The sequence below is a fragment of the Prinia subflava genome, chromosome 10 (assembly GCF_021018805.1).
Source record: "Prinia subflava isolate CZ2003 ecotype Zambia chromosome 10, Cam_Psub_1.2, whole genome shotgun sequence".
Taxonomy (NCBI): domain Eukaryota; kingdom Metazoa; phylum Chordata; class Aves; order Passeriformes; family Cisticolidae; genus Prinia; species Prinia subflava.
In genome coordinates, this window is record NC_086256.1 from 26,970,116 (window position 1) to 27,111,741 (window position 141,626).

Here is a 141,626-nt window from a genome sequence, read left to right on the forward strand (position 1 = left end):
TGTGAGGGAGTGACTCGCTTCCGCAGCCTCAGACAAGTTATCTGTGCACTCACAACAAGTTATGCTTCCTCAGTCCAGCAGCCAGCACTGCCAAGAAGGGAGCTGAGTGTAGCACAAATGAGCAGGGTAGGAGGTGCCCTGGACTCGTGGAGGAGGAGGGACATGGTAGAGTCAGTCGCGTGGGTCCACATCCACAACTTCAAAGGAGCATCAGCAACAGTCAAACAAACACTGTCTGCTGGCTAAATAATGTCATCTGCAAGTGATTTTCCCTGTCACCACCAGTCTGGGTGCTTCGCCCTTGCAGACGATCAAACAGGAGGTCTGCTTTCCAAGATTTGTCATCACCAGGGCCCGCTGCAGCTGCTGAATGCCTCTTTCCAAGGAGTGCGAGCTGCAAACACTTCATCAGCAACTTGCGTCATCCTACCCTAAGCGCTCCAGCATTTCCAGAGGGTGCAGTTAACCCTCTGCCTCGTAGATTCACACTGAAAGTGGCATCATTTGGGTAATTCAGTGGTGTTTCTGGCTGCTCCATGGCAGTGCACCTCTGCCTGGCGGGGCTCGAGGAGGCAGCTTCCACCCCATGCCCTGGCTGGTCCTGGGTCTCCTCGCTGGGGCAGGGAGCAGCAGTGGCAACGCTCAGCCTCAGGGATGGCAGCGGCTCTGTGACGACTCCAGACTGTCACGCAAGGAATTTTATGTGCTCCTCATGCAAATCACCACAACAGATGTCAGATGGCCTGTGCAAAGCAGGGCTGGATTTCACGTCTGGAAACGGAGACAGAGCGGCATCGCCACAGCTGGGATCGAGACAAAGGTGAGACTGGAGTCCAAGCCCGCTGATCCCACCCGGTGTCGGGGGAATGAGGCAGCCCTGGGCAGAGGAGCTGCTGGCAGCCTCTGCCCTGAAAAGGCTCCATGTGCTGCAATGCTGCTACTGAGCTTTGAGGTTGTGCTTCAAAGAGCTCACATTCCTTAGGACATAAATGGGAAAAGGGGAAGGAGAAGAGACCCTACCTCCACTCCAGGGCATGGAGAGCTCCTCAGGGTTTCCCACCAAAGCTGTACCAGGAGACAAGCCCAAGGCACTAAGGGCAAGATAGGCACAAGCTATTTGCTGAGTCTCTCTGACTCTGGAGGACAGAGAAGGTACACAGAGAATGTCCTATCCTCTGCTAGAAGTACACAAGTGATCACCTGGAGAAGCAGGGCTGGACAGACAGTGGTGAGACCAGCAGGAGGAGGTGTGGGGCACGGTGTAAGGTGGAGGCCATGGATTTCATACATAGGAGCTCTTGTTGACGTACATTTGAAAGCAACCCTGATTTCCAGATGAGGTCACAGCTCTGGTTCTTTGGAGCCCAGATGCTATGAAACACCACTGCAGCCCACGCAATCCCTCAGCCCAGCTTGCTAAACTGACTGGAAACATCTGTGTTACTGGGAAACCACGCAGACTAAAGCAGATGTTGAAGGACATGGGGAGAAGGGAACATCTGGCTATCTCCACAAGCCTGGGACATTCTCAGGCAGCTGGAGGGGGCTTCAGTGACCTGGAGAAGCCAGAAGAGAAGACATGGTGCTTACTCAGGCACACAAAGAGACTGTTTTAGACAGAAGGAGCTCAGGACAACCTCCTCCAAAACCTGCTGTGGCAGCTCAGCACTGCCTGGGCACCAAAAACACTTGTGTCACACAACCACAGATGTGGATCAAAACTGAGGAAATGCACAATTCAGACCTAAAGTCAGTCCTCTGCCTGCTGGGAACCATAAGCTGACAGAATTCAGCACACAGAGGTGCATTCAGCTCAAGCCAAAGCCCAGGAAAAGGCAGAAAGCAGAATCTGATCTCCATCCCTCAAAGGTGTGTTATTTTTCTTGCCTTTTTGCCTGTGGCATCAGCCACGAAGGAAGAAAGAGAATCCCATCCCTTTGCCACTCTGCACAGCATAAACATGTCAGGCCAGTCTCTAGAGATAGTACAGGGCTGATGGGATGGACAACAACATTGGGATGACAATGATCAACCACTTTCCACCTTGTCCTATGTTAATGGTCCTTGCACATGCACAGCATCTAGCAAAACAGAAACACCACTGTGACACTCTGAGCTCTACCACCCATCATCATATCATGAAATTTGCTGAAGTGATGCCTTCCTGGTGACCACTGTCCATGAGGGACAAGCCTGCTGGTGGGCAGGCCTGCCTGCTGAGCCAACTCAGCTCCCGAGCCTACCTGGGCCCCAGCTCATCTTCACAGCGCCAGGTGAACTCCCCAAAGCTCTCGTAGTGCTGGTTGTAGTGGTAAAGGACTCGGTGGAGGCTGGGGGAGCCCAGGTCCAGCAGAGTGTTGTAGGCTGTCTGCTGCTCCTTGCCGCTCGTGTAGCCGTTGAAGAGGTTGTAGATCTTGTCTGCTATTTCTGGGCAGAAGGACAGGGGGTGTTCAGTGGGGTGCAAGGAAAGGCATAGGGAATAAAGCCCACCAGGGCTAAAGCTCAGTTCTAGGGAAACCAGGACCAGAACCAAGATGTGTCCACTGAGTTATGATTTACATCGTGTCAGGGCAAGGTACCAATAGAGGAGCAAAAGACTAGGTGGTATTCCCTGGACTCAGTCCAGGTTAGCTTCCCACAGTTTGGTCTAATTAAGAAATGGGTGACGCCATCAGGTAGCGTTAGTGAAACATCATTTATGCCCTTTTATTTTCAGAGAGGACGTGTGCCTCCTGCAGCCCCCCATCCCAGCCCTCCACACCATGTGGCAGCTCCTGGGCCACTGTGGGTGAAGGAGGTGTTGCAGCCAGGACACAGGACATGCACAGGAACATGCTGGAAGGGGAACTCCCTCTTGTCCCAAGCATCACAGTCCAGCAGCTCCCTGCATCTCACCTTGAGCTTTCACATCATCTACCACAGGGCAGGGCGTCTTGACCGTCACATCACTTGACCTGGAACGTCTCCCTGTGTTGTCGACTCCCCAGAGCGTGAACCTGGATGGGAAGGGGAAAAAAAACCAAGCTCTGGGCTCCCGAGACCACCTGGAAATACAGCAGCATCAAACAGGGTGACCACAGCCAGGATGCCAGCACTGCCACAGGCAGGGCACAGGGCACTCACATGTAGGTGGTGTCGGGCTCCAAGCAGCGGATGATGAGGGAGATGGTGGAGGAGAGTCTGTCAGGCACTTGGGCTGGCATGGCACAGGGGGACTTGGCACCAGAGATGATGTCATCCACGAAGCTCAGCACCGTCTCTAGGGACAGAGGGGAGGACGTGCCACTGGTGATGTCACAGGTGGCATCTCCCTTGGGGCTGGGGAGAGCCTGTGCTTGCTGCCACACTGCCTGGTGCAAAGGGGGACCAAGGCTAACGCATGGTGTTGGTGGAAAGTTGGACCCATTGCTCTCCCAGAAAAGCTCATCCCTATGGTATGGAGCTGCCCCTTTCTGCAGCGTGGTGGGCAGGAGAAGGGCTGCTCTCTTCCACAGGATATTTGATTTGTTGCAGCATCCCCTTGCAAAGACAAAGAAGAGGCTCTCTTCTAACATCTCCATCCCACTGTCCCCAGAGAAGCAGTGGAGCCCCCACTCACCTGTCTCCACCTTGGAGTGGTCCATTCTGTCGGTGACCTTCTCCTGACGCAGGAGGTAGTCCACGATCTGCACCCCAATGGGGGGCTCCGAGTGGTCCCACTCCAGCACCACCAGTGTGCTGCTGGGCTCATGGACAGTGGAGAGACGCAGGCTGGGGGACAATTTTTGCATTACTCTCACAACAAAAGGGATTCAAAGCCATTAACTCACAGGAGACAGCAACCTCAAGAGAGAAATTTCTCCCCCTCCCTTTCCCCTCCTGGCTCTGGGCATGTTGGTCCAAAGGACTCCTTCCCTAGGGTTGCTTTACCAAGGTGGATCCACAACCAGCTCTGCAGTCCTCAGCTGACCTTAGAAAAGACACTGCAACTCTGTACTCTCCGCCCAATTTCCAGGTCACCCATCAGCTTGCAAACCTGTCCCATAAAGGCACTCAGCCCCACCACCTCCTGCCACCACACTGTTGGCCATCACCACCTCTCCACAGACCCATCACACCAAAAAGCCAGGCTGGGCACCTACACGGGGTGTGGGAGAGGCGCACAGGTGGGCAGCCCGTCAGCCCCGAAGGCACTCGAGTCACAGCGGCACCAGTCCTCGATGACATCCCCACTGCCCGAGCACCACAGCAAGCTCATGGTGGCCTCCTGCAGGAGCTGGGAGACAGGAGAAGAGCTTGAGCACCAGGCAGGTGAGCTCCCATCCCACCACCATTTGTGCCAGTGTTCATCCACCCCCTGGCGGGTTCAGCACAGTCCCAGAGCAGGGCTGGACACGATGCTATCAGGGCAAGCTGCCTCCAGAGACAGCCACAACGCCGTCCTGCCACCCCTCCTGCCCGCTCCGTCACCCCCAGCCCGCGGCCGCTCACCCGCTGGGTCTGGTTGTTGGTGACCAGCTCGTAGAGGGGCGCTGCCTTGGTGACCTCCAGCAGGACGGGCTCTGCGGGCAGGTCGGGGCCGGCGGCGGCGTGGCAGAGCGGGCAGGACGAGGGGCAGCGCCCGCGGCTCTGGCACTCCATCCGCACGCCCGCGGCCACGCGCCGGCTGCCAGACTCGGACAGGCTGGCGATGTACTCGGGGAACGTCAGCACCTTCGGGTCCCGCTCCCGCTCCTCTGACTCGTCCGAGGGGGAGTTGCCTGGACAAGGGGGGAAAAAAGTGACACCAGGGTGGGTGGCAAGCCATTGGTAATGGAATGGAGGGGCGTAGAGCTCTGCCTTCCGCCCAGGAGAGAGGCACTGCTTCCAAAAAACTCCTTGTATCCTTCAGAGCTGTTTGCTTTGTAAGGATGAAATATTGGTCTTCAGAGGAGGAATCAGGACTGGCAAGCCCACCTCTGTGGTTGCAGGTCCTCCGGTCTCCCAGTGCCTCAGTTTCCCCAGCCCCATCCCTACACCTGGAGCGGGACAGATCACCCTTACAGCAGGTCCCCACGAGAGGGAGCCTCCTTCATGCGGCTGGAGACTCCTGCAGGACCTGCCTGGGCACCTTCACCTCACACCGACTCCCCACCAAAGACACCTGCCAAACCACCCTCCTGCAAAAGCCCTGCTGGCCCTACACAGCAGGAAACACTTCAGCACAAGAGGAGCAGTCCCTGCACAGAAGTCAAAAAGGTAAAATCTGCCCATCACTGCCGTGCCCTGGGTAGCATCACCCTGCCATGGCAAGCCTTGCCATGAAGGGAAACTGCTTTTCACACAGAATCCCTGCCAAAGGATGTCCCTGGATTTATACAGAAGAAAGAGACACCTAGAGAGGGACCACTGAAGATGGTTGGTGGGGTTGGAGGAAGCTGAAGGATGACTGGGCAAAGCCTCACCCCCAGGGCAGGCTCAGGCCATCATCAGTGGTGACTTGGTACAGGCTTGCTGCTGTGGGGAGCCACCATGGGCCACATCCATGAATCAGTAGGAAAATCTCCATATAGGATTTGTGAAGAAATGGGCCAGCACTAGCCCATCCTTGAGACTCCTGCAAAGAAAACAGGGCTGTTAAAACAAAACCTGGGATACAAAAGTGTTGCTCTGCTCCCCCAGGAAGCTGGAGATGGATCACTTTAGGCTGCCTGTGAATTGCAGCTTAGCAGGCACTGAGGAAAAGCAGAGGAGCCAGGGAATGATTTGTCTCTTGCAATTTCTCAATCGATATCCAGCCCCTGACGTTTGCAAACAAAAAGCAAAGGAAGGAAAGTGGCAGGTGCCAGAGTGAAACCTAAATGTGATACTGTGGGTGGAAAAAGGCTGCCAGACCTGAAAAGCCTCCAAGCACAAAAATCAAAGAGGAGGAAATTGCAGCAGAAAAAAAGAAGTACTTGCAATCAAGAGGTGCTACATCTGGAGACAGCCTACAGCCAAACAGCACCGGTGCTGTACTTTTCCAGGTGGGATTGTGAAGAAGTCCAGGCTCCAGGAGACCTGAGCCCACAGGATGCAGACTCAGGCTTTGAAAGAAGCCCTTCCCACACATGAGCCTTGGGGAGATAATAAATGTCTGTGGCTGGGACATAGCAAGAGCAGGACCACAGGCTGGTGCCAATACTGAGAATTATGAAGCTTCAAGATGGAAATGATGTATCCATTGTGGTGCCTGTGAGCTCCAAGCTCACACTGCGTGCACCTGGGAATTCCTGGGCAGGAACAGCAAACCAAGGTCATCTATAAAGCAGCAGCTCTGCTCAGCATTCCCCATGTCCAGTCTGGGGACCTGGCTCTTGTGTGCTGCCCAACCCTGGATGCCGCAACCCACCATCCCCAGCATAGGCAGGAAAACACCTGCAGGCAGCTTTGCTGAGGCCAGCGCAGGAGAGTGTGGAATCACAGAATCTGAGAACAGTTTGGAAGGGGAGGGACAATGAAGACCACCTCGTTCCAGTCTCCTCCCGTGGGCAGGGACACCTTCCACTAGACCAAGTTGCCACAGTCCTGAGAACAGATGGCAGCAGGCAGGAGTTTGGCTGCCTCAGCTCTTGAAAAGCTGGCATTCAGAGCAGGCACCACCTCTTCCCCTGGGGATCCACCACAGCTCACTGCAGCCAGGGCACTGCAGGGGATGCAGCAGTGCCAGATACCCCTGCACCATGATGAACCCCCCAGTTCCTAAGTCGTTCCCAGGCATTAAAAGCACAGTGCTGACAGTCTGGGAGAAGGAAACACATTGGAGGGAGAGAAGTCTGACTGCAGGATGCAAGTGGAAGAGGATAGATATGGCAGAGACAAAAGGAAGGAAAGAATAAGACTAGAGACAACAAGTCCAGAATGAGGCAGGATGGCTTGGTGGGATTGGTGCATTGTCTTTCATCTCCCTGGGGCTGGGGTATTGATCTTCCTTTTTGGCCTGGAGAATCCTCTGGCTGGCTTCAAGGGGTGCAAGAGCAGGGTGTGAGATGATGACGTGGTACACAGCGCTGACACAGGCTGGGTACCCTCCTTGCTATGCCAAAAGCAAACCCTGCTGCCCACTCCCATGGCGTGGCCACGAGTACCCTTACCAAGGACAAGCTCCTACCTTTGCTGATGTCCTCATACTCCAGCCAGAGCTGCCTCTGGACCTGCCTGTTGGGATACCAGATGGAGCAGGACTCCTCAAAGCCGTACACTGCCTCTTGGATGTAGTGGTTGCCAAACTGGTCCAGCAGCGCCACAAAATCTCCACGGGAGGTGGCTCCGTCCAGAGAGTGGAGTGCATTGCTGAAGGCTGGGAAGGAGATGGAGGAAATGCTCAGTTCCCAGAGCCCACCAAGCCCTTGGCACCTCTCTATGCACTTGCAATGGACAACCAGCCTTTGAGCCCATCACCTGCCAGCAGAAGGCTGTCACCTCTTGCCATCTTTTCCCCCCTTATTCCCCCTGTCCCTGCACACTTACACTGGGAGATGGTCATCTGGTTGAGCCGGACATGGTACATGACAGATTGCACCTTCCAGTGCTGCAGGAGGGGGTACCCAGACACCTCGCTGAAGTTCACCATCCCTGCCAGAGAAAGGACACAGGGACTCAGTGCCCCTGCTGAGCAATACCTCACCATGGGAACGGCTGCAGCCCTTCCTGCCTTGGGCAACACAGCCAGCAAGGTGGGAAAAAGCCAGGGAAAAGGGTTCTGTACACACCGCATGCCCCCAGGGAGGCATTCAGAGCTGAGGGTCAGGTGGTGCCCAGCAATTAAAATGATGGCTTTGATGGAAAACACATAGGCTTGTTTCATCCTGCCATCCGGGGCTGGAAGATAATGAGCCTCCTCCTGCAGCCCCTCCTGCTTCCTTCCCAGTGCCCACTCCCAAGGCATGCCCAGGTGTGCTAATTATGTCACTAATGAGAGCAGGGCTTTTTAACGAGCTGTTTGCAGGCCTGGGGACGGTCACCGTCACGCCACGCGTGCCCAAGTGCGACCGGCCAAGGGGCCCTGGGTCCCCTTCGGCCAGGACTGAGCTGAGTGGGCAGCAGATGGACGGAGAAATCGCTGGCCTGTCGGTGCTAATGCTCCCTCAGGACATCATGGCAATGCCGGGGCTGAACAGGACCCAGGGTTTGTCCTTCTCCTTCAAAGACATCCCGTTCTTCAGCCGTTCAGCTGTGAGTTACAGAAGCCAGGAATTCACGGAGACCTGGGCTGGGCACCCAAGGCACACAGCAGTGCAGCTGCCATGAGCAGAGGGACAGAGAGGCCACTGAGCCACAGACAGAGGAACTGAAGGATGGTCATGGCTCTGAATTTGGTGGCCAGAGCATCCCTAGGGTGCCACAACAGGATGCTGGGACAGGCCACCTCCTCCCTGGCAGCTCCAGTGGCACACAGCCAGCACGTCTCGCCTCCGCTCGGCAGCGCAGCGGCAAACTCTGCTGCTACAGGCACCCAGCAGGAGTTCAGGAGGATAACAGTGGGCATCCCCCCCTCTGTAACAAGTCCTGAAGGCAGAGTATAAGCAGGATAAGATCCTTTGCCTTCCAGCGCCTCTCTCCTCAGTGCTGGCTGCTGCCGACAGCTTCAAAGCCTTGCTCTTCCCTGCAAAGTGTTTATGCAAAAACAGCCCTTCCTTACTCAGCAGCTCTGCCTCTCATGTATTCACAGCGATAGCCAAGCTTCTGACAAGCAGAGAATATTTTACTTCTTTTCCTTTTTTTCCCCCTTTTTTTTTTTGCTTCCCTTAATCAGCCACAAAGCCAGCAGAGCAGTGGGAAATGAATAGGATAATTTACTGGCTTTTACCTCCCCAGCATTAATTGCCAGTGAAGTCCCAGTCCCACCGACACTGCTGTGATGCTGGGGCTGTGGTGGCAGTGCCTTCCTTACATCCGTGTAACCATGTCACAGGCAGGAGAGCCCCACTGGGAGGCAGGTGTCCTCCAGCACCTCCAGGCAGGGTTGAGCATCCCCAGGGAAGCAGGAGTGACCCACCCATCCAGCTCCCTTGGGGAAGCTCAGCCCCCCAAGACCCACCAGCACCCTCCTCCCTGCTGAATCTGCCTGCACACACACCTTCATTGCCATGCACCCTGTCAGGGCAAACAGCATCCACCAGACCCTGGATACGGTCCATGGCTGTTTCCCAAAATCCTCCTGAAAGCTCTGCCACACAAAGGGAAGGCACAAGGTCTCCTATGAGATCAAAACACCTTACTAGCCACATCCTGTGCTCAGTAGCTCCTCAATGTCTGGGCCATTTCAGCCAACAGCAACAAACAGCAAGGAAACGGAGGCTATTTATGAGTACTGGCAACTTGGAAAAAAGGCAAATCCTTGAAGGCTGTCTAGGAACCCATGAAAACCTGTCACTCATGGTCCATGATGCTCTGGCACGGCAAACCAAAAAATTTTGGTTTGGTGGCACTGGGTTTTGAATGCTATCAGCAAAGAAATCAAAGGGAGCTGGAAAATCTTTTCTGTCTTAAAAAAACCCCAAAAAAAACCCAAACAAACAAACAAAAAAAACCCCCTTTGCAAATGCCCCAAATATTTGATGGGTAAAAGCTTGAGCTTTTACACTCCAGTTAATCTCCTCACTGGGAGAGACATGGATCCTTCTGCACTCACTCACCAGTGAGGAACTCAGGGTCGGGCGTGGGGTCAGAGAGCTCCTCTTGGCACTGGTTCTCCAAGGGCACTGTGGCCACCACCAGCCCATCCGGCAGCTGCTGCTCCAGGCCCCGGGCAAAGTTGTTCTGCCTGGAAGTTAATTGCAGAGAGAAGAGCAAGGTTGGAGGGAACAGCAAACAACTGGGATCATCCCCACCAAAAAGTGACTCATCCCCACAGAACACCTGGCACTTCTCCTTTCCTTCAGGCACAGATAAAAAGATGTGTGGTCTTGGTGGAAAGTGACAGATGCACCCTCCCTGCCAGTCCCTCCATCTTCTGCACATCAAAGCCAGACATGAATGGACCAGGCAGTCTGCTAGGGTCCAGCCCCAGGCTCCTTCCCATGCCTTCTTCCTGGAGAGGACGGTGAGGCCTGACCCTGCTGGGGTCCCCTCCCCTGTCTGCAGCTCACCTGAAGGTCCCCTTGAGCACCTGCCCGGGTGCCACCTCCTTGGAGTGGTTGTTGTAGCCGTAGAAGATCTCCCCGAAGAGCGTCTGGTTCATGGGCAGCTCGCGGGGCTCGCCGCAGTCCCCCGCCTCGGGGCACGACTCCGAGATCAGCTGGCACGAGCGCCCATCCGCGCCCAGCTTGTAGTCCTCGATGCACCTGGGGAGCCAGCAGGGGTCAGCTGCAGCCCCTCAGCGCCGGGGACAGCCACCAGAACAGAGGAGACCCCCTCCACCCCAGGGACAGCCACCAGAACAGAGGAGACCCCCTCCACCCCGGGGACAGCCACCAGAACAGAGGAGACCCCCTCCACCCCGGGGACAGCCACCAGAACAGAGGAGACCCCCTCCACCCCGGGGACAGCCACCAGAACAGAGGAGACCCCCTCCACCCCAGGGACAGCCACCAGAACAGGGGAGACCCCCTCCACCCCGGGGACAGCCACCAGAACAGAGGAGACCCCCTCCACCCCGGGGACAGCCACCAGAACAGAGGAGACCCCCTCCACCCCGGGGACAGCCACCAGAACAGAGGAGACCCCCTCCACCCTGGGGACAGCCACCAGAACAGGGGAGACCCCCTCCACCCCGGGGACAGCCACCAGAACAGAGGAGACCCCCTCCACCCCGGGGACAGCCACCAGAACAGAGGAGACCCCCTCCACCCCGGGGACAGCCACCAGAACAGGGGAGACCCCCTCCACCCCAGCGCTGCCAGCTCAGGGCGGCAGCAGCAATGGACAGCGGCACTCCGGGGGTGCCCAGGGAGGTCACTCACCCACAGAACATGAGGATGTTGTAGAGCAGGGGGTCCTCGGGCAGGGGCACCATCTGCTGCAGGCACAGCTGCTCGCAGCCCCCGTTGAAGCCGTCGGAGCAGTCCACGCCGACGTGGCGGTCATAGCAGCCCGTGCCGTCCTTCATGGGGCTCAGGCCCGCCGGGCACTGGGGGGGAAGTGAGAGCTGAAAACCCCCGGGAAGAAATCTGTCTCTGGGGCTGAGGTGGAGGGCAGGGCTCCAGCATTGCTGTCCGCTGCAAATTTCAGCCTGAGCAGTGCTGCAGGAAGGGCAGCAGCAGCACCATCCACAGCTGCAGATGCTCCTCCTGCACCAAAGCCTCTTTGCAGCCCTCAGGAGTGTATCCCCTGAGGTGGGAGCCCTCCAAGCCATCCCCCACCAAGGCAATGTGCTGGTATCAACCCCACTCTCCAGCATGCCAGCTCCAGTGACTGACAAAGCAGTGCTGCCCTTTCTGCCCCACACTCACAGCCTCTTCACCCCGATGCCCAGCTCTGGTGACACTGCACCCAGCCCCACAGACCCCCCAATCTGAGGCAGAGCAGCTGTGGTGGTGACAGGGCACACACATGAGTGACATGGAGCCTCCACACCGCCACCAAACAGATGGACTCTTACTGCCTGGTGTGTGTGTGTGTGCAGCAACAGAGGAGATGCCAGCCCAAAAACATCTTCCTGCCACAAAATCAACCTCAAAATATCCACCCCGAAGCGACAGTGAGGGAGGAGGGACTCCCTGTGTGGCCTCCCCTTCCCTGCTCCCACCGAGGGAGGCCGGCAGCTCCCCGGGGCCACGCACCACGCAGCCCGTGGAGTCCAGCTTGCGGTCCGAGATGCAGCGGAAGTTCTTGCTGCAGCCCCCGTTGTCCCGGGAGCAGTCACGAACGGGGCCGAAGGAGTCCAGGAGGACCTCCAGGCTGTCGAAGGAGGAGGAGGTCATCAGCTCTTCCCTGTGAGGAGGGGGAAGAGGAGACGTGTCACTGCCTCAATGAGACGCTGTGGACGTGTGCACAACCGTGGCTGCTGCACGGGCTTTTCCAGAGCTCAGGCTTTCCTCCGCCTGACAGTGAACTGGATGGCAGCCAAGCTTTTAGAAGGGTGCAGGAGCAACTCAGATGAGGAGGAACATTGCCAAAGGCTCAGCTTTGCAGGACTAAAGAGGGGCAGGTTAACAGCTGCACTAATCTCCACCAGCAACACGAGGGATGGGGATCCCAGCTCTGTTTGCTGAAGCCCCTCCTGAACTCCCTCACCCTGCTGTCACACCTACCTGACCTCCACTGCATCCTCCATCACCGTCATGTCAGTCTTGCACTTGGCTGAGGGGTTGATGGCCAGCTCGGCCGGTGGGATGACGAAGCTCTTGCTCAGGGGCAGCCACATGCCCTCCCCCAAGGTGTAGGTGAACCTGCCAGGGAGAGCAGCAAAGGCTGGCACAGAGGGAAACGCTGAGCCTGGAAGCTTATCTCTGCCCAAATCCAAGCCCTTGAACCTCCCTGCTCATCTGCAGGGATGCCAGCCCCCAAATGAAGGTGTGCGGGCAGTGTAAACTGGGGTGGCTCCTCCAAATATGCCCAATGATTCCCCAAATTGCATGTAACTTAAGTAACTTTCCAAAGAAACCCTCCTTCGGAGCCTAAAACTCCCTCTCCCCACGGACAGAGAGGAGGAACTGACTGCTGGGTATGCAGCACCCACATGTCAGCTGCAGGGGGATCCTCCCAGCCATGCTCTCAAGTCCCCAGGAGGTGGCACAGCACAGCTGTGCTCAGCCCTGCCAGCCGGGCTACCTGCATGCCTGTATGCCCTGGGTCGTATTAAAGCCCCAAAATGTGCTGAGCAGGTTTCCTTCAGCACTTACCGAAAAATCTTGTCAGAGGGCTGCTCGCCCAGCACCAAGTCAAAGCCACGCTGGAAGATGGTGTATGGCCAAGGCCTGGAAAGGAAACCATCACCAGCATCACACCAGCACCGTGTCCCCACTGCTGCTCACAGCCCAAAATGCTGCCCCTGCTCACCCCACAACCCACAGGCAGAAGGATCCTAGGGCAGGATGATTCCTAGGGTGGCCAGGACAACAAGATAAAATAGCCTCAGATCCAAGATCTTAATTTTGGGGTCCCTACAACATCAGATTCTCATCCCAGCCCCAACCTGCCTATAGGCCAGTGGTGTGTTGCATGTGTTATTCTGGGGTTCAGTGCACTCCAGCCATCCCTTCATGCTCAGTACCACCTGCCTGGTCCTGTTTTAGGGATTTGCATCACAGCTATTGAATTGCAAAAAGGAAACCAAACCGCAGCTGAACCCTTTCTCTGTGAGGCTTTTGCCAGGGAGCACATCAAGTCTGGGACCCCACTTTCACCACCTTATTAACCACCTTATTACCCTCGTGTTTCACTGTTCCAGGAGGGGGAGCTTTGCAAAGTGGGCTGGAAGACAAGGTAGAAGCTTGGAGCCAAGCAAGCCAAGCTGGAGAGCTGGTGGCCCCAGCCCCTCCACCCCTGCTGTCATAGATAGCACAGGGTGATGATGAGTGATGAGCCACTGAGATTTGGAGGCTGGTGCCTTCCAGTGGGACACCCATGGCCGTGACACCTCTGGGACATGAGACCCCAGCAGCACAGTCCTGCTGCAGACCATCCCTTGCAGAGTGAGACAAACAAGAGACCCAGCCATGGAGGGCTGTGAATCAGGCAACATGAACCCCACTCCCAAACCCTAAAACTCCAAACCCCCTTTGCAAGAGCTCAGAGCTGGGGAGAGGAGATTTTCCATTCCATCACATCACTGCTGCTAAAATTCAGAGTCAAGAGTGTCAGGTGCCAGTGACAAGCCCAAGGATTTTCTCTCGTGACAATTACAGCTCTCCTGCACAAGCAGTTTAATTCTTAATCTGAAGTTATTTCAGCAAGGACAAAAAAATAATAATACTAAAAAACCCCTGACTGCAGGATTAGAGCACGCGTTCCCGTTCCTTCCTCGGGATACAATGCCGTGTCCTGTCCGGTCAGCTGCGAGCTGGGGATTACATTCAGCCCACAATCAGATTGCTTTGAATGAGGTCAGCTTCATCCAGAAAGAGATGTGCTCCTTGTGTCTCGCCAGCACCTTGAATGCTCCACTCCCCCACCTGCCAGTGCCCCCACAGATGGGTTTTATTCTTGCTTCTGAGGAGCACATCAGGCTGGGAACAAAGGCAGAGGCTGTAGAGAAGCCAGGCATTGTTCCCCATCAGCTCAGGGGGAAAAGTGGCTGTGGAGAGCTGCTCTTGGCTTGCAGCAGAGCTCAGTGCTGGGGCAGGTGCTGTAGAAGCACAGGGACTGCCAGACCTCTGCCTGGTGGCACATCTGTGAGCCCATGGATGTCAACACACCCAGGACACAGAACCAGTGCATTTGGACCCACCTGGGAGACTGGAATCAGCACCCAAGCCATGCTGTGTCCACCCAGGATGCAATTTCCAAATGTGGCTAAAGTTCTTGTAATCACAGAGTCCCAGAATGGCCAGGGTTGAAAGGGACTTTAAAGATCATCTCATTCTACCCCTCTTCCACTAGCCCAGGTTGCTCCAAGCTCCATCTAGCCTGGCCTTGGTCACTTCCAGGGATGGGGCAGCCACAGCTCCTCTGGGCACCCTGTGCCAGGGCCTCCCCACCCTCACAGGGAAGAAATTCATCCTGATATGTAATCAAACCTGCCCTCTGTCAGTTTGGACCCATTACCCCTGGCCTGAATGCTACATGCCCTTGTAAAAAGCAATGATGACTTTGATGCAGGGAAGAGGTTTCCATGCTCCAGGAAGGAAGATGTGTGGCATCTCCCCAGCCTGCCACACTTTCCCCTTACTTGGGGTCAAAAAAAGCCCCTTAAATGCAATGTTCAGCCTTCAGCTACATCCCTACAGGGCAAGGGAGAGTTGGTGTTTCCAGGTACCACTGGGGCTGTGCGGACCTTCTGCAGAAAGGCCCTGAGATGTCCTCCATACAAGAATTCGAGCTCAGCAAGAGATATTTAAGCATCCTCACCTCCAAGGAAGCTCTCCAGAAGCTCAGCACTGGTATTTCCACCCAGGCTGACTTGTGCCTTCTGCTGCAGAGGACAGGGCAGCATCTCCCCCCCAGGCTCACCTTTTGCTGCCTTTTGTCACCATTTCACCTCCTCCTTCCTCTGAGAGTGTCCCCACACTGCTGCCTTCCTCCCCACACTGCTGCCTCCCTCCCCACATGGATGTGTCCCTCCCTGCATGGATGTGTCCCTCCCTGCATGGATGTCTCACTCCCCTCCCTGCTTTCTGCCATCACTGGGGGCACCTCGCTGCTCTGGTTTGGGTTATTCTTGTTGGGCATTTTGGTTGCAGGGCCTTCAGAGCTCACAAAGAAAAGTGGGACTGATCAGCAGCTCTGCAGCTGCTCAGGCTGGATTAAATGGGCCAGAAATGACAGCTCTCAGCTTCTTGCAAGCCTCAGCACTCAGGCAGGCATCTGAAACAACAAAATGGGGGATTACCAGGGCACCTGAGAATGAGAAAACTCCCCACACTCAGCCAGCAAGGCCAAAGTGCTGCCAGTGGATCCCCAGGACAATCTTAACCCTCTTGGCTTTTCTAGATGGACCATTATTATCTGGATTCTTTGCTCCATGTCTGGGCTTAGTGGAAGCTCACAAAACACCTGCTAAGCCCTCCAAACCTGGCACTGGTTTGGTGATGCTTCGAACCAGCTCAACAGGGCCATGCTCAAACTGCAGCCCCCAGGGGATGGGGCCAGGACTGACTTGTGGCATCAGGAACTGAGCTCCAGCTTGTCCCCACTGCCTGCAGAGCTCCTCCAGACAGGAGGGTGGGATGAGGAACGAGCCCAGCGCTGGCAGGATGTGACCACCATGAGCTAGCCTGGGGCAGCTGGTGTGAGGGGAGCTGGCAGGAGGCAGGAGAGGTCTTAGCAGAAGGCACAAGGAGCTGCTGCACGGGAGCGTGACTGAAAAGAGTGACTGGGAGTCACTGCTGCATGGGAGTGTGACTGAAAAGTCACTGGAGGAGAAAGTTGTCACACGCTGGAATGAGTGACCACACCCAGTTCCCTGGCCCTCTGTGCTTTCAGGGTTTCCAACCAGTGCCCAGCACAGGGATGGCCATGCCCAGGGTGAACAGCCCAGAGCACCCCCACAGCCCCTGCTGCACCCCAGGACCCCAAAGTGGGCACCCTGATGGCACAGGGGCATCGAGTGACACCTCCAGTGGGCAGTGCCCACCGCGGCTCCTCCCGGGTTCACTTTTCTCTGCAACAGCTCTGCTCGGGTTCCAGCTGCCGATGCCGCTCCCCTCCCACCCCGCCGGCCCTGGCAAGCAGCTCTTTATTAAAAATGCTAATGCCGGCGCCTTCTCCCGGGGCTGCCCGTAAATCTTCGAGGAGAACGAGGCCGGGGAGGGGGCCGGAGGGTTGGTGAAAGGATCCGAAAGAACGAGGAGCTTTTCATCAGGCTGTCCTGCAGCTCGCAGAGCCCAGGCACACAGCAGGGGATGGAGAGAGGCAAGGGAAAACACAAGGCAGGAAAAGGGGTGTGGGGGAAAAGAGAGAAAAATAAAAACTTTAAGCAGAAAAAGTGCTGTCCTTGTCACTTCAGTGGGATGGGATAAGACGAGCAGGTGCAATGCCAGGACGGGAATATCTGTGTGGGAAAGGGAAAGGGAAAGGGAAAGGGAAAGGGAAAGGGAAAGGGAAAGGGAAAGGGAAAGGGAAAGGGAAAGGGAAAGGGAAAGGGAAAGGGAAAGGGAAAGGGAAAGGGAAAGGGAAAGGGAAAGGGAAAGGGAAAGGGAAAGGGAAAGGAGCTGGGTGAGCAGGGCACTAATTTGGGTCCTGTGCTGGTCTGGAGTGGGACAGTTTCCCAACAGTTACAGCAGGATGAGAGCACCCAGCCTGACACATTCACTGTATCACCTTAAATTGCTTTAAAACCTCCCCAGGCCAGGGTGAAGCACATTACAAGTTGAATGAGCACATTGATAAGGACTCCTTAGGGGGAGGCTGAAAAGTGCAAAGGGAACTGCACATGGGGAGGGGAAAGCCACGTGTGAAATGGATCCAACGGTTGGGATGAACAAATGCAGGCGGGTAACAGTTTATTAATTAAAGACAGAATGCCCTGATTTGATTTTTGGCCAGGTTATACCGCAAAAAGGACCGCAGAAACCTGGTCTGATGAGCAAAGATGAAGCGTGGCTGGTAGGATTGCTAGAAACTGCATCCTCCTCAGGGAGCATTAGAGTAAGAGTCGAAAAGCAGCTAATTAACAATGCAGATCAAAGCATGGAGACAGACTGTGAGCACACAAACAGCACCAGACAGATTTGTTTAGAAATCTGAAGATTTAGGGAAAGAGCAGCACACACACACACTGAAAAACAAAAAAAAAAAAAAAAGAAAAGAAAAGCAGCTGATCAAATGTATCTGCTACCCATGATCAAAAAGATCTGAGGTTTTTTTGAAAAACTGAAGATTTAGGGTCCGGACATGTCGGGTAAAAGATGCAGTGCGGAGGCGTGGATCTCAGCCTGGTACCCAAAATACACACAGCACAAAGAGCTCCTCACTGCCATCACCAATAAAGTACAAAGATGAGCTCGCCTTCATGGGCAAAATTAGATGCTGCTGAGAGAACAGACACCGAGTCAACTTGTCACCACTGTAAATAAAAACAAACCAGCGGCAAAACTATCTAAACCAAAGGGTTGAAATGAGTTTTCAGATAAAAAGGCCACCCGGGGAAAACAGAGGAGGTCATATCCAGAACAAGCCATTGCCAAGGGATTTGGCAAATCCTGCTTTGTTGACCAAGCACCAGTGTGGTTTTTCTGGGGCCTGACCCGTGTCAGCAGCACATCACTCCAATATTGGAGGGTTCAGAGCATATCAGACAATGTCAGGAATGTTTCAGGCACTGCTGATCTCACCTGGGATGTGGGGAGAGAGCAGAAGATTTGCAGACATCTCTTTCAGGCCAGCCTGCAGGCCACCTGGTTGGGCTGGAACTGGGAGTGAGCTGGTGAGCCCAGCAAAAAACAGCGTGGCAGCTCCACCTCTACCCCCAAAAACGTAAATACCAGCTTACAGCTACGAGTTATTGAGTTGAACAGGCTCTGACAAGATGGTTCTCCTAGGCTAAAGAGACTTCATCACAGTCATGATCTTGTGGAAGCCAAAGGTTTGTGCAAAAGGGACCTCCACCATCACCCTTCCAGGCAGAGCTGCACTAAGCAGCACCTGGACATCAGGAACAGATAGCAGAAAAGGAAAAAAAACCTCATTAAACACCAAGCTGCCCTCGGCATCACGATGCTTAGTGTGAAGATGCTTTCAAGAGCCCCTAAAACCCCTGAAAGCTGCAGATAGGGATGGTGAAGTGTGGTTTCAGCTGCTACCATTATTTTATGAAACAAAAATCTGACAAGTTCAATGGAGAAACACAAAATGACCCCAGTTTCAAGAGGCTTGAGAGAGTTTTCTAAGGATGGTGTCACTGCAGCATTGGAGCCTTCTCGAGAGCCCAGAGAAGGGCAGAAGGACTTGGACAGCCCCACCATGGTCAGGGGATGTGTTGCACCTTGGGGGAAAAGAGAACTGCCAGGTTTTTCTGCCCCAAACAGAAAAATATTTTGGAAATGCTACACGTAATTTGTCATAGCCAACTCTGGTATATCAGAAGAAACACAAGACAAGATGTACTCTGGCCAGGTATGAATCCTGATGCAGGAGAAAAGGCAGAGAGAAGGCTCCTGTGGGAGCACCAGGCTGCAGAAAGGTCTAAAAAAGCAGCCCCAAATCCCCCAGAGGAACAGAGGAGGTCCTGAGCACCTTTCAAGTGGGCATTGCTGAAACTAAAGCTGGGTCAGGAGATGCAAACAGGTCCAGGGGGCTTCAGGAAGGTATTGGTCCTTCTTACCCTTGGCTTCTCCCCTGCTTGTTACCATCTATATTTTTCCCAATTTACCTGAAAGCAGCATATTTTTGTCCACTTTCCCCTAAGAAAGTGAAGCAGCTAAATCAGGAAAAAGCTGGAGAAGAGCAGTGTGCATGGAAGAAAAGTGTGAAGCTGCAGACCCACACTCAGGAGCAAAGGAAAAGCAGAGGGTCAGGAAGCAAATGCTTCTCCACAGTGCTTATGCATTTTTATTATAGCCTCGATGGACAAAGTTATTTGCCAATTTGATTTTTGCAAGGTGGTGGGCCCAGCACACTGCTCTGATGGAAGCCGAGGCTGGCACCGAAGCCATATGTGGCTGTGGGCTCTTTCTGTGAGACACTCCTAAACACACCACATCCCAAAAGAGGCAAATCCCTGGCAGGGGAATAACCCCCCACACACCCCAGCCCATGGCCCAGAGTAGCTGGGGACATTCCTGCTGGACAATGGCCCCCGGGGACAAAGGGGACAGGGAGCTGTATTTCTGCCTGTATTTTCCTGCCCCAGCAGTGGTGTCTGCCAGAGGTTTGGGGACCATCACCAACCCCACAGCCCATCCCCACCTGTGCCACCAGCAACTCCCTGGCTCAGGGCACCCAGAGCAAGAGCTGGTCTAACACAGCTGGTGCTCCATGCCAGGTTTAATTGCTAAATTGCCTTTAAAATTATAAAAAAGCAGAGAGGGGGCTGGGGATGGAGCAGCAGTGCTCTCTCCAGGGTCCCGGTTCAAAGGGACACAGCAGGGCTGCACTGACAGCCCCCCACTGCTGGCACCCCCCAGCACAGCAGCACGGCAGGGGAGGCGCCAAGCCCAGCCTTTGATGAATTTTCGCTTCCCACTGTGAAGACTAATAACTTCAGAGAGGGCATCCTGACACGTGCAGGGCCTCCCCCAATCCAGCTGCGGTGTAATGAGATAAGGGGGGGTAAAAAGGGGGTTTGGAGGTGCTGCTGCATGTAGGATGTCTGAGTTTGGGGATGTCTTGGCTGTCTGCACACCACCTCCAGCTATTCCTGGGAAGCCCCAGCTGCACGTCACAAACCCAGGAGTGTTGAGGGACAGATGGAGCACACCCTTGAGGGTCACAGAGAGATGGGAGCTTTTGAAATCCACCACCAAATTGCTGCGGAAACATCAGAAAATTTTCCTTTAGCACCTCCAGATGTGTAAAGCGTGGAGCAGACCGTGACTCCTGTTCCCTCAGCCACAGTATCACAGCATTTCATTTTCCCAGTTTTCAATGGGGACCTCAGCCCTCCTCTGATGCCTCACACACCCAAAACAAAAGCCCCACAACGCACAGGATAGCGCACACAAGGGCAGGAGGAACAACCTCGATCTTCTGCAGGGGGTCTTTACTGTAAAATGTGACAATGGCCTCTTGCACGTCACTCCTGATTATTTCAAAGAGCAGGAATCCTCACCTCCCGCAGACCTGCTGCACACCCAGCCGTGTGCTGACCCCACAGTTCACCCAGGTGCCTCTGACCCTGCCACACAAGAAGCTGGCACAGCTGTGGTAAAGAGCTGTGCAGGCCCAGCAGCCCGTGTGGGGACATACACTGCCCATGTGGGGACACACAGACACACACTGCCCATGTGAGAACACACACTGCCCGTGTGAGGACACACAGACACACACAGCCCGTGTGGGGACACACACTGCCCGTGTGAGGACACACAGACACACACTGCCCGTGTGAGAACACACACTGCCCGTGTGAGGACACACAGACACACACTGCCCGTGTGGGGACACACACAGCCCGTGTGAGGACATACACTGCCCGTGTGAGGACACACACTGCCCGTGTGAGGACACACAGACACACACTGCCCGTGTGAGGACACACAGACACGCACTGCCCGTGTGAGAACACACACTGCCCGTGTGAGGACACACACTCCCTGTGTGGGGACACACACTGCCTGTGTGAGGACACACACTGCCCGTGTGAGGACACACACTCCCTGTGTGGGGACACACAGACACACACTGCCCGTGTGAGGACACACACTGCCCGTGTGGGGACACCCCGTGCCCAGCACTCACCCCTGGTTCGTTCCCCACTCGTTGCGGATGCAGAGGTGCTTGTGCACAGGGTCCTTCATGTAACCTTCATAGCAGAGACATTCCCCTGTGGGGACAGGGACGTGAGGGACATGGGAGAACACACATGGGAAGCTTTCCATGGGCTTCCCTGTCAAGTGCAGGCTGCAGCCACCCCAGGACATCCAGCAGCTCCCTGTTGCACAGTGAAGGTGAGGAAGAACCTTCCCACCACAGCTGGGCTGAGGCCCCAGCCTCAGGAGCACTCACCAGTCTCGGGGTCACACTGGTGCTCACAGGGGTCCAGGAGGCGCCGGGCGCAGAGGTCCAGGGCCCAGGGCCCACTGGAGTTTTGCTGGGAGAAGAGGACGACCTGTGCTGGGTTCAGCCAGTCGCTGGCATCCAGCTGGCTCCCCTCCAGCAGGATGAACCGGCTTCCTGCCACGAGACAGGGGAGTCAGAGCCAGCAACCTCCACCCGCTGTACCCTCCATGCTCCTGCTGTACCCTCCATGCTCCTGCTGTACCCTCCATCCCATGATGGCCCTTGCACACCATCTATTGATACCGTGATGTTTCCCACCATCCTGTGATGGATCCCTCCATCCCAAGCCCATTCACTCCATCACCCTCTGTCCCACAGCAGTCCCCTCTGTCCCACAAGAGGGACATATGGCAGCCCCCTCCATCCCATACCTGACTTCTCTATCCCATGGCAGCTTCCTCCATCCTGTGCCTTTCCCCTCTGTCCCACAGCAGCCGTCTCCATCCCACACCCCTCTCCTTGGTCCCACACTGAGGTCTGGTCCCTCTGTCCCACAATGTCCTTCATCCCATGATGGTCCATTTAATCCCATATCCAACCCACAATAATCTCCTTGGCCCTATGCCCATCCCCTGTCCTGCAGCAAGCCCTGTGTCCCACAACAGCCATCTCCACCCTGTGTCTCTCTCCTCTGTCCTGTGCCTATCCCCTCCACCCTGCACCACCCCATCCCTTGCTCCCAACACAGCACCCTCCATCTCACACCAGTCCCCTCTGTCATGGACCCCTCCATCCCCCTCTCTTCCACCCATACCCTCCATCCCATCCCACTCCCTCTGTCCCACACTGGTGCCCTCCATCCCTGCCTGTCCCCTCTGTCCTGCACCCATCCTGTCCATCCTTCCCTCTGCTCCCCTGGACCTTCCCGTGGGGCAGGAGGGGGTGGCTCAGCCCCTGGGGTGCTCACCGTCAGCAATCAGGTGCTCAGGGACGTGGAGGGTGATCTTGACGACCAGGGGGCAGTTCATGTGGGAAGAGCACACCAGGCTGATGACACAGCTCGTCACACTGATGAGCGTCAGCGTGGTCTTGTTCACAGGGCTGCGGGGAGACCCCACTGCAAAACAGGGGAGTGCAGTCAAACCTGGCACCCGAGGGACCCAGGGAGGCCTTCGGGTGCAGCTCTTCAGGATGCAGAGACCCTGCCCAGCCCCCGGAAATCCAGCATCAGTCAAATCGAATGGAATCGCTTTGGACTTTGAGGAACGTGAAGCAGCCTTTGCCATGGGAGTCTCCATCCCTCTCTCCCGCTGTGACCAAGACCTCCCTGATCCCCCAGAGCCCTGGCTCTCCCACACCCTGCAGTGCAGCATGCTGAGAACTTTGCAGCAGCAGAGCTTTAAAGCAGAGCAGCAATATTAGGAAAAAAAGGTAAATGCAGTATCCTGATTTTCCCCACTCCTTCTTGGCACTTCACTCGGGTTAATTTTGTCTCGACAACAGGATCATTGATGCTCTTGAAAGAGCAATAGAGAGCCCTAACTGCTCAGGGCATGCAGGTCTTTGACTTTTAATCTTTCAGCTGAAGAAGCTGAGTGGAAAACAAACTGGCTGGAGACAAAGCCTGAATCAGCCTTCCAGCATCAGCTGAAGGAGATGGCTCCCAGTCTTGCCACTCCCAGAAAAACAAGGCATCATCCAGCAAACGAGGCTCAGCGAGGAAAACAGACACTAACTTTCCTCTTGGGAAGAGGAAACCTCCCAAAGGGACAGTGCAGGGCAGTGGGGCAGGGCTCCTGCCTGGGGAGCGAGGCTGTTCCCATCTCTGGTGTGTGCACGGTGCTGAGAACGCGCGGGGCAGCCTTTGAAGCGTGTTACTCATTAATACACACCAGTGCCCGGCAGAAGCCTCCAGCACAACATCAGGATGTATTTCATCCTCTGCTGAGAAACTCCACCGGAGAGCAGCAGCAGCCTGCTGCAAAGCAGGGCCGGGTGCCTGGGATTGCCATTGGGTTTCCATCTCTTTTTGCCAATGCAAACTCTCCAAACCCAGAGAAGCAACTGCAATCAGAAGGGTGGTGGCACGTCACCCACCTCGGCTGCGCCTCCGGCTCCGTGAGGGGTCCGTGTAGAAGGTCAGCTGGGGATCGGTGTCTGCCTCCGTCCCTGAGTCCCCCTCGGGGTTGAGGAATGCTGAGCCAGCTGCAGGGGACACTGAGTGTAGTCATGGAGGGGTTGGCACCGTGCCACCCCAAACCTTGGCATCCTACACCACCCTTCAGGGAAAGCCTTGCACTAAAGACCAGAAGCCCTATCTGCCAGGTGCAGCAGGGACAGCATCTCCTCCCCTTCCCACCACACACAGCCAGACCCCCTGCCACGGGTCACCTTGCAGCTTTTCCCCGTGGCTGTGCCAGTATCCTGTAGCATCTACTGGGGCAAACACCATCTGCATCTTCGTACCCAACCAGCCCAACATCATCTGCATCCTTGCAGCCACCCCGTTTTCTGTTTCTCCCCACCCAAACCCTCTTTTCCGTGCTGTCCCCAGCTCTGGTCCTGCTCCTCCATCCCAGGAGAGGGTGGGCTGCTGGAATGTGGGTGGGGGGAGCCCAAGGCGCCCCTCCACGCCCGGGACCGCCCTACCTCGCGCTTTGTTGTTGATGCGCTTGCGCTGGCTGCTGGAGGTGTGGGACAGCAGCGTGGCCTGCTGGTGGTTCGAGTCCACGGGGCTGGTGGCAATGATGTTGTCCTTGTACTTGTTCATCAGGGACAGCTTGGCGTTATCGCTCCCTGCGCAGGGAGAATTGGAGGCAAAATATTTCAGGGATAAAGGTTTTTTTAAAAGGGAGGGAGGTGGGAGAAAAGTTTCCTTGGATCCATCTCCAGATCATCCTGAGGTGATGGAGGTGCTGAAGCCTGCCCCCAGTGCACACCCATGAGCAGCTCAAATCCTGAAGAGGACTGGCACCTCCACCAAACTAGCCAAAAGCTGAGATTTAACACTCAGCCTCTCAGGGCACTTCTTCATATGCAGGAGAGCTTTAGGCACCACACTATGGTCTTCTCAAACTCTGTCTCAGCTGGGAAGGCTCTAGGTTGGATGGTTCAGTTAGTGATATGACCAAAGAACAGGTTTGTTATTAGCCTCAAGGAATCCCTGCTGGTGATCAGAAGGCAGCGTTAACTCTGAACCACACTGATGGCAAGTAAAAATCTGCTACTAAAAACCTCACCTGAAGAAGACACCAGAAACCTGGGGATACAGAAGGGAAGTTTAGGGGTCACGATGGGATAGCATGGGGGGAACCCCATTCTGCTTCTCAACCACAAAGCTGCATTGTCCCACTCAGCAGGGACTGCTCTCAAGTGGCTGCTGCATGGTCTCCCAGCACTGGAAGTGCCTTCAGGGGATGACCAACAAAAACCCAGAGAAACAGGGAAGGTGCTCCAGGGAAAACACATGTATGGAACCATGGAGAGAAGAAAAGTTGGAAAGTGTTGAAACCCTGGAAACTTGGATTTCAAGGTTTTAGTATATAGTAACATACATGGGGCAATATGGAGGATTTAAGGTGTTGCCTAAGTCCTTCTTCTTCGCCCTCTTCTTCTGGATTTAGGGTGGTTTTTTCTAACTGGGTGAAAAAGGTCTGCATTGCAGACCTTGTGTGGTCAGTTATTGGGTTAAAAGTATAAATAATATGGGTGTCATCTCATTATTGGGTGATTAGCACCCTTAAATAACCTTGGAAGGAGTTAGAGGTGCCTCCATTTTTCTAACTTGCTAGTTAGAGCTCACGACTCGTGAGCCTGTGATATAGACAAGGATTAATAAACAGAGTCCGAACAAGAAATTGTGACTCCCGTGTACCAATCCCGGCTCCAACAGGAAGAAAACAAGGAGCCGACAGGAGAGGACCCAGCGCAGCCCACCTGGTGTGAGGTCCATGCTGGCCTTCTCGTTGCAGCCCTGCAGCGAGTCCAGGGTGCGGGTGACCTGGCTGGCGAAGTCCTCGCCGCCGTTCATGCACTCGCGCTGCAGGTGGTGCCGCAGGTCGGTGATGTCGTACTCGTAGCCGTCCAGGATGGGCGTCTCGCGGATGCTGAGCGTGCCGCTGGAGTTGTGGCCCTGCACGCGGGCGTTGCGCAGGCTCTCCCGCCCGTGGCCCCCGATCAGCACCGACGGGATGTAGTGGATCTCGTTGGCAGCCTCGGCGCTGGCGCTCTTCTGGGGCTGCGGCACGCGGCGCCGCTTGCACCAGCGCCGGCGCGTGTAGAGGATCATCACCAGGCACAGGATGGAGAGCAGCAGGGCGATCATCCCTCCCTGCGGGCACAGACGCGAGCGGGGCTCAGCCGGGGGCTGGCATCTGCCACCCCTGGGACACCAACACCCCAGGGATGCTCCGGGGTGGCCTGGAGCTGGAGCAGCAATGGGAGCCTGATCAGGAAGGACCTTGAGATGCTTGAGCATTTCCAGAGGAGGCAACAAGGCTGGTGAGGGGCTTGGAGCCCAAACCCTGTGAGGAACGACTGACTGAGCTGGGAGTGTTTATCCTGGAGAAAAGGAGACCCTTATCACTCTCTACAACCTCCTGAAAGGTGGCTGTGGTCAGGTGGGGTTGGTCTCTTTCTCCAGGCAGCACTGACAGAAGGAGAGGACACAGTCTCCTGCTGCGCCAAGGGAAATACAGGTTGGACATTAAGAAGTTTTTTACAGAAAGAGTGATAAAGTACTGGAATGGCCTGCCCGGGGAGGTGGTGGAGTCACCATCCCTGGATGTGTTTAACAAAAGGCTGGATGTGGCACTGGTGCCATGGTTTAGTTGAGGTTAGGGTTGGGTTGGACTTGATGATCCTGGAGGTCTCTTCCAACCTGGTGATTCTGTGATTCTGTGATCACCAAGACTCTGCTGGCACCAGGAGCACCCAGTGCTGGCCAAGGGCACCCAGCTGGAGCCTGCCTTGGGCTGGACCAGCTTTGAAGTCGCCACCGAGGCATGAAAAAGCAGCATTTAAAGCAAAGCATGCTTTGTTTCACTCTCCTGGCTTTGAAAACAGAGATCAACTTTATTGCAGGCAAGTGCTCCTAGGGGCAACTTTTTCTGACCCATTTCCAACCGGTTGCAGTGCTGTCACTCTCAGTCTGGGGAGATTCTCCCAGGGTATCCAGCAGAAACTGCAGCACAGATTGAAAGAGATCAAGGCTTGAGACAGGACTGAAGTGTTGTTTGGGGAAAGAGGCTGAAAAAGCTCCTGTCCCACAGGGACGGACCCCAAAACTGTACCTGGCCCTGCCATCCTGCCACTGTCCCCAAGATCAGCCTCCTGCATGACATCACTGCACACATATGGAGGGCGGTGAGATGAAAGCCCCAAACTGGCTCTTTATGCACAATCTCCAAGAATAATAACAATAATAACAAGGAAAAGCATGTGGAGACAGCTAAGAGCTCAGAGTCCGTCCACAGCTCCAGTCCCCCTCCTCTTTTCTATGCAATAGGTGATCTTGAGAAAATGAAATAATAGTAATAATCTGCTCCATTAGGATAAAACATTAGGGGAATTATTGAATGAGAAGCAGAAGAGGCAGCTGGAAAAGGAAGTTTAATGGCCATTACAGTTTAACCCACTTTCATTTCCAGGATAATGGAGCTGTGATGCACTCTCCCAGCTTCCTTCCCAACTTTCTTTAAAAACAAAACCAAAAAAAAAAAAAAAAAAAAAAAAAAAAAAAAAAAAAAAGAAAGAGGAAACAAACTCCAGTGATTCAGGAGACCAGAAGTCCTGCAGAAGTTGGAGGACTGGCTGGCATCTTTCTGGCCAGAGAGCCTACAGCCAGGAAGTCAGAAAACCTTGCTGGGGCTGAAAACTGGCCCTGGATCATAGAAATCACAGAATCCTACAATGGTTTTGATTTGTAGGGGCCTTAAAACTCACCTCATTCCAATGGCCTTGCCAAAAAGCAGGGACAAGCCCTGTCCAACCTGGCCTTGAACACTTCCAGGGATGGGGAAGCCACAGCTTCTCTGGGCAACCTGTGCCAGGGCCTCACCACCCTCACAGGGAAGGATTTCTTCCCAATATCTAATCTCTGTGTCAGCCTAATTCCGTCACTACATTTGTATAAAGAGCCTGGCATAGTCATGCAGAATTTTTAGTGGCAAGGTGGGCGCCTAATTCTGTATCATGCTCCAATCCCTATGAGTTCCTGTGATCCATAAACAAGGGGGGATTATCCCCATCCCCACCAGAGATGGCCTCCTCTGTCACAGCTCTCCATCAGCCTGGAGAAAGTCCATCTGCAGATGGCATGACAAGCAGGTAGGAGGAATCCCAGGGCATTCCTGGCTCTGCTTCACCCTCTGTATACACATTAAATCCCCCAAACACCAGCGAGCTCTGCCTGTGCTGCTGAACAGCAGAGTCCAAGCTGGAGCTCGGGTCTGGTGGATGCTCACTCTTTTCAGGCAGTGACTGTGGGTTCACAGAAGAGACTTGTTGTTTCATTGAAACTGAATTTCTTCTGCCCCAATAGTCTGAGAGCTTAAATTATAGAGCTCAAATTATCCCTGAGAAAAGCAGCCTGTGGACTCTTGAGATTTCAAGAGGCTCTGAGAGGAGCAATGCCTGCTAGAGAGGGTGAGACCATCACCTCACAGCCCCGTTTTCCCTCCACAGGAGCACGGAAATCCCATTCTGTCTCACTCCCCCCAGCCCAGCATCCATGTGGTGGCTGTGAGAGGAGCCTGCACTGATGGGTGTGGGAGTGCTCCTCGCCCCGTCCACGAGCAGACCTTGGTCACGATGGATACAATCCCTGGCTCCACTCCTTCCCTTGGCAACCACACAGCAAAGAAGGAAAACCAGCCTTGGAAACTCCACGTGATCCTGACTCCTGGCACAAAAGCCAACCGCTATTTGTCAGGGAGTAAGGATGCTGTCAGAGCAGAGCTGAGAGTGATGGGGAAAAAAGGGCAGAGGAGGATTCAGTCTGCATTTGCACATTTTGGTATGACAGCAATGAGTTGTAGACATCCTTTTCATCAGCTCGGTAACAAGCCTGATCCAGGCACTTCTGCCTTGATCTTGGGACACAGCAGTGCCCAAGAAAATCAAGACCACGGCAGGGCCAGCCTCTCAGAGGTGATGCAGCCTCTTAGGAGCAGCTGTGAATGGACAGTAAAGTAGAGATAATGGTGCAAGATGTTTTTTGGGAGTGGCTTTGCTAGCAATTCTTTTCCCTGAGACTAATCAAGCACAAATGATGGAGGAGAAACCTGGCCTTGGGCTGCAATCTGGAAGAGCAATTGAAGCCCTTATTAGGGCAGACACCACTGAACAGCCTGTTTGCAGCCTTGGCAACACATTCACATTGTCTCTGGCTAATTATCTTCCAGTGGCACAAAAATTGTAGGACTCTTCGAATTTTTTCCAACACAACAAAAAAAAAAAACACCCCCAATCAACACACCACAGACCATCCCCCAACATGCAGATCTCTCCTTTCTTTGCCTTTAAAACCTTGTCTCTGTGCAGCTGGGTGGAGCATTGCTGTGCAACCTCGACACATGAAGCCATGGCCACGGGGCTGCCACGCTGACAGAAGTGGTGGTGGCATTCCCTGGTGGCACTGTGACACAGGCTGTGCATCAGGGCAGAGGGCAGCAGGCAGCACGCACCAGGCAAAGGGCTCCTGACGAGTCAGTGTGAATTAACCCTGGGTTAACGTGGTTGAGACCTTCAAAGCACACAACCCCCCGGGATAAAGGCACCCTGCAAACCTATTTTCAAATTGATGCAAACTAAAGGAGAGGTTTAAAGCAGCACTTAACATTCACCAGGGCATCCTAACCACCTCAAAGGTGGGCACAGTTCCCCACCCTAGGGCAGCTGGAGCCAGATGGGGAAACAACTGGCTTTTCAAAAGCCACTGTATTTTTCACAGGTGTCTGGACAGCTAAAGAGGGGCTGCCTTCCCACCACATACCATGACAGAGATGTGGAGGATCCTCAGCTCCTCCTCTGCCGACTCAGTCTGGGGCTCCTCCGTGGGGTCGAAGCCGGGCAGGTTGGGGGCCCCGTCCTGGTGGTGGATGTGGAAGAGCAGGGTGCCGTTCTCCAGCCACTGCTGCCGCCAGCGCACCAGCGGGATGTCGTCCGTGTTGCCCGAGATCTCTGCAAGAGCAAAGCTGGTCAAGGGGGAAACCTGGAGCAGAGGGCTCGTGCTGGGAGATTGTCTGGGGTTGAAAAATGGAACCAAAAATGTGTATTGTATTTTCATCTGTTAAAACCAGTTGGGAGATATTGTTCTTTATCTCTTGTAACTCTAGGGGGGGAAGAGGGATGCCTTCTGTTCATGGGACACCTGATAACACCAGATAAGGCAGGGCCTCCTTATCTCTTCCTCCACCCATCCTCCTCCCAGGGACATCCCCTGTGAATGGGCCATTGAAGGCCTCTCCCATGACTGATAACATCACCTCATCCCACTGGGAGATGCTCCACCCAGCAGGAGGAGCCAAAGCCTTTCCATGGGATAAAACCTGCAATCCCAAACCCCAAGGGAGCCATTCCCACTGGATTCCCAGAGGATGAGTGGACCCTTTCTTCAGGATCATCTCTACTCCAATGGAGCCACATCTGTCACTCCAGGGGGACTTATCTTGGACTGCTTCCAACACCCTGACCAACAGGGTGTCAGGTTTGCATTCTGACTCTGTCAGTGGTCCTTTGTACTACTGCATTTATTTTAGTTTACTTTTACCTTTTTTGTTGTTGTTTGTTTCATCTCTCTCTATTAAATTGTACTTCTGACTTGGAGTCTCACTGGTTTTGCTTTCAAACCAGTACACAGATGTTCAACTCTTCCCAAAAAAATGGGTGGAGGGACCAAAGGATGCACACCCTCCAGTCCCCTCCTGCCAGCACCATGGCTGCCCCTACATAAAACACAACTTGAAGGGCTAAAGGGGAATAAAACCCATATTTCTGGGTATAATCCAAAGTTGGGCCTCTCCAAAAATCCAGCTGAGGTGCAGGGAGACAGCACTTACTGACAGCAGTAACCCAGCAGTGTCCTTGCAGCTCTAACTTGAACAGGCTTCACCCACAGCTTCAGACACTGGGGACACAGGATACAGGACAACCTCTCAGCAGCGTGATGGGATCACCGGGACCACATCACAAATTATTGTAAACAAAATATTTACCATCCTCTGTGAACAGCAAAATGTGAATGTGGCCACGATTTCAGAGGTTTTCAGTTTTCAACCATTTTTTACAGCTCTCCACCTGGCACTCAGCCCAGAGACCTGCAGAGGTACCTGCAGCTTCTGTCCAGGCAGCCCTGTTTTCCCTAAGCACCTTTAATTCCAGAGTTTGGGGCAGTGAGGCAGATGGACAAAGCTGGGCTCTCATGGCAGTAGAGGACACCCAGGCAGAAGAGCAGCTGAGGACAGGGACACGACACATGCTCCAGGACACCAAATGCCAAATCAAACCGAATTCACCTGGCTGGCTGGCCAAAATTTCAGGGACATCCTACAGGTGGGTCTCAGCCAGAGGCAGGGTAACACCAGTGCCCCTCCCTAGCAGAGATGAGCACTGTTTTAATCACTGTGTCCCCCTCAGACCAGAGCAACTTGATCACCACCTTACACCACCTTGATCTCATCAAGCTCATCAGCTCAAGCCTGCCATTTGCCTGTTAGCTGCTTTTCATGAAAACAGCAGATTTTGTTGGGATAACCAGAAAAAACACAGGTTTCCCACTGAGGCACTGAGCTTTCCCTCCTGTATCTGCCCCATTGATGGCAATGGGAAAGCGCCTGTCTCACTTTGCAAATTATCATCTTTATTTTGCTTGTTTCATGCTGCCTTCAAATGAAAACTGGAATTCAATTACAGTGCTGAAAAACAACATTTTAAATTTGCTGTTAATTAATTTCATTAGGCTGCCTTAAGTGAGCTGGCTGCTAGGGGAGGTGGGGAGGGGGGGTGCAAAATCTGCATGGGGAACCAGGCTCATCCTCCCAAACTGATTTGATTAATCAAAAGGAACATTAGCCACAGCGAGTGCGCTGGCAGATTGTCTGTGCTCAGCACGGGCCGTGTTTCTGGCGGTGATCAGAGCACTCGGAGTGTCCCGAGCACGGGGATGCTGAGCTAAACCGAGAGCTCAGCCACCGGGAGGCCAGCAGCACTTTTGAAATTCCCTCTCACTGCTGAGCTGTGTGTTTAGGGACACGCATCCCCTTTGAAAAGCCGGTCCTGGGAGCCGGGAGGATTGGAAGCAGCAGATCTCCTCCTCTCCCTCACGGTCTTTATTCATGGGCTGAGAGGGGGAAACAAGCTTGCCTGCTTTCCCAGCTCCCCACGGCTTCTCAACTTCGTGTGAACCAGCTGAGATGGAAGAAAACACTCTCCCTGCACCTGCCTGCTAACGTGAAATTAGAAGTAATTAAGGCGAGAGCTTTTATGCACGGCAGGAACTCTACATACTGACATTTGGAAAAAATGTAAATACCAGCATTTGCTCCATTGTAAAGAGTGAAAATAATAGATACTAAGTATGTGACATTGTGACATTTAGAAAGCTAGAGTTAGAGATGTTTTCCCCCTGATCTGACATATCATTGTAAAAGCAGCACCCTCCAGCTCATTAATATTTGAGAAGAAATCCTTGATGGAAGTTATTTAAATGATTAATAGATTATAGTAAATTTAAGCCTTAAAATAGGTTGTCATAATTTCAAATTTATTTAAACAGGCTTATTTTTTAAAAGAAAAATATATTTCAATAAAAAATGGATTTCGTTTTAGAAGAGCACAGTCCAGCCACAGAGCCTGCACCAGACATCACGACGTGACCCTGCAGATGCATTGCACACAGGTCAGAAGTGCAAGGGGCAAAGGGAAAGACCCCAGAGATCAATTGCCATCACCCCAGACTGGCAGGCTGTGAGCCCTCCATCACACTGCAGGACAAGGCTGCTCCACCATCTCTGCTCCTGCCCTGGAGGCAGTGCCTGGATGAGGCAGTTCCAGCCTTGGACCTTCTCCTCCTCTCCTTGAGTGTCTTAGCAACACGTCAGCTGCCTCTACCCTACTCCACTTATGCTTGAAAAATTAACACATATAAATGCTTTTCTGCACCCGTGAAGCTCTCCTGGAGTTTGGTTTAAGCAAGACCAATACAAGACCAAGACCAAGCTTCCTCCTTAACACAGCATCTCTTTACTCCCTCTTCTCCCAGCCCAACAGATTTCACTTTTCCCTTTGTCTTGCCCTCCAAGCAGACATCTCACCACCTTGTGGGGGATGCCACAGTGACAATGTAGAACAACTGGGATGATTTGTCTGGATGTCGGAGGGTGTCAGCTCTGCAAAGGAGCTGGCAGGTGCCAGCCCTGCTGACCAGTTTTACAGTGGGGCCAGGATGTCCCAGAAGGGGCAGAAAAGTGGGCAGAAAGCCAAAAATTTTCTAAAAAAGGTGTAGGGGAGAGGATAATTTCAAGTTCAAAGTTTGAAAGTTATTGATGGAAAGCCTGGTCCCTGCACGGCTTTCATTAAGGCCTTGGCTAGGAAGCCATTAGCAGTAGTATTAACTTCTTGCACCTCTGTTAAAAAATAGCCTGTCTGAGTCAGAGGTTAATAACAGCAGGAGGCCACTAATTAGGCTGTGCCACATTCACCTGGTATCAAAGGTGGCCCAGGTCCTTCATATCTGCAGGAGCAGCAGCCTCCAAAGGCCCTGGCTGATGCTTTCAACACAACGGCGTGGCTGCTCCCCTCCCAGACCATCTGAGCAGGGAAAGAAAGGTTCTGCAGCAGCAATTTGAGGAGAGGAAAAAAACCAGGCTGAAGGTGCTGCAGGTGTGTGGATTTATATCTGCCTCATTCTCAATTATCCCAGACAGCCTCATTTCCCTCAGGACAGCTGTCCCACATGGAGCAAACCCAGCCCTTCTGGACACCTCTGTCACAGCCCAATTCTGCTCCTGAGCTGCTGCAACATCCAGACCCTGGCCCATGAGCCTGGTGCTGTCCTGGACCTATTCCCATGTCCTCATCCCCCCACGGAGACCTGGCTTGGTGGCACACAAGGAGAACAACTATCCTTAAAAACCCACATCAGTGTTTTGAAGAAAAAAACACCCAGCAAAACAATTTTCCTCTCCATTTGGAAGCATTTTGCACTAATAGATGTCTCCAATAAGTCAAATGAACTCTGCCATAATGCTGGTCTCCACAGACTCATTTCATACAGCCCAGCACAGATTTTGACTTGGACTTGTATTTCCTCGTTAACATTTAAACCTGCTTTATTTTCCGTCCGGAACATGGCTGTGTTTTTATTTAAGTTCCCTGTTAGCTAAGGCTTTTGCTCCATGCCTAAACCACACACATCCTTTAAAGGGCTCAGCTAAATCAAGCCTTGCACTCCTCTGAGGGTCTCCAACATCTGAAGTGACTCAGGAGACCTTCCCACCATGAGTCACTCACTCTCTCTGTCAGGACCTCAGGCCTTGATTTCTATCAATTCAGATGTCAAAATGCTTATCTTGATACTTAACTTCTTTATACTGCCAGGGTTTTAGTGACAGATCATTTGTGGGATAATATTCATGTTTTTATGGACCTGCTTAAAAAATTCACATTCATCATTGACTACCCATCTTTCATTTGCATTTTTTCCTGTCTCCAGTCTCAGGTAGGAGAACCAGCTCATCCTGCAGGTCATTCTGCCCTTTCCAGACAATCCAGCATTTCCATACCAGCAAACATAAACCTCACTGCATATATTAGGAACCTGCTTCATGAGAAAGGGCCCCTGGGGGAAAATCTCCAGAAGAGTCACAGATATGGGAGAACACAAAGGTTTGAGGAGAAGGCAGTGATGATCTCCCTGAGCCACTCTCAGGCTAGGTCAGAGCGACTGCCTGTGTGTGAGGCTGGCACACGTGAAGCCACGAGCATGGCTGACAGCTAACCAGCTCTCTCCTTGGAATGCAGGAGAAAGCTTTGCTTTTGGGAAGGTCACCAAGGAGCTGCATTCCAAAGCTGCAGCCTTGAACCAGGATTTTTGTCCCAAACACGGCAGAGCCCTGACCCCTCCCTTTCTTTAAAAACCAGCCCTCCGTCGCTCCGGCAGTGGTGCTGAGCTGCTGTTTTTGGGCAGAGGACACTGATTCACCATTAGTGGGCCTGATCTGACTGGGTTTGCTCTGCAGCTGCTGACTGCATCGTGGCAGCCCCCACTGCCCTGCTCCTCCCCGCAGCCCAAGGACGTGCCCAGCCACAGCCCCTCCGAGGCTGCTTTTCCATCATGTTTATTCAATTCTGACCTAAAGCCAGGGGAAAACAACCAACAGATTGGGACATTCGCTGGTGTTTGATTTTTCACTCCTGTCATGTCACTTTGATCCTGTTTGCCATAACTGTGAGCTACAGAGGAAGTGTGGGAAGAGAGGCAAATCCACCTCCTGGCCCAGCACTCGGGTGACACGGTCACGTTCAGAGGAGCCCAAGTGCCCACCCACGACAGGGAGCTACAGCAGAGTAAAGAGAATGTGTGAATACGCTCCCAAGATGCCATGCTGATATAAAAACCCAGAAAGGAGCACATCCATGGTTGATATCTCACCCTGCAATGCTGTCACGTCACCTCTTCCAGAGGGAAAATCAGGTCTCCGTGGAAAGAGTCCAAATGATGGAGAGGCTCCCAATCAGCCATGGAAAATTACTGCCCTGGCTAAATTGTCTCCCAGCAAATCAGTGAGGAGGAGGGTGCAAACCCCTCAGCTCTGATGGTACTCACCTATGAACTGTAAAACTCCACCAACACAACTACTATTGCTCCAAAAGGGTGAGCAACTCAAGAGGAAAAACCTGCCAGAGGAAACCCCAATTTCTTACAAAAGCTCTTGCGCATCAAGGAAATTAAAGACCAGTAAATTCTGCTTGTGCCCTGGACACTTTGTTAGAGGAACCAGCAGGGGCATCAGTAAATAGGGGTCACCCAACACTGTAAGGCAGTAGATAAGGGTGATCCAGTTTGATAACTTGTTTCAAAGAGTTCCTGTCAAAATGCACCCTCAAAGTTTCCCAGAGAACCAAAGTGGTGATGGGATAAGAAGGAAAGTCGTCTTGAAGCCCACCAGCTGGGGGAGGAGTAGGGGTTTAGTCTTCACGATGAAAGGAGGTTACCAAGAAGCCCCACCGAGGTCTCTGTCAGGACCTTGGCTGCTCAGAAACACTCTGGAAGAGGAGGTGAATGACAAAAGTTGGTCACCAAGGGTAAATTTAGTCTTCTCAAAGCTAAAGCTGAGAAGTGCAGGAGGAAAGCGGGCAAGGAAGTGGGCAGGTGAAACTCAACCTTGGTGAAAGCAGGCTGATCTGGAATCCTGCAAGTGATATTCAGGTCAACCCTCTCCAAACAGGGGAGGCAAAGCTTGGAAGGTTTGGAGGAGGGGTACAAGGAAGAGGAGATGTTGCAAGTGGCTTTGTGAAAAGGAGAAACCAAGTGTGTTAGGACTCCTCAGTAAAGGAACCAGACAACAGAGTGAGGACATGATAAAAGCCTATAAAACCACCAGGCCCCTGGAGCAGTGGGGAAGGCAATGGTTATTCACTATTTCTCACTTAGCAAGGATTTACACATGTGAAAAACAACAAAAGGTTCTTTTTCACCCACCATAAAGTATGAAAGCACTGTGAAAGGTACTGAACTCAGGGAAGACAGAGGCACCAGCAGCCATCGAGCCACAGAGCCCAGAGGCACATCCTGGGTCAAGAAATCCCTGCAGCACAGACCTGGACAACAGGGACAGGACCATATACAGATATCCTGCAGTTTAAACTTTTTATTTTCTCAATTATCAGTGCTGGGTGCAGATGCCAAGGGACAACAACCCCCTACCCCCACAGTGCCCAGGCTCTTGGGGCTCAGGAGTGACTGCAAAGCCAGCTTTGGGAGTGGATGAGACCCTCTGCTCCCCCAGGCACTGGAGGAGGGGGTACCCCAGGGCAGCCCCCTCCTAGTCCCAGAGCCACTTAACACCCAGCCAGAAACTCCCCCTTTGCAAATCCCAGCCCTCTGTGCTGTCAGACCCTACAGACCCAAGACACTTGCCAAGATTCCCTTCAGCTTTACAAGCCAGCCAGCAATTTTCACAGGGAGGCAAAGGGCTATTTATATCCATCAGGGACTGGCAGGGAAGGAAATGGCTGGCCACTCCAGCCCATCTGCCAGGCACTTAGCAAGACATCAGAGCACATGGTGCAGGGGAGGTCAGGCAGGGGTGGTGGGACCAACAGGGGACATGGGGGGATGCTCCACAGTGATGACATGGGCTGCACCCCAAGGGTGAACTGCAGCTCACTCCTACTCACTCATCTGTGTAGGTACTCATTGTGCCAAGGCTCAGAGGTCAGGAAAATTAGATGTTATTTTGGCATTTCTGTGCTCAGCACAGGGAACAAACACAGCTACTTGTTCCTCATCTCCCTTGGGGGGAGAGCCACGACCTGTTGGTTTTCTGAGGCATGGGATGGCCCTCCCAGGGAGTGAAACAGGACCAAAATAACCCTGTCTGCTCTCCTATCCACAGCCAGGCCAAGAGCTTTTCCAAGAGGTGATCCTCCTCTTCCTCCCCCCTGCCCTGGAGAGAGCAGTGCTGGTCTTGGGGAAAGGGATGGAGATGGCAGGCATGGGCTGCTGCCAGCTGCAGCCTAACATCATAAACTCTTTGGTGCTTAGGAGCTTTACATGATTTCAAGCTCCATTTTCAAGTTTGTGGGGAGGCTTAGAAAGATAGAAAAGGCAGAATGAAAAGAAAAAAAAAAGAAGGAAGAAAGATGTGGAAGGGGAAAAAGTTAACCGTGCATCTCAAATTTATCACTCTTGAAAGAAGAGCTTGTCAAGACAGCCAGAGACCAGCCAGTGCACAGTGATCAATGGAAAGACTTTTGGGTCTAGTCAAGCTTCTTTGAGATTTACAGGAACTGAACAGAGGCATAAATCTGTCGCCGCCTGATGAAAATGGAGGTAATTAAATTTGCAGGTGTATATAATTGTCATATTGATGATCTGTATAAATCAGCAGAGCCAGCAGAGGCACAAAGCACACGCTGGGCACTCAGGAGCTGTTTGCTCACCTGCCTGGCCAGGAGACAGGGCTGGTGGGTGCAGACACAGCCCTGGGGCACCCAGCTCACCCACACAGCTCTGCCCATCACTGCACCTCCTCCTCCTCCACAAGAGACTTTCTCCAGCTGCCCCCACAGGCAACACAAGCAGCAGGACCCTCTGCCCTTTGCAGTTACCTGCAGCCTCATCCTGGCTATACAGAATCTCCTGTGACTGCAGGAGGGTGAAGACAGGACCACAAGCATTGAGAAGCCCGACCATGGACATCGTGGGGGGCTCTTGGCAGCCGCTTTGGAGCTCTGAGCCCAGGTGCAAGTGGGGCACTGACTTGATCTTTTAGCAACACTTCTTTTTTTTTTTTTTAATTTATTTTAACCTTTGTTATTTTGGGAACTTTGAAGCCCAAGCTGCTCCGAGGCAGCTGCCTTTGTAGGAAGGACAAAAAGTGCAGAGTGGGGATTTGAAAGAAGGAGAGAAACAGGGATGGAAGAAATGGTGCTTCACAGCAGAGGTCTGCAACAGCTCCTTGGCAGCCTCCCACATCCCAACAAACCCACCCTGAGGGGCTCTGCGGGAGATCTGGATGCAAAATGACCATGGAGCCTCCCACATCTCCAACACTGTGAACCAGAAAAGCCTCAGAGGCCTCCGGAGAGCTGCACACAAACCTTCTCCCCTGTCCCAGTGTCCCAGCGGGACATCCCTGAGTGCCCAGGATGGGTGCAGAGCACCCTCTCCAGCCACCACCGCCCAGCCCAGCTCGGTGCCGTGGGGATTCATCCCTCCCTGCCATGCCACCAGGGACAGGAACACGAGAGAAGGCTTTCCTGCCACCTTCACCAGCCAAGGCCCTTCACACGGGGCCGGCTTCGCCTCCCGAGCTGAGCACCACAGACGCGCGGCAGCTGGATAATTAAAAATTAAGGAAGAGTTTCTGCATTGCAGTCCGAATTATGTAACTGCTCCTGGGCTTCAGCACCCATCAGCTGTAGTGCCCTCACACGGCAGCACAGCCCTGCCTGTGTTTACCTCCTGTCTTTTCAGATGGGGCTCGCATCCTTGGCAGGGAAGTGGGAATCCCAACTCACAGCCACAGGCAGAAAGTTCCCTTGCATTTGCGTGGGAAAGAAAAGGAAGGGACATCTACTTAATCCTCTTGGTCCAGTGTGAAATTGGAGATGGCCAGAAAAAAGGGGAGGGAGTCGGAGTGTTTCAGCCCACCCAAGCACAAAGGAGTTGCCCTAGCCAGGACAGCACCCCCGTGATCATGACCAGGGAGGTTCTAAGAGAGGGGCTGCTGTCATCAGAGAAGCAGGAGCCAATTTTAGCAAACAAGCAGCAAAGAAAATCAAATCAAGGTGAGGAGCCAGCTGCATTTTCAGTATCTCAAGAGCCAAGAGCCCTGCTGGACTCTGAGCACCAGTAAGTGCAAACTCCTGCATTTACAGCCACATCTTTGCCCTAACCCTGCCAGTTCTGGCTGCTGCTGATCCAGGGCTCAAAGGCCAGCCTGCCACTTCCTCCTGCCATTTCCTCCTGGCATCTCCTCCCTTTCTTGGCCAGAAACCCACCGGCTACACAGCCATGTCTCTTGCAGTGCTATTCCCAGGCCCTGGATGCTGCCACCTGGTGTGACCCAGCCATTAATTCCTGCTGTGGCTCACTCCAAAGGTCACCTCACTGGGCTCTGTGTGCAAAGCCTCCAAGAAGCCATCCGAGATTCTGTGGCTCACCCACAGCGAGTGGCTGTGCCATCACTGCTCCTCATGCCCCTTGGCTCCTGGGTGGCTCCTGCAGTTATTTGCTGTCCCCTGGCACTGTGCCTCTCCTCCCTCCTCACAGTCCTTCCTTTCCTGCCCTCCCTCCATTACCCTGGTATTCCCTATTGCTGGCACGGGGGTCTCACATCCACACTGCCTTTCATCCCCAACACATGGAAGCTGGGAAGAGCCAGCCCTGAGCTTTAATTACAAGGAGGTCAGGCCCATCCCAGGCTGCCCGTGCCACCCCCATCCCATGGGGGATGAGCACCACTTCCCAGGAACCTCCACATCCCCCACCCAGCCACCAGCCCCAGTTCTGCAGGACACCCCTTGCTCCCAGTTTGTGCATGAATGGACTGTGGGGGCATGCTGGGGCTGGGGCTGGGTCCTCCAGGGTTAACCAGAGATGTGCCCCACTCTGCAAGCACAAAAAGGCAGAAACATGACAATAAAAGATGTGGAAGCCAGCCCAAGTCCAAGGCTGACTCCCCTCCCACCATCCATGGAGGGGGCTGAGCTATTTCTCCTGCCCACCAAGTCTGAGCACACCACGAGCATGGCACACCCAGAAGAGCGCAGCTCCTGCTGAAAAACTGATAAAATTGGTTTCCTTTTTCCCTGGAAGGATGTTTCAGGCACTGCCTTGCTTGCAGGTGCTTGGACACACTTCTCAGTCACTGAAGCTGCACCTTGGCATGAGCTGGGACGAGATCCTTGCAGCTCCTGGCTCATGGACCAGCAGAGACATTTATAATTCCCCCCAGACTGCCAGGCCACACATGTCATGTCTGCAAAGACAAACTCCTGGCTTTCCCCCTTGGCCAGCAGGAAAGCCAGCAGCTCCACAGCAGCATGACAGCTCTTGAGTCCCCTCGCTGCTCCCATCCAGAACTCTCCCAAAGAGGCAAAAGACAGAGCCCAGCTATTTCTGGCTCAGCAGTTCAGGAAAGGTTGGGAGGTGCAGCACTGGGATGGCAGAACAGCTCTGCACTGGCACAAGCACCACTGGGACAGCAGTGCCCAGAGGGGCTCGGGGCCAGCCCAGGGCGGTGGGAGGCACAGCAGCTTCCCCAGTCCAAACAGGAGATCTCCCAGAGGCTGCAGCCACTGGGGACATCATTAGGGGAGCAAATGGGCCGGGAGCACAGCAGCCATCCACAGACCCTGCGGCTGCTGCTGCGCAGTGCAAGGACATTTGGGAGTGGGATGTTTCCCCTGCCAAGCATCCCCCTTCCCTTCCTCAGCCAGCCAGCTCGCCTGGTGCAGCCTCCCTGCTGCCCTTCTGGCAGGAGAAAGGGCACTGCCTCCTCCTGCCACCCTCAGAAGGACAGGCTGCTCCTGACCCCTGCTGAGCCACCCATCCCCACGCGAATCCTCACCCCTCCTGCAGTGCCCCGACCCCTCCGCTCACCCCATCCCCTCCCAAACACTCCGTGCATGCCTCTAGAAAGGGTCTTTTAATCCTAAAGCCACCTCTTCTGAAAAACTACCCTGCTTCTTCCTCTGGGTTGGAGGAACCCCACTAGAGGAGGGCGTTTGGTGGCTGCAGGGCAGTGGCACTGGGAAATTCCGGGTGCTGCCAGCCCGGGAATCTGGTTCCCAACACTGTACCCTCGCTCTCTCACTCCCCTTGGGATGCCAAATTAATTGCCTTGTCTCCTGGAGCTTTTGCTGGAACAAATAAAAGAAAAAGGGGGGGTTGCCAAAACCCATAATAAGGTCTACAGTTCCTCTGAGCTACAAGGGCTGCTTTAAATTTCGGGGGATTTTTTTCTTTTTTTTTTTCCTTTTTTTTTTTTAATTTGAAGGAGGTTTCCATGGTAACTGTCTCCCATCACACAAGAGCCTGTCCCGGGGATATTTCGGGGTTGCTGATATCTGCCTGCCCAGGCAGCCGCTGTGTTGTGACGGTGACATCGCAGCTGGGTTTTTTGGCAGGGGAGGAGGGCAGGGAGGGAAAGGAGGTGCCGCTCCCAAAAAATAAGGTCAAGATCCTGCCCGTGAACATCAGGCAGGCCTCCATCCCGAAGGGCTCTGGCAAACAGGCTGTGGTTTTCCTTGGACCACTGACCTGATTTGGGAAGCACTCACAGGGCAGTACAGCCGGGCCAAGCAGAAGTGACATGTCCAACTGAGCATTGGCACCTTCTGCCACCTTCTCCTGCCCTTTGTCCAACCCTTAGGGAGAAATCCTTCCTTGTGAGGGTGGGCAGGCCCTGGCACAGGGTGCCCAGAGAAGCTGTGGCTGCCCCTGGATCCCTGGCAGTGCCCAAGGCCAGGCTGGATGGGGCTTGGAGCACCCTGGGACAGTGGAAGGTGTCCCTGACAATGGCAGGGGGTGGCACTGGATGAGCATTAAGGTCCCTTCCAACCCAAACCATTCTACAGTTCTGGGATTCTCCAGTTTCTTTCCTTCACCAGGTTAGTTTTCAGCTGGATCAGCTCCCTGCAGGAGCAAAGCCAGCTCTCTGCATCTCCCAAGCTGCTTGCTCTGCTATGCTCGTTAGTCATCCTAATTACTGAGATGCCTCAGAGCTGGCCAGAAAAGGGGCTGTGTTCCCTCTTGCATCAGGGCTGAAGACTCCAAAGTTCTGTGACCCATGAGCCACCACCAGCTAGAGGATCCCTCCAGGATCCCTCACTTCCTTTTGATTATGAGTGTGTAAAAAAGTCCCTGCCCACTTCCCAGGGGATCTCAGGCTCTGCAGGAACCACAGAGGGAACAGGCTCAGAGCCCTTACCCAGTCCAGCACCAGCAAATGAGACCCCAGAGCAAAGCAAAGGGTGGGGCCAGCTTAACCACAGGCTCCAAGGAGCCCAGCACCAGGTGAGCATCCATCCCAAGGACCCCCTGCTGCAGGGCAGGAAAACAGGGTCAGCAATACCAGCACAGCCCACGGGAGCAGGGCACGCTCTCCTCCGGGTGAGCTCTCAGCAAAAAGCTCTACTGGGACAGGCAGAACCTGGCAATCAAAAATCTTCCCTTACCCAGACAAAATCCCCAGCTGCTGTTTGGGGTGAGCCACCAGCCACAGCTGCAGAGATGCCAGAGCCCAGCAATTTGGAAGTAAAAGCACAACCAGTCTTGAATGACGGAGCTGTCATCATCCAGGCACTGCCTTAATCCCACCAGGCAAAAATGCCTTCATTTGAAGGACTGCTCTGCAGCAGGGCTCCAAGAGAGATGATTTCAGTCTCTGTTTAGCTGGCTGAGAGACCATGAAAAAAATAAAACATAATAGAATATAAAATTAAGCAGAATGAAACAAAATAGAATAGCATAGAAGAGCATAGAAGAGCATAGGATAAAGTAGAATAAAATAAAATAAAGTAGAATACACTAGAATAAAATAAAATAAAATAAAATAAAATAAAATAAAATAAAATAAAATAAAATAAAATAAAATATAAAATAAAATAAAATAAAATAAAATAAAATAAAATAAAATTTAAAAAAATATGGGATGCAGCCCAGGAGCAAAAGCCACTGGCACATGGAGAGGAGGGCAGAGGTGAGACAGTGGCATCAGGGCATCAGTATGGCTGCCCAAGGGTCCCCTCCAGCAGTGGAACCACAGCCAGTTCCAGGGGTGTAAAACCTACCAGAAATCTTCAGGGGTGTTTGAGGAGTGCCCACATGGGCAGCCCAGCCCCCCAAAACTGGGACAGGTCTCAGGCAGGAACAGGACCAAGCCTGAGCATCCCTTTCCTGGTTGAGCCGTTCAGGAAGGGAGACAGAAGAGGGGGCCAGGATCCCTGCAGCCCCCGTGGCTGAGTGCTGGTTCCCTGCCCACCCTGCCAGACCCTGCCAGCCCCCTGGAAAGGCCCAGCAGCCCCACATCCCACTCCCCCCCTGCTTTCTGGGTCAGCCAGATCCCCTCCCAGCCCCGCTGCCGCTGGAGCCAGCTGGATGCACCGTTGCTGTGGCAACGGGTTCCCAGAGACAAAATCCTTATTTCTTACTTTTTTTTTCCCCTTGGTTAAGGAAAAAAAATATACAAGAGGCCCTGTATATCCTTGGTGTCACCAGAACATCCATGCCCAGCAAGAGAGTGGGTCTGCAATGGGCACAGCATGGGGACAAGGTGTCTGTGGGGATGGGGACGTGGACACTGTGCCTCCCTCCTGAGCCCCCACTGCCCCCAGTTTGGCCAAAGGGGACTCCCTGCTGCTCCCTGGGATGCTGTCAGCTTGCCTGCAGCATTTTGCACCCTGCCACCCTGAGGTTTTAAAGCCTGAGGGTGGTGCTGGGCCCCACTGCCTGGAAGAGGGAATGTTACCAGGCATGGGGTGGCCCCAGTGCCTCACCTCACTGCAGGCTCTGGACCCAGCTGGAAAAGGGATGTGGTTAGGCCAAGAGGAGGGGCTGGAATGGGGACCCACCAGCAGTTTCCACCCAATTATTAGATGAGCTATTAGATATTGCTATTAGACGAGCATGTCCTGCCCAACCAGGTGCTCCAGGGCAGGGCCAGGGTAGGATGTGTCCCCTTGATAGATCCCTCTCTGCTTTGCTGGAAACTCTGGAAGCCCCCAAGCCTTGGGGACAAACATCTCACACAGCAGATCAGACACCCAGCAGCACTCTGGGTGCTACAGCACTGTTCCACCACCAGCAGCAACCAGTCCAGGAGGATGCAGCAAGGAACTCTCCCAGATTTTCAGCAGGCGTACACCCCAAGCATCCATCTCAAATTCATGGAAACAGGGCTCAGACCCCAGCCATGTGCTCAGCTGCTGGCAGCAGGAAGGAATTCAGTGAACCTGTGTTGCTAAGGGGCAGAAGGGCAGCTGAGACGGGGTGTTTTGGGTTCCCTTCCCCACCACAGCTCCTGGGACCTCTCCAGGTGAATCCCCAGGGTGCCCTCCAGGCCACCAGCAGGACAATGACAGCAGCTGTCCCCTCGCTGGGTCCCCTCTGCCAGAGCACAGATCACACCAGCAGGTTTCAGCGCATGCAACAGAGTCCAGGATCAAAGCCAAGCTCAATTAATGGCTCACAATCTTATTAGAGAAATTATTTCAGGATCTCGAGTAAAAGTCCGATATATCCACTCCATTCCATTAGTCAGGCTCATTTAGTAATTCAATCAATCTAAGCAAGGCAATTGAGCTCCCCTGGTATAATTTAACTTGGTTATTCTCTAGGTACTTTAGAATTTCTTAATATTTGCTTCATTATTTCACCATTACACCTATTCCCAGGTGCAAGGTTCACGCTGTGGGCCCCACGGTGGAGTCAGCCCTGCTGCAGCCCTGCTCTCATGAGATGGTGACACATGATGGGGAGGGGGCCTCTGCTGGTGATGCCCCTGGGAATTAAGTCAAGCCAAGGAATGGCACCACAGCACCCCAGGAACTGCTTCCCACCACAGAGAGCTGGGACCAAAGAGCTGCCCCGTGTGCCTGCATCCAGATCCAGGCGGGAGGAACAAAGCTCAACAGGATGCTCTTCTCACTTGACACGGAACGGGAAAAAATGTATGGCATAATGCAACCCTGCAGCCCCTTGGCTCCTACTCCCCTCCTCGGGGGCCTTTCAGGAGCTGGGGGTAGAGGACAGAGGGGGGGGACACCATCTCCAGCAGCCCACAGCACAGGGAGATGTGTGGGACGGGGATGAGAGCTGGCGGGTGTCACATCTGGCCACGGCCGGGGCTCCGGTGGCCGTCACCCCGATTAGCAGCAGCCACATCCCGCCCTGATCTGTCTCACATCCCTGCCAACCCCCCCTCTGCTATCCTGTTATTAACCCAGGGAAGCCAGGGCTAGAGCCTCCAGCAGTAGAGCCAAGAGCTTAGCTAGGATTTAGCAAAAAAAAAAAAATTGATTAGATATTTCGGGGAGATATTCAAGAGCAGTTAAATATGCCCAGCTCATCGGTGCCTTTGAAAAATCTCACCCCTCTAAAAAATTAGAATTGATTTTGTATTTAAAAAGGAATCTATTTAATTTAAAAGTAAGATAATTTGAAATCATGACAGCTTGTATTAAGGCTGGAGTTTATGATAATCTATTAAAGTCATTGAAGTTAAGAACCATCTCCCATCCTCTGCTGCTGAGGCTCCCGGGAGGGCAGTGGGGAGTGGGGAGACGAGGGGCTGCACTGCCCTATTTCAGAGCACACCAACTGGGCTGCAAACCTGGAGAGGCTGAAGGAGCTCCTTCAGCTCCTCCGCACTCACAGGGTAAAAAAAAGAACCAGCATGCAAGAAACCACCCAGTATTTCAAGATCTTGAAATATCTGTCACCCAGGAAGCAGGAGTTCAACCCGTCAGCTCTGCTTTCTCATTTCTCAGGTCGATTTCACACTCAGAAAGGTATTTCAAGACTTTACTTTTCGAACATTTATTGCATTACAGAGAAGGCGAAGGAGTCAAAGACACTGTCTTTGGCGCGGTTTTTAATTGCATCACAAATCTCCGTCGAGCCCAAGGGGCTGAGGGAAGCCAGGATGCTCATAAATACCCCTCGTGCTGCTTTATAACCTGCAAAGGATGGGGCCCAAAAAAATTAGCAGCCTGCAGGAGTGTGAATCCAGTTAATGACATATCAAATGTGGCTGGATGCTGCCGAGGCAAGCAGTGAGGGAGAAGGGGGTGTGAAGGCGAGCGGACAGGGAATATTGAGCTGCAAATTAGCATTTCTTAATGGCCACCGACCAGCAAAACGCTTCCTCCCTTCAGCAAAAAACACAACTAACGCAGCAAACACAAAACGAGATGAAAGGAGAGCTTTCCAAACGAAGGTCTGCTGGATTTAAAGCAGGATGGAGGCAGGGTGAAGGCAGGTGATATGAAATGCAGGCAGCCCAGAGCGCGGCAAGCAGCCCCATCCCGGATCCCACACCCTCAGCACTTCCCAAAAATTCAGGAGGTGGGAGAAAACCCCACAGTGAAATGGGGAGATGGTGTTGGAGTCCCTCTGGGAATAAACATATAAACCACTGTGGGGTTTATAGGTGAGAGCCCTGAGGTGCTCCCAAGCAAACGCAGGCAGTGAGGCAGCACGTGTGCAAGAAGGCAGCACAAGTACAAGAAGGTGGCCAACGCAATTAAACTCGCTTCACTCATCAGCAAAAAGAGCTGCAAAGCAGAGGAAGGCCATGTCCAAGCATCTCACCTCCTCCTAGAGCAGAAGTCATAACCCCACAGCCAGCCCATGTGCTTTTGCAGGAATAGGAGCACACACCAGGTCCCCACGTTTGGGAGATCTGAGCACCAGCACACTCAGAGCTGTCCCTGGCACCAGGACGGGCACAGCAGCAAGGGTGAGACCCAGGAAAGGTGCATGGAAAGCAGGCAGGCAGCAAGCACTGCCTCAGCCTCTTGTGTAAAGATAAATATAAAGTTCATCATTAATTTATGTTACTGGAGCTTCCCATCAGGGGTTATCAGGGGTCAGGAGTCACAGCCACTTTTGGCATGCCCACTTCAACATTGCTTCAAATGCCCCCAGCATTTCAGCTTCAACAAGCACCATCCGTGGCTCTCCAAGTCCCCAGCACATCCTTAGTTGGGAGAAAAATCCATGCATCCATCAGTGGGATGCCTGGTTTGGCCACTGTGGCAGGGAGGTGTCACCAAGGCAGGGGAGCCACACATGCCAGGGTCCACGAAAACCAGCCAAGCTCAAAAGCCCCTGAATTATTTGGGGAATTTGAGGGGGACACCAGGATCAGAGGCGGATGATACCTCACCATCCTTGGGCTCCCTGACCCAGACCCTCTCCCAGCTGCTCCCCTCACTCATCCCCCAACTTTAGCCACCTACCTGCAAGCTCACACCCTCTTTGAGGGGAAACTGAGGCATGGAGAGACCCCCCCCTCAAGGGACCTGATCAAGAGCACACATGGCAGAGCCAAGGTGCCACTGCCATGAGCCTCTGTGAAGCACTTCATGGTGCTCCCAGCCCAAATCCAGGCCCTTCTGATGTGGGTCTGGTCCAAGGCTGTCAGCCAGGGTGGTAGCTCACCTTCCTTGGGAACCCCTTCCCTGTGCACAAGCCCTAGATCTGGAAACCACCGGAGCAGAAGAAGCAGCTGCCCAGCTCCCCCTGGTTCAGACACTAAACCACACCAGGCTCAGCAGGTGTGTGGGGATTATCCCCCACTCCAAAATGTTATTTATTATAGATTCAAACTCGGCGAGGTGGGTGCAATTAAGGGGTCTGGAGTTTGCCAGGGATGGGGCAAGCAGCACTGTGTGAAGCCACATTTCTGGAAAGATGCTCAAACACATCCTCCAGATCCTGCACGAGGGCTTGTAAAAACACAAACAGCCACTCATACCAGTCCCAGGCATCAACCTGGCACAGCCATGTCCCCAGCAAGTGTGCAGGGACAGCATGGATGCTCTTGGGTTTTTTTGTCTGGGGAACCTCCAGATCCAGAGGTTGCAGCCTCTGAGTTGCAAAGTCTGGGTGTTGCAAGACTTCTGTGTATTTCAGAGCTTCTGGCATGCAAAAGCAGTGTCCAGGCTTTTCGTGGTGGTAGTAGTAGTAGCAGTAACAATAACAATAAAGATGATAATAATAAAAACAACACCCCCACATGGTAAACAGCACAAAACAGTAACACCCACAGATGGCAAAGTGGCCATGGTAGCTTCAGGGCAAGCCCTTGTCTCACAGGAGAGAGGAAGATGTAACATGGCATTTCCCAGAAGTCACCAAGCCAAACCCATGGCAAACAGGGGGGCCACAAGGTGCCCCCTCTTGCCAGCCCAGCCCCAGCATTCCAGGCAGGAAGACTTGAACTGGGATCCCCTCTGTGTCTCCAGAGCCCAAACCTCTGCGTGCTGGGGGCTGGCCCAGCACCATGCACAGTGATGTTTTTGGGGGATCAATGCCCCTCAGAGCCTGGCCAGCACCAGGACATCAGGGTGCACTGACACAGGGCTTTGTCATCCTCGTATTTGTGTGGCAGCAGAGAGTAGAGGCCAAAGCAAACCCCTGCCAGGCATCATCAGTGCAGCGGGGGCTGCCAGGGCAGGCAGCCTCTTTCCTGCGGTGCCCAGTGTGTGGCACCTCATGGATGTGACAAATCCCTGAGGAAAACCCTGCAGTGTGGGCTGGGGTCATGCCCAGGAACCTCCCCGATCCCCACCCAGGTGCTCCCTGCCGGCAGCACCCGAGGCCCCGGGGCCCGCTGGGGGCTCCGAGGGGCCAGGGGTGACCACTGGGGCGGCCCTCGGGCCATCCAGATGCCCGGGGCCAGCGGCCATGCCCGCGTCCCCTGCATCCGCAGCGCTGCCGCCTTGTTGCCACAGCAACGCTGCCGGCCTCCGCTGCAGCATCCCGCAGCACGGGGCTGGCACCGGGACACACGGGCCACCACAGCCCGCCGCCCTCCCCACACAGCTCCGGGACCCCGCAAAACACCCCGGCGGCCCCACGGCCCCTCCCCACGGCATCAGCAGCCCCACGCCCGTCCCTGCCCCTCTCCCGGGAGAAGGGGGCTGCCCACACAGCAGCCAGTGCTGCCCCGAGCCCACCCAGCAAGCAGAACTGGGGGGTTTCAGCACATGGAGGGGTCCATAGGCCATGGAAGTGATGAACTGCTGGGAGAAAAAAACATTCTGGGGTCACTACTATGCACAAGGGTGGCACAGCGGGGCAATGTCACACCAAGCAACACACCAGTGCCTCATTTTTAGGCCAACATCCAAACAAGGGCGGCATTTTGAAAACTTCATGGGACACCCAAGGTGCAGCCAGAGAAGCAACAGATGGACGAGGCTTGCAGGAGGTGACACAGCTGCTGTGGGGCTGCTGGGAAAGTGATGGTGGCATTTGCCCAGGGCAGGATGTTATGTGTGGGCAAGGAACTGGCGTTCTGCACCAATGTCACCAAAAATGAAACATCTCACTGACTTGTCCCAGGTGGTGAGGAGGGAAAGAGGGTCCCTGCATACAAGAGGTGGAGGCCTTGCTCTGCATGAACAAAGGAGCAAATTTTTGGCTTTTTTTGGTGGAAGAAAACCTAAGAAGCCCGTGAGATAAGGGCAGATAACCCTCACCCAGTGGATGAAGAGCAGGTGGGAACCACCCAGACCGTGTGAATAGGCCAGAGCCTAAAACCTGGGGGCAGAAGCACTGGAGGCGGCACACACGGGCAGTATGGGATATACCGGGCAGCAGAGTATTTTTCCATCAGGCTGCAAGAAAGGTGACTCTGCTCAGGGGCAGACAAAGCAGGAACCCTCACCTCCAGCGGGGCAGGCTGGGAGCAGACAGACTGCGGGCCTCCTGCCAGCACAAGCCGCCGGTGGCCATTGATGGAGCCGGGGACGAGCCCCGCGGGTGACAACCTGGGCACGCACCGAGCACGCCAGGCCTGCGGCATCCCCGGCCGCGGTGCTGCAGCGGGCCGGACCGGCCCCGGGGCCGCGGTGCTGCAGCGGGCCGGACCGGCCCCGGGGCCGAGCCGCCGCAGGGCGCCCGCCCGCCGGTGCGGCAGGGAGGAGCCCCGCCGCCGCCGGGGATGCTCGGGGCCCCGCCGCGCTCCCGCAGGCTCACCCAGCACGAAGTAGGGCAGCTCCGTGTTCTCCAGGTCATCCACCACCACCATCTCGCCGGGGAAATCGTTGCGGACCGAGAAGAGCAGCTTGGGCTCGGCGGCCGAGGGGCCGTGCATGATGCTGAGGTCGTTCTCCCGCAGGAAGGGCAGCGCCGACACCGTGATGCTCTTCAGCTTGCACTCCAGCTCCTTGGCCGCCGCCTCCGCCGCCGCCTCGGCGGGGCCGCTGCCCGCGGCCAGGCAGCAGCCGGCCAGCAGCGAGCACAGCCCGGCCAAAGCCATCTTGGAGCCCCGCGCCCGCTCCCGGCGCCGGGCGGGAGGCGGCGGCGAGGGGCGGGGACCGCGGGCCGGCGCCTCCCCGTGCGGCGCGGCTCGGCACCGCTCCGTGCCCCGGCCCCCGCCTCTCCCTGCTCCGCTTCCCCCGGGTCCCCCCCAGCGCTGGGAGACCGGGAGAGTGCGGAGCGATGCGGTGGCGGGAGGGATGCGGGACTGCCCGGGCTCCCTCTGCGCTGAGAATAGCGCGCAGGTACCACCCCCCTTGCCCAGGATAAATTACAGAACTCCAAAATCCCACATCTCCAAAATCCCACACTTCAAAAACCCCAGGGGAAATCCCAGGCTCCCAAAATCCCACGAGGTGTCATGGAATCCAAAGCCCCAGAAGAAGTCACTGACCTCCAAAATCCCAGAAGTCACAGACCTCTAAAATAAGTCCCAGGAGAAGTCAAGGACCCCAAAGCCCCAGAAGAAGTCACAGACCTCCATATCCCCCAAGCCCATATTAAATATATATCGTTATCTGTACATGTGCATGTGTGTATACATGCACACATAAATATAAATATTTATAAACATATTTATGTGGGTATGTATATGGAGTGTAAGGGCAACCCCAAACCTGCTGGATTCAGATCTTTTTGCTGGATCTGGATGGTTTTTATTTTCGCTCTCTTTAAGTGAGCACAAGGCAGCACTGACAGCTTATCTGACAGCCACATCTTCCTGTGGTCCCCACTGCAACCAAAATCTTCTGACAGAAAATGTTCTCTTCTTCCACTCTGGGGGAAATGCCCAATCCTCATCCCAGCAGGAATACATGGCCATGGTCTGTTGGTGTGGTTTTCCCCCTGGGACTCTCCTGATGGCAGACAGCTCTGGAACAGGGTGTGGAGGCATCGCAGAGCTCCCACAGCACAGCTCCACTCCATCTCCTCATGGGAACACAGCCCCATCCCACATGGCACCCCCAAAGAAAACCACACACAGCAGGTACTTGTGATTTTTCTTTTTTTTTTTTTTTTTTTTTTTTTTTTTTTTTTTTTCTTTTGCAGAGCTCTCCACTTCCCCTTGTGAGGGTTTCCCTAAATTCCTCCTCCCTCATGTGTGCCAGTTATGAACCTTAACATGCCCCAGGGTCAGCATCGAGGGGGGACAGCACCCACACACCCCAAGGAGTGGGTGCTTTTCCCCAGACTGATCTGTATTTTTAACCCCCTGTATTTTTAACTTCCATGACGCCTCAGGCAAGAAGAACTATGCTCATGAGAAATTCCCTATTTTCAACAACCAGAGTGAAGCACTGAACTAAACCAGTGGGATGTACTGGGCTGTGTTTCAGCAGTCTCCCTCCAGCATCAACTGGCTCAGGATTAGGAGAAAACAGGAAAATCAGAGAAAAAAACCAAAAACAAAACCAAAAACACCTGGGGAAAAAAAAAAAAAGGAAAGCTAGGGAAGGAAAATCAGGAAAAAACCAGGAAAAATCAGGAAAAAATCAGGAAAAATGGGCAGCAGTGTTTTGTAGGCTCTCCTTTTATGTTCTTTTTGGGGAGCACAGGGAAATTCCATTGGATGACCTCCAAAAGGCCCTTTCACTGCTCTTCTTTCACCACAAACTCATTAAAAGGAGCTTTTTCATTCTGAAAAAAAATAATAATAAAAAGGTGCAATTGCATTATTTAGAGGGTGTCTCCAGCCAGGTGGTTTCCACCCTCCCCTTTGGAAAGGGGAAGCAGCCCCAGGAGCAGTGCTCCTGGAATGCCGAACGACACGTGAGCAAGGAAGGGCTTTGGTGGGAGGTGTGAAGAACACAGACGGAGAAATGGAACACGTATAAAAAAAATTGGAGAACACTAAATCTGGTGCCACTGACGGCGTCCCCCTGCTGCTCACCGGGAATGACCGGCACTTGAGGTTTCCCAGAGAACCTGGGAATGTGGATCCCAGCATCTGTTCCAGGTTGGTGGGCTTGGAGCAACCTGGGTTAGCAGAAGGTGTCCCTGCCCATGATGGGAACAGGCTGATCTCTAGTGTCCCTCCCAAGCCCCATTCCCGATCCTGGACAACCTGGGATGATCTCTAGTGTCCCTCCCAAGCCCCATTCCCGATCCCGGCCATCCCGGGATGATCTCTCGGCTCCGTTCCAAGCCCCATTCCCGATCCCGGCCATCCCGGGATGATCTCTCGGCTCCGTTCCAAGCCCCATTCCCGATCCCGGCCATCCCGGGATGATCTCTCGGCTCCGTTCCAAGCCCCATTCCCGATCCCGGCCATCCCGGGATGATCTCTCGGCTCCGTTCCAAGCCCCATTCCCGATCCCGGCCATCCCGGGATGATCTCTCGGCTCCGTTCCAAGCCCCATTCCCGATCCCGGCCATCCTGGGATGATCTCTCGGCTCCGTTCCAAGCCCCATTCCCGATCCCGGCCATCCCGGGGCTCGCTAACCCCGGGGCGGGAGGCGGGAACGGGACCCCTGCCCCGCCCCTCCCCGCCCATCCGGCCAATGGGAACGCGCGGAGCTGCCGGCGGAGCCTCTGATTGGCTGCGGCCGCTGCATATATTATGGCGGCGCGGCGGCCCCGCGGAGCGCGGCGGACCCGGCGGCAGCGGCGCGGCCGCTCTGAGGGGAGTGCGGGATGGTGGCGGCGCCGCCGGGGCCCGCCCGCCCGCCCGCACATGGCGCGGCCCGGAGGCGGCGGCGGGGCAGCGCCCGGGGCCGCTGAGCCGGAGCGGATCGGAGCGGGACGCCAAGGAGAAGCGGCCGGTGCCCCGCCGGCGCTGATTTGGAGCCTGGGGTGAGTCTGCGGGGTCGCCGGGAGGAGTTGGGGGACGGGGTTTGAGCCGGCGTCGGGGTCCCGCCGGCGGTGGGGGGAAGGAGTGGTGCGGAGCCAGCGGCGGCCCCGCAGGGGCGGAGATCCCGGGTACCGAGGCCGGCTCGCTCGGTGACCTTGGTCAAGTTGTGTCCCCGCTCCGGGCTCGCTCCGCAGCCTCCCCGGGTGCAGGGGAAGGCACCGAGTCCTTCCCGGGCGGGAGCCAGCCCGGCGCGGGGCCCGACAGGTGAGGGGCGGCTGCGACTGCCCGGTGGGACCGGGTGCCGGCGGCTACCGGGATAAACGGCATGCCCGGGATGCTGGGACCCGCTGCTGTGTGCCGCGGGCGCTGCTCGGTGGGAAATGCCGCTGTGAGACATCCCGCGCCCGCCGGGACCGCGGGAGATGCCCCCGCAAATGTTAAAGCGCACATTTCTCCGATGGGCACCGATCAGTCAATAGCCTGTGCGGGAATCGCCCGTTCCCCGCGCCGCAGGGCCCCGCTCCACCGCCCGGAGCACCGGGTCGAGCCGTGGGTGCGTGACCCGTCGGGAGATGTTTGCTCGCCTCGGGCGCCCACCCGGCACAGCGGCGGCAGCTCCGGGAGCCGGGGGATCCCCGCTGCCGGGCTCCGTTCCCTTCCCTAAACACTCATCTTTCCAGTAAGAAACACAACTCCGTATCTTTAAAGCGCTGGAGAGCCCCAGCTCTCGGCGCAGCGGTGCTCGCCCTGCCCTGTCCCTCCCCAGGGGACCCGCGTGTCGCTGTCCCGGAGCGGCAGTGGCGGTCCCGGAGTGTCCCCGCTGTGGTCCCGGGCCGGGCACTCGGAGCTGGGCGCTGCGGGGCCGGGTGGGACCTGCCGGCAGATGTCAGTGTCCCCTCTCTGTCGGCCGCCAGGAGGGTCCCTGCCAGCCCCGGAGATGTTGCAAGGAGGCCCCTGCACTTTTTCCAAAGCGGAGCTGGTTTTGGTGGCCGCTCAGTGACAGCTTGGAGACCTGGGGAGCAGCAGGGTGCTGGAAAGGGGAGTGGCCACACTCTGACACCCCAGAGGAGGGCTCCCTCTCTCTGCCCAACACCAGCCACCCACCACCTTATTTATCCTGTGCCGCTAACGCTGAGCTACACTTGTGCATCACTGCCCGTCCGTGACACCTGTCACTCGTGTGACGGCAAGGCAGGGAAGGGAAGCAGTATTCCTCACCTTGCACTCCAGCTCCTGTGTGAGGATGGTAGTGGATCTGTTAGGGGGAAGGAGCCATCCTCCCTGGGAGGAGGCTGCGGGGCTGCCCTCTTTCCCTGGCCCCTCGTGTGCAGGGATGCTCTTCCCTGGTCCCAAAGATCCATCTGCAGGGATTCTTTGCTCTGAGAGCTCAGCGCAAGGTGGGGAAGCCGGAGCTGCTGTTGCCGTCACTGTGCTGGGGTGGGGGGGGAACTGTCTTTTGCACATTGCTTTATTTAGGAGGCTTTTTGCCTGTAGGTGTGAAAGTCTCGGGTGTGCAAAGCCAGAGGGCAGAACACATGGCACTGGTGCGACTCGCTGTGCGCAGCTGCCATCTCCCCTGACAGCGGCCCAGGCTTCAACTCATTTGATGTCTTATGCAAATCCTTGGCTCTCTGAGTCCTGGGATTTTCTGCTATTTTCCTTCACTCTCATCTTCAAGTGTCTCACTCTTGAGGATGTGAAGAAAAGCTAATAAAAGGAACCTAAGTCATTGAGTCCTACAGGTTTTCTAGCTGGTCTCATGAGCTGAGAGGAAGGCAGTGACTTAGAGTCCCTCGGCTATGGCGACTGAACGGGCTACAGAGGGTGGCTTGCGGGAGCCCAGTGAGAATCTGCTCCCAGCCACGGCTGTGATCGTTGAGCACCGCGGCTCCGGCAGGACGGGAGGCTCCGAGGTGGCTGTCCCCACGCTCGCCGCCTGGAGCCGTCTCCGAGGCCGGCTGCCAGGTGGCTGCCAGCACCCCGCCGTGCCCGCTTTGCCAGCGATTACCGCGCTGCTGGCGCTCCGGCGGTGCCTGCTTCGCTCTCTTAATTACCCCGGCAGATCAATGAGGCCCCGGCGCTTCCCTGGGAGCGTGCGGATACGAGCCCGGCGATGCAGCTCCCTGCAAGCCGCTATCGAGCCGGGGCAGGGGCAGAGGACACAGCGTAGGCAGGGAGATGCAGGGCTGGCTGCAGGGGAGGTGGGTTCCACGAAGCCCCAGGCGAGACTGGTGGCCCCCGAGCAGTGGGAGCATCCTGCGAAAATTGAGCCTTTGGGATTGACTGTCCCGAGGTGTGCAAGTGGCAGAGCAAGGGGTGGCCTGGGCTCCTGTGTGAATTCATAGATAGACATGGCTCAGCTGAGCCAATCCACTTCAGACGCTAAACTGCACTTAGCCTTTGCCCAGGCTCTTTTAAGTGGCCTTAATTTGATAAAGCTTTTCCATGTTTAATGAGAAGGTGACTCAGTCACTAGGTTTGATGTTCGTTCCCACTGAAAGGCATCCCCAGGAGCCCCAACCCCTCCCCATGGCTCCTGCACAGATGCACCTTTGCTCCCTCTGTGCCCCAGGGACCAGCCCCTGCCAGGGGCACATCCCACAGCTCTGCCACCGACTGCTATCAGGTACCTGCCACAGACAGCGGGTTTGCCTTGGCTCTGGGCTTCAGCTCAGCGTGTACAGAGGTAGTTCCAGAGTCCATCTGGAACCTTCCTGTGCCCCCAACAGCACCTAGCAAAGACCACTGCCCCTCTCCCCAGTGCACGCTTCCCAGTTTCTGTATCTCCAGATCTGCTCCTGCAGCATGAAAGGGCATAAATCAATGTTAATGTCCCTAACAATTAGCTAACATCTTAATTATCGAACTCAGCCTGATTAGTGGTGGAGCGCGTGGCTCTGGAGATGCCGTCGGCATGGAAGCAAGCGGGACCTCGGCATAACTCCGATGTTATGCTGACGTTGCTGCTGTCGCTGTCAGCCCCCAGGGCAGTAGAGGGAGGCTTTTGCAGCTCACCTGAGCACCCCCATCCCCGTCTCCCATCCCTCCTTCAGCCTCTCAAGCCATTTTGGATGAGGACGCCAGCGCAGAAGTGACCCCGCTGCTATCCCCAGGGCAGGGCGTGCCTCTAGAAATTGCCCCAAGCTCTTTTTGAGATGTAGCTCAGGGCAAGTGACAGTGTGGGGCATGCATCAGCCATCACTGGAGGAACACCAGGGTGTTCTCTGCAGGCAATGGGGACACAGTGGGCTGCAAGAAGCTCAGGGGGACTTGGCCCTGAAAGAGGTTGTGGTCCTAGGAAAATTTGCCAGGAATATTTGCTTTGGCACTCTTCTTCCATTGCTTCGGAGTTTTTATAGAAGGGGAAGAGGAGAAAAAAAAATTAACAAGCTGGAAGTTTTCCAGCTTTTGTGAGGCAAAACCCTAAATCAAAAGGAAGGAGAAAAAAAGAGTTGTCAGATGCTTCTCATCAAATCTTCATTTTTTTGGATCAAGGAAAAGTGATTAGAAAGTTATTTTCCAGCTCTAGTAGTAAGGTCAAGGGGCTTACTTGTTTCTAAAGAGCTTTACTCTCCCCACCATCCTAGGAGGATCCCAGTGTGAGCATGTGAGGGTGCATCCCAAAAAGCATTGTCCCAACCCCGTGGAGCAGCAGTGCAGCCCCCCCTTCCCCTCAAATCAGAGTTCCCCCCAGCTGTATGGCGTGAGGACTATGCAGAGCTATGGCAATATCTGCACATATTTATTTCCTATAACTCCTGATCGATAGGAGGAAATAAATTATCCCGGCTGACAGTGGTGCAGGAAAGCTGCTCCGTGGGGGATAAGCTGCTGCATTGCTCAGCACAGCCCCCACACAGACCCTCCTTGCCCGTTCCTGCCTGACTTGGGACTTCCAGTTCCTGTTGGCAAGGGTGCTGGCTTGCGTCAGCACCGTCCCCAGGCAGGATCTCCCTCGGAGGTGCCGGCACACACGGTGTAAATAAGAGGGGCGTGTGAATAAAAGCTCACTCAGCAAGGCTGGAAACTTTGCTTCGTGCCAGGAGGGAATCTTCGCTGGTTTTGCACCAATTTGCCCCAGCCAGGTGCTGGAAATACCAAATCCTATTTTTATTGCGCTGAAGTAAAACATGAAGTAGCCACAGGGAAACATCCCATGCTCAGCCTCGAATCTCAGAACGAGCTCCCCAGGGAAGGCATCAGAGCAGGCTGAAATGGTTTCTAGCTGGTCTAGGGACCACAGCCTAAGGGAAAGAGTGGCCCAAAGTGGGTCTACCCATAGCTGTGGTGGGAGAGGGCATTTGGAGGGGAAGGACAGCATGGGAGCCCCTCTCGGTGAAGGCACATGGAGATGCCCCCCAGCATGGGAATGGCAAGGGGCTGGTTAGTCCTGGTGGGAAGCATTTAATGCCTAGGATGGTTTGATGGAAAAGACGATGTTCTGCCTCATGTGCTCCCCCCTGTGTGCTTTGAATCAAAGGATACTCCCCATATCTTTCTGATTTACACCAGGAAAGCCTCAGGGAGGGTGGTGAAGTGAGTGGTGCAAAACTGTCCCTAGCAGTCTGTGGTGGTGTGAAGTGGTGATGGATGAGGCCAATGTCCCGTGGCACTTGTGGAAAAGCATCTCCATTAACCACTTAAAATCCCCTTTGAAACCCAGGCTGGTACAGACCTGTGTGGAAGGAGGGGGGAGAAGGACATAGCCAGGGAGCAGCCCCACCTCAGCTGAAGGTGGGTCAGGAGCCACCTAAACCCATGGATGGTGACAGGGAATGAGGAGATAAGGTGTGCCAAGCCTGTTTGTGAGGCAACAGGCAGAGTCCCAGTGCACCAGATACTTAAACAAGGTGTTTTGCTGTCACAGCCATATTTAATGCTACAAGCAGCATGTTTCCATGGGCAGGGTTTAGAAAGATGCTGTTCAAGGATGCTTTGCCCTCCCTTGTCTGCTCAGCTGAGATCCAGAGTGCTGCTTTCCTCCTTGCTGTGTGGGAAAGGGATCAAATCACTGAGGATTTAACCTGTGGTCAGTATCTGAACCTTCCATGAGGTTTACTGCCAGACCCTGGCTCCTGCCATTGTCTCCTGGACACGGCAGCTGGTCCTGGGTCAGCACAGCAGCAGAACCCATGGCTGCAGGCAGCATGGACCTGGGGGCGTTTAATCTCAAGCTTTGAGGATCCCTTTGGTCCCCAGGCCACATCAATTTTTAATTGTACCAGCAGATATTCCCGGGGAGGCGAGCAAGGTGCAGGTCTGCTTCAGGCAGACTCTGCATCCCATCTGCCTGCTTCCCCTCGGCCCAGCTTTGGCTGCAGGCAGGGAGGATCAGGGGGCAGCCAAAGTGCCTCGGCTGCTCAGCCAGCACCCGCACGTGGCAGCGGGTGAGCAGCTCTGTGAGCCTCTGGCACCGGGTCCTGCCTTGTTTTGGGGGTGACAGATGCCCCCTCCAACACTTGAGGCACACAGTGAGGGAACCAGCCTGGCACTGCCTGCCCCCCACCCCAGCGTGGGACAGGCTGGGGCCAGGATTTGCTCACATCATGGCCGTGGGGGACTGCACGTGCCAGGAGCAGGAGGCAGTGACTGGGCTGGTATGTGGCTGCCTGCCAGGCTGGGAGAAACCAGGGTGACATGTGAAAAAAGAGTGTGGGGGAACAGAATAAATCCTGCCTGCTGTTCCTGCCCACCCCACTGCCCTGGCACCCCAGCCTGGTGATGCGAAAGTCTCAGCTTTCGTTTCAAATTCACAGGGCCCCAGCCTCGAGGGCTGAGCAAGAAGCTGAGAAAGTGTAATCAAAGGGCACCCTCAAGGGTTTAAAAATAGAAGAGAGGGAGAAAAAAAATTGAAAAAACATATTATTACATGTTAAAGCATGATGATTCATCCAGCAAAGCCCTGTTTGGGAGAACGCAGGGTTGGTGTGCGCTCAGCAGGGATGGGCATTTGGGCTCCAGCCGCCTTCCTGGAATAAAAACCATCTTCCCTGGCAGTACTGCAGCAATGGGGTCCCTGTTTTGAGGCAAACAGCTGTTGCTGCCTCACAGCACATCTGGCCTTGGCCAGACCTTGCAGCTCCCCATCTCCCACTTCCACTGGCAAATTCAGGCTCTGGCCTTGTTGTTGCCGGTGCCAGAAAAGCTCTATCTTTGCTTTGCACTCAAAACACTGCCTCCATCAGCGTAGCCAACCTTGGAGTGAACATCCAGCCAGCCAGCCAGCCACTAACAGGCCACAAAGAAACGTCTAACATCAGACACACACAATCCAGTCCATAGCTGGAGAAGCTCATTTTCGCAGTTCCCCATGATTATTATTTTCACCCCCACCTGAAATGAGTTGCACATGCTCATGTCATGTCCCCACAGTGCAGGGTGCAGAGGCAGCCCAGCATGCCCACCACACAGGGACCCCACAGCAGCAAGCTCGGCTTGACAGGCTGATGTACAGCAGAGAAAAACATAAAGAAAAAGGCAGAAATTCCTCAAACAGCCATCAGCCAGGATTTCATTTCCCTTCAGCAGCACCCAGCATCCCCAACCCCATCAACACTTATTTCCTGTGCCATGCCTGTCCATGCCTGACGTGTGGCTCTCCCTGGAGCACAGCTTTCCCTCTGTCAGCAGCCCAGCAAGCACTCCAAAGCCTGCGTTTATATCCATGGCGCTGTCCTCACGGGCTTCCCCCTCTTGGCCTTGCAGGACGGGGCTGTCCCGGGGGATCTCCGCGGGGTGAGAGAATGAAGAAGCCGGCCGGGCAGCAGCAGGATGGGGCGGCAGGACCTCCCACGCGCTGACGGGCCCCCGCCGATGCTCCCGTGGCCGCTGGCCCTGCTGGCCCTGAGCGCGTGCTGCCGCTGGGGAGTGGCCGGCGGGGCGGGCAGCACCGTGCCCCAGGGCCATGCAGCCCCCGCCACCCCCTCCTCTTCCTCCTCGTCCTCCTCTCCCTCCGTGCGGGCGCCCCTCGACTGGCTCCTCACCGACAGGGGACCCTTCTACCGGGCGCAGGAGTACGTGGACTTCGTGGAGCGCTACCGGCAGGGTTTCACCACCAGGTACAGGATCTACAGGTGAGAGGCTGTGGGCAGCCCGAGAGGGGGCTGTGTGCCGGGGGGCTGTGGGGGCACAGTGGATTCAGACCCTCTCTAATCCCCATGAGCCGACCCCCATGTGTGGGAGGAGGCTGTCCACTGGGACAGACCGGGTGGGTGGATGTGAGATGCTGCTTTTCCAGGGAATGTAATAGCAGCGCCCCCAGGATGCTCATGGTGTGGCCAGCTGGGCTCCAGGCAGGATTTGCCCTAAGTTGGGAGGGATTTGGTGCACAGGTTGGGATGGAATCAGCCCTTTGGCAGAAGGCACAGAGCCCACTGGGCTGGATGGGTCTCATGTGTACTCCAGTTCCTTTGGACATCTTCCACCTACTAATCTCCTGCCCCGAGGTGGAAACCAAAGACAGCAGGAGGGCAATGTGTATGTGGTGTCCACCTTCCAGGCCTTTTGGACAAAGATGCTCTTTTGTCCTTTTTCCATGCACAAAGATGTCTCTATACCAAATTACTGAGCCTGCCTAGACTGGCAGTCCTCTGGGGCTAGGTGCTGCTGGGGCTCAAGAAGAGGCACCCTGACTGACCCCCTGGCAGTCCCCAGTGCCAGCAGCCCGTGGACTGCTGCAGTGGGATGCCATATGCATAGGAACTGAGGGTAGAGGGGGTTTCTTGCCAGCAGAAAAACAGGTTTGGCAGCAGTAGGATCCACTCACCACAGCAAAGGGCCACTCTGTGACAGCCTCTGTGGGAAACCCACTCCATTCCACAGCCTCCTAATTGGGGCTGTCACCTCTGGCTAATGAGCCCTTTTCCTTTCTGCTCTCCACTGGTGCTGAGCCCTGGGGGCTTCCAGCAGCAGAGCAAAGCCTGACCACGGCCTCTCGGGAATGCTGACGTGGGTGCCGGGATTGCAGCCTTGTTATGCAGCCCGGCAGCCCCAGGGAGCTCCTCTCCTCTTTCCTGTGCTGACGCTGCCACGCCGAGGGACCTGCATCCTCCAGGGATGCTGCTGGTGACGGTGGTGGGGCAGCAAGGAGCAGCCAGAGGGACAGCAGCTGGCTCACACCTCCCCGGAGGCAGAGAACTTGGATTCAGCCTTTGGGGCTTGCTTTGCCTCTGGGATGGAAGTGGGGGAAATTGGCACCCAGCCCCGAGGGAGTGTGTGTGCAAGGGGAGAGGCAGCACCCCCCTGCCTCGCCCTCAGCTCTGCTACTGGCCCCTGCATCCCATCTTCTGTGCCCAAAAGTCATGGTGGGAGGCAACCTGTCCTCTGCCAAGCCCAGCAGCTGCTGCTTTGCACTCATCCACCCCTCTCTCCTCCTCCCTCCCCCTTTTTTCCCATCCAGCTCTGGTAAAACTGTCTGAAAGGCACTGCCTGGTTTTAATTAGAGCAAAATGCCAAAGATTAGGCCGGAATTTGCTGCCGGTTGTTTAGGAGGCCATGGGGTTTTGGAGGCAGTGACAGGCTGGTGACAGGCAGTGGCAGCTTCTCCCTAGGGCTGGGCAAGGCCAGGGGGGCACACTCACAGCATCTGGGGCTCTGAGGAGACCCACTGCCAGCCCCACCACATCCCAACACCTCCAGCTTCCCACAAAATGCTGCTGATGTTTAAAACCATGATACACCTCCAGACTGGATTTTCACTTGGATCCACAGGCATAGGGCTGGAGGAGGGATGAGATCCAACCAGCCCAGCGGGCTGGAAAAGGGTCTAGCCCTGCCCTGGGCTGTGATTAATGCCTTCCGGAGGTGCTGGATTAATCAATATCAGGCATGTCCGCTGCTTGTAGCTCTTTATCACCATCAATGGCTTAGGGAGGGAGGGTGCTTTGTCCTGGCTGGATCCATAGCTGGCAAGTGCGTGCAGCAGGTCCTTCACTTCCAGTGGGGAGGCCGGGATGCTTCTAACCAGAGTTTTCCACCTGTCCTGCGCTGGAAACTGGGGACAGAAGGAAGGAGAGCGTGCATGTGCCATGGCCAGACTCACTTCACACCCTCTCCCCACTGCTGCTCTCCTCCCACAGAGAGTTTGCTCGTTGGAAGGTGAACAATTTGGCCTTGGAGAGGAAAGATTTTTTCAGCCTTCCGCTTCCCCTGGCCCCTGAATTCATCCGCAACATCCGACTGCTGGGGCGCCGGCCCAGCCCGCAGCAGATCACCGACAGCCTCATCAAAAAGTATGGGACACACTTCCTGCTGGCTGCCACGCTGGGAGGTGAGTGCTGGGGTGTCAGTCCTGCTCACTCCCCTTGCACAAGGACTGTGCAGAGGAGGGGGAGCGGGAAAAGAAGCACTGCAGGAGAAGTATGGCCAGGGAAGGGAATGGGGGAGCCCAGCAGCCTTCCAAAAGTATTTGCATGTCCCCCCAGGAGAGGAGTCCCTGACCATTTTTGTGGACAAGCGCAAGCTGAGCCGGAGGGCAGAGCCTGCGGGGGGCGCTGGGAACAGCTCGGGGGTCTCGCTGGAGACCCTGCACCAGCTGGCAGCCTCCTACTTCATCGACCGGGAGAGCACCCTGCGCCGGCTGCACCACATCCAGATCGCCACGGCCGCCATCAAGGTAGGCCCGGGCCGAGGGAGGGGCCAGCGCCGCGGGCCACCAGACCTCAAACTGCATCGCCCAGAGTGGAGAGAGCAGGGAAAGTTAACCGTAAAACAGCATCAGCCAGAGAGGAGAGAGGAGAGAGTGGGGAAAGTTAACCCTAAAACTGCATCACCCAGAGAGGAGAGAGCAGGGAAAGTCAACCCTAAAACAGCATCACCCAGAGAGGAGAAAGCGGGGAAAGTTAACTCTAAAACAGCATCACTCAGAGAGGAGAGAGCAGGACCCTAAAACACCATCACCCAGAGAGGAGAGAGCAGGGAAATTCAACCCTAAAACAGCATCAGCCAGAGAGGAGAGAGGAGAGAGTAGGGAAAGTTAACCCTAAAACAGCATCACTCAGAGAGGAGAGAGCAGGGAAAGTTAACCCTAAAACAGCATCACTCAGAGAGGAGAGAGCAGGGAAAGTTAACCCTAAAACAGCGTCACCCAGAGAGGAGAGAGCAGGGAAAGTTAACACGTTCCCATTATTTATGGGAAATTGGGCACGCTAATAAAGAGACATTTTTCAGCGGGCTGCGGGCAGGGCTGCCGCCTGTCAACAAGCTAATTAGCAGATAATTAGTTCTCCTCTCTGAGCCCTGCTATGAGTGGGGCTTGGCCAGCAGGGTCGGGGATTGTCTGCAGCACTCCCAGCAGGGCAGCACACCCTGTGTCCCCTCCTGTATCCCTGACCACCTGCGTGTCCCCACCTTAGGTGACAGAAACACGGACAGGGCCACTTGGCTGCAGCAACTATGACAACCTGGACTCGGTGAGCTCTGTCCTGGTGCAGAGCCCTGAGAACAAAGTGCAGCTCCAAGGTAGGACTGGGCTGGTGGGGATGTGGGGGCGGGCAAGTGCTACCATGGGATGCTTGTGGGTGCACAGAGGGTTGCAGGGGAGGATGCTGGCATCAGATGCTGCTTCTAATTTCAGGGCTGGGGAGGAGAGGGGATGAAAATAATGAAAGCTGGGCAGGATGAGGTTGTTGCTTGTCTGCCAAGAGGAGCCAAGATCGATGCAGAGCCCAGACAAGCGGCTCCACAGCAAATTGATATGATAATCGTGCGAGGGTGGGAGCCCGGGGTGGGGGGAGGCTCGTTCCCTCCTCACCCAGGTGATGTTTGAGGGGCTCTGTTCGTGCCCTGATGCCCTCGGGGCTGCTCCTCTCGCAGGGCTGCAGACGGTGCTCCCCTCCTACCTGCGGGAGAGGTTCGTGGCGGCCGCTCTCAGCTACATTGCCTGCGGCTCTGCCGGGGAGCTGCTGTGCCGCCGGAGCGACTGCCGCTGCCAGTGCCAGCCCGCCTTCCCCCGCTGCAACTGCCCCGAGGCCGACATCCAGGCGCTGGAGAGCAGCCTGGCCCAGCTGGGGAGAGCCTGGGAGAGCCACCACAGCCAGTTCGAGGAGTCAGGTGAGGCTGGGGAGGCCCCGCCAAGCATCTCCTTGCCCTTGCGAGCAGCCCAGGCTGGGTGCTGGGTCTCCAGGGTGGTCTTATCACCATGAAGACTTCAGAGCTTAGGTGGAGGGAAGTTCCTTTCAGCTCCACCACTGGCTCTCAGGGGTCCGCTGACGCCGTCTCCTTCTCCCCACAGAGGAGTTTCAGGCACTGGTGAAAAGACTGCCCACAGACCGTTTCCTGAACAGGACAGCCATCTCCCACTTCTGGACCATGGATCTGGATGTCCAGCATCGCTACCAACAGCTGGGCACCAGCCTGAAGCTGCTCTCCAGGAAAACCTACCGGCTCATCCGGCGGCTCTTCAACCTCAGCAAACGCTGCCACCGCCAACCTCGCTTCAAGCTGCCAAAGGAGAGGTAGGGTGCCGTGGCATCCCTTGCTGGGGACACTGCCCCATGCCCCAAGGGTGGCTCAGAGCCAGGGGCTACCTCCCTGTGGCTGTGAGTGAAGAAGCTCCCACCTAGGAGGGATGTCTGGGGCTGAGCAGGCAGCAGGAGTGGCTGTAACACTGAATGTGGCCCTGAGAGATCAGGTGCAATCCTGAAGGTGAAAAATGGGGCTTGGTTCATGGGGGGCCACCAGCAGAGCAGAAAACAAACACAAGGTGGGCAGCTCTTCCACCCTTAGGGATAGTCAGTCTTATCCCAAGGATGCCTCTCTCAGCCTGTCTTCTGTGTTTCCTGTGCACCAGGTCCCTCCCTTACTGGTGGAGCCGCGCGCAGTCGCTCCTGTACTGCAGCGAGACCACCGTGCCTGGGACGTTCCTGGAAGAAAGCCACAGCTGTACGTGTCCCTCGGAGCAGCCCTCCTGCCAGGGCTCCGTACCGTGTGCCTTGGGCGAGGGGCCAGCCTGTGCCAGCTGCGACCAGGACAACAGCACCCGCTGCGGGGCCTGCAACCACGGCTACGTGCTCACCCAGGGCTTCTGCCGCCCCGAGGTGGCCGACTCGCTGGAGCACTACCTGGGGCTGGAGACCGACCTGCAGGACCTGGAGCTCAAGTACCTGCTGCAGAAGCGGGACAGCCGCATCGAGGTGCACTCCATCTTCATCAGCAACGACCTGCGCCTGGGCAGCTGGTTCGACCCCTCCTGGAGGAAGCGCATGCTCTTGACCCTCAAGAGCAACAAGTACAAGCCCGGGCTGGTTCACGTCATGCTGGCCCTCTCTCTGCAGATCTGCCTCACCAAGAACAGCACCCTGGAGCCCGTCATGGCCATCTATGTCAACCCCTTTGGGGGAAGCCACTCAGAGAGCTGGTTCATGCCTGTCAACGAGGGCAGCTTCCCAGACTGGGAAAGGACTACCGTGGATGCCTCTGCCCAGTGCCAAAACTGGACGATCACCTTGGGCAACAAGCGGAAGACCTTCTTTGAAACGGTCCACGTCTACTTGCGGAGCCGCATCAAGTCTCTGGATGACAGCTCCAATGAGACAATCTACTACGAACCCTTGGAGATGTCAGATCCCTCCAAGAACCTGGGCTACATGAAAATCAACAGCTTGCAAGTCTTTGGCTACAGCCTGCCCTTTGAGCCGGACGCTATCCGTGACCTGATCCTCCAGCTGGACTACCCCTACACCCAGGGCTCCCAGGACTCAGCCATGCTGCAGCTGCTGGAGATCAGGGACAGGGTGAACAGGCTCTCACCCCCCGGCAAAATCCGCCTCGACCTCTTCACTTGCTTGCTCCGGCACCGGCTCAAGCTGGCCAACAACGAGGTGGCGAGGATCCAGTCGTCCCTGAGGGCCTTCAGCGCCAAGCTGCCCAACACGCTGGAGCAGGAGACGGGCAAGCTGTGCAGCTAGCGGCCGGGAGCGTCACACCTCGGCCAGGGGCTGCGAGGAAGGACTCCCTGGGGAGGAGAGAGAAACAACCACCCTAAAAATTTAAATCAAGGCCTTACCTTAGTGCCAACTGCGTGCTTCCATGGGACACCCAGCAACCGGCCAAAGAGACGCAGGGCTCAAGAAGATGGAGGATGCCAGTGGGACTGAGGAGGGATGGCTCATGCAGTGCACACTGGCTCGGGGTGCGGGGACAATGCCGCTCTGGCCACCACGGGGGTGTGCTAATGGCCCAGGGGGGTGTGGCTTGGCCAGAGGCAGCTGCTGGTCCCGCCAGAGCAGGTGCTTAACCCACAGTAAGGATCCCTCAGTGGCAGCCTCCTTGCCACCACAGCTTTTGTAGTCTTTTTAAGAGGTTTCTACTGGCACCTTTGCCTTTGCATCCCCCATGATCCACCCTGCAGCTGTGCCCTTGCACACGGTGCTGGTGGGGGTCCAAGCACAGGGGAGGCCCTGGAGACTTAGCGGGTCTGCCCTGGGGCCTCTCCACGAGCACCTCGTGTCTGCTGCAGTGCTGAGGCACTCTCTCACCCCTTGCCTGGGAAGGACCTGGCACCTGCTCCAGGGATGCTGCCATCACAGACACTGGCAGAGACCTCTGGGCCATGATTCCCTACAAAACAACAACAAAAAAACCCCCACAACAACAACATAAAAAACCTAATGCAAAAGAAAGAAAAGGAAAATGTTTTATTTATGTATTTATTTATTTGGTTTGTTTGGGACAGGTTTTTTTTAAGCCTATTCATTTGGGGAGTGTCATTTCTTGTCAGTGGCTCCAGCCAAGAGACATCTTAGTAAAATGTATCTGTTTAATATATTTTTTAAAAAACGCCTTTTTTGAGCAAAAGAGCAACCAAAACCAACTGAGATTAAAAAAAAAAAAAAAAAAAAAAAAGAACAGAACAGTTCCTGTCATCCCTAGCCCTGGCTTTTCCTGTGCTGTGTGGCTCCCCTCCCTCCCTCCCTTCTTCCCGGCGCTGCTGCCGCTGCTGTGCTCGGTGCCTGAGTGGAATATCAAGCAGCGGAGCTGCCCGGCTGTCAGGTGGGAACGCCGGGTACCCAGACAAGCAGAGCTCACTGCTCCAGGGGCTGCCCTCATTCCGAAGATGAGCCAGGCAGAGGAAGGAGCCGACCCTGCAACCGCAGTGTCCCCAGGGCAGGGCGTGCCGACAGAGGGGCTGGTGCAGGGGAAAGGAGAGGGGTGGGAAAAGTGTGTTCAGTGTGCAGATCTGAGGCTGCTCTCTAATCCTCCACAGCTGGCAAAACTTGTCTGCTTGGATGCTGCAAAGGCTGTGGAAAGCCGAGCTCATCCATCCTGCTCTGTCACCCACCTCTCCTCCATCCTCAGGATGGGCAGATAAAGAGATAAGCAGGAGGAAAATAACACCGGCAGAGATAAAGAGACAGACAAGAGGAAAATAAAACGGGGATAGATAAACTATACTTGCTATTTATATTCCCTGTCTAATCTATCAATCAGGCTGGCTATTGTGGTTATAGCAGCCCTCAATCTGTCACCTAGACTTCTATTTTCCACACATCTGTCTTCCTTTGCCCATCTCTCCTCTCATTCTCCCAGTCCTAAAGGAGAAAAAAAAAATCAGGCAGTTAAACAAACCAGGAGTAAACGAGAAGTCAAAGCCATCCTGTGGGCTCCCCAGGCAAAGCTGGCAGACATCAGCCTGAGGATGGGGAGGGCACAGGCGTGAAGGCCAGCAGTGCTCCTGAGCAGGCAGGGCTGCCGGGAGGATTCCCAGGTAGTGAAGGTATTTTGGCTTCTGCTGTTCATTCCCATCTCATCACTTCTTGGTTGCCCAGAGAAGCTGAGGCTGCCCCATCCCTGGAAGTGTCCGAGGCCAGGGTGGATGAAGCTTGGAGGAATGTGGTCAACGGGAAGGTGGCTCTGCCTGTGGAAGGTTAGAACAAGAGGAGCTTTCAGGTGTCTCCTAACCCAAGCCATGCTAGGGTTCTCCCCATCATCTCGTGGGCCATGTGTCAGGCTAACATTCCTCAACTCCATGCTGCCTCCTCTAGACAGAGCATTTCCTGCCATGTTTTTTTGTGCCCTAGACCAGTCCCGCGTCCTAAACCCACCTGAACACGAACGCAAGAGCTTTGGGGTGACTGGCAGCACCTCAAGGTACCCATCAAGGGATGGACCCCAGACTTCTCTGGCTTTGTGTAGGCTCCAGATGGAGGCTGGGGATGCCCTAACAGTCCCATGTGTGAGGAGAGAGGTGGTTGAAGGCCATTGACTTTTAATTTGATGCAAAAAATAACAAATGGAGAGTAGGGGGAGGCAAGCCAGATGGAAGGGTGAGCCACGAGCTCTTTGCATCCTCAGCAGTTGCCCCTGGGGCTTCACTCTCCTCTCTTCACAGCCTCCAGCAAGATCTATTGCCCAAAAGCACCGAGTTTGGCCCAAATTGCCAATTCCCATTAGGAATGAGGCTCTGCATGGCATTCCAAGGCTGGCAGCTGGCACAGCCCTGTCTCAGGAAAAAGCACCCCATGGGGAAGCACAGGGACAGGCAAACAAGGCCTTGGTCATCCACCCCCAACACCGTGGGGCTGCAGCCCCTCTTCAACTCAGTGACAGAAAAACAGAGTTGCTTCCATGAATTTGCTGTATTTTGGGAGAGAAGCACTCCCACCTTTTCTGGGGATGTGAGTTAAAGGAAGAGCAGCAGCAGCAGCAGCGTGCCCTGGGAGGCACTGCCAGGCTGCGTGGGAATCTCAGGTGGAAGCAGCCAGGTCCTCCCATCCCTGCTCAGCAATTAAGGCGCTCAATGGAGGTGATTAAAAGGACGAGGTTAATAACTGGAGGTCAGCATTTGATTACCTTGCAGTGCTTTCCCCTGCACAGAACAGTGCTGATGGCAGCGGGGCTGGCTGGAGAGATGCTGCTGCACAGCACCAGCAGCATCTGGCCCCAGGATGGAAACAGCCAGCGTGCCACCCTGAACCAGGAGCTCACCATCAAACCCATTAGGTTTTAACAACTGGTGTGTTTGGGGTTGTCCTTTCCTAGGCTCTGTGTTTATATGAGATTCTCTGCAGTATAAAAGCCAGACAGTGGCCTTTAAATAACAAGCTGAGCTCCTCACTCACTTGATTGCAGACACTCTGAGTCCCTCCAGACGTGTTTGTGTAGCAGCTCTGCCAGGGAAAAAAGGAGGCCAGGGAAAGGCCAGGATGTTTCACCCCAGCCCAGGCAGCAGGATGGGGTTATCTGCACAGCTCTCCCAGGCAGAGGGAGCTCATGGCCCCCAGGTTGGGGCTGGTCCTGACTCCATCTCCCCCCTGAGACAGCCAGTGCTGGGCTGCACCTGAGCAAACAGCCCACAGCTCCCCTGTGTACCCTACACCTCCTGTCTTCACCCTTTTTCTGCAGCACTGGCTGAGCCTCCAGCCCTGTGTGCCATGGGGTGGTGCCTTTGGCCTCCTGGCCCAAGGGCATCTCCACATCAGGCTGGGCCCAAACACCAAGGACAGTTTTTCCATGGAGAGAGGCTCAGTCTGCACTCTTGCTCCAGCCTGCCTCAGTTTACCCCTTGTGGCTCCCAGCTAATGCTGTGTCAGCCTGGGAGAAGAACGTGGATGCATAGGAATGAAAACATCCCGGAGGAAGAGAGAGGGCTGGGAGGGTTCCAGGTAACACGCTTCCCTGGCAGGAACTCTTTTGCTTTGCATGCAGACAGCACACTGGTGCAGATGTTGCTTTTAATCCATGCCCGTGGTCTCTGGGTTTGGGCTGCAGGATGGGCACGCAGTGGGAGTCAGACGTTTGGCTCGGCAGGAGGCTTCACGCTGAGCATTTTGCCCAGGGCTCCTCGGGCTCTGTTAGCCACACAGCACCACCAGGCAGCTGCCAGCAGATCTGCTCTGTGTTTGACAGCGTTTCTGGGGGAGGCAGGAGGTGCCAAGCTGCCTGTGGCCCTCTCTGCCCCAGCACGGGGCTGCTCTCGCTCCTTCTTTGTAGCTCAGTTTCACCACGGGTACCAGAGATGCTCCTGGGCTCACATGGGATCACCTCTCACTCTCCCAGCAGATGGAGGGATGTGATCCTTGGATCCTGGCATCCCCAAGCCGGGCAGCACCGTGGCCTAGGGCTGCTGTGCCAACACAAGCCCATGGAAGCTGGTCCTCATTCCCTTCACATGCCAGCCTTGTGGATTGGTGGGGTTTGCCACCAGCTCCCCTTGCCTCTCTGAAGCCCAGCAACATCTGCATAGCCAAGAGGCAACCCAAAGCCTCGCCGCCTCTTTTTTAGCCTCTCATCTTTTTGTTTTTCCTCCCCCTTCTCCTGACAAGCTCAGAAGTGCAGTCAAGGTGGCAAATTAGCACCAGAGCCTCGTTAATTGGCAGGCAGGAGCCTTCTCCTGCTGTTTGGGCTGTCATCAGCTGTTTCAGCATATTTTCAGCTTCTCTCTCTTTCAGTCTAGTTCCCCCCTCACCCATGGTGGGCTGTTTTTCCTCTCTGCCATCTCTTTCAAAGCCATCGAGGGCTCTCATCCCCCCATGCCATGCTCCCTGGTGTTTCCTCTCCAGGGAGGATTTACAGGGCCTGTGGTAAATGGCCACTTCTTAAGGAGAATGAGGGGAAAATTAACAACCTCCTGGAATGGTGGTGACCTCGGCTTCTTCCTCTCTCTTCTTGCTCCTCCATCTCCTCAGCCTCCTGCCACAGTCTCTGAAGGGAGCAGGAGAATCAGCACAGAGCAGGCAAGAGGGAGGTTTCTGCAAGCCCAGGTATGCAGGAGATGCCCCAGCCACCTTCCTGTGTTGGAGCCCTGTGAGAACCTGGAATGACTCAAGCTGGTGGGGACCTCAGGAAGCCCCAGTCCCAGGTCCTCAGCTCCCCTCTTCCCTCCCCACCAACTCCTCCTTAAGCAAAGATCAAAAAGCACAACCTCACCCACCCAACCCCACTGCCTGCACCAGCCCTTGGCCTCCTCGAGTGCCCTCAGCTGCTCCCAGCTCTTAAGGAGAACCTGGAGCCCTCTTTAAAGTCAAATAAAGTGTCTTCACTGCACCCCATTCTGCAAGTGGAAAAATGTGCTGAGGACCAGGGATGACGATGGCAAACTGCTTTCTGCTCCCTGGGCTCAGGGCTGGGAGCTGCTGCTGCCAGCAGCAATATCCCCAGCCATTAAATACGGGTGCCCTGCCCTGGGGTGTCACCACAGCCGGTGTAAATCAGCAGTGCTGGAGCCAGGGACACAGCTGACCCAGGAGCCTGGCGGGAGGATTGACCTCATCCACTGAGCCTGACCCCTGCTGGGACAGAGCTCCCCTGGCACCCTCAGAGCTTCCACATGACCTCTGGGCTCTGCGCCTGGACCAAGGGGTGGGGTGGCCAAATTTTGATGGGACGATGGGATGAAATTTGGAGGGATTTTCCTGTAGGGTGGAATAAAATCCCCAAAACATCTGCAAGACAGACCTTTTGCTCCTACTGCGTATGCCAGAAGTGGAGACTGACTGGATGGAAAGAAAGAAGGAGAAACATCAGCCAAATTATTTTTAAAAGTGCTCTCCCAGCCTACAGGCATCCTCTTCTCTGTACATAAACCCTCCTGGGATACACAAACCCTCCCAGCCCATCTGCCTCAAAAATCAGCAGTGGTTGCTACAGCAGTTACCACCCTCCAGCTTTTCCCTTGAAGTGATTCCCTGCAATGGTTCCTCACCCTTTCCTTGCCCCTGCTGGTATTGATCCACTCAGGAAGATGGGAATTGAAGGAAATAAAGGGTCTCATGGGTCTGTTTCTCCACCTGTAGCTCATTTTATCGCTGGGAGAGCCCATGCCACGAGGATTTATCTCCCACCTTGTTTTCCCAAGCTAGTTTCTATGGTTGTTTCACCAACATAACAGTAAAAAAATCGTGGCACATAAACCACCCCAAATGGTGTCCAGGGATGTGAAATCCTATAAATCCCAGGAGGCTGCTGGGAGAAGAATGTTGTTTGGATTGGGTGTGCTCCATTCAAGTCATCTCCTCATTTGCCATAGATCAGGGGCTCTTCCAAAGCCCACGAAACTCTGCTGAAAAGAGATTCCTTCTCTCCTGAGACTTGGCAGTGGTGTTGGGAGCACTGCTCTCAGAGAGGCTCCTGGGGGAACAGAATCAGTGATTACCCAAATTAGTTTCTAATAGCTTTTATCTCCTAATTTCTACTTTGTCAAGTGCTAAAATCCATTAATAATCAAGAGACCATGTGGAAAAACATTTAACATCCCAGCTGCCAAGAGCTCCCACCCTGTCACACTCCAACACAGTTACAGAAGAGGAGGAAAAAAAAAAAAAGTATTATTTTTTAATCTTAAATCCAACTCTCCAGGTAAACTGTCTCCTGCTTTTGCTGATGAGCAGGATAATGGGGTAAATCTATGCAAGGAGCAGTAGATCCTGCACCTCCCATCTCGCTCCTCTCGTGCCCTTGCTGGACAAAGGTTCCCCACGTGCCTCCTCCCTGTGTTGGTTCCTTGCTAGAGGGACCCAAAGGTTGGTGGCCAAGGTTTGTAACATCCTTGATCCAGCCCCTACCTGGTGCTTCCCATCCAAGTGAAGGCAGGATGCTGCCTTCCATGGGACAGGCATGTCCACACAGCCTCCATGGGCTGAGGCTGGAGTGGGCCATTTCCACTCTCCAATAGCTCTGCCAAAATACTGCAGCCCTTCATTCCACCCCCACCCCCTTCAAGTCTCTCAGCTTTCTCCATTCCTTATCTTGGCCTTGCAGAGCTGACCTCAGCCCTGCAGCCACGGCTCTCCCTGCTCAGGTGGAAACCCACCCCACAGCTCTCCTCGCTCAGGCAGAAGTCCACCCCCTCCTCGTTTCAATGTGCATCATCACCGCTCTCCTAATCACCTGTTTGAACAGTTTAATGGCCTTCTAATAAAATATTGCATTTCCGAAGCTCCCTGTGATGGAATCACTCCCCCTGGCATCCCCAGAGGGACACACACAACTGCTGTGTGTGCATCCCACGGCATCGCCCGTGGCTCTCCCGCTGTCTGGGCTCCTTCCCCAGCAGCAGCCCCCTGGAAGGAGGAGGGAAGCACAGCCCTGCACCCCTGAACCCCGAGGTTGTTGCCTGAGGTGGGCACAGGGGTCCAGGAGGCACAGCCAGAGGAGGGCTTTGGTCATGACTGCCAGAGGATTCCAGGCACCCTGTGGGAAAAAAAAAATGGGAGTGAGGAAGGAATTGGGATGTTGCTGCCTGAAGGGATGGCTGTGGGACCTGCTGGGAGCAGGGAGGGCAGGGGAGGCAGGGGAAGGCTGAGCAGGGGCAGTTCCTGCAGCATCCTGCATCCCAACTGCGTGGCTGGGGGGTGGTGTTGGGGGGCACAATCCCAGTACCAGGGTGGATGTGGGACAGCCTGGTCTACAGAACACTTTTCCAGTGCCCCTGGCCTCACCACATTTCTCCTTCCTCTCTTGGCAAGAGGATGGTGACCTGAAGAAGGAGATTAAGATGCTTTTCTTTGCAGCTGAACCATTGCTCAGAGGCAGAATCAAGCGTGATTGACCCAGTACAGCAAACCCAGCATCCCCACAGAAGCAGTAAATCCTCCTTTCCACCTGACTGGACATCCATCGGCCTGCCCAAGGCCTGATGGCACACACAGACCCTGTCCTGAGCCCGTACACCTCAAACAGCCCAGGCTCAGGTGTTGGCCCCACACAGGTGAGCAGATTGTAGTGGCACCATGACCACCTTGGGGCTGGACCCCTGCCAGCCAGGATCTGGCCTTTGTTAGGACATCAGTCCCTTAGTGACCCTCCTGGAAAGGCTGGGACATCACTACTGTCGCTGTTGGACATGAAATAAAGATGCTTGACTCCAGTTCAGCAGGCAGAAGAAAATTAAAAGGCTTTATTTACAATTCACTCAGCCTTTTTATACTCATGCTGAGCTAAAAAGGCACATAATTGGTCCATAGGATGGACACCTCTCTCCATTGGTTCAGTAACACAAACAACACCTGGGAGAGAGGTTGTTGTGGGAAAGGAATATTGTTTACTTAGAAATGTTATGAGAAGAGCAGTTATTTACACAAAGTTGCTTGAGAAAGGAGAAACTGCTGAGAAGTTTCCCTTGAGAAAGCCAGCAACCCTCAGCTTTTCAGAAACACCACCATCACGGACACTCACCCCCTGCTTCCTCCTCCGGTTCTCAGCAAGGCTCAGCTCTGGTTATGGATTTATTTGTGTTTGGCTGTTGGCTCACACGTCATTAAAGAACTGCTGGGATGTTGGCTCAGGACCTGCGGACTCCAGACATTCCTGACAGCTGCTCCATGGTCACATCCACACATGGACTTATTGGATATGGACCCCACCACGGAAACATCTCTGTGCATCCCTAGGGATGCGCAGCATCACCCAGGAGCAAACCCCTGCACAGGCTTTGTGGGATCCACATCATCTACTCACGGGGTGGGGGGACCCAAATGCTTCCCAGGGCTTTGCCCCTAACCAAGAGAGATTTAGTTGCTGAGGGTGGGGTGTAGTAAGGTCACAAACTGAAATATATCCAGACACATACAGTACATAAAACTACAGTCTGTTTCCCCTCTAATTGGTAATAAATGTAAATGTTTAGTTATGCCTGGTTTGGGAGCTATGAAAAACACATCTGGCTGGCTGGTTTTCCTGCCTGCCATCTGTAGCTGAAAGGAAAAGCGAGAGGTGCATGTGTGAGCACCTGAGGAAGGCAGCAGCAGCAAAGAGGGGTGGGAGCAGGAGAGAGGAGGAGGATTGCTGGAGCAGGTTGGATCAAAGGGTGGTCTCTGGCCAGAGCTTTTCCCTGCTCATGGGACCTCCAAGTTTTGCATCTCTGCTCGATTCTTGCTCCTCTCCCAGGTAGTTCAGCCCACAAAGGAATGGCCCACGCCTTCCAGAGCTGCTGACACAGAATTCCCTGGCACTGATGGGGGAAACAAAGCCAGAAAGCCCCAAGAGATCTCCTGCTGGCCATTAATCACCATTAACCAGAAGCTCTGATCTGATCAAACCTTGAGCAGTGCTTTACTCATCCCTTCTTGCAACACAAAGCCCTTACAGCAGAAACATCCAGACCATGCTGGCAAGGAAGGGGTGCTCTGTCCCCCTGCTCCCATCCCAGAGCCATCACAAGGTCCAAAACACCCGACCTGCATCACCATCCCCACCAGTTAACACTGGGAGGAAACCACTGACCAGAAGGAAAAAATGCAGCCCCTTTTCAGCTCTGAAAACTTTCTCGGTGCCAGGCGCCCACAGCTGGGGAAGTTTGGAGAGCTGAAAAAGCCAATGAGTACAGAAAAACAGGTCTGGTACAGAATCAAGCACAGGGGGAAGTGTAGAATTCCCCCTCCACAGCACCTGGTTCCCTGCCCTCTCCCAGAAGCTGCTCCAGCCTCACAGCAATGCCACCACCTCCAGTGCCGGACTCACACCTGCCCCATCCCAGCTGGAGTTCTGGCACCCAGCAGCCTTCCTCCTCCTCCCCCTCCTCCTCCTCCTCCTCCTCCTCCTCTGCCCGCCTGCTTCGCTCTTATTCTGGCAGCGCCGCCTCTTACTTTGAAGCAGCTTTTCTTGGAGAAGCAGCTCTGCTTCCCAGACCGTCCCCAAAGAGCCCGCGAGTACTCGCTCTGCCTCGTCCCTCCTCCTGCCTTGATCAAGGCTGAAGGCTGAAATCCAAGTGCAGTGATCAAAGCAGCTTCTTCGGGCGAGATTCGCTGGCGAGGAACAGCAACAGTTGGGGAGCTGCTCCACGGGGCCAGCGGTGCTTGCCAGGGAGAAGGTGGTGGTGGAGGGATGGAGGTGAGAGGGGCTCCACGGCACCCAGGGCAGCGAAGCAAAGGCGTTTGCACTGCCCGGTGAGGCTGTCACAGCAGACAGGACAGGGGTGCTGCCTGCTCCCGAGGCATTCGGGACTGAGCAGCAGCCAGAGTTCCTAATTCTGAGCTCTCCTAGGGAAAGATGCAACCTGGCATATGGCTGGGACAGAGATGAGGAACGCCTGGGCACGGTGTGCCCTGTCCAAGGTCTTTTATCCCCATCCCAGGGGCAGCCTCAAGGCAGCTCAGGCTCCACGAGGCGCCGTGGAGAGCACTGGGCTGGCAGGCCCCGCCCGCAGCCCTGGTGCGGTGCCGAGCCGTGCGCCCGTGCCAGGAGCTGGTGCCAAGGTGGAAGCAGAGAGATCAGGCAGCCAGATGGCATCCTCCCACAAAAACAACCACGGGCCACCAAACAGCTCCTCTGCCGTCCAGGGCTGAAGCTGGCCTGATGCAGCCTGTGGTTGCCCTGAGGAGGGTGTCCCACGAGGGCAGGGGGCAGCAGGAGCAGGGGTAAATCCTGGGGTAACTGAACCAAATCCATCTGCAGTCCCCCAGAAAAGCACACAGCCTGCAAAACGCTGGGACAGGCCCTCCTGAGAGGTCACACTGGCCCCCAGTTACTGGGAACACCCACCTTCGCCACTGCTGCCAAGCTGGCAGACAGCTGGGGCCACATCACCTCACTCCCTGGTGGGGTCAGTCCCCTCTCAGAGCTGGTGAATCCAGCTCTCCAAGGTCAGGCCATCAGCAGGTGCAGTTCCAGGAGATTTACACCAGCCACGAGGCCCATCCATCTGTGGGAAAGGGTCAGATTTGGCTGGTGCAGGAGGAAAGGCCAGCAGTGACATTGGCACGCTGCTCCTGGCAGCCTCCAAGCCGCTGCAGCAGCTGCCTTTGAGCACTTTTCATCTAATTCAATGAAAATGAGATGTTCGAGTGAATGAAGATAATTTAATAATGAATAGCTCCAACTTATCGGAGAAGCTCTCCATCCCTGCCTGACAGTTGCTGCCTCTAAGTGCAGTTTAATAAGGGAATCACCATCACTCAGCCCTGTGGTAGCAAATCAACATTTTGTTACTCAGGAAAAAGGCTCTGCACTTTCCTAAAGGGTGAAGCTATTTCTCAGCGAGCCTAAAGTCTGTCGGGCTTTAAAAGAAAAATGAGAAAAAAAAAGAGAAAAAAAGAAAAAAGAAAAAAAAATGCAGAGGAAAATAATGAACCAGCAAAGCAGCCCATCTTCAGAGGCAAAATGTAATTAAAAATAAAAGCCAGCTTGAAGAAGGCTGTAAGTCACCACAAGCAGCAGCCAGCACTGCAAGTGAAAGCGACGCTGGCAGAGCCTGTGAGCGGGGACACAGGGGGTCCTGAGGCTGCACTGAGCCAGAGCAGCATCTCAGAAGGAGTTTTAATCCATCAGGGTGCTGCTTTGTCCAGCCAGGATTAAGATGCCTCTGCTCCTTGCCATTCTCCCCAGCTGCCCCCGTGGCTGGGACAGGGCTGCATCACCCAGCTGTGGTAGCCCAGCCACCCTGTGCCTGCCCTGGGGTTATGCTCCCAACCTCCAACTCTGCGGAGAAGTGCTGCCAGTCATCCCCACCCCAAATCACCCTGTCTGTACAGCAAAAGCAGAAAATACCCACTGAACGTCTCAGGTGAAGATGGGTTGCACTGGAGGCATCCCTGCAGGGAGAAGGGGGCTGCACACAGGTCTCACCAGCCGGGCAGGCAGCCTCGGCCCCTCATCCTGCTGCCCGGAGCAGGCAGCGCTCCTCCACGCTGGGGAAATTCCAGCAGCGAGTTCTTTCCTGCAGGCACGGACCTGCATCCTCCCCGGCAGGGATGCGGGCAGCGAGGGCTGCGCCCCGCCGGCGGTGCCCGCAGAGCGAGGCCTCCAGGCGGGAGATGCCAGGCCCCGCGCATTCCTGCTGACACCTGCCAGCGCCGAGCGCTTAATTATTAATTGCATTTCCAGTAGCAATTGTTGCTCGTGCCGATGGAGCTGGACTAGGCATCACAAGCAATTAGCAGGCCCTGCGCTGGCGCCGGGCCGGCACTGCTTAGTGCTCCGCTCACGTCCTCCGCGGGCTGCGGCGCCGGCAAGGGGAACCGTCCCCATCCCTGCTCGGGGCTGCCACATGCCCACTGTGTGCACGGTGGGCACTGCTGCCACCAGCCAGGGCTGCAGTGCTGCCACCAGCCAGGGCTGCCATGCTGCTGGCATTGTCCCCTCCTGCGGCCGAGTGGAGGAGGACGCAGGGGACATCGCCTGCGGCGCATCCGTGTGCGCCCATGGGCACCCCCAGGTCTGCTGGGCAGGCAAAGCCATGAGCAGGACAGGAGGGAGCAGCCAGCCCCAAACCCAGCCCTAGCAGAGCCATCCCAGGGCCAGCCTCACCTCTGCCACGGCTCAGGTGTTCAATCAAACTAATTTTTATCATAACCGAAGTGACTGGTCAGAGGAGTCCAAGCGGGCTTGTCCTACTCATTGAAACCATTTCATAGCTCAATTTTGGGACCTTATTTTCCACTTCATTGAGTGCCATGTTGCTGCAAATGAATATATTCCTTGGTTGGTGTGATGGAGAATACAGCTGTAAATGCTTTCTGCTTCATTTGGGTAAAGAGCTCCAGATAGGACTAAGTATAAAGAGAATTTAAATGCCCGACTTCATTAAAAAAGTTGTTTCCCATTCTCTTTCTTCCTGAAAATACAAGGCTGCTAGCGGAGAGAGCAAAAGAAAGTTTTAAATTTACATCAGTGTCATGCTAACCCAGATCACTCCCCACCCATGACTGGTGGCACACGACTGCCAGCAGCTCCAGTTCCAGGGGTTCAGAGGAGTGGGGAGATGGAGGCAGAGGAGGGGATGCCCCGTGCTGGAGCCCAGGGTCATGCCATGCCCGTCTGTCCACCTCTGTGACTACCTCTGGGATTCCTTTCAGGCAGCTGTAGAGAGCAACGTGGTGCCTCCTGAGCCTCCTTTTCTGCAGGATAACCCCACCCAGCTCCCTCAGCCACAAGGATTGTGCTCCAAGCCCTTGTCCAGTTCTATTGCCCGCCTCTGAACATGCTCCAGCACTTCAAAATCTTTCTTGTAGCACGAGACCCAAAACTGAACACAGGATCTGAGGTGCCTCAGCAGTGCCAAGTACAGGAATGAAGTGCTGCCTCTTCCCACAGCCCTGTGGCTGTGTCCTCCTGGCTTGCTGTCCTTCCTGGATCCCTCTCCAAGCTACCCAGCAGCCGGGCAGACTCTGGTATCTCCCTAGGCCAAAGCAGGGACAGGATCCTCCTGCTCCACTTCAGACTGGCAAAGTCACTGAGAGCAATCCCACGTCATGCAAAATCTGAACTGATTTCTCCCCTGGAAGGGCCACTGCAGCCCAGGGAGACACCTCAACAGGTCTTGGGAATCTTGAGCCTTCCAAATCCCACTGGGCCAGGATGTCAGGTTGTGCCCTGCTCTTACTCAATACCAGCAAAGTGAGGGGACACTTTCATCTCTGCTGAATCCAGTTTTAACCGGGGAGGAAATACATTCTGAGTTCCCAGGGTTTGCCCAGGAACAGATCATCTCAGCAGGGCTGTGGCAGAGCAGGTGGGATGAGTGATAGACAGCGGAATTACAGCTAACTGCAGGATAAACAAGGTTCACTTAAATCACAAAATAACCACCCATTGCACCTTTGCTAAATTTCGAATTGCAACTCCTTACCCCCCAGATATCTATGTGGAATTGGTGGGAATTAGTTCCACGTAAGATTCATAGAAATAACTGAAGTTAATCCAGCCTTCCATCCGAGTGGAAAAGCCAGGAGCAAAGTGACATCCGTGGCTCCCTTACCTCTGACAAGTTGCTTCTCATAGACTGTTCACATAGAGTTGTTCCTCATAGTCAAACCAAAGGGACCCAGGTCTAACAACACCATGGAGAGTAAGAAGGAGCCACAACAGCCCCATGTCAGACTTCCCTTCCATTTCTCCTCTCTGATCATGAAGTTCATCACTCTGTTTTCCAGCAGAACTTCGGGCACTTTATGAAGGTATTAAAGAGCACCAGTTCAGGCCATGGGGACAACCCTGATGTGGAAAGGCAGGACTGGGAACCTCCCACCCATCATCCAGCCCCAGAGAGTGGCTGTGTCGGTCACCCCAAGACATTGGCACTGACTCCCATGTGGCCTGGAGGGTCCCTGACCAGCCTGGCACCCTCACGTTATCCAGCTGGAATCCCACCACCCACTCTGCCACAACCCTCCCTTGCATCTACCACCGCTTCAACAGCTGGCAGCAGCTGTGAACAATCATCACCCAAAACATGGATGAAGCACAACGTGACATAATTATCACCTTAATGGCATTTCAAGACTATCACCACCGGCTGGAAGTGAAACTTCAGCTGAGTGAGTTTAATAAGCATATCTAATGTAATATTTGCAGGGAAGGGCAGGCTGGCTTTGGGAAGGATTAGGGTAGCTTTGCAGCTTTGGATGGCTTTACATGGGATATTTCACGTGCAACAGATAAAGCAGGATGAGCCCGTGATAGCTGCAAGCCCCGATGGCAGCAGCAGCCTGTAATGCTCCCTCCCATCTCCTGCTAAGCAGGAGATTACACGCTCAGAGGCCAGGTGGCCCTGGATCCTTGCTCTGCTTGCCTCCACGCTGGTGGCAGCCAGCAGGGTGCCCATCCTCTTGGCCATGGCCAGAGGCTGTGTCCTCTCCCAGGCAGACAGCTGGAATCTGCTGAGGGCATTGCATCGTTCTCCAGCAGCCCCAGAGCTGCATTCCCAGCCTCCCTGAGGGTGCTCCTGCATCCTCGCCCGCTCTCTGGATGGGAACAGATCCCAGAGGGGATCTGGGACTGCCTTAACTGGGCTGGCAGGAGCCCAGCCCTGGGTGCACCAGCCCCATGGGGTGTGGTGAATCCATGTCCCCTCTCCAGCTGATGCCTCCTCCAGCCCAGGAGCCTTCACCAGCTGTGACTCAGTGGCTGTGCCCACAGGAGCAGCCAGGCACCTCGAGCCTTGTGCTTCCCTCCCGTGTGAATTAGTGCCAGGGGAGCAGTGGGCAAGGAGTCACCGGGGATTTTCAGCTGATTCACTCACCCACAGGGACAGAAATCACAGGGAAGGCAGGAGATTGCAACAGCTCAAGGGATCTGGTGTTCATGTCCAAGCCCTGAAACACCCAACCACAGGAAGTGAGGGGTTTATTCAGGTTTAGAGACCTTCCTAAGCCTAACAGATATCCAAAATTATTCTTTATGAAGGATTAAAAAACAGAAAAGAGCTTTGAAGTCTCAAATTCGAGTGTGGTTATCCAAAGCAGAAGGTGCCTGTCAGCACCTGAGAGCCCAGACTGCCCTGGGGCCAGCCAGGCCTTAGGTAATGTCCTATATAAAGCTCCTGCCTCCACGTGCTGCCCCGAGAGCTCCTTGGAAATGCTGCCTTACTGCCTTGAGATGCATCAGGTTTTGCTCAGCTTTGAACCACCAGGTCACCTTGTTGTTAATTAATGCACCGCTAAAATTATGTTTGGGGGCTACTAAGGTTTATTGGGTAGAAAATTATTTCAAATACAGAGAGCAGGCAGTAAAGACTGGAAATATGTTTTCAAGTATAAAGCTAATTGCTACAGGGAATCCCTCTGGGATCCATTTGGAGGCCTTGCTTTTTTTATTTCCCTCCTCCGTTAACGACCTGGCCAAGGCTTGTAGAACAGCACAAGTGGTGCTGGTGCTGTGGTCCCTGCACGCTGAGAGCTGGCACAGGGGAGCCCACAGTGTGCACAGGGGTGCTCAGCCACGTGCCCTGTCTCAGCAGAGCAGGGCAGCCTGGCAGCCAGAGGATGATGGACTCGTTGATGTTGGGAAAGACCTCTAAGCACTGCCAAACCCACCAAGTGCCCATCCACCCATTTTTCAAACACTTCCAAGAAGGATGACTCAACTGCATCGCTGCTCCAACGCTCAACCATTCTTCCAGTGAAAAAAAATTTTTCCAATATCCAATCTAAACCTTCCCTGCAGCAACTTGAAGACGTCTCCTTTTGTCCTGTCACTTGTTACCATGGTGGCAACCTTGCTGGATCCAGCTCTGCTCTCAGCTGTAGAGCTACTTGTCATCCTTCTGTTCTCTGGGTGAGTTCTGTGAGCCACGGGAGAAGCCTGGCCCACCCTGCTGCTGACAGGGGTGCTTCTGGAGAGAAACCCCAGGAAAGGAAGCTGCTGCTCCCAGGAGAGCCTCGTGCAGGTTCCACAGACACACCAGTGTTGGCAACTGCACTTTGAGTAATTATGAAGCAGAACTGTGCAGATGCAGCCTTGAAAGTGAGACTGGGCTAAGGCCAGACCTGTGACCAAAGGACTTTGCTTCAACATCCCAGCGACCCCAAAGTACCTGTCTGTCTGAGAAAAGGTGTCCTGTCTGATATCCTGCATGCCTCCAGCCCTCCCAGTAGGAAGGAGTGAGTCCTCGTTTCCAGGAAGGGGTCCACTCCTGACAGGGGTATGTAAAATAAAACAAAAAATGCACTAACTTCCCCAGCCAGGCTCAGCCACAGCTGGATCAGGAGGGGCCAGGAGGGGTTCCCCTGCTGGGCATCTCGTGGGGGTGCTGGGAGGCAGGGGCTCACTGGCCCCCAGAGCCCCAGGCCCTGCTGGCCTGCCCAGGCAGGGACACTGCACACTGCTGCCAGAAGCGTTCACACAAGCCTAAGTGCTTTTCTGGACCACAGCCCAAGTGAACTGAGGGGGCTTGAGTGGCACAGATGGCATTTTTCTTCTTTCTTTTTGTTTTTGGTTGTTCTTTTTTGGTTTTGTTTTTTTTTTTTTTGTTTGTTTGTTTTCCTGATGGTTCCCTCTGAAATGTAAGTAAGTGCACAGTGGTGACCTAGACAGGTGCCTGACCTGGACACACCCAGAGCAGTTTTATTCATAAAAACAACTTGTTCCCCACTCAGTCTGGTGATGGGGGAACACACTGAACTGCCTTACTTGCTGTGTTCAGCCACTACTTTGCTCTATTTAATTTTGCTTCCTAGAAGAAGCATCTCTCCCTCTCACTGCTCCTTACTCCAGCACCTCTGAGGCTCACAAGGTTCCAGCACAAGCCAAGTATCAGGATCCTGCTCCTGGTGTGGGCTTGGAGGGTCTGGGCAGCAGCAGGGCCACCAAGGAATGTGGAGGTCTGCTCACCCATCACCTGGAGAATTTGATGGTCCAAGCCTGTCCCAGCCATGAGCCAGGCAGGGCAGGCTGGAATCACTCAGAAATTGGGATTTGCTGGTGCTCTCTCTCTTCCCCTAGGGAAGCAGCTGCCCTGGGAGTGGCAGCAGCCAGCAGTGCTGTGGAGGAGATGCTCCATCTCCCACCGGCTTGGCCAGCACAGAGAAATGAAAATGGTGCCATGCTGCCCAAAACCAGCCACCCTCTAGAATTTCTTCCAGAAAATACTAACAGAAAAAAGCCAATTCACAGCCAAAACCAACCCCATTTTTCTAAAAAAGCCCCGTGTGTGGTGAAGGAGGCCGTGTCCTGCAATCATGGCCAGGCCCTGGCTGTCATTCCTGACTCAATCCCTGCTGTAACTGGAATACAAAACCAAATAATTTCATCACCGCTGGATTTTATTTCACTTCCTGCTCCCATGGCTGTCTCTGCTGCCTGGACCAAAGGCTGTGAGGCAGGACCTGGCTCTCCCTAAGAGAATCTCCTCTTGCTGGCGTGGCCAGCCTCCACTTGGGTTGTCCTGTGCAGGGACTCAGTGATCCTTACGGGTCCCCTCCAGCTCAGGATATTCTGTGATCCTGTGGCTCTGTGGCGGGGATGCTTCTGCCATCAGCAGCCAAGTGAGGCAGCACACACCTCTGAAAGCAGCACACACCTCTGAAAGCAGCACACACCTCTGAAAGCAGCACACACCTCTGAAAGCAGCACACACCTCCGAAAGCAGCACACACCTCTGAAAGCAGCACACACCTCCGAAAGCAGCACACAGCTCCGAAAGCAGCACACACCTCCGAAAGCAGCACACACCTCTGAAAGCAGCACACACCTTTGAAAGCAGCACACACCTCTGAAAGCAGCACACACCTCTGAAAGCAGCACACAGCTCCGAAAGCAGCACACAGCTCCGAAAGCAGCACACAGCTCCGAAAGCAGGACACAGCTCCAAGGCATCTTCCCCTGCTGCAGCCCTGTGCCCGGCTGGCATCGCCTCGCCGTGCAATTAGCGCGGGTGATGAACCTTCCCTTTCAGCGTGTCCCGGGCAGGGCTGGCTCTCACAGGCTCCCCGACGCTCGGGCAGCGTGCTGTGTGCCTGGGCAGCGGGAGCACACAGCTCCAGAGCCGCAGAAACAGCTTTGAAACGCGGATCCTGCCACGCTCTGTTCGCGCACCCTTGGGCTGCCGGGTTACCACGGCCTCGCCTCTCGGGCACTGCCCTTACACCGAGCCCTGTGTGCGATGAGCTCTCATCAGTGCCCAGGAGCACCAAACCCCGGAGCCCCCGGCCTCCCTCGGCTGCTCCCGGCTGATGCTCGGGCAGGGAGATGTGGTGGAGCACAGCCCGGGGCCGGCAGCAGCCGCCCGGATCAGAGGACGCTTCCCAAGCTCAAGCGCTGGGTTCAGAGAGCTGCTCAGAGGAGCAGCAGTTCTCGTGTCTGTCCTGCTGCTGTGGCAGGGGAGATCATGAATGAGAGAAAATTGCTGCTCACGCACCAGCAGCTGGAGATATCAGCCCCCCTCCGGGCACGGGCAATCCTCTCACAACGGGAGGCCACATCCAGAGAGCTGCAGATGGAGATGGATTTGGGATCCCCGTCACGCCGGTCACCTCCCCCCGACGCGGGTGCCTGCCCCAGCCTGTCCCCCCTGCCCTGGCCCAGCCAGCTCAGGCTGCCAAGGGGAATGTGGCTCAGTCTGCTGGCACATTCCCCATCCTTTTCAATTACATGCAGCCCAATTCCCACCGTGAGCAGGGGAGCCAGGAGGAAATGCCACCGAAGGCAGCCGAGTGGTGCTGCCTAGTCTGCAGTGAGCAGGAGGAGATGCTAAGCCTGGCTTACACACACCATCCGCGGCTCTTATACCCACCCTGTGCCAGCTCAATCCTTCAATTATGGCATCCTTTCCCAAACTAGCAGGACGTGTTTATAATTATTAAGAGGGATGTGGGGAGAGGTGTCCTTTCTTCTGCTTTAAAGCCAAACATCAGAGTGTTCCAGCCTCTGCTCCCTCTGATGCACAGCCTGCTCCAAAACCTGGCTCCCACCTGCCAGCCTAAAAGCCAAACCACAGGGCCGTGACCCCAGCAAACATTACAGCACACAGAGCTGATTTAAACTTTTCCCAGGATGAAGCTTTGATCACTCATGGGCTTGGAGCCCTCAGCCCAGCCTGGCCCGCTCACAGAAGTGGGGACCAGCACTGCACACTCTGGGGTGCAGCCAACACACCCCAAAGCTTTGGCAGCCACCAGCCCAGGGAGTAGATGCTAGAGGGCTGTTCCTGCTGGCCCAAATCCCACATGAGAGGAATGAGCCCCTTTTTACTGCCTGGCCTCACCCCAGGCTTAGGAGAGCATGGAAGGGCAGATCAGGGTATCCAGCAGGCACCCAGGATTTCCATCCCAGCACATCTGGCACACCTGGAGACACGGCCATGCCCCAAGCTGTCAGACAAGCCCATGGGAAGCCCAAAAGCCACCACTGTAATGTGGCATGGGAAGCAATCAAGGGAGATAAACAGCTCTGTGGATTTCCTAGGGCCCTGTAGTAGCAGAGGAATTATTTCAGAAACCTGTAAGATCTGCAGAAGCCTCCAGGCACCAGAAGGAGGCCAAACAAAGCCCTGTGCTCCCTGCTGGCTGACCAGGGAAATTGCTCCTTGTCCCCAGATGTGGCTCCAGCTGTGGCCACTCTCCACCACCTCAGAGAGAGACAGGACCACCACCGAACCCAGGAGCCAAATCAGGCACTCGGGGAGCCAAGGATTCCTCCCCGGACTCTGCAGAGGCCAGCAGACACCTGAAGGGAGGGATTAACATACGACAAAGACAGCACAAACAAGGATCAATCCAGTCTCGCTTCAGCACACCAGAAACCCAAGGACTCTCCCCTCTGGAAAGGCTCTGAATGAATAATTCTTCCCATGAATATTGAGAGCTATCTTGAAACAGTGGCTGTCTCTTCCCACCCACCAGCCCTTTTGAAGGCCACTCCAGAAGGATCTCTTTCAAGCATCAGAAATTGCTTTTAAAATCCTGTCTACATTTATTTGTGGCCATCTTATCACACAGGGCTGCACCTTTCCTGATCAGAGTCCTCACAAAAGCCAATGCATGAACAACTGGATGTCTTTTAAACCCAACTGGGGGTTACACCTAATCCCACTCACTATCAAAAGTCTGGGATGCAGCCAAAGGATTTGCCCTGTCCCAAAGGGGGACTTTGAAAGGACCCTCATCCCCCTCCTTCCTCTTGGGAAGAGCAGGGAGGGAGAGTGACTGGGTATCTTAAAGCCTCCTTTAATGCCCCAAAAAGATGTATTTGTAGACTCTGTGGCTGGAACACCATCAATTTTTATTTCTCCTGCACCGAGGCTATTTTGGGTTTCTCTGCCATGGAGACCAGGCCAGCAGAACCTGGCCCCTGCTGCATGCAGAGGCCAATGCCAGGCAAGGAGGAACAAACCAGACACCCGGGCTGGAAAAGGCCCCTGCTGGCTGCAGGGGGGCATGGCTGCCCTTCCAGCCCAGCCCTCAGGGGCTAGGGATGGCCTTTGAGCTCCCCCCTGCTTTCTAGGGGATTTCTAATTCCCACTTCATCTCGGAAAGGACCATTACGCTTCTGAGATCTCTTAGTAACCTAAATAAAAAGTCAGATACTATCAAGAGATCTGCAGCCAGTGGTGGAAGGAAATGCTGCCCATCCCCAGGAGCTGAGGGGGTGGAGAACCAGGGCCAAGCCTCTGGGACCTCCTGGATGTACTCAGGGTGTCAGGGTGGCTGGGGACCCTGCCTCCAGGAGGACACCACAGACAAACAGCACACCTGGACCATCTTTCATAAGGACACAGGAATTCAGAGGGTCCTTCCACCCCAGTAAAAGTTTGGGATTTAGGTGCTCAGCGATACGGTTGAAACAATTTCCTTGATCTTTTATTACCCTGGTAAATAATTTATTGGGACAGGCATTTTAAAAAATCCCATAAAAGACCTATAAAACATATTTATCACACAAAAAAACCCCGCTCCTTGGCTCCAACTAACAAGCTGAAAACTTGTTTGTATACTTCACTGCACATAAACTAACCAATGCCTTGTGACAGCTTTAAGCTTTTTAACAGCTCTCTCCCTGCTGCTTTTTATTTCCATTTTTCTCTCTGTGAATTCACAAGGTAAAAAAAAGAAGAACCTACCACAACAGGAGAGGCTCCTGCTTCTTGGACAGATATTGACAGTCAGGAACTGCCTTCCCAGTTTTCCTGACACCTGGAAAATTTAACAAATTACGCTTCTTTTGGCTGAAAAACACCAAGTTGTGGTTACTCAGAGTATGTTGGGATGCAGGGGTTGGCAGATGGACTCAGAGGGGTGGATGAGTGTGTGACTGAGGTGCCAATGGCACAGGCTCTTTGAGCCCCAGTTTCCCTCCTGAGATCAGGAGCATTTCTGTCATCTTCTGCTGGCAGAGGGCAGGGTCCCTTTTTTTGTTCAAGCCTTGAATAAATGGAGAATTCAAACAAAAGGCTGAGGAATGAGTTTTCCCACCCAATACATGCAGCAGCCACAGGCACCAAAGCTTTTTGGCATTCCCTTGGACACCAGAGGATCCAGCTGGATGAAGCCCGGCCAACAGGATGAGAGCTCAGCCTGCTGCCAAGGTACAAAACCAGAACCCAAACCACATTGATTGCTGCAGGCAGGATTCCTGGAGCCAGGCAGCGGCACAGATCAAAGGCAGAGCTTCCACATCCCCTGCAGAGTGCCCACAAACCCAGGGACAGCTCTGCCCAGCAAAATGCCAACAAATACAGGTGACCTGGCAAGGGGTGACCGACCTGAGGATGGCCTGAGGTGGGTTTCTCCTCTTCCCAGGGGCAAGGGGAGCTGTGGGAGCAGCCGTGAGGCCAGACTGATCTGAGCTACCCTGCATCACTCTTCCAAGCGAGCAGAGAAGCTCTGGGAGGAGGGGGAACACAGTCCTCTGGGTCAGCAGAGCTGGCCATCAGGGCTGCCAAGGCACACAGACACCCAGGCATGCCCAGGGCCCGCTCCAGATGGCATCTGTCAGAGGGAGCCAGGAGCAGTCTGGGTCACAGTGCTCCCCATGCACGACTTGGCTCTTCTCCATGCCCAGGCATCTTCAAACCCTCTCCTCCTGGTCCTGGTTCCAACAGAGGAGCAATATAATCCAGTTAAAAGCCTTTCCAGGGCTCAATCGACACTCCAGCTGTGCTCCCCCTTCACTGCGCTTCCCCTTCTGCCTCCCCAGAGCCACTCCAGGCACCTGAGCTGCAGCTGCTTTCACACCTGTGGGGCCCAGAGTGCTCCCACTCCTTTCTGCACAGAGCTGCTCTCTGCCTCCACCGTGCTGTCTACAGGGAGATCAGAAAGTCAGAGCACACTCACCCCAAAGGGCTGTTTGATGCAGAGCAAGCTCTGAGGGGTGCTCAGTGGTCAAAGTAAGCTGGGGCTGGGGTGGATGCCATCTGCATGCTAGGCATCACTTGTCCCCAGCTCCAGTGCCACCTTGGTACACCCACAGGGCGTGTGAGAGCTCATCCAAGGCAGGGAAGGTTCCCCAGCTCCAGTGCAAACCCTTCTCCCAAGCAGGTTAAGCCCAGCAGCATCAGCTGGTCTGTGCTCGTGGGGGCTGGGATGGATGGTGTGGATCAGTGGGCAGGGAGAGCCTTTCCTATCACATCCCCAGTGTTGTCACTTCTCTCTGACACTCCATCCCCTCCCAACCCTTCCCCAGTCCCCACTGCTGTAAGCACCTTTCCCTGAAGCCAGCACGAGCCCTGGAGTCTGGCTGGTCTGGAGAGCCCCATGCCACCAGCCCACACAGCTCAGCACAGGTCCCAGCAGGGCACACCCTCCTGGGGCAGGCCAGCAAGGACCTGTCACCCCCAGCAGCACAGCAGGGACATCAGGCTCCCTCCTTCCTCCTCACGGGAGCTTCGTCATTGCCATCAGCAGAGGGAAGCAAAATGGGCACCATGAGCTGCAGTGTGGATTAGATCTCTCCAAGTTTGCTGGGATGGGGATACAGCTGTGGACTGATCCTGAATGGATCCTTTTGGCCAGGGAAGACTGTGGGACAGCCTTTCCTGGGGCTCCAGGCTCACCTCTGGGGCCTCTCCCACCTCCACCGAGTCCCACAGCTCCTTTGGCTGCCACTTCTGAACTGATGAGCACATTAGAAGTTAAGTCCATTTGCAGATTTAAAAGTCAAACCCTGCCACAGGAAATTAAAAGATAATGCAAAGAATTATTTAAAAAAATTAATCTTTATTACTCTCCACTCCCAAGCTGCTAATAAAAAAAATGTGTTCCTCATACAGTCTCTATAAAAACAGGTTATAAAGCAGAGGAAGAGAGGGAGGCAGATGCTTTAAAAAGGCATCTTTCATCCCTCTGCCCTGCCTGCCATAACCATCCATCTGCACCTGCATGCCGGCTCCCAGCAGTTTCCAAGCCAGCCCCCTTCACCCTGCCAGGCAGTTATTCCCCATTCCCATCTGCTCCCCCCTGTTTTACATTTCCGGGAGATCAGCAGTCCCAGGCCCACACAGCAGCCTAGAAGGTGGTTTAATGGCACACCCTGCTTGCTCCAGGTATCTCCAAGCCCTGTGTAAACCATGATGAATTACAGCTCATTACAGAAAGGGCAGGCACTCAGGAAGTAAACAAGGCAGCTATTACAGGTGCCATCAACAGCTCCACAACACCAGAGCAGGGCTGATACATGCAGGGAACCACGCCTGAGAGAGAGGTCAAGGATGCTCAGCAGCTCTCAGAAACCAGTGAAGAGGCTGAGAGGGAGGTGGCAATTGCAAGAGTTTCTTCTGAAAATGCTTCTCTCCAAGGCTGTGCCCAAGAAAGCAGCTCAATCCTTAGTGTTGTAGCTGGAGCTTGAGCCCACGGAGTCAGAGATGGAGCTGCAAACAACTTCCATGTCATGGCACTAGGAACGAGTCAGCCAGGTTTGGGTGGGTCCAGGAGCCACTACAGCTGAGGAAGAGCACCCAATTTAGCACATGAGAGAGATGAAGAAGCAAGAAGCAGCAGACCCACCAGCTATGTCAGTGCTGCAGTAGAAAAAAAAGCTGCAGGCACAAATCTGTGTCCCACCAGCTCTCTGGCCATCCTAGGAGAGTGCCTGGCCAGGAGAAGATCCACCACCAGTGCTCCTGCCAAAGCAGTGCCCCTGGGCCTGGTAGGAACACAGCCAGGCCAGGAAGGAGCAGAGGGCTTCACAGAAAGAGAGATGAGGGACCAAGAGCTGCTGCATGGAATCAAAAGCACAGCATGAAAGAGCTGGGGCAAAGGAGCCCGTCCCCAGCAAACCCCAGGACATGCCCTGATGGCTCCATGGGGCCTGCCAAGCCCACCCTCCCCATCCTCAGGTGAGCAGTACAGGCACCAAGCCCACCCTCAGGCCTCCCCCAGGCAGCACACAGTGCGTTTATTCCAGGCAAAGCAGCCCCACTCCTTCTCCTCACTGGGGATGAAGGGAGCATTTGGCCTTTTCTAACTCCAGGAGGGGAAGATGCATCTGAAAATGAAGCACTGGCAAGGAGCAGGTGCCAGGGGTGGAGGAAGAAGACAGGCAGGAGCACAAGCAGGCTCTGACCCAAGGAATGAGAACCCCCTGGCAGGGACAGTGCCTGCAGCCCCCGGGACACCTGCGGCCCCCAGCACGGGCAGGAGCACAGGGGGACAGCGCAGCACAGCGGGGCAGGAGGTGGCTTCCCCAGGGGAGGTTGACTGTGATTGATGGTGCTGTGCTGTGCTCTCACTGATGTAGAAAATTAGAGAGAGATGGCTCCAGATACCCACCCGGCTGAGACACTTGTTGTGCCTGTCTCCTGCGCACGCCTCTCTCGGGAGCTCTCCCCCTGCTTGCAGGCTCATTATTCAGAGTGCTGAACTGGGAAAAGCAATGCTGGTTGATTCTCACTTCTCCCCCTAAAACTACTGGGTTGTGTTATTCTTGGGAACACGTAAGGTGTTGATTTCCCTGCTCAGCTACTCGAAGGAAAGTTTGATTTTCCTCAACTAGGAAAAAGTAGCCCTTCACTTTTTCTTTTCTCTCCTCAACCAAAGCTGGGCAGAGCCTTTATAAAATACAGGAGCAATTCTCTTAGATGGAAATTGCTTCCTTAAAAACAGTGAGTCATGCTCCACGCCGAGATGGATCTGATAGCTGGTACTCCACTAAAGTAGCCTTGTGGCAGGATGGTTCCTTCCTGGCTTTCAATCCCTTTGCCATTTAACCAGCTCCTGGTTTGTTGTGGCTGCTTTTGTCCTTCCACTGCTTCTCTGCCAGATGACAAAAGAGTTATAAAATGGTCCTTTAGTGGGTTTTTAAAAAAAACACATAGGCTTCCATATGAAATGATGAAGCCAGTGGTCTAGATCAGCACAGGCTGGTGTGTCTTCAGTAGAGGTGTCACACCACAGACAGAAAACCACTGGGGCCTTGACTTCAAACAATGCTGTCCCTCATTAGTAAGCAACCAGTTTCTTTCCAGACAGGCACAGCATCTGAGCTTGCATTCCTTTAGTCCCAATGTTTCCATGCTGGTCTAGAAATGGTAGAGGAATCTCTCTGACTGCTGCCCAAACAATCCCAAGCAGGCCTTACAGTCCTGCATCCCTCTTTTTTCAAACTCCCCCAGAGCTCCAGGCACCTGCACCAGCCCAGGCTCTTCCACTTTGGCTCTTCCACTTTCTCCTCATGGCTAGAGGAGACTGACCAAGAGGCTGGATGTGGGGACTACCACCCCTGGAAAGGGCAGGGAAATGGTTGAGTTTCCTTCATGACTCCAAACTGAGCCCCTGGCTTCTCCTGCCAGCTCTCCAGCTCACCTTGCTCCCATGGCAAAAGGGCAGGTTTCCTTTTTTTTTAGCTCTTGGGTATCTCAAGGACAGCTTCAAATTTCCCTGCTTTGAAGCCCATCACCTGACATGGATGTCCAGGCTCCTGCATCAGGGAGCCCCTCCAAAAATGACAGCAGCTAAGCCCAGCTCTGCTTGTCTCCCTTATTAAAGGGACAACAATGCCACCAGCTGCAGCCCTGCCAGCACTCTGAGCACCCCTTGGGTCACAGGGCACAGAGTGCTGGCAACAAGCAGCAAACACCAAATTCAAGCTAAAGTCAAGAAACCCTTACAGGAAGATGATTTGGAACAAAGCTTTGCTCTTCCCCCTCCCACATATCCACCACAGACTGACCCCAGTGCCTCCTCCCAGTGTTCCCAGTGGTAGTTAGTCACCTGCCCTTTGGAAGTCCCTCCTGGGGGTGCAGAACAGATCCCCACACATCCCCCCTTTCTCCATCTGTTAATGCCTTCCCTCCACCCAGGCTGAGCCTCCCTCAGCCCGAGCTAATGGTAGGAAATTAGCATTAAAATGATGGTTTGCTATTAGAGGTGCCTCAGCTCCCCATCACGCTCCAGGAGCAGCAAATGACAGGCTGTGATTTCCCCGCCGCGGTGTCGCAGGAACAGCGGCAGCCACAAGTGCTGAAGACACCCGAGGAAAGTTTTAGCTCGTCTCTCCCGCCCCGGCAGCTCTTCCCTCGGCCATCCCCGCCGTGCCCATCCTCCGCACGGGCAGTCCTGCAGCAGATGGCACCTGGGCAGGGCGCAGACAAATCGGCTCCCCCCCGCAGCAGCGCTAAGAGCTCTCAGAGCAGACGAGGCTCGCTCGTCAAGAGCCCCGCGGGGCGGAGATGCCGGAGGAATCTGCTCCGGCTGCCTCCTCACCTGGCTGCAGGAGTGCAGCCGGCTCCTCATGGCAGGGGGAGGCTGGCGCTGTGTCCTGGGCAGAATGGAAGAAGCAATGCAGGCTGAGCACCGATGGAGCGATGCTTTTTTCCGTGTCAGCACAACACTTTGGTTTGGAGGGCTTGCAGCCTGCGGTGAGAGGGTTTTCGTGGGTCCCCACTGAACATCCATCTGCTTGCCGAAAAATGAGCTCAGCTCAAGCTGCCTGCTCTCTCTCCCTGCCAAAGTGGGGGTCTGCCCTCTCAGAAATCTCCCCTCCTCGACCAGGTACCTGTGGCAGAGCGTGGATGGACAGACTCATTTCATTTTCTGCCTGCCTGCCCCTCGGAGCGCCCCTGGCTGTAAGCTGCTCTGCACAGAGGGGTCAGGGAAGCAGCTCACGTACCAGCCCGCAGAAAGACAGGAGGCAGGAGCAGCTCAGCAAATCCGTGGGTGTCAGGGCAGGCTGTAAACCCCCTTTGGACACCTGAGTGACCCTGCAGTCACACAGCAAGGATGGGGAACCCCTCCTTGCAGAGCCCCACGGTGCTGGTCACCTGCAGCAGGGAAAGGGGGCACAGCCAGGCTGAAACGTGCAGGAGCATTTGGGTGCTCTCAGGGCATCTCATGTGGAGCTGTGCACAACTGCTGGAAAACTCCAAAGGTGCATTTTAACCCCTTAGGGTGAAACTGGTGACCAGCGACAGGACCCCAAGGAACAGCATGAAGCTGTGTCAGGGGAGGTTTAGGGTGGGTCTTAGGAAAATGTACTTCATCCAGAGAGTGACCGGGCCTGGAACAGGCTCCCCAGGGCAGTGGTTGTAGCCAGAAGCCTGCCAGAGCTCAAGGAGTGTTTGGACAACGCTCTCAGACACATGGTGGGATTGCTGGTGTCCTGTGCAGGGACAGGAGTTAGATTCGACGATCCTTGTGGATTCCAACTCAGGATGTTCTGTGAGTCTTGCCCTTCCCTCTACCTCTTCCTTAACTCTCCTTAAAAGTACCTGGACCAGCAAGTGTCCACAAGCCCCAGCCTGCCAAATGCATTGTCACGGGCCTAAGCAGGGCGATGCAAAAGGCAGAGGGAAGAGAATAGTATTAAAAAGCAGGGAAAGAAAGTTTTCCCTTTCCCCAGCATCCCCATCAGCAGCTGAGATGTGGGAGCGAGGAGGACTCATCTGATGATGGATGAGAGAGAACTGATCCTTGGTAAGGCAGAGCAGGAGCAGAAGGAAGCACTGCTCCCAAAGGCAATCCTCACACCTCCTTGGGATAGGAAAAACAACCATGAGAGGCAGCAGAAACCCTTCTCTGTGCACGTTTGGAATTCATCTCCGGCCTGTCAGGGGGGCCACGACCCAACTGCACATTGGTATATTCACTGAGCCGTACACCCAGCTCAGGCAGGCTCCTGACAGATGCAGATGGGAAAGCCATTTTTCATAAAGTGAGGGTAGAAAGGGAACAAGACAAAATAGCAAAATAAAAAAAGGCTCAGGCGTCAGCTGGAAAAGATACAACAGGATCAGGCCTGAGAGAGAAGCAGTCAGATTAAACTTTTGGATCTTTAAGCACACCAAGAGGCCAGTCCCCTTCCTCTGTTTGTTACTGTGGCCTGGCAGCAGCAGGTACCTTCATCCTTTTCTCCATAACCAGGTGAAAAATGAAAACTGGACCCAGAACAACACCAAGGCTTTGCTGAACTGGCCCCTGGGGACAGACACTGCTAGAGGGGCTGCTGGAGCAGGTGGGCACAGGCACCTTTCTACCTGCTCAGAGGAGGTGAGAGACAGCCTGCAGAGAACGTGAACCGCTAACATGTCAGTCTGCCCCTCAGACCAGACCTAGCTTAGGCCTGGCCTAAAGAGCACAGAGCCCCCAAGGCTCTGAAGGGACACCCCTGGCAGATGTCCTGCTGGTACCAGCCTGGCAGCAGGGCAGAGGATCGCTGTGCAGCGCTGCCATGATGGCAACATCACAGCTTCCGATGGCCAGGATTTGTTTCAGGCAGTGACAAGGGGTTTCCCTCTGTCCCAGGTCACCAAGAGGCAGCAGTGACACGGGGCCACTCAGCCAGACAGCAGGAAGGGCTGCTCAGCACAGTGTAAGCTGTCCCCTGAGCAGCACGTGTGCCTGCCCTGCTCAGCACCAGGAGCCAGGGGGAAGGGGAAAGGGAAGGAAGAATTACCCTCATGGAGGGAAAGATTTCACCTCTACCAGTGACATTCTGCTGTTGTCACCGCCAGCCATAACATCACCCTCTTGATGAGAAATCTAAGTTGACAGTGATACAGGAAAGGAGCTGAGAGGGCAGCAAACTCTGCCCAGCCCTCTTTGTAACCCCAAATCTCTCGTGGCTTCCAGCCCCTGCATGGAGCAGAGCCAGCACCTCATTACTGGGTTACTAAACAAGTAAATACTCCTTTTCCAGAGCTATGGAATAATATCATCTTGCAGTTACCCATCCTTCTGGACAACTCTGAGGAGAATTTCATTTTGGTCTCTGCTGCATCCTCTTTGTTTCTGAAATGAGAAACAGATGTAGGAGCCCAGACCTCCTTTGCAAAGCAACACACGCAGCCATAAGCTGAAGTCACCAAAGCCTGAAGAGCTTCTGGTGAGAAAGTCCAGGTGTCTTCAGACTCACTGGAGGTGCATCAAGCCCCATTGATCCCTGCTGCCTGCAGCATTTCCAGCTGATATTCCTTCTCTTTGTCCTAGGAAAGGCAAGCACAGGGCTGGGCAGCAAGGCTTGGTGAAGGTTACTGCTGAGACCTGGTAGAAATGTCATCCAGCAACACGTTTCAAGAAAGATTCATCCCCAAGCAGCCTGGCTCCATAATAAAAGTGTCAGAGCAGCTGACTTGCTTCCCCCATTCTCATTGCATACAGATTTATCCTGTCTCAGGTCTCTCTCCCTCCATAAGCCAGCACGTGCCTTTCCTTTCAATAGGCTGGCAGTGAAACCCAGGCAGCTGAGATAGCAGGAGAAAAGGGAATGCAAGAAAGGCAAAGGCATCACAGGGGGAAAAATGCTCAGGAGCCATGTTTTCCTCTCATTTTGGCTGCTCTCAGTTCTGAAATGGAGGAGGGAGACATGAGAGGTAACCTAACATGAGAAGGTTCCAAAACCAGCAGCCATTTGTTCTGATGTTCCAAACCAATTCCCTAGCTGCCAGGCTGTGTCACTTCCCTCTCAGGGAGCTCAAATCCCATTCCCAATAAAACCCACCCCAAAAGGCATAAATAACTCCCAGCCTTCACCCTCCCAGCCAGGGAGCCCCTTCTCAGAGGGCTGTGCACGTGGTGGGCACCAGGGAGAGTGGAGAGGAGAGATGGGGCTCCCTCTGAGTCTGTGTCTCAGGAAACACTGAGAACCAGCCTACCTTCACCACAGAGAAGTGATGTTAATGCAGCTCCACAGGCAGACCCTGCAGGAAATTAAAAAAAAAAAAAAAAAGAGAAAGAGATATTAATGGCCCTTTGCAAACAACTAAAAATACCCAGAATGGCCAGAGTTTCTTTTGGATTTTTTTTCTCTTCTTCCCCCAACTTATGCCCAAAGGAATGTGCCACACAAATTAAAATGATTTCCTCCAACCTGCAAGATAGGAGCAGGCAAGGCATCCTTCAGCTGTGAGTGAAAGAGATGGAGTCTGCCTTTGTCAGGAGCACAGCAGCCCCAGGGAGGTGAGGTGGTGGGGGACGGCAGACAGAGCTGCAGGGATGCTGCTGGTTAATTCCCAGTAACTGGGACAGACAGGTCTGTGCCAGGCACCCAGCTGGGGTCCAGGGGGTGTTTTGTCAACATCGATAGCAGAAGTGAATCCTGGGCACCTCAGCTGCCTTGGGGGGATGCAGAGTAAGAGCAAAGAGCTGTGGAACAGCTTTCTATGGAGCAGAAAAGGCTTCTACTACCACCAAGGCAGTCCTTAAATTTAAGGACTTTAGGATTTAAGGTTAAATTTGCAAAACGTATTGCAGGAGGCAGAGGCTGTGATACCTCCTGGCCCCATGGACATTTTCACCCAAAGATATTGTTTTTCTGGCCCATGCCAGGGTACCCACTCAGGCATGTGCCCTAGCCCACGTTTTCTCCTTTCAGCTGAGTGAGACAGTTTATTCCCAGCAGTGAGAGCTCAAAGGCAGAAGGAAAGCCAGGACCACACCCGCCAGACCATAAAAGCGCTGCTCTGCTGTGCCCCAGCTGTTGCTCACATCTGGATGCAGCCAGCACTGGGAGCAGTGCAGCTGGCCCAGCTCCTGGGTTAGCATCCCCACCCTGTTAACGCCAGGCGGGCGAGAGGTCTGGCAGCCCAGGGGAAGGGCCACTTCATCTCCCTGACGTTCTCCTCTGCTAATGAAAATGTTTCTCCAGCGTGTCCTCGGGAAGGTTTCCTTCAGCTCCAGCCCTCTTGTGATTGAAGGCTAATCTCTGTTACTCCTGGCTGAATGGCAGCCCACGAGGAAGGTGATGTATTGTGTTTCCCTTCGACTCGACAGTTAATGGTGCTGGCAGAAGAAGAAAAAGCACCAGATGTTTCTGGACTGAAAGTGAGCTCCTCCCGAAATGCTGAGAGGTCAGGGCAGGAACAGGGGCCTCACGGGCTGGCACCCCCTTAAATTCCAGCCTGCTTTAAAAGGCCACTGGGCTGGCCAACATCCTCCCTTCCAGAGGCAGTCCAGATGGTGGCAGTGGCCACAGGAGGCCACATGTCCTGCTGCCACCCCGTGGGACATGACTGGCCTCCAGTGAACTCCCCATCATCAGTCTGGTCAGTATGGGGGTCTGGGAGAGAGGCTGAGGTCTAGAGTGCAGACTTTTTGGGAGGAAAGCATGTGACAGAGGCTCAACACTCACAGGTTCCTCTAGCTGGCTCCAAACTTAGTCACTGAAGTCTCAAGATGGGAAATTTTTCAATCTGCAATGTTAGCTTCCTTTTGAAATGCTTGGAGACCTCCTGATAAAAAAAAAAATGAGAGAAAAAAATCGAGCTTACAATCCTCTAGCTGTTGTGCTGCTCACACTCAAGGAGACACCTGGCTCCAGGACACACTTTCTCCTCTGCTCCACAGCTCTGCAAACACATTCCAGGCCATCCCCACCACCTGCTGTTCTCCTGCTGTTTCTCCCCTCACTGGAACCACCCAATTATCTACCATGGCACTCTGCCCCCTCTATCTGCAAAGCTTTGCAGCTTTTCTCCTCCTTTTTTGCCCCTATAAAACCACTATCAGCATTTGTTGAGGACACCCTAACACAACATGAACTCCCCTGTTTGCTTTCCCTTCTCCCACTAGCATTAATTGTGGGGTGTTTACCATGGGCCACACAAAATGCATTCCCCAACAGCTAAACGTGGAGGAGGAGAAGGAGAAATAAGGAAAATAGGATGAAAAAGAAAAAACTTCCAATTACTGACAATTATTTCTACTTGATTGCCCACTGTGCACTGTGCCCCAGACACAAATCACTCCTGGCAGGGTGGCACAGCCTGTACCTGCACACACAGTGCACAGGTGAGCACACAGGCTGCTTGGGGAAGGCATTCCAACCTATTTGGGCACCTATTTGGGCTCAGCTGACTCCAGCCCTTCTGAGGGTCTCATGCACACCAGAAAATCAGAGGTGATGCTCTCCTCTGCTCCCACAAGCCACAGCTCCTGGAGCAGAGGCAAGGCACTTGCTCGGAGCTGAGACCTGCCAGGAGAGATTGCCCAAGGGATGTCCATTCCCAGACTCAACCTGTCTGGGTTCTCTGGCAGTTTTTCCTTCCCAGCAGGGAGGCATGGCAGGCACAGAGAGCAGCTGCAGGCAGCAGAGCTCTGCCAGAGACACCTTCCCCTCCACGGGAGGACACGCTTTGCTCCCAGCCAGGGGGAGGGCAGAGGCACCCAGCACGCTGCCGCAGTGGAGGAGGCACTCAGCCAGCCACTAATGCTTCCCACTGTCTTGGAGCAAAGGGATGGATTAGCTTTTATTAGCTCTTCTGAAGAGCACATCACTCCTGCCCTTTCCTCCTCTCACACGGCTCACGCACAGGCTCAGCTGTGCTGCAAGTGAAGCAGAACCAACTCACCTACGTGCTGGCAGCCCCAAACTCCTCTTGGGTCTTGTATAAATCTTACAAATCTTAAATCTTAGCCAAGCTGGGAGTTAGGATGGAGAAATCCTCCTAAGGGTGCTGCAGGTGCTGCCCAGAAGTACTTTAAAAAAGATGGATGCTTGGCTTTTACATCTGGATCTCTCAGGTGACACCAAGCACAGCCTGAAGGAGGGCACGGTCTCACGGCAGCCCAAGCAAAGCCAAGGCACAGTCCCCAGAGCAGAGCTCCAAACCCGGGGCTGTTCTTTGGGAGATGGCCCGTGGTTCCTGCCCAGTGCTCCTGCCACATGCAGCACCCCCGGCCCCAGCACCCAGCCAGCAGCACGGCTGAGGGATGGAGCTGCTCCACAGAAGTCTAAAGTCGCTCTGGGGCTTGTTAGCAGCGTGATAAAGGGGATGAATGGCCTCAGAGAAATGCTCTGTCTCCTGCTGTGGCATTCATTATCCTTTAGCCAGGCAATTCTTCATGCCAGCCAGGAGCTCTGGGCTGCCTCATCTGCTGTCCCGGGGGCTGCCTCCCACCAGAGGCCACGCTCGGCACAGGCGCAGGATTTCTCCCAGACCAAAGCTGCCAAAACCTGGGACTCTGCCTGCCCTTGGAGTGCCAAAGACCATTTCCAAACTGACATCAGGAATGTGGGGGGGTGAGTTTTGTTTCCCATGGAAAATGTGCCTGAGGAGCGGCAGCAGGGGCGCATCGCCCTCCTCCCGCTCGAGTGGATCGCTTCCCCAAACACCCAGCTCTGTGACCTGAGCCACGGCTGCCCCGTGCCCACACCCGCACATTTGCAGCCTGATTTCCCAAGGAGCACAAAGCATACACGATCCTGCTGCATCAGTCTGCCCTCTGCCCACTCCCCAGCAACTTCTGACACTGCAAACAGATTTCAAGCCGATGTGACGGAGCAACAGAGGTCTTGGAGACAGCCAGAGCTTATAAATTTCATGGGAGCAGACTACCAAACAGAGAAACATTGTTAGCACCTTCTGAACTGTAGTGTGTCATCCCTTATTAGACATCAGACAATCTGTGTGGGAGAGATGCTATAAATATCCCAGGAGAGGGAGATGCTCCATTCAGCACAAATAACTTCCTGGGCAGCAGGGACTCCAAACCCAAACTGTACACCCAGAGAAGATGACATTTCATGGATCCCACTGCACATGGTACCAACAGGAGACGGTTTCAGGCCTGTTTGGCTGACAGGAGAGCCAGCCAGCTAAGACACGTTAGCCTTTGGAAAGTCCATGGAAATGGAATGTGTGCACTTCCCTTGTCCTTCTTCCAGAGACCAAGCTGAGGTCCTTCTGCATTTCCAGCCTTAACCACCCTCCCAGAGTTATGGATGAGTTCAGCTGCTGCCTAAAATGGAGGTGACATGCCCAGCTCCAAGGGGGAGAACTGATGGGCAGAGCTGCTCCCTCGCCCCCCCACAACCCTCCCATCGCCTCTCCACTGCATGGGCAGAGATTTCACCTTCCAGAAAGATGTTTCACCCACAGACTGCTGCCAGGAATGCCAGGAAGGCAGCCCAGAGTGGGAGCAGTGCCTGGTGAGCTCTCAGGGTCACAGAAAGCAGGATCACATTAGCTGTTGACTGATGGGTGGCACTTGTGATTGAGAGGGAGCTGTTTCCCATCCATAGGGCCACCCTTTGTGTCCAGGAGTGGGCTTCTGCCTCCTGAAATCACGAACAACGCAGGATTTCTCCCTGGCCAAAGCTGCCAGAACCTAGGACTCTGGCTGCCCTTGGAGTGCCAAATGCCTCCTCCAAAGTGACATGAAGAACCTGAGAGGGTGAGGTTTTTTCCCAATGGAAGAGGGCCACCATTCCTGTCCAGGAGGCTGTGGCTGAGAGTGGGCTTCTGCCTTCTAAAATTACAAATGGCTCAGGATTTCTCCCTCACCAAAGCTTGCCAAAACCTCGGACTCTGCCTGCCCTTGGAGTGCCAAAGCCCTTCTCCAAACTGACGTCAGGGACCTGGGGGAGTGAGTTTTGTTTCCCATGGAAAAAGGGCCACCGTTTGTGTCCAGATTCCTCCACACACGGGTCCTTGCTGCCCACCAGCCCCACTGCAGACCTGGCAGTGCCAGCAGCAGCATGGGTGTCCTTCCTCCAGGAGGAAAGAGTGAGCCTCAGAAACCCTTCCTCTTCCTTCTGAAGGGGATACAACAGCCTCCTGGCCCTCCCTTAGGGTCAGTTAATGTTCCCAGGTGTGCTGGAGCCTGGCTAAGGCTGAGCCCAGCATTTCAGCACTGTCTGACCCCTCTGTCAGAAAGCCAAATCCTGTGTGAGGCTGGGGATAGAGCAGGGTGATCATTTAGGATCTGCACTGATAACCCAGCCTACCTGTTTGGAGTGTCATTTCCAGCCTCAGGCATTCCAGAGCCCTGGCAGAAACTGAGAGGTGAGCCAGCTCACTTTTTCCTCCAGCTCATTTGTGACACTGTCCCAGCTGGCCAGACACATTTTGGGACTTCTCTGATTCACCTGGTAAAGGTCAAGTCCCAGGAGGAGCCTTCAGCCTGGTGGATCATGTATCACATGTACCTGTGGGGGTTCAGCTTCACAAAATGACAGTTTAAACATGTGCTAGAGTACATCCTTTACTCAAAAAAAAAAAAAAAAAAAAAAAGATTTACACTCCAGGGACAGTGACTCCCTGTTCTGCCCAACAAAAGGAGGGATAGGGATTGAATTCAAGCTTATGTTCATTAAAACAGAAGAAAAAAAAAAAAAAGAAAATCCAGAAATCCAGTCACTCTATCCTAATTGTTCTGATCCAACCTTTCACAGCGTTGCATTGAGCTGGAGGGCCGCACCTGAATGTGTGCCAAGAGCGGCATGAAATGTTAATGTTGCAATTAAAACAATATGAATATTGCAGCACTGCTCTGCTGCTTCCCATCCACTGAACAATTCTCATTCAATAGAAGTCAAGTTACATTTCAGGAAATAATGAGGTCTGCTAATTAAGTCTGGCCTAGGAAGACAGCAGTCTTAACAAGAGAAAAAAATATTCAGATCTCCCCAAAATGTGTACATTTGCTGCTTATTACCTGCAAAGGGGAGTCATTAACGGTGCTCAGTGCCAGGATCACAGGTCAGCACCACAGTCCTATTGCACACACCTAGAGGAAATTCTCTTTGTAATGATGAAATGCATAAGTCATGACCTGCCTCGTCCCCGGGCACGGCGCAGGGAGGGCCAGGCTGGCACGTCCCACGCTCTGACTGCAGAGAGCAGGTCCTGACAGGGAATGCCAATCCCAGGCTGGGCTGGCGAGGGGCAGGCGGGCTCTGGGGGGCTGCAGGCAGCAAATCACGTCCAGCTGACACAGGACAGATCCCAGATTATGCACAGGGAATTTTCCTCCACACAACTGAGTGACAGGGACACTGGCGTGAGCTGGTGGAAGCCACAGGGAAAGTGACCACTGGAAGGATAAAGACTTGTCAGGATCATCTTGAGTTTTAACTCTAAAAAGAGGCAGCAGAGGATCCCCCTTCCTGCCTCCTGCACCCATCGGACACAGGCATGTGTTGCAGTAACATGAGGACACAGAACAGCCTAGAGACAGGAAAGATTGGGTTCCAGAAGTCCTGAAGGAAATTGATATCAACACACTGCTCCTATGGCTTCCCAACCCTCTTGTTTTTCATAACATTCCCAAATTTCTTCGTGTTTTCTCCCAGCCAGGTAACTGCAAGGGGAGGCTGGGCAGGGAGGGTCCATCAGCATGAGGATTTCATGGGAAGAGCAGAGGACTGGGAACAGGTCCACCATGTCATCCCGCTGATTTGAAGATGTGTCTTTTTAATGAAGCTGCGTTTCCTCTTTCTCAGAGCTTCAGGAACACACAAGAATCACTCATCCTCCAGGCCTGCCATCAGTCCAACCTGACCCACCCACATGGAGCTGTCCAGGGGACACAGAGGAGCTTGCTGTGCAAACAGGAGCCTACAGCAGTCCAAACCTCTCCAACCCCTCTCCAAACTCCAAAGGAAAACTCATCCAATGGCAGGGTGAGGGAGGCCAGTGGGGTCCTGGTTGATCCCTTGGCCTCTGCTGACACTCCAAACTTCAGCCTGTCTTAAATACAGACAACCTTCCTGGTAAGATCCAGGCAGAGACTGAGCCATGCTAATCAAACCTGGCAACACAATGATCCAAATCAGGGCGAGCTCAAAGCACCAGGAAGAAAACATTTCATTTGTGAAAGAGGAGAAAAATCCAGATGAAAAGGTCACACGGGACTTTTTGGGTCCTGGACTGTCCTAAGGGACTCAGGTACCATTTCTATATCCATCGGAGAGGAATAAACTCCTTGGTTACCAAGGCACACGCAGGGGGATGTCCCCACCTTGCTGCCCCAGCAGCAGCTCACTGTTTTGTGGATGAGTGGGTGGTCTGCTCCCACCAGACCACTTCTCACTCCATTTCCAGACGAACCAGCACTTGCTGCTACCAAGTGTCTGCTCTGCAATAAAGAGCAATAAACATGCCAGAGTAATTAATGTCTTAACAACTTATTACAATCCTCAGATAATTAATCACAAAAGCTAAACATGCTGTCTCACCCTCCTAATGTGTTAATGCTCTAATTATTATGCCTCAATTAAGGGAAAGTCAGCACTCCTTGCTCAGAAGTGCATGTTTAATAAGGGTGCCTGAGCGCAGGCGGGTGGGAGTGGGAGGCGAGGGGGTGATGGGGGTGAGGGAAGAGGACACCATTTTTAATGAGGTTTCATGGATGGCTCCAGGCAAGGTGTTGGCAGCTCCTATCTGGGGTCTCACACGTGTGGCTGGGGGCCACCCGTGGTGGCTCCTTGCCCTGCTTCCCATGGGACTGTTTATAGGAAAAGCAGCAAGGGGGCACAGGGCAGGCAGGGAGTGGAGATGAGCAGCCACACCGTGGATCTGGCCAGCACCAGGCAGCAGGGGTGGCAGCTCTCACAGCAGTCATCAAAGCAGTGGTGGTCTCCTCTGTCCAGCCCACTTCTTGCCCTATTTCCAGACAGACTGGCACTTGCCACCACTCCTGGCCCCTGCAAAGACTCCCCACTGCCCAAGCCTCTCCATCCCACCCTTTTCCCATGATACTCCTTGCCTCCAATCAAGCTAACCCTGGGATGATGATAAGAACCGCCCCCAAAAACCAGGATCACTCTTGGGATGTGACGTATCAGCTCATCTGATTTCAGCCACTACCTGGGGGTTTTGCACAGGTCCCTGTTGTCTGAGGGCACAGAAAGCCATGTCTCAAAGAGCACACCATTTGAAAATGTTTGGCTTACAGAAAGGCACAATGAAGGCCCAAAGGTACCCTGCAGGGGACTTGTGGTGGTTACCAGCCATGGCTCTGCCTTCCTGGTGCCTGGCTCTGAACAATCCCAGCTGGATACTGGGAAACTTCAGAAAAACGTTCTTGGTGAGGAGGAGCTTGAACAGACCCTAAAGATGGATGCAGGGCCCAGACCCCTCACTATGTGACAGCAGGAGACCCCTGCTGCCCTCCAGACACAGCTGTGCATCCATATGATATTTGTGTTTGGTAAAGACTTGTTGAGACAAAGTACAGTCAAGGAAAAAAATGGCATCACGTCCATCCCACCCTGCTGACCCTAGAGAACAAAGGGCTCAAGGCATGGAATCATGGAACTCTGCAATGCAGCAGACGTGGGAGGCAGGAATTGGGATAGCCAGGCTCCAGATCTTTGTAGCATACAAAAAACTGCAACAGAAGAATGGCTGGAGCCCAAGTCTCCCTAACAAAGCCAACAAAAACTCCATTTTTCAAAAAAGAACTCCCCCGCTAAAGTGGGTCTTCACACACAAGAAAACTCCCTCTGAACCAGGCTGGTTTCTGCTCCATCCAAGCCTTTTTAAATTTCTCAGACAAATGAATCACCAGCAGCATTTCCAGCCTAGGTTTGACTGCAAAACGATTGCATTTCTCAAAGAAATAACACACTGTGTAGGTTTGGATGGTTCCCTCTGAGGAATAAGGGAGAGGGAATAAGAAACAAAAAAAAAGTAAAGCAACCTGGAGGGGACATGAATTTTAAAACCCATGAACAGTTTTAGTTTTCAAATAATCCAAATAAAAAAAATGTTTCACATAGTTACTTCCACAAAAATAATTCTGTCACCCTTATTCTTTGGTGATGTCTCATGAAAAACAAAAGAAAGCTCTCCACCTCTGAGACACCAACCTGACAGCAGCTTGACTGGTGAAAAGGGGCTGATGCCTCCCCAGAGAGGCAGCCTGTGGATTCCCACAGGGATGAGAGCTCCAAAAGGATCCTTGTGTGATGGGCCTCTCTCCACACTGCTTTGTGTTCCAGCAAGAGCCATGACCTGTCCAGACTCTCCCCCACCTCTTCACTGAGGGTAATTTCAGACATCCAGCTCCAGTTCCCTGCACTGGGCTGGGGGGATCACAGCTCCTTATCTCAGCAGCTCCACCTGGCTCTGAGAGCTGCTGCGTGGAGAGTCCAGAGCCCACCCAGCCTGCAAAACCTGGCCATCCAGGACAGGACCACCAAAACCATTGCACTCTGAGCAAACACGGCCTCACTAGGATGATACACAAGGGATATGATACGTTTTGAGGAATGAAAGATTGTTTCTGCTGTTGTTTTCACTGACTCGTGGAGCAGAAAGTTTTCTATGGATGTCGGCATCTGTGCTGAAGGTGGCAGTGCTCAGACTCTCGCCTTCTTTTTTCCAAACATTCAATCCAGCTCCCTCAGACACTGCAAGAAAGTGGCTGAGTGCTTTTGTACCTCTCCCTTCTCACCAGTACCATCACCTGAAAATATGGGGCATTACTTCTATTCTGGGGCTAGAAATTTTGGGTTGGTTATACCAGATTTGACTTACTCCAAAGTGTGTCAAGTCAGCTGAACATCCAGTGCCAGGCATTCTGGAGAAGCTGCCTGGATCATATTAGCACGTTGTGGGGTTGGAAAAAGCTGTTAACCTAGAAGAGAGTAGTAACACACAGCTGTGCCTCTTCACACCTTTCTCATCTGAACTTAGGATCAGTTTCTTGGAGGAAGTCACTGCCCCAACAGCCCAAGATCTGCTCCCAGCCCAGCTCACACAAAGCACCTGCAGCCAGCAACCATGTGGACACATTGCCAGAGCCCTGAGGCAGGGCTTGACTGGGGAGGGCAGCCTCTGGAGAACAGCAGATGAGTCACAAAAATACATAAAACATGTAATGACCATCAGAAAAAACCAGCATCACTGCTTCCCAGGAAAAGACAGCCAGCCTGAGGGAATTAGAGGGCTGGACCATAAAGCTGGTGCCAAACAAGCCCAGATGCCCCAACCCCAACCCTACAGCCCTCTCCAGCAAGACTCTCTGAGCTCAGCTTACCCCCTCCCTCTGCCCCCTGCCTTTAAGACAGTGTGCAGCACAACAGCTGGGAAACCCAATCTGGCCCAAATTTTGTTACAACCCTGCTGGTTTTTATCCTTGTTTACCAGCATTAATTTTAATGGCTTTCCCTACATTAACTTTGTCCTGAACCAGTTGGAGGAAAATTCCTACTCACTTGCCTTCTGGAGAACAGACTGGGTAATTTTCTCTTGTCATTTAACAGCCCCCCTGGGCTGCTCAGGAATGACAACCACACTGTGTACTTGGTGGAGGGCAATAAACTCCCCAAGGCTGGGGGAGGAGGAGTTACATTCCTTGAATACGCTGCCCAATCTTTGTTCAGTTTGGGCCTTGGCTTGTGCTGGCCCAGCAAGTGGAAATTTCTTTCTCCTGTTCAGCGTGGAAAGGAACTTTCCGAGCCTGATGGAAATCTCTTCCTCCTCCTTTTCAACATGGGAGGAGACTACAGAGCCTGCACCAAGGATAAGTAATGCTTCCACACAGAGTGGCAACGTCCCCAAGTCTGGGCAGATTGGGGCTGGGTTCGCAGAGGCCAACTGAGTCTCATTTTCCCCTGGAATCATTAAAAATGCATATAGAACAGGTCTGGAAAAAGATAACAGTACTAGAACCTGCATGGAGAATGTTTCAGAGACATGGGGAGCAGGAAGATGCCTCTGCTCTGCAATGCCCAACTCTGCCCGTGCTGGCAGAGCTGGGAATCATCCAATAGGCCTGTTTGCTTGTCTTGTCATGTGTCCCACACACCCCTGCTTACAGCAGGGAGCAGAAATGAAGAGACAGTGCCTGACCTCTCTCTCTTGCTCTCCTTTCTGCTCTCCCTCATCTCTGCTCCCTCCAGCCACCATCCTGGCTTCTTGGAAGAGACATCACAGCTCCATCCAGGCTGTCTCTGCCAGAGAGGAAAAGATTGTCCTTTCCTTTGCTCACCAGATACTGAGCATGGTCCCACTCCTCTCTCCAGCACAGAGACCATGGGAAGGAAAAGAAACACTCAGATCTGCCTGATTTCACTTTTCTCTCCCCACTATAAAACAAGCTAACAGCTCTTTCCACCAAAGAAATGCAAGGGTCCAATTCAGGCATATTTCCAAGGTTTTCTGTCTCTGCCAGCATAAAAAAGGAATGTGGTTAGAGCAAGTGAAGTTATTTGTTGTATCACATGACGCCCATACTTTAAAAGTACAGATGTTCCCTCCATGCTCCAAGGGGTGATTTGGAAGACAGAGGACTCAAAACCTCCTACTGCATCCAACCACAAGCACCTGGGCTGCTGTAGAGGGAGGGTTGCCATGGAAAGATGAGGAAGGCAGCAGTGAAGTGGCTGGAGTATTCCCACCAATTATCACGAAGAATTTTGACTGCTCTGCTGTGTTTCCTGCAACAGCCTAGCAACCACCTCTGCAATGTTTCTCACCTGTCTGAGAAGCGTTAAGCGGGGTCACACGTTGAGAAAGCTGCGCCAGCAGCTCTCCAGACAGAGCCCTCTGGGCATGGACACCTCATTTCCTGCTCCAGAAACTCCTGCATGAGGTACATGGATCACATGGACATCAGAGCAGGATGAGGGAGGGGGTGACCTGCAGGCAACACAGCCACAGCAGCAAGAAGGAGAAGACCTGAAGAAGAGAGCAGAAGTCCCACATTTGTGGGGCAGAACAGCAGCAACTGTTGTTGCTCAGTTCAGAGGTCCTGGGTGGAGAGTCCACCTCAGTGGCAATCTCTTCTACATGCAAGCATGCAAGTGAACTTGTCCATAGGTTCTTTTCAGATGCATTGCTTCCACCAGAACTCCTACTACTGTGCCCTAATAAAACAGAAGAAACAAGAGCTGCAAGATGCCTCTCACTGAAAGGCTGAGAGACAGAGAGGCCACAGCACCCCACCCTCCTCCAGTCCCTGAAGCAATGAAAACTCAGATATTCCGCGTGTGCCATTCTGGCCTCTTCCACAAGAAGGGCACTTCAAACTGACAAAGAACAGCTTCTGCCCATTCATTAAGTCCTTGGCATTAACTGATTTCTCTCCAACCAAGCCATAAAATCCAAAGCTGCACGCAAGGAGCACCCTAAGATATCCCTGTAAATCTCAGCCACCACAATTAATAATTACAACCCAGCGATAGTTCAGGCCATTAGTTCTGGCTGGTAACTTCATTTATTCCCACGTTAATGCTCGATGTCAGTGGTTATCTCATTACCACTCTATTGCTTACCCACTCAATCCATCATTGCAGCCCAGGCCAGACGGAGGAGCGGGGTTTGCCCTGCATCTGCCAGGAGACGATGCATCAAGAGCAGAGCACCCAGGAGTCACAAACACAGCACTTCTCATCTGCAGCTGAGCTTATAACTATTAAGAGGAGGAAATGACACAGATGAGTGTTGTCAGGAGCACAAGCACATTCCAACATTGAAAAATTGTGGATATTGAGGATTGAGCTACCTACTAAATCAGAGCCAAAAGCTTTGGAAAGAATGGAAGCAATATTAGCAGTCATGTAGAAAAATGATATCAGCTCTGGCCTCCTCCTCCTTCAACTCTCATTGCTCCAAACCCCAGGTTAGATTCAAACAGTTCCTGCCTGTTAAGCAGTTTGAAATGGCAAGTGAAAGTATGAGCACTGGGAGCTGCTACCTGCTGAATGCTCCAGAAAACATGCAGGCATCATTGCAGAGACCATGAGCCCCGAGTGTCAGTGAAAATACACCTTAAATGTATACAGATACAATAGTTCTTGGCATTCCCACAGGTACCCAGCTGGAGTTCCTCTTCCAAAAATGTGCTTTATTGCATCTACTACACCTCTGCCTGTCCAGGACTTACTCCACCTGCTGATCCAGTCCCATGGGTCTGACAAGGGTGTTTCAGCCTAGCCAGACCATCAGCCTTTCCCTGCCACATTCCCTCCTTCTTCCCCCACATAGTCGTGCTGGAGACAGCATTTCAATCTTCCCTTGCTTGACCCAGATAAAGGGAAACTGTTTTTTATGTTAACAGGCTATGAAACCAAGATGTGAGCTGGAGAAAGGGTTCAGAGGGACATTTCCTTTGCAGCAACACAGCTTCTCTTCAGAGCAAGGAAAGCACTTGTGCTCCACCCCAATATGATACCCATAAAATAATAGGGCAGGTGACTGGTTTGCACTGCTCCCAAATGAATGATACAGGACTGGAATCCTGTAAAGCGGGAGAAGTTGATGCCACAAAAGCAAGGTAGGAAAAGAAGACACAGCTCCAAGATCATGTCAGTAGTAAAATATCAGTGATTTTCTCTGTGATCAGTAACTCCTCCCACAGCTAATGTGCCCGTGCTGGCAACGCAGGCTCTAAATGGTGCTGTGCCAGAACAACTGACAGGGCAAGTCTGCAAGATGCCACAATCAGATGTAATTAAAACACCTTTGCTGCCCCGCTTTCCATTCTCTCAGCAACAAAATCCATTACAGAATGCAGTTAGAAAATGATTTAAAATGTCCCTGAAGCCAAGTTGTTGACACCAGTGTAGAGAGAGGGATTTTGATACACCCTTGATTAAACAGCTTTCTGCAAAAGGCAAAGAGGGCAGGAAGGGAGGTGGGTGATGAGCTGAAGGACCATCCTAGAAACAGGGGCTGTTCCCCAGGGAAAACTAGTGCTGCTGGAGGAGAAAGATGCCCCATCAACCAGCCAGAGGCTAAAACAGCCTCATCCCCCTGGGAATCAGGCTAAAACCCTCTGCTCCACTAGCAGGCTCCAGTCCCCGTGCTTCCTGCTCAAAGTCAGGCTGGCAACACCACACACATCACTTCTTCTAGTCTCTGATGAAAGGATGCAGGGAAAACAAACAACAGAAAGCCTCACACAGTGCTCAGCCCCTAGCAGGGCCCGCAATACTTCCATTTCCCATGGAGTTACATATCCCAGTGGGATTCTCCAGGTTGCAGCAGGGTACTGTCTCCAAGAGCAGTTTTCCCCACAGGCATTCGTGACATCTCTCTTCCTCATTCTCTCACACACAGATGCTCTTGTACTGATAAGGGTTGAACTCCTTTGGCAGAGAGGGGCAAAGATAAAGTCTTCTCCCTGGCCCTCTATTTATAGCAAGCTGGTAGGAACTTGTTATCTTTAAGGTCTCTGGCATACAGAGCTGCAATCAGCCATCAGGGTGGAAAGTTATTAGGGGGGGCAAAAAGGAGCCCAAACCACATTAACCTCTTTTCTCAGGGAAAAAAGGCAAGAAGGAAGGGTGTTACACCTGAGCGTGGGCAGCTGCCCTGTCCAGCTCTTGGAGAGAAGAAATCCAGGTGGGACAGAGGGCTAAGCACAGCTCAGAGAACAACCTGAAGAGCCAGAGCTGAGGTGAAACACCTCCTGAGTGAGCACAGAGGCTCTGCAGGCCTGGGTGCTGCAGGCACAGGTGTGGGTTGTGGAGCTACATGAATTACTGACCATTGCTGACCAGCCCCATCATTCTGGCCTGTTCTGGTGGCTGAATGCTCTGCTGTGACCTGGCAGCAAAGGTTTGCAGGTATGTCCCATGAAAAAAGGGGTTTCCCATCAAATATTCCTCAGGCTTTGCTTACAAAGATATGTGACCGAAGACTCCAGATCAGGGAGGAATTATAAATCAGAAAATATAAGAAACTCAGTATGACCAGCTCCTGCAGTGATAAAGCCCCTGTTCATGCACAACATTAATCTCTCATTACTAGTGTACATCAGATGCTTCAAATTTCCCCTGCTCCCTCTCATGGCCTGAAAGAAACTGAAGCAAGCAGCAAGAACCTTCTTATTAAATAATAACCATCTACCTTATTATTTCTCTGGAACTTGCCTGTGAGTGCCCTGTGCAAACCTGACACTAGGGAACACTCAGCTCCTTCATTTTATAGGCAGTCTGAGACTGAGGTGGCTTTTGGTCCCAGCCCTGCTCGATGCAGTGCTGGTTCATAAGCACAGTCCCACTGACCCTCGGACCTGCAAACAGCTGAGGGGCTGCCAGGCTCCCTTCTGAGTCATCAGAAATTCAGCCTCAAGTTAAGCAAGGCACGGCCCAGGCACCACTGACACCCTTCCCTGCAGCCACTTAGTCTGGGTAAGGATAATCCTGTTTCCAGAGAGAAAGCAAGTGTTTGAAAAGCACATTCGCCAGTGCATTTCAATTATCAACGTTTTTAAACGCTGTTTCACACCCCATGAGAATAAATCACACCTCAGACAGGGCTGCCTCTTCACAGGGTATCACAGCCACTTGCAGACCCTGTTCTTGCACCTGAGAAAGGTTGAGGGGGAAGAACCTTTATCCTAAGGATGCCTTAAGCAAAGTCTCACATCTTTTAAAACACGGCGAGAAGGTCACGTTTATTGCTTAGCAACTTTTCTCTCCCAAAAGTCACGGCCCAAAACTTACCACGGCTGTGTGGGCCCCTGCACACAGAGCTGAAGGAGGGGCTGGTCCTTGCCTTGGTCTCTGACAGGAGCTGACAGCTGAGCATTATATTGCCCCCTACAAACAAAAGACATCAGGGAAGTAGCAGGACCAGAGCAAATTCCCAGAAAAAGCCTTGGCTGTGTTCCTCCTGCTCAGTGGCTGTGAGCGAGATGGAGAAACGGAGCGCGACACATGGAGGAGCAGAAGCTGAACAACACACGTGTTACTGCGAGGAAAATGAACAATATTAGAGGGCAGGGGGAGGGGAAGGCCCTTGCTAACAAATATTTATAAAAGCACCATCGTATCCTCGCCTGACCCTCACTCTGAGGGAAGAAAATGGGGCAGGCTGGCCTCACTGCTGGGGCGCTCCGGCCATCACTGCCCAGGAGCTCCCACAGCCACCCCGTCCCCTTCCCTCCAGCAACCCGGGATGTGTCACTTTATGTCACCTCCCCCCTCCACCCCGTGGCAGGGAGGTTGGAACTAGATGATCTTTTAGGCCCCTTCCAACCCAAGTTTGAGGATTCTGTGACTATTTTAAGGCTGCTCAGCCCCACTCTCCAGGCCCTGAGAGTCCTCTGACACAATGAAAGCTTCTCCCACTCTCAGACCAGCCAGCTCTCCATGCACCCTGCTCCTGTCAAAAGGACACTCAGGTCCTGCAGCCCCCACAGATCTCCTTCCACCCACGTGTCCTCTACAGAGGTCACCAAGGGATGTGCTTCCTTCCCATTCCAGCAAGCCAGCCTGCTCCATAAAGAGGAGGGAAAAATCTGCTGGCCTCAGTGGGGTTTGGGGGCTTCAAAACCCAACTAGTTCAGGATCCAAGTGTGCCTGCCCTACAGCACTTCACAGGAGCACAGGGGGTCATGGCTTGGGTTGGAAGGGGCCTTAAAGATCATCTGGTTTCAAGCCCATGCCATGGGCAGGGACACTTCCCATTAGACCAGGGTTTAGAGACCATAAGCATAAGAAATCTAGGGAATCTGGAAATCTTGGGAAATCCAGACACGTGCCAAATGGTTGGACAGAATCCTGAAACAGCTCAGCAGGCAATGAGCTTGGTGCAGTGTCCCCATCAGTCACTGGCTATCAAGCTTAATCCCATGGCATAATAACATTCCTTGAATATGCTTTACATTTAAAAAGTAATGAAGAACCAGGGTGAAAAGAAACGTTGTGATGGAAGGGAAGAGTTGAAATTCAACCCCTGTAAGAAGCCCTAAAGACAAAAGCACATTTCACATTCTGCAATCTGTAAGAGAGTTGATTTTCTGTTCCTCAGCTTCAATCACCTCTTTGCTAGTGAGATTTGGCACTAGCCCAGGTCTCCTGAGGAAGCAGAGGCAAGGATTTTCCAAAGGATTTGTCACCCACATCTCCTCCTGCAACGCTTCCTTGGGGGTTTTAAGTGAGCAAGGCCCTCCTTTGAAAAAAAAAATCTACCTTTAAAAGATGAGGCCATGGCCAGGAGAAACCCCACGGCAATATTTCTACTTCAACCCCAGCCCCAAGCCCCTGCTTGCCTGCAAGCCCTGCCGCCCTCCACCTGCTTAAGGAGGATGTTTTCATTATTGTTCAATTTGCAGTGAGTTTAGCTTAACGTCCTTCATTGGATTATTTTTATATTTGATGTCCTCTCCTCTCCTCCTCTTCTTTTTATAGACTGGTAATCCAAGTCCCTTGGCAAGGCTGAGTAATCTTGATCAGATTTTAATCAAAGTAAGCCAGATCCTCAGCTGCCAGTATTGATGCATCTGCCTTTAAATATTTGAACGATGCTGATTTACCCCAGCGAGGCGCAGGCCCCATCCATTCAGGAAATTTAAATTCCTTCCTAGGCATCAAGCTAAAACAACAAGACAGAACAAGCAACCTGCTGCGAAGGGGTTTTAGTTTATAAAACCAATACTCAGGATTTCAGAACTAAATGAAAATCTGAGATAATCCCTCCCCAAATCCAGCCTGGGAAAAGCACTCCGGACAGATAAGTATCAAGTAACTTCTTAAAACACACTTTTTCCTTTTGTAAAAGCTTTCATCAAGTCAGAGCCAAAGGGAAATTACCCACAAGGCCTCATTCCTTGACGTGACCCAGAGAATTCATGTTTTCCACTCTTAGAAAATGTCTATTTTACCCAGGCAGGCTTCTCCATTATGGGCCTGCCTCTGCTTTGTTCAGTAACAACCCTTGCACCACTGCCAAACCCCAAGCATCCAAAATCAGCATTTTAGTTGGAAAATAATGAGATTTCTGGAATACAAAACGTTGGCTCCATTTTCCTCACCTTTAAAGATGATATCTGCCAGCTTCCCTCCACAGATTAGAAAGCAAAACAAAAAGCACTTAGATGAAAAGGAGTCTCATCTAATTGCCTGGCTCCAGGAGACGGGTTTGAGGTAGAGACAGGGGCTGTCCCACAGAACTTGTCAGTATTTGGACTGCAAACAGTGCCCAGGTGGTGCCAGAAATAGATGTTTGCCTCAAATACACTGCTAAAGGCAAGACAAGCCGGTTATCCTGATTTCCTTACCCAGCTGGGGGTGAACCCCTGAGAAACAAGAGGGATTTTGCAGGTTCTCGGGTCATTTCCACTGACACAGGTGTTACACAAGCATTACCTGAGGAGTTTAACTCAGACCCTCACACTACATCTGCATTTCCATCCCTACTGCTAGAATGCTGTGAGGTCTCCAGGGTGTGTCAGATGCATGCTCTGTTTTAGGCCCAGTCCTGAACAGGAGGAAACAACTCAAGGATCTCAGTCTCCCCTCAGGAGGCTGAGGGCCCCTACTCAGCTTTTCCCTTCCTTCCACCTCCAGCCAGGCTGGCCTACAAGCAACCACATCAAATCCTCTCTTGTTCATGACTCTTATTTGCCATCCTGCTCCAAACTAATGCCTCAGCCTTGCTCTCCACACCCCAGCGTGGAGAAGGAGGAGCAAGACCAGTGAGGAGCAGCTGAGGGAGCTGAGGTTGTTCAGCCTGGAGAAAAAGAGCCCCAGGGGGAATCTTCTCACTCTCCACAATTCCCCAACAGGAGGCTGTGGCCAGGTAGGGGTCAAGCTCTGCCCCAGGGTATAAGGATGGGACAAGAGGAAGCAGCCTCCAGCTGTGCCAAGGGAGGTGTGCATTGGATATTAGGAGAAATTTCTTCACTGAAAAGGTGTTCAAGCACAGGCAAACCAGGAAAGTGGTGGAATCACCATCTCTAGAAGTGTTCAAAAAACCTGTGGGACATAGTTTAGTCCACAAGACACATGGGGGTCTTTGTAGTGTTGGGCTAGTGGTTGGACTTGATGATCTACGAGGTCTTTTCCAACATGACAAATCCTGTTAGTTTATAATCACCCTCGTGCAGGACCCCAGCTCCTGAACTGCACTTGGATCCATACCATGTCCTCCATGCAAGTCCAGAAAAACCAGTGACCACTCAACTGAGCAAATGCTACAGGATTAGGTGCTGCCCTGTGAGACACAAAGCCCTGGGACAGTGCCCTTAAGATGTTATTGCTCATTAAAGCGATCAAAAATGAGCTGGGCCTTAAAAAAAACATGAACTCTGCTGATCGTTGTGAGGGGAAATTACCAAAAAGCAGAACTAGGGATGAGGAAAAACCAAGGGCTTTGTTCCTTTCCCCATGGATCCTCCACAGTTCAGTGAGGAGAAGAGCACTCCAGTGGACACAACCCCACCAGTGTCACCACTAACAGGCACATGAAACCAGCCTGTGAAAAGTCTCATGAAGGAAAGTACATGGAGGTACAAGCATCTGCAGGGGGGTTAAAGAGCTCCAGCCCCTGCAAGCAGCAGCCTCTTTTGTCCTTTCCCATTAGCTCACCCGAGCATCCCTGATCCGACACACAGGTTCCCACGGCAGATGGCCTTGTTAGTGTCCCTGTGTGGTGACAAGGAGACCACCACAGGTGGCCCAGACAGCGACCAGAGCACTTCACCCCACTTGCCCCAAAGCAGGCTCAAGATCATGCCAAGGGCAAGCAGGATTAGAGCCCAGAAAAGATGTCATGTGCAAGGAGTGCCAGTTACCCTCGCATGCCTTCCACACTGCTACAGACCCGGCTGGAACGAGTTGTCCACTTTGGGATGCTGATCTTCCAGACAGTGTGAACTGCTGGAGACAGTCCAAGAGAGACAGACAACAGTGACTGGAAATCTATAGGAGACAGTTGGCAAGGAGGGGTGGAAAGCATTTGTGATGCTCAGTCTAGAGAGGATGGAGACATGGTTACAATCTTCAGACAAATAAAAAGAGAAGGGGGAAAAACATAAAAAATATCCACCTTTCTCCATCTCTGGAAAGGACAAGAAGTCCTGACCTTCATTTAAAACAAGGAACCTTTCAGTCAAATATTAAGGAAAATTTTCCAAGAGCACCGACAGCAAAAGCACTAGGCAGTTGTCAGGACTCCATTGCTTTCCTCCAACATCCACTGTTAAATTAAACCCTTTGGGCTACACTGCAGAAGACCCCATAACTCAGCCATGAGGAAGTCAAGAGAGTTATGAGCTCATTCTGCACTGTGACATGGGGAATGGATAGTCCAACGCCAGTGAAAAAGAAATTAATTTCCAGCCCATCATAAAAAACACCAAAAAAAACCCCCCCAAAAAGCCATACAGCAGATGCAGCTTAGAGGGACCTTTAAAAACACTTCCAGTGTGAAAAGGCCAGTGAGGGAGGGAGTGGGTACAGCAGCTTCCAGGGCTGAATGGAGAGGGAAAATCCATTTCCAAGCAATCCAAATCCAAGTAAAGCTGGGCCTGTTAAGCGTGGTGGGAAACAGGAGAAGAGCAGAGCAACAAAGCCTACCTGCTGTCTGCCAGGTGACACACCCACACACACTGCCCTGCTGTGCCACTGCCTAGAGGGGCCTTGGGCTCTCACAGGACATTCCAGAGCTTGGGATGCTCCAGCACACACAAGCCTCACTCTGAGCTGGTGGCTCTGTCCTTAATGTATCTCCAGGTCAGGCCATTTCCATGCTGGAGCTCAGGACTGAGCCCCCAGGCTGGCTCCAGCACTTGATGGGTGCCAAGGAGCACATGGTTGGGTGTTCTCAGCAGCCAGAGGAGGAAGAGTTTTGGGATGTCCTTGGTTTTGTCCATGTCTAGCTAAATAAAACAACACATACATTTATTGTATCTCAAGTACAGAAGCTTTTCAAGCCTGAGGCCAAGCTGGGTACCCTCCTTCACTTGGAACATGGGAAGGAGCCCAGGATTTGCACCACCCTCCTTGGATTTGGGTCCTAGCTGCTGGATGACCTCTTGTGTGAGTCAAAAACACAGTCATTTTTCTGTCTGCCCTATTCCCAGACAGATACACTGGCTGCAGCCAATTCCTGCATCATATCTTCAAATTCATCCACGCCAAAACTTCTTGTGCTCTGTGGCCCAAATCTCCCTGAAAATCAGCTCTTTGTGTATTTCTGGTTGGATATGGAATCCAGTAAACGGAGAGATGCTTGGAGAAAGCAACCCCTGGCTAATTGCTTTAGCACTCATCAGAAAACACAGCATGATGCAGTTCCACGATAAAGCATGGATCTCATGGAGAGTCCCCTAGTGATGCAGACATGTTTTGCAGGAGGTTTCAGTCCAGATCGAGCCATTCCAGAATGACAGACCTGAATTTCAAACCCATAAAGATGCCTCCTGAGTTTCTCCTCCCGCAGTGTCTTGTGCTTATGTGAGGCTTGGCTCAGACCATCCCACTCACTGTATTTGCAAGACTAAATGCAGTCAAACTCAGCTCACATGACAAGAAACTTCTGGACCTCTTCCACCACTCCTTTTCTTGTGCAGAGCACAGAGACACCCGGAGATGTGTTTGCAGTGAACTATTATCCTCTGCACCCTGCATCCTGCTTTGTTTATGGAGACTTTGGGGAGATTTGTGGGCCTGGTGATGAATTATAGGGAGGAAGACAAACATATTTTACTGTTCCGGGCAAGGAGTGCTGGAATCCTGCGGACATCTGGAGGAATTATTTGCAGAAAATTAACGCTGTTTGTCATTTGCATGATGAACTTCTGGATCTCCAATGAATGATGGGGAGACACCGGTGGGAGATGCTCATTATCCCTGACAGAGTGAAGCCCCTGACACGGTGCTAAGGTCGCCGTGATCTATGGAGCTGCTGACTGACAGCTCCGAGGGCTCTGGCACTGAACACACAATACAACTGGGGGCGTAAGCGACCTGCCACATTAAGCGCCGAGGCGTTAATAATTGTTGCTTTGCCTCTGATTGCCGGGGTTTGGGATGCGCTCGTTCTGGCTGCCTCGCAGGGCACACACCTTAACTCCTTACTGACTGATTCACAGAGTCACAGAATCACAGAATCACAGAATCACAGGGTTGGGAGAGACCTTCAAGATCATCGAGTCCACCCAGCCCTAACACCTCAACTAAACCATGGCACAGAGTGCCACATTCAGTATTTTGTTAAACAGGGATGACTCCACCACCTCCCTGGGCAGGCCATTCCAGTACTTTATCACTCTCTCTGTGAAAAACTTCTTCCTAATATCCAACTTATATTTCCCTTGATGCAGCCTGAGACTGTGTCCTCTCCTTCTGTCAGCTGCTGCCTGGAGAAAGAGACCGACCCCCACCTGACCACAGCCACCTTTCAGGAGACTGTACAGAGTGATAAGGTCACCTCTGAGTCTCCTTTTCTCCAGGATAAACACCCCCAACTCCCTCAGCCATTCCTCACAGGGTTTGTGCTCCAAGCCCCTCACCAGCCTTGTTGCCTCCTCTGGACGCACTCGACCATCTCAATGTCCTTCCTAAACTGAGGGGACACAGCACTCAATGTCCACCCTAAACTGAGGGCCCAGAGCTGGACACAGCACTCAGTGTCCTTCCTAAACTGAGGGGCCAGAGCTGGACACAGCACTCAATGTCCTTCCTAAACTGAGGGGCCAGAGCTGGACACAGCACTCAATGTCCTTCCTAAACTGAAGGGACACAGCACTCAATGTCCACCCTAAACTGAGGGACAGAGCTGGACACAGCACTCAGTGTCCTTCCTAAACTGAGGCGACACAGCTGGACACAGCACTCAGTGTCCTTCCTAAACTGAGGCGACACAGCTGGACACAGCACTCAATGTCCACCCTAACTGAAGGGACACAGCTGGACACAGCACTCAGTGTCCACCCTAAACTGAAGGGACACAGCTGGACACAGCACTCAATGTCCACCCTAAACTGAAGGGACACAGCTGGACACAGCACTCAATGTCCACCCTAAACTGAGGGGACACAGCTGGACACAGCACTCAGTGTCCACCCTAAACTGAGGGGTCAAAACTGGACACAGCACTCAGTGTCCACCCTAAACTGAGGGGTCAAAACTGGACACAGCACTCGAGGTGTGGCCTCACCAGTGTGGAGTACAGGGGAACAATGACCTCCCTGCTCCTGCTGGCCACACCATTCCTGATCCAGGCCAGGAGCCATTGGCCTTCTTGGCCACCAGGGCACACTGCTGGCCCATGTCCAGCCGGCTGTTGACCAGTACCCCCAGGTCCCTTTCTGCCTGGGCACTGTCCAGAGGACACGGGAAGCTAACACACCTGCAGGTATCCAGGCAGACTCACAGAAAAAACCCAAACTTCCAGGCTTTCTTGTGTCTCTCTTGATGTGCCCTTGGGGATGGTGCTCTCAGCAGCTCCCTGACAGATTCCCCACCTCTGCCTCAGCAGCAGTCACAAATCCCAGGTGGGGGCAGATGATGTGCCATCACCAGCCCTGCACTCAAATTCACAGCACACTCAAGTTCACAACGGCACAGAAGTCCTCAAAGTTTTCTCAATACTCCAGTGCAGCACACCTCATCCTTCTGTATGTTAATGTTTGCTGCTTGGGAGCTGCCCTCATTTTCCCTGCAGCTCTGACATGCCAGGGAGGAGCTCTCAGAGAGCTGGGAGCTCTCAGAGAGCTGGGAGCACTGCTTGCTAGCAGGATGGCAGGGACCCAGAAGAACCGAGCCTGAGAAATGTCATCTCACCTAGGACATGGCTCTTGGTCTCTCAGCAACTCAGCTTCTGCCTTTGAAAACATGAAATACTCTATGATCTGTTTCCTGAGGTGTTGCCTGTAAGGCTTTGGGGTGTTTCCCAAAGTAGGGGTGAGTTCCCCTCTGCTTCCCAAGGAAAGAGGCAGAGCTGGGGTGCAGAAGGGATGGGCGGTTCTCTCCAGGGAGGCAGAGTGGATGCATCAGCGGTGGCAGCCTTGTTAAAGGAGAGGCAAGCAAAGCAGCAGGCACCTGGGCTCAGATTAAATTCACTGTCTCAAGTGCTTTTGTAAGCTCCTCTAAATTCATTTCCCAGTGCTTTCACCCCTGTCCCTAAGCAGAGAGAGCAGCATGCCCCTTCCTCAGAGGGTGCTGGGAAGATGAATTCACAAACAGTCTTGAGGCAAGAAAGCAGAAAAATATCTAATTGATGGAAGACATAATGGAAACCCCAAATGTTTTGGGCACCAGGACCACCCCACAATTGCCACACGATGAGGAAAGCAAGGGAAGTCCTCTGCTGCTGACTGCAGCCTCCCTGGGAGCAAAAGGGGGCAGTGATCTGAGGAGGGACAGCTACACTGACAGTATTCTCTGTGCAAAGGTGCTGTTAAAATATGTTGACCCCCTTTCTTTTATCAAACGAATCATGGTGCCGATTAACCACAGGCAGAGAAATCCAGCCCCGTCCTTTCTGGAACACCTCAAGGCCACGATGTGGTGAGCAAGGGGATGGGGCAGTGCAGTTTGACTTGACCTGAGACACAGGGAGTGACAGCAACCATGGATTTGGGGCAGGTGTGGGAGAGCCAGCCCAGTGCCCACCAGTGCTCTGGGAACCACTGCAGCTCTGAGTATGGCTCTGCTCCAAGCTCTGTCCCACCTCACGGGGACTGGAGCTGAGACAGGGAAGAAAAATGAGCATCTGAAAGTCCATATGAATAAGCTAATGCCGCAGGGCTGTCAGTCATGTGCTAATACCCTTAGCTAAAGAAACATATTGATCCTGATTGCCTGGAATTGCACTTGAAAAGGGCTGGGTGACATTTCCAAGGAGACACGAGCTACTTTCAAGTCAATTAGCTGCATTGGAGGATTCATGCTGAGGGGACACACTCACCTCCCAGGAATGCCAGGAGAGAATGAGAATTGAATTAAGCCTTTTCATACACCCAGAAACAAATCCTTTAATGGCCTGTAACAGCTGACAGGACACCCAGGGTCGCCAAAAGCATGCTGGCAGCAGCTAGGTGAAGAAGTTTCCCCGTGATGAAGCTGAGGACTGCAGAGCAGCTGAATCACTGCGACAGGCCCAGGAGGGCGTGCAGAGCTCCTCAGGGTAATCCTCCTAAACAAGGGAACAGAGAAAAGCAAAGTTTCAAGTTCCGTGTCAACAATGCACTCTTCATTCCTCTCCAGGTGCCTGATCTCCCTTGGGACTCACTGGGAATGTCACAGCCAGCACATCTTATGTACCACTGAGCGGCACGACCCTCGTGGAAAAGGCACTTAAATGAGGTCTTCTGCCTGCTGCCTTCCCAAAAATATTCCTTACTCCTAAGGATCCCAAAGCCTCTTTCAGAGCCTAGGACTCCAGGCAGGTTTGAAACCACCACAGCAAATCTAAAGGCAGAGAAATTAGTGTAACTCTGCAATCCCTCTGTTTTTTCTATTTGCGGATGCTCTGACCCATATTTAGTTTCCATGGTTCCTTTTATGTTCCTATAAACATGAGGCTTGTACCTGAATTCAAGGCTTTCTGGACAGCTTTACAGAGATGATTTCCTACTCTCTCACAACAACTGCAGTCATTCTGGGAGCAGAACCCTTCAATCCCTGTGCAGGAGGGAGTGAAAGCCTTCCAATCCACCCACAGGGTGAATGTGACCCCAGCAGCTACAGACTGGCTGAGGCCTCAGAGCTGAACAGGTCCCTGGAGTATTTCAATCTTCCTGGCTATGGCACAGGAAAATGAGAACAGCCAGAGAAGGCATCCCACATGTTTTCTCCAGCCTCAGTTCTGCCACCCCTCAGACACTGGGTGGGTTTCCCTGTGATAGCATCTCTCAGCCATGAGCCCAAAGCCATCTTCAACATAGCAGTGACATTCAGAGGCCCCAGAAATGCCACCTTGTTCTTCTGAGTGTTGCCACAGCCCAGGGAAAGCTGCCTGTTGTCCCCACCTTCCAAAGACAATTAGTTTAGCTAAGCCTAAAAGCCCAGTCATGTCCCCAGGCCCATCCTCATCCACACAGGTACACCAGGGATGCTGCACTAAGAGCTCTGATGGGGATAATCCTTCTAGGCTGCAGCAGCACAAGTTTAGTCGTGACATTTTTACCCATCCTCACCATGCTGCAGGTTTTCCTAGTCCAGTACAAACCAAGACCCCTTTGGTGCTCCCCTGGCTTTCCCCCCTTCCCTCTGCTACACTCCTAAACTGAATGATGGAGACAGACAGCTCCAGTCCCAAAGGAATTCAGACGGAAGTTGTTCTTCTCAACTCAGCTGAAGAGAAGAGTGTTAATAAACCTGCAGGCTTCAAGCAGAATAAATGAATCTCCTAATAGCCCCCGCAGACAGGAGGAGGCTTGGGAAATGGATCCTCCCATGGGTTTGCCATGGAGCGTCCCTTGAGTTTTTAACCAAGCAATTTCTCATCCGAGTTTCTTACATGGCCAGTGATTTTCCAGAGAGAAAATGATATCAGAGTTCTGACACATCTGAAGAGTCCTGCAGAGCCAAAGCCCCAGTTCTTTTGGTGACACCTCAGACCACAAACATCTATCCAAAGCACAGCCAAAAACCTTAAGAAACCCATTTTTTTTTCACTAGAACAACAGAAAACAGGGTGTCAGGCTCATTTTGCAAGGGCTGCTAGGAGCCTGGATCTCGGTCAAAGCTACCAGGGCTCAAAATAGCCTTCTGCAGTATTTGCAGCCTGTAACATAAAGCATGGGTCATATTATTACTGAAAGCACCTGAGAAACACACACGGCTGAGGCTCAGCTTCAAAGTGACCCTTGCTTCAACACCCACTTCCTTTCTTCTGTGGATGGAATATGGTTAAAAGCAACACATAACTACCATTTAATACTGAAGAAGCCGGTCAGACCACACTGATGCTTACAGGTAGAGAGCTGATGCACACAAATGACTTTTCCAAAGCTATACAGTAAATCCAAAACACAACTGAGGCTTAACCTCAGGTCTTCCAAACCCCTCCTTTCCCCCCCCAGCCATTGCACTTTGCTTTCTGCTTGCTAATAAAAGCCAGCTGAAGGGATACGGTATGGCTGCATGGACACACTCAGCAGCCAGGACTCTAGTGAGGAGTACAACTGAGAGAGAGAATCCATTCCCTCTGTGAGATGGGAAGAAAGCAGAGGGGCACAGCAGGGTGCTCCTGACAAGATGGGAAGGAAAGCAAAAGAGGGTTTTTTTGTCTTTACTGTGAAGAGATGTCTGCATTTCCCTTATTAACAGCAAGGCTCAGCCCTAGCTAGAGAACAGCAGGAGAGGCTGAAAAACGGGGTCTTTTCAAAGCACCATTTCTCTATAAATATCAAGCATGAGCTGCTGCCCGTGAAAGCATTTCTGGGGTGCTCTTGCCCAGCCATACAGGAAGCCAAACTGATTAAATGACCTTTTGTGGGTTTCAAACAAAGCAGCAGCATCTCCCAGCAGCCCAGAAGATCCCACTAAGGGACTAAAATATATAAGAAAGTCAAATTGGGTTGTCCCAGCATCTGTGTGGGCAAAGGAGGTGGTTCCCACTTCCAGGCCTGAAGGACCATGATCTTATCTCTGTGGAGGTCCCACCATATGCGCTGGCCTATTTGATCATGTTTTAATAAAAAGAGAAGTATCTCCCTCTACTGCAGAGCCCCACACGCAGGAAGGGCTGGCCCAAGCACCCTGAGCCCCAGAAAGGAGTCTGCCATGATACTGGTAGGGTCACAGATGCCTTGGGATGGAATGGGGACAGACAGAGGGACCAGAGGAAGATGTGCTTGACAGGCAGGGTGATGAGCTGCTGAGTTAAAGGGTAGGTGGTAGGGGGAATGGCCAGGTGTCCAAGGAAGCTGGAGGGATGGGAAAAGGAGAAGACTGCCATCAAGTCATAAATGTTTGTTCTAGCCCTAGCTGCCATTATGAATTATTATTCTGACATTGGAAAGTTGATGCAAAATCCAACCCAGTATGAAGTTGGAGGAGGACTCAGGTAATTTTTTTTTCACAGCCAGCTTCAATTCTCATCACATCCCAGTTCACCCCAGCAATCCCTACTGCAGACATCTCAGTGAATCCAACAAGCCCAGGAGTCCACACCCCTGCACTGGGAAAGCACTTAAAATGCACACACACACAGCCTGGGGGGAGATCTTCCCTTTGCCTTCTCATATCTAGACCTGAGGGCTCAGCTGTGTCTTCTTACATAGATATATTTTTATGGAAGGCAGAGGAATTAAGCTTTATTAAAACAAGGGCTGTGATTCTCTCTGTCACATGCACCCACGACACGGGAGTTCAAGGTGACATGTACCACCAGGAGGGCTACCAGCAAAATTGCAAGAACTAGTAACCAGAAGACCTGGGTTCAGGCCAGAGGCAAAGGAAAGACACAGCCTGACAAGGGGCTGAATATCTTGTATTGCTCTCACGTGTGTCCTCGGGTCAGGTGGGGAGCACAGACAGTGAGGCAAGGCAGCAGTGAAACAATGCTGGTCATGTTTCCTTTGCCCTGTGCCATTCATACTCTAAGGCTGTTACAGCTGCAGCCATGTGCTCCTCACACAGCCACAGACAGAGGGGATTTAATTCTCTCTCAAGCTAAATCTCTAATCCAAAAACCTATGGATAAAAAACAGGGTTGGGAAAGGAAGCCATGACCAGCTTTCACCACCCCAAAAAAATCTGCACGGCTGCCTGGGTGCCAACAGGACAGAGATAACGATATTGAAGTGAATAAAATCAATTGTTCTGTAAGAGCTTTCTGGGACCATTAGTTAATTAAGGTGCCAACAGATAAAGGTCTATATAAAAAGCTCTGATCACCTTCAGCACCCAAGATTAAAGAGGACTGGTGTCCACCCCCTGCCTACCTGCAAAATCCCAAACTGTTCATTCTCTGGCTGCTCTCTTTCACAGAGCAGCAAGAGTTAAAAACCAAGCCATACTTCTTCTGCAAAAGCAAAGACACTGCCAAGCACAGGAACACCAGGGAGAAGGCAAGCACACGGCTTGCAAGCTGCCCAGCTTTATTATTTCTTGAAACAAAGACATCTCTTCATGCAAATGTTTTCCAAGAGGTTCAAGAGATGCAATAACAGTGGTGAGTCCCTTCCAGTCACATCCACCCTCCTTTTGGGACCATCACTTGGGAGATGATGAGCAACTTTCTGTTTTGCCCATCCCAGCTGTCCCTGGCTCCATTGCCCCTCGTCATGGTGAGAGAAACGTGACCAGCACTGCTTCACTGCTGCCTAATTCCACCTCCACACACCCACACTGGAACTAAATGATCCCTAAGGTCCCTTCCAACCCAAACTATTCTAGGATTTGATGATCCCCAGCCCACCAAAAGTCACATCCCAGCTTTCCCCTTAAATGTTGAATTGGCCTCACTGTCCCCCAAGGAACTGTGAACCCAATCCTTGCTGTGCTGCAGTGGCCTCAACAGAGTTGAAATCAGGCAGGTCTTTTGAGAAAGTGCTCCTCTCCATAAGGTGAACTGAAAAGGAAAAAGGGATTTGGAAGCCCAAGAACAGATGGGAACAAAGAGGGACTGTTCTATAAAGACCTTCAGTGACAGGGTATTCTGATGAAAACCACAGAGCATCATGAGGCTTGGCAAACAGGAAACTCAGACTCCAGTTATCTTTTTAAACACCCCTGAAGATGCTCCAGGCCAAAGCATTGCTATCCTCAAACCCTGCCTTTCCAGAAGTAAAGGCTTCCTGGTGTACCTTTACCCTGCTGGTGACCCTCTGAGTCCTTGTCACTCCATTCCCACCCCCACATTTGAATCTCACTGAGGAGCTGAAGTCAGAATTTACGTGGTTTACACACATCTGCTGAGATGGGGAGTATCGTTTTTTCCTGGCTCCCCATGTGAATTACAGCCCCCTCTGGGCAGTGCAGAACTGCTTTTGAAGAGGAGCTAGAGACACTTCAGCACTTTCTGAGCAGATAAAAGGGGATCTGTCGAATCCAGTAGCTCTGGAGAAGAGAGAGGTTTGTGCTTCCCGACGGCTGTTTACAGCACTCGTGCAGCCTGGCTGGGGTCTCATTAACCACCGTGGTGCTCCAGCAAAGTCACCAGCACCACCCCCCGCTCCTGTCTGCCACAGGAGCAGAACATTCCTCAAACAGCATCTGGTTAGCATCCAAATCCCAGGAAATTCATACACCCCTTGCTGCCATCCAGGTTTTTCGAGGCTCTGACTCCCAACGTGCTCGAGTCAGAGCTGGACTCTGTTTTTCCAGCCAGTTGGAAGGCAGCTGCTGGAAAGGCTGGAAAGACAAGCTCTGGGGGAAGACATGGCAGCACTTCCCTGAAACACAGCAGTGGCACAAGCTCGCAGTACATCACAGCAGCATGATGGATGCAGGGCAGTGCATGGCAATATGACCCCTGGCAGGGCTGGTAGCAGCCCAAAGCCAGCAATGAAACCTTAAGACAGAGCACAGCATTTTACCCTTTGTTTATCCCAACCTCCCAAGGCCTTGCAGCAACGCACAGCTCAGGAACAGCTTTCATTACTTTGTTTAAACCCTTTCCAAACCCATTTAATCTTTAGCATCCACAGTATCCCATAGCAATGAGTTCCACAGTTTGCCTACACGGCATGGCAAGCAATTTCTCCTCTTGAAGCACCCCCAAAGTAATTTCACTGCAGATGCAGAAGGAGATGAAAAAAGCAGGGGGCAGTCTGGAGGAGAAGAAATTAAATCGTCACAGCTTTAGGAAGAGCTGGCAAGGAAAGGTTAAATGAACTAGGTTCATTCAGCCTAGGAAAAAAAAAAGGAGAAGACTAAGGCACAGAGGCATAACAATCTTCCAGTAGCTTGCAGGTTATTAAGACAGCAGTCGATTGTTCTCTGTGTTCAGTGGCAGAAGAAGAAATAATTTAACTCGGAGCAAAGAAAGCTGAAGTTTAGACATCTAAAAAAAAAAAAAAAGATTAAAAACTTTCTCCCTAGAACAGATACAGGGAAGTTGCAGGATTTTTCACTGGAGACATCTACAGAAAGGTTAAACAAACACCTGTGTGGAGGGGAAAGGTGTAATTGATCTTGCCTCAATGCCAACACACGGAGTAGATTATCTGCAGAGGCTCGTTCCAGCCCTCTGCGATACCAACAACAAACTTTTTAACTGCTTTCTTCATGCATTTTTAATTGCATTTTAATTTTTGTCCTCATATAGCTTGTGAGAGAAGTGTAAAAAACAAAGCCATGGCTATTATATCAGAAATTACATGCTTTCCATTCCTTCAATGTAATGAAAAGATGTAAAAGTTAGAACAGATATACACTGAGCTATACAGTCACACCAATAAATATGTATGGGTGTCGCGTCCCCTTTTGCTTTGCCAAAAATAGTACCAAATTATGCCAACCAATGAAAAACCACGTTTCATTAGGAAATGAACTTTAAAATACAAGATTAAAATGTGGTTTTTAAATCAAGATTTCCTGCTTGTTGATTTAAATCATGATTAAAATGGGTGATTTAAATCAACCACCCTGCAGAAAACAGGCCGCCTCCTCAAGTCTTTAGGGTGGAGAAGACAGCGGTGCCCCAAAGACCAGTCAGGTAATTCCAGTTTCTACTGCTCTGCTCTTTCTCCAGCTCAGCATTCCAACCACAGCCACCTTCTCTGAAGAAAAAGCAATTTCCATCCCCAAGCCTGACACCCCAAGTCCCTCCCACTACCCTTCTCTGGACCTTGAGCCTGCACAGTTCTCGAGCCCAAAGAGCATCATCAAGAAATTTCAAGCTCACACAGAATCAGTCTCAAACAAACTTCTCTTCAGCAATTATAATCAGATCCTCCCTGGATGCAAATAGCGTTTCTGAGCGTGGGCTCCAATCAAAGCTTGTGAATAATTACGACAGGAATTTAAAACCTGCCCTCGAGAACAAGAGGATTGTGGAATCTACATGCCTGCCTGAGGGGATGCAGGTACACACAGAAGGTGGGAATATCCTGCCAGCAAGAAATGGAGAAGAGAGTCCCAAAGACCTCATTACAAATGGATTTTGGATATTTCATCCCAGAGCTAGCCTAGAACATCAGGATGCCACAAAAGGGGGTGGCTCCACATTTTTGCAGAACACTCTCGTCTTGAGATGGCCAGGCCTGGTCTCCAAAGTCTTGGCATAGGCTTCATGCAGAAGAAGCTTCCACAGAGCTCTGAAGAGAGCTCCAGAGATCCTTTGGCTTTCAGATTACTCTGCCAAGACCACTGCCAGAGGTGCAAGACCCTGTGTGCACTCATCTGCCAGACCCAGGTGAACACCAGTTCATTTCCCCAGGCCTGTGGATAAAGATGGGACTGAGAGAGGAAGGAGAATCCCTGGACAGGATACTTCCCAACTTTCTCTTTCCTCCAAATCAAAGGCTTACCTATGGTTCTGAAGATTCCCCAAACGAATCCCACCATTTTTATTTATTTACTTATTTCTTTAACAGATCTGAGGCACCGAGGAACAATAAACCAGCAAAAAAGCTGAACTTCAGTGGTTGCAAAGCCAGAATTAACTCTGCAGTCAACACAGGTAGAGATCCAGCCTACCTGAGCAACCTCCACAGGCCACATGGAATGTCCCAGTGCCAGAATCTGCCTTTCCCTATAGAAGAAGTGGAGAGAAGAACTCTGAGCAGAAAAATGAGAAGTTTTGCAGCAACAGTGTGTGAGGTGTAGGCCACTCAGTCAGGCTAAGATGACATCTCTGGGAATCACAAAGATCTTAACCCAACTGGTCCATCCAGGAGGGAAAATGGGAAATGGGAAAATGCCTCATGGGCATTTTAATGGTCTTGGTGCTGGCAATGTCAGGAATAGGAGGGGAAAAATGCATCGGCAAGGATGGAAGGGGGAAGGAGAGACCAGGACAAATCGAAAGAAATAACCAGAACTCCAAGAGGGATTGGTCATCCCACCATCAACTTGAAATTTTCTCAGCGCCTACTGAGATTTCATCAGAAATGAAACAGTTCTACCAAATGACATTTCAGCACAAATCCACCATACTGAAAATCTATGATTTCATCACCAGTACGAAAAATTGTGATTTTCCTTGGTTCGGCTTTTAGAAATCAAAAATCAAAGATTTCTAATGGGGTTTTTTTCTTCTTATGTCTGACATTAAATGAAACAGAAAGAATGGCATCCAGGCAGGATTCACCTGTCTTTCTATTCCTACCTCTACTAGCTTGTGAAGACTTGCTTCTTCTTTAAACAAAATTAAAGAGCCTGTGAAAGAAATCTAACTCATCTTAAAAGCTGCATCTGCAAAAAAGTGAAGGAAATTTTGGATCAAGGACAAAATAGGAATGAAAGACAACAAAAACACTACTAAAAATAAGTTTTAATCTCTCCATTAAGAAAAGTCCTTCTCCTGTTCAGTAAAATTGAATCCTTGGTGGGTTTTTTTTCTGTGAATTGATTGTTGTATTGTTTTGTTTGGGCTTCTTTACCAATTTGATACATTCCATCTGCATTAAGCTGGGCAGCACAAAAGGGCACTGGGCAAGTCAGACTTGAGATTTTCAGCTTTGGCTCAAAAGCCAAAATCTGTTGTTGATTGCTTGGGTAGAACAGCAGAGTGAGCTTTAAAAACAAATTCAACACCTTCCACAGCCCGAGAGGCATCTCTTTCCATCTGCCATCTCAAGCAATTCTCCTTGCAGCATGAGAAGCAGTCCAAGACCTGAGCATATTTTGCAGATCCTCCCGTGATTTCGCAAACTCACCCCCGTGACAAGGGGATAGAGCCACAGCCTCATCTGCCTCTCCTTCTCCCAGCAAGCAAACCGACTGCCTGGCCCTGGATCCTGTCATTAGAGACAGGAGTCGTTAAGAATTCATGCCCACTGCCAACACTGCATTTTTTGGAGAGGTCCTGCACTCAGGCAGAACTAATGAGCAGGCAAAGAAAGGGAAGAGCAGTTAAAGCAGAAAACACGCACACAAATACAGCCAAAATGAGAACGCAGACTTATCTGTAGGTCTTCTCCCCTCCGAGGTGCTTCGGCAGCATCGCATAATGAAATGTTTACCCGGGGGAAGGGATGATTGTCATACCTGTGATAGGGACAGGGAGGCTGAGGGAGGGAGGATCTAACGGTGCCCAGGCACACAGGAGGGCTGTGTTGGAACTGGGGCTGGGTTTGAAGGCACCCATCCTGACACATTCATCCTGCCGGGGAGATCACAAGGTGCAGGCAGCGCCTTCGGATGGCTCTGAAGGCTGCAAATTCTCAGCTGGAAAAATAGGCCAGATAATACCTGTCTGAAGGGGATTTATCCTGCTGCACGGGCAAAATGCTTTGCAGTCATTGGACAAAGGGTTTTATCAAAATACAGCCAGAGGCTGGATGAGATATTAACCTCCCCCTCTTCCAGCTACTGCAAAAAAAAAAAAAAAAAAAAAAAAAAAAAAAAAAATCCTGCTGGTTTCTGGGAGCAGAAGGCAGCACTTCTTCCTGCATTTCTGTGTGGAACAGCCAGCTGTGGAGCATGTGCAAGTGCTTACCACCAATAACAACTTTAACTGCAATGGAAGAGCAGAGAACTTAATCACATATAGAAATAGGACACGCAGAGATGGGATTCACAGACGGACAGGCTCTCTTTGCACCCACTGAGCAGGCTACATAAGGAAGGATGCTCTTCAATGTACACATCTCCATGTACAGCTTTGCTGAATTGTTGCTGCCAGAGAATCGTAACTAAAGCATTTCTCACTTCCATCTGTTTCTGTTGTAAGCCATAATGTTACAGCAGCATTTATTCCTTCTTCCCTTTCTCTTCCCCTGCCTGCTTTTTCCCCAAGCATCCAATTTTTTAGGCCTATAACCCTGAAAATGATGAAAGTCTCCCATTGATTTCAATTGGCTTTTGTTTAAGGGCTTGATAGCAGAGAGAAAAATTGAATGATCATTCATTGAACGAGACAGATTTGGCCCAGTTCCCCAGCTGGTGTAAATCAGCACGAGCACTCAGAACTCAGAGCCTCCCTGCCCTGTGCTGATGACTTAGTCCACTCGTGTGCACACCAGGAATTTTAATGCTGCTGCCCTGCCCTGCCAGCACACGAACCCAGTGTGCAGCTTTTAATGCTGCTCAGCAGCTCCAGCTCAGGACCGTGCACGACCCACCTCACTCACCCTCAGGACAGCCCGTGCCACAGCTCTGAGGCTGCCAGGCTGTTCCCCTGGAGCACAAGCCTTTTCACTGCCACCACGTATCCCAGGCCACGGGATCATCGCTCCCAGCAGAAGGCAGAGCATCCTGTTAATCCCAGTATTCACACCAGGATGCATCTAATGTGTTACACCTGTGCTCTGCACTGTGGCAATGGAAGGGTGGCACCTACCTATGAGTTTACTTTGCCTCCCTTCCCTCCTTGCTCACCAGAGGGAATCAGCCCACCTGGGATTAGAGCAGGCAGCCTGTGCTGGCAGCAAGGTACAAAGCACAGGGAGGCTTTGCAGCAGCATGTGCCTGAGGCAAGACAAGAGGCATACCAAGCACAACTCTAAAGCCATGCTGCTGCTGGAAATCTCCTGGAGTTACCTTCCTCTCATGATGCAGATATTCTTTCTTTCCATAGCTCACCTGTAGGCCTGTGCAACCTGAACAAGGTGCTCCCGAGAGGGGCAGGAGAGGATATGGTGCACTACGGCACTGCCATCAGGGCTAGCAATAACTTTAGGGTCTGAATAGGAGTGAGGAGGCAGGACATGGGACTGTCAAGGGCAGTCAAACCTCTGCCAAAATGTGTTTTTCTGTGAGTTTTCACTTACCTAATTAGAGACATAATACAGGAGACAGTCTGGAGGAACAAGAACCATTTGTCTACAAGCCTCTAGCATTGATCAGCTGGATCTTTCTTTCCCTACAGAGGAGATTGCTTCAGTAGTCCAGGAAAGGAAGAGGAAAGGCAAAGCAGAGAAATGAACAAGCTAACAAGAGGAAAACCTCTGGCTGGCAAGTCTCTCGCTCACCTTGATTAGTCGAGCAGGATATAGACATAAAATTACAATTGCTTCCTCCGTTCCCCCCTGCCCCTCCCTCTTTGTGTGGGGAAGATGTTAAAAACGTCAGGCTTGATTTACCCTGACACACTGACTGACTCACGGCAGCTACAAATCCTCCCCACCAAACCAACCTCCTCTACCTGCCACCAGGCTGCAGATGGCAGGGGGAGGAGGGGGGAAACACCATCTCCCCTCCTTGCTGTGCACATCAAGCCAAATAACCTCTTCTTTCACCCACCTCCAAAAACAGACAGGCGGCTTTTGTTCAGGCAGCTGACGCTCCTGCACGAGTGTGTTTTAAACAAGGCCACGCGATCTCTCCTTTGCTTTGTGCCTGTCTGTGCTCATTTTTGTTGATGCAAGAATCTGGGATGTGCTGGAGCACACATGTTCAGCTCAATCTGACCACTGCCAACTGAATTACAGCTCAATTTCACCGGGGTGATTAGCTCCAAAAGGAGAAAGGAGACGGCAGGGGGAAAAGTAAACGCCAACCTATCCTTGTGCAAACTTCCAAAGGAACAGCTAAAGTGTGTTTTGGATAGAAAAGCAAGAGAAAGCTCTAGGCAGGAGGGAAGGAAAAAGGGTGGATAAAAGGAGAGAGGGAAAGATCTAATAGAAGCGGATGCGGTGCAGGCTGGGATACAGTTCTGGCATGTCTCCAGAGGCCAAAGCAGTTCCTATAGCATGGAGGTTTTATTTTAAAAATACTAATGGGCTGATTTGCAGAGCTGCCTGGCTCCCAGGTCTCCCACAGAAACTACTCCTCAAACATCATTAACATGTGTGCACTGCTGAGAAAGCCTTCCAAATATGACCCCGCAGCCCGACTGCGGCAGCCGGCTCGAACAGCGCGCAAACGAAGGATGAGAGGATCAGCCTCCCCTTGCACACACCACCCTCACAGGCCAGGGCTTGCTGTGGCACTGTCCTGGCTCAGGGCTGGCATGAGATCCACACACCTGGCTCTGACCTCTCAGCCCCACGGGCCTGTGGTGTCCTCCACGCCCCCCAGGCCAGGGGGTCCTGGTGGGAATCACGATGTAGCCAGGATTGCTGCCCTTCCTTCTCCACCTGCCCTGTGCTTCCTCATCCCGCACACGAGGGCTCACGTGGTGGGAGAAGAATGGGGACATCCATTCCCGAGGAAGGGAAGTGCTGGCAGTCAAACCACATCCTGCAGACCCTGTGTCAAGACAAGAGGCCACAGCAGGAATAAGAACATGGCCACAGCCTTCCCAAGAGGAAGAGGGGGAAAGCAATTGAGGATATCTATGACTTCTTGCTGCAAACACTTTGATTACATTCAGCATCCCCAGGGATCTGCCTTCCATGATGATCTAGTCCTGCTTCACATCTATTCATTCTCCTCTTTTGGACTCCACAGCAGCAAGTGGTGATGGAATATATGTGTGTATGCATGTCAGGAGAATGGACTTACCGTCATTTACTGTAAACTTTTTGCTTAATGAGTTCACTGGGTAACCCACATCACAAGATACAGCAAGCCATGCTACTCCTCTCTGGACTGCACTTGGCTTGATCCTCCCCCTCTCCCAGCTGCTCTCTACTCAAACAACACATCTCAATCTGACTAATCTCTCCTTGCCTGCAAGCTCCCCTGCACTTTAAATCACAGACTCTACCTTTTTGAGGTTTCCTACACCTCCCCCCCCCGAAAAAGGGAGTCACAATTGCAGAAGTGGCAGTTTTAGAGAGAACTTCCCTCACCTTCCTGGTAACACACATCTGATTCCTGGGACTGACCCCCACTGAATGTGAGTGAGACATCCAAACCCCACACTAACACTGGCAAAGTGTCCCTTCCCACTATTCCAGATACTGAGGCATCAATAAAATTATTCACATTGTACTTTTCAGGAGGTTGCTGGAAGGGTACTTTGTCAAATTACTGGAGGGACCAACAAGACACATTCCAGAGCTTGAGGCTACTTGTATTTACTAGCAGAAACACTACTGAGTTTATATCTTATCTACAAAAAACAAACCCAGAAACCTTTCCATCCCAAGAGGGAGAAAACACCATTTGTACAGTACAACACAACACAACACAATGGTTCTCGGTGACATTGGCATGCTGAGCTTCCTTTTGCAACCTCCTGGTTAAGAAAAGCTCCAAAAAATGTGTGTTGTGTGATAAACAAAAGCAGCACAGCTGGAACTCCTGTGATATAGAATCCCGTTTCTCTGTAGTTATTTATAAACTCTTCTTTCCAATAGTTGGGAGCTTCATAAACTAGAACAGATCAATAGACCTGAAAAGGTAGAGGCTGATCAGAGAGAATTAGATGACATTGGTGTACACATCTTTAGAAATAGGAAGAGAAGATCTGATCAAAATGTGTGGGTCAGAAAGGCCTTTTTTTGCCTTTTTTTTTTCCCTCAATCAGATATTTTCTCCATTTGCAAATCAAATTTTCAAAGTGCTGGTCTTAAAAAAAAAAGTGTATTTCCTTTTCCCACACCTAAGCTGAAGTAATTTCTGATTGGAAAATCTCCCACTGGAAAATGCCACAAGCCAAATCCATCATGGTTTTGGGAAGGGTGGCAGGGAGAAATCTGACTTTGGTCTTACTTGCCACTAAAATCCAGTCACCGCCTTCTTCAGGCTGTTCAGGAAAAGAAAAGCAGGAGCATTCTTGTCTCAGCAGAAGCACTGCAGCTTTTTGGACAGATGTGGTTGTTCTTCATGTGCAAGAAACTTACGGGCTCCCGGCTGTTGAGGCAGCCCAGGGATCACCCCAGCCACAGGAATGTGAGCACAGCACTGGGGTTTCTCTTCTGAGAGGCCAGAAACCACGTCCAACCCTCCGAGCTGTGTCGGAGCCACTTCCCCAGGCTGTCTGCAATCCAAATCAAATCACATCTGACTTCAGGCCAAGTTTGGGAAGCTCGATTATCTTTCTCCCCCTACACGATGGGAGATGGCAGGTTGAGGGGAGAGAGGAGGAAGGAGTGAAAAATTAACACAAGCACTTAAGACGTTATGAAACTGCAATATGCATCTGTAGCCTGGCCCCCGGTCCTCCAGCCCATACATTATTTAACAGAAAAGAAAGCATAAATGAGCCAGAACAATAGCTAGAGGGTGGGAGAAGAATGTGTATATATATATATATATATATATATATATATATACACACATATATATATTTAATTCCTTAAACCATGCCCATTAGTTTTGTTTCTTATTTAGGATCCTGCATTAATCATGCTAATATTTTACAGCCGGGCTGTACACTTTAGCCATTACTTTAATCAAAGCCATCAGCGTACCCAAGAACACGCTACCAGGTGGGAATAGCTGCTACCGCTCGCTGTTAATTACTTTGCATTTTACAGCAATCAGCAGCAGGGGCTGAGATCATAATAAATTCATGACTTATGGGTCCATAAAATCATTACCGTAGGAAAATATGTTTTATCAGGCATTCGTCGGGCTGCTGCTCAGAGAGAGATTTCTTGAAGGAAATGACACCCATGAAATTAAACCGATCCTTGCAGTCAGCAGAAATGCTAATGTGGGCACAAACGGAGCCGAGGCTTGCGCGGGGCGCAGGGAGGAGAAGAGGGAGAAGGATTTCACCAGCCAGGAAGGAGGGGAGGCGCTGGGGGAAGCCTGCTCACCCCAGGGTAGGCGGGACAGAGGGAGCACAGCGCACTGGAAGGAAAGGGAAGAACCAGGAGGAGGATGCAGGGCTGCTGAGGAGTCTCAGCACCATCGCTGCCACAGCCTGAGCCTGCAGGAGCATTGCTCCATGGGGCATCTCAGCTCAGGGACACACAGGGAAAACTTACTCACACCCTTCTAACAGGAGAATCATAAAATCATAGCGACAAGGACTGTCGTGTCCAGCTCCTGGCCCTGCACAGAACCCCAACATGAGCCTGAGAGAGTTGCCCTAACACTTCTTGAACCCTGCCAGAGAGGGATCCTACCACACTAAGACACACCTACGAGCTGATGTGCAGCAGCTTCACCAGCCCAGGCTCTGTTCCCTCTCCAGTGGCAGTTTTCCAGAGGGTAATACAACCGATTCATGACTAATCACAAAATCTCTTTGCCTAAATAATGACTTTGCACACGGAGAATGGCAGCTTGGCCTGAACTCCCTATCCCCAAGCAGGGTCAACCAAAGGCCAGAGTTTCAATTCAGCTCCCTAAAAGCCCAGGTAGGTTGTGTGGGATGTGATCAGTGCAGGACCTCCTCCACATGGAGCACAGCAATGCCATTGCAGTAACATGGAGGGCGGCAGCGAAATCAAGCAGTGCCAAATTGACATAAAGAACCAATAAAGAAGCCTCAGGATTTGAGAAGCATGAAAGGAGCCTAAATGAACTTGCTGAATATTTTCTCAGTCTTTTCTGCACTTGCATGAAATCCCATGGCACTTGCAGAATCATTAGCCCTGCCAGTTCCTAAAAAACAAACAATAAGTTCACTTCTGATTTTTTTTCCCTTTTTTTTTTTTTTTTTTTGCAATCTAAGATCAACTGAGTTTTCTTTGGCAAGAAGCCACTGGCTCTTTAGAACTCTCGTGTTTCTTGGCCTGGGAAAATGAAAAAGTGAAATGCCAACTAGAAAACACCCCCAAAGTGTTAAATTGGCTAAGCCCTTGTTTTTTGCTGTTTGTTTCAGTCTGAAAATACTAAGGAAGCTCAGTCATAGCTGGTTTGTTTGGTTTATTTGCCTCCTCCAATTACACTGTGCAAACAGGGAACATTATTTAGTGTTATTTAAGCATGAAATTATAACAGATCATTTTAAATATCAAGGCCCTAAAAATAAATCTTTCTATCAAGGCACAGCAGGTCTAGATCTACCAGCTTGTTAACATCCACCAGGGTGGGCAGAAGGTGGGAAAACCCCGGTGGAGAGCTCCGTGCATAAGAGATTTGTCCCTTTCCTTTCTGGGCTCATGAGTGCCTGCGCAGTTTGGCACTGCTGGGGCTGCTATCTGAAGGAACATGGAAGCAGAACCATCAGTGTGGCCAGATCCTACCTGATACCCCTCAGAACATCCTGCACAGTGCCCTGGGCTCATCCTGCAGAGCCCAGAGGAGCAACACCAGTGAGAGTCACCCCGAGCTCCAGAGAAGATCCCTCTGGGTCTCATCTCCATGAGGTGAGTGGTCTCTACGAGGTTTTTGTTGCTCCTTCAGCCCAGGTGGTTTTCCTATGAGAAAAGCCTGCCTGCAGCACCCCACAGCTCTGGGTGGTACCTGCGTGCGCATTGCACGGAGAAGGAGCCACCACACCCTTATGGCTAAATCAGGATTCTTCACCAGACCACATCAGGGTTCCCTCTCCAGGCACTGCACCTGGATTTCTATCCCTTAAAATCTAGGGAGACGTGGGCAAATACAGAGTGCACAGAACACCCAGCCCATGCTGGCCAAAAGGAGAACACTTGCACCTACCCCGTGGGAGATGCTCCCAGGTCTAGTTGAAGCTTAGCAGAGATTTCCACACTGTAGTTCAATACCACACAGAAATAACAGCCCCAGAGCTACATTAGCCTGGCACCAACCTTCATCCAGATTCCAGCTACCTTGGGCTACACCTGAATGCCCTTGGTGTCCTACCTGGGGCCTCAGAGCAAGCCCCAGGGCTCAGGTTGGAGAAAGCTTAAGCCAAAACCTCCTGTGCAGCCCCATCAGCCACAGAAGACAACCCCAGCCCCACAGGGTGAGCTCCCCTCCTTCCAGAGCAGTTCTGGAGGAGAGGTGATGTGCCAACAAAATCTCCTTGTGCAGAACAAGCTGTGGGTAAGAGTAGGTTGTGGCAGAGCTCTGCTGTCCCCAGACATGCTGCTTCTCTTTGCAAGCTGTCTTTACCTTAAGAAACCCCAATCACTCTAATCCCTGGGAGTAAATGGCTCCACACACAGCCCAGACAGCTGCTCACTGCTTGGCATTGCCAGCCTGGCTTCAGCCCTGGCTGAAGGAGCAAGGAGGAACCAAGACCTGCAGCCAGGTGCTCCATCAGCCCCTCAGGAGCTCCTAAACAACCAGGGCAAGCAAGCCACAGCCTCTCCGTGTGATAAACTGGCTTTCCATGGGTTTGCCTCTCTTGTCAATCCCTCTCCTACCTCTCCAAGGAGCAGGAATATTCCAAACCACATCTGAACGTCTCTGTGTATCAACACTCTCCAAGATTCAGAAGGGCAACAAACACAGTGAGCCATAAGGAAAACCTGGAAAACACCACACTCCAGGCAGGCCTACAGTCACCCTCCTGGAATTTGGCCAAATTACCTGAGCTGGACCCTCCTGTGTGGCCCAGGGCTAGACCATCACCTTTTTGCTTCCCTGTAGTGGGTTCCAGGTTGACTGTTCCTATTGGGGCAATACATAACTTCATCTGACAGGTACTGCAGCCTGGAGAGTTCCCCTTTAAGGTCCTACCCAGCTATAAATATCCTTTTCTTCTTCAGGGAAAGAGCATCTGACCCAAAGTGTATGAAGCTTCCTGACAGGCTGGGAAAGGAGAAGAGGTTTAAATGTCAGCTAAAACAATCTTCATTTTCTTTTCTAAATTTGCAAAGCTCCCCGAGTCACTGGAGTGAGGAATTTGCCTGTTTGAAGTTCAGCCTGAAAATCCTTTTGCAAAATATTTGCTGAAACACAATAATGTTGGAATTGGAGGGGATTAAAACAGCTTCAGTCCTTGCCCCATCCCCCTGAAGCCCCTCTTTAAGAGGGTTTCTGTAAAAGCAGACTTAGGTCCTCGTGTCTTGAAGGCACGATACAAAGGAGAGGGAGAAGGAAATAAAAACGTAAAGCTCCTAACATCACTATTATTGAAATGCCTCATTTGACATTTTGACTGTTTCAATTAGCTAACAAGGAACGCTCCACTTAATCCACCCTCAGATACTGAAAGAAACCAAGCCTTTCCCTTCCCCCAGCCCAGATCTGGCCTGGCAGCTACTTCCCAGCCTCCGGAGAAATCCCAGACTGGTGATGGCTCCTGCCCTGGGGCAGCCAGCAAGGCACAGCACACCCAGCCCAACACTGGATGACATTAGGAGGGAGCACCCTTCCCTCAAACCCAAGGCACAGCATCAGGAAGTCTAGGGAGGAAGGAAAAGAACACCCAAAAACCCCACTGCCAGTGCCTTTCTTCACCATTTTGGGGAGCACAAGAGCAATGTGGCACTGTCAGACCAACAGAGGGGCCTCTCTCCCTCATTAGGATTAGCCAACAAGGAGCCCTGGCTGGTTTGAACTGCACCGAGCTGAAAAATTACCCTCAATGATTCAGTACCCGCAAGAGAGGATAAAACACTGTGAAAACATTTCCCACCTCCTGCACACGGTTCTGGGCTAATTCGATTGGGCTCGTTTTATTTCTCCGGGATTTATCCGCCGCGGTGATTTTACGCCGAGGAAGCTGAAGCGCCGGGAGCTCTCCTGTCAGCACGGGTAATGGCCAGAGCCTTCCTCCACGGAGCGTTTTACGACCTTTAAACACACACACACACTCCCCATCCCACAGGTGAGCTCCTGCCTGGGAGGGGGACTCGTGGCCATTGCAGGGGAGGTGCTCTACACTCCATAAAGTCCGGGCAGTCGCCTTCGGCTGGGGGAGCTCTTGTGAAGATTGATTATCCCACCAGGAGCACTTCCTTTGCTTTGGGCAGAAAAACAATTCACCAGCTCTTCCATGGCTGGACTTTCACAGACAGCTCTGCAGGCACCACCAAGGGGACTTCCTCCCATATTTGGAAGTGGAGGAGTGGGCAAGGAATGATGCACACGAAGCCACAGAGATGTTTGATGTCCACGGGACATCACCTCGTCCAAAACACTGGGGGTCCTAGAGGCAGCAGACCCTTACAGGCAATATTATCCACCTTTCTTCATATTTGAAGGGATCAAGAGACTGAAAGAAGCCACAGTGCTGGGTTAATGGTTGGACTTGATGATCTGGAAATATTTTCTGGCCTTGATTAAGTGGATTTAGGTGTGGAGAGCTACCTGTGACACCCCCTGCTCTAACTGCAAGGACTTTCAGGTCCAAACTGGAACACCTTGGTTCTGGTGGGGAGGAGTGGGAGCTGCCTGACAGACTGCAGAGCAAGGTAGAAGCAATGCATCAAAGGTCAGCAAAGCCCTTTTTTCCTGTATAACACACAGGTTTCTCTGTTGCTTCCCATAAGAAAAGCCTGGCACAAGTGATGGGACAAATCCTGCCCCTTTTATGCCAACCACAGCCTCAACCTGTTTGTTCTGTCCCAACTAAGGGCAATACTCTCCATGGGAGAAGAGCAAAATCAGGGCATATTTGGAATAGCCTGTTCCTCTGCTACTTTAGTAACTCCCACACCTGTGGCAAGCTTATGTTAACAAGAGATGCAATTTCCTCTACCCGTGAAAACAAACATCAAAACAATACAAGTGTTTCCAGGATCACCTCAGTAGACCCTGTCTTCCTTTTGCACGGCAACCAGCTGGCTTGGAGAGTTGTTTCAGATGCCTCCAGCTCCTCAACACCAGGTTAACTTCCATCATGTGGCTCTCCTCAGCAGTTCAGGAAAACACATGCGTGTCAGGCAGCACTTAACTGAGGGTGAGACTGTGTGCCAGGGGAACAAAGAGCTTATCCAGGTGCACAAAGGCTTTGTGGGAAACCGACCCTAATCCTCTCCTGAAATACCTTAGCTATCTTTGAGCTCCTAGCCCAAACAAAAGGCACACAAACCATCATAAATAAGAATTGTGAGAACCCCCACATCCCTACATCCAGCCTCTGAGCAGTGCTGGAGTTGTGTCAAGTAATCACTCCTGCTCAGCTTCACTTTAAACCAGTCCCAGGGCTTCCCTGCTCCATGACTGCTGGAAGGATCACTGTCTTTCTGCTTGTTGCCAGGGTCCCAAGCTCATGGACAGCCCATAACTAGCTGTCCTTGTGCCAGCACCTGCTTACCCTAACCAGTTCTTCTCCCAGGGTGCATCACCTCTTAGCCTCGATTTTGTGAAGCTAAACTCGGGGTGTCATAGGATGTCCTGGTTTAGGGCAAATTTGGGAGGAAACCCCTGAATAGGATCCCTCTGGGAAAGCAAACCCAAACAGCTCCTCCTCCCAAACCAGTCCGGGAAAGAACTTCCTCAGAGAAAAGTGGAAAACACTACTTATTTAACAAACAAAGTGCCCACAAGCCCAAAGAACGAATAATATGAAACAATAAAACCTTTCATTGTTCTGAAGTGAGATGGCAAACTTGGGAAAATCCTTGCCATGGGTAGCTCAGCTCACTCAGTTTTCATCAGGCCCAGCCCCTCCAGAGGTCCAGACCCCAGTGGGCTGCAGGTGAGAGCTCCCGGTGCTCCTCTGGGGTTTTCATCTAGAGCAGGTTTAAACAGTCCCAAGAAAAAGAGAAAAAAACCAGTCCAGGAAGCTTTTCTGCCTCAGCCAGCTAAACTAACTAAAAGCAGCAAAGATCTCTGTCCCAGCCACCGGTCTGTGCTTCAGACAAACACACATCCAGAGAAGGAACGTGCAGGAGTGAGAGCTGTTTTCAAAACAAATTCCACACTTCTTCTTTCCCTGTTTCTCTCTCAGAGCCAGTCCTAAAGGCACAGAACTCAGCACACAGCACAAACAGAACAGATGACTGAGCATACAAGCATCATAAAGTCACCCTAGGACAGAGGACTTGTGTGATTCTGAATTTCTCTGCAGGTTCCTTTATACCTGCTCCTATTTGACCTCATTGGTCTTCAGAAAGACTGGCCACAGTATCCCCACTATTCCTGATGTGGTCTCACCAGTCTGGCTGCCAGCAGGGCTAGTGTTTCCCAACATCTCACTGGGGCTTCCAACGATCCCTGTTACTCCAGCC

At 52.9% G+C, this 141,626-nt stretch overlaps 2 protein-coding genes across 3 annotated transcripts; one reads left to right on the top strand and one right to left on the bottom strand.

The window, feature by feature from the left end:
- Window positions 1–2,239: 2,239 nt before the first annotated feature.
- ASTN1 (astrotactin 1) lies at window positions 2,240–50,361 on the bottom strand. The gene is made up of 22 exons (XM_063406549.1): window positions 49,637–50,361; window positions 29,192–29,379; window positions 25,135–25,528; window positions 23,848–23,994; window positions 23,296–23,403; window positions 22,166–22,315; window positions 21,205–21,372; window positions 20,938–21,022; window positions 12,783–12,857; window positions 12,192–12,329; window positions 11,721–11,871; window positions 10,902–11,068; window positions 10,089–10,283; window positions 9,636–9,763; window positions 7,468–7,572; window positions 7,109–7,297; window positions 4,471–4,739; window positions 4,122–4,255; window positions 3,599–3,750; window positions 3,124–3,259; window positions 2,896–2,996; window positions 2,240–2,427 (listed from the first exon to the last, which is right to left on the bottom strand). Exons 1-22 carry the CDS (start codon window positions 49,917–49,919, stop codon window positions 2,240–2,242), a joined length of 3,651 nt encoding a protein of 1,216 aa, XP_063262619.1. The 5' UTR covers window positions 49,920–50,361.
- A 2,166-nt stretch (window positions 50,362–52,527) lies between these two features.
- On the top strand, window positions 52,528–66,555 carry BRINP2 (BMP/retinoic acid inducible neural specific 2). Of its 2 annotated transcripts, none has more exons than XM_063406551.1 (8): window positions 52,528–52,712; window positions 59,416–59,768; window positions 61,788–61,978; window positions 62,133–62,323; window positions 63,063–63,168; window positions 63,523–63,759; window positions 63,941–64,163; window positions 64,499–66,555. In XM_063406551.1, the coding sequence occupies exons 2-8, from the start codon at window positions 59,482–59,484 to the stop codon at window positions 65,613–65,615; spliced, it is 2,352 nt and encodes a 783-aa protein (XP_063262621.1). In that variant the 5' UTR covers window positions 52,528–52,712; window positions 59,416–59,481; the 3' UTR covers window positions 65,616–66,555. The 2 variants fall into 2 exon arrangements, with proteins under 2 accessions (XP_063262621.1, XP_063262620.1); XM_063406550.1 differs by having other exon boundaries at window positions 52,529–52,712; window positions 59,416–59,783.
- Window positions 66,556–141,626: the final 75,071 nt, after the last annotated feature.

Excerpts from the sequence above, each read along its gene's own strand:
- ASTN1 (XM_063406549.1), bottom strand. The coding sequence starts at position 49,919 with ATGGCTTTGGCCGGGCTGTGCTCGCTGCTGGCCGGCTGCTGCCTGGCC. Across the intron at positions 11,069-11,720 it reads TGGACTCCACGGGCTGCGTG|TGCCCGGCGGGCCTGAGCCC; the intron begins GTGCGTGGCCCC and ends CTTCCCCCCCAG. Across the intron at positions 4,256-4,470 it reads CCAACAACCAGACCCAGCGG|CTCCTGCAGGAGGCCACCAT; the intron begins GTGAGCGGCCGC and ends CCTGTCTCCCAG.
- BRINP2 (XM_063406550.1), top strand. The coding sequence starts at position 59,482 with ATGGGGCGGCAGGACCTCCCACGCGCTGACGGGCCCCCGCCGATGCTC. Across the intron at positions 61,979-62,132 it reads GCTGGCTGCCACGCTGGGAG|GAGAGGAGTCCCTGACCATT; the intron begins GTGAGTGCTGGG and ends ATGTCCCCCCAG. Across the intron at positions 63,760-63,940 it reads CAGCCAGTTCGAGGAGTCAG|AGGAGTTTCAGGCACTGGTG; the intron begins GTGAGGCTGGGG and ends TTCTCCCCACAG.